The 142,095-nt window shown below is 30.6% G+C and overlaps 14 protein-coding genes across 26 annotated transcripts in view; 7 read left to right on the forward strand and 7 right to left on the reverse strand.

Moving 5' to 3' along the window:
* Positions 1-2,415: 2,415 nt before the first annotated feature.
* LOC101213288 (ethylene-responsive transcription factor ERF017) lies at positions 2,416-3,760 on the reverse strand. Its single transcript, XM_004144003.3, has one exon. The coding sequence runs from the start codon at positions 3,411-3,413 to the stop codon at positions 2,802-2,804; it is 612 nt and encodes a 203-aa protein (XP_004144051.1). The 5' UTR covers positions 3,414-3,760; the 3' UTR covers positions 2,416-2,801.
* A 6,647-nt stretch (positions 3,761-10,407) lies between these two features.
* Positions 10,408-12,824, forward strand: LOC101212396 (20 kDa chaperonin, chloroplastic). The gene is made up of 6 exons (XM_011661729.2): positions 10,408-10,561; positions 10,658-10,848; positions 11,528-11,707; positions 11,812-11,967; positions 12,243-12,320; positions 12,406-12,824. Exons 2-6 carry the CDS (start codon positions 10,666-10,668, stop codon positions 12,577-12,579), a joined length of 771 nt encoding a protein of 256 aa, XP_011660031.1. The 5' UTR covers positions 10,408-10,561; positions 10,658-10,665; the 3' UTR covers positions 12,580-12,824.
* Positions 12,825-13,634: 810 nt separating this feature from the next.
* On the forward strand, positions 13,635-19,488 carry LOC101212805. 2 transcript variants are annotated; one of them, XM_011661730.2, is made up of 8 exons: positions 13,635-13,891; positions 14,148-14,453; positions 14,779-14,872; positions 17,238-17,356; positions 17,429-17,512; positions 17,685-17,777; positions 17,867-17,924; positions 19,003-19,488. In XM_011661730.2, exons 2-7 carry the CDS (start codon positions 14,148-14,150, stop codon positions 17,921-17,923), a joined length of 753 nt encoding a protein of 250 aa, XP_011660032.1. In that variant the 5' UTR covers positions 13,635-13,891; the 3' UTR covers position 17,924; positions 19,003-19,488. The 2 variants fall into 2 exon arrangements, with proteins under 2 accessions (XP_011660032.1, XP_011660033.1); XM_011661731.2 differs by having other exon boundaries at positions 19,047-19,488.
* A 16,307-nt stretch (positions 19,489-35,795) lies between these two features.
* On the forward strand, positions 35,796-47,138 carry LOC101213530 (3-oxoacyl-[acyl-carrier-protein] synthase II, chloroplastic). Its single transcript, XM_004144004.3, has 14 exons — positions 35,796-36,543; positions 37,422-37,627; positions 37,718-37,921; positions 38,233-38,343; positions 38,476-38,571; positions 39,478-39,523; positions 39,611-39,690; positions 40,121-40,189; positions 40,456-40,540; positions 45,081-45,235; positions 45,317-45,397; positions 45,953-46,012; positions 46,139-46,302; positions 46,825-47,138. Exons 1-13 carry the CDS (start codon positions 36,156-36,158, stop codon positions 46,253-46,255), a joined length of 1,698 nt encoding a protein of 565 aa, XP_004144052.1. The 5' UTR covers positions 35,796-36,155; the 3' UTR covers positions 46,256-46,302; positions 46,825-47,138.
* Positions 47,139-51,707: 4,569 nt separating this feature from the next.
* Positions 51,708-62,126, reverse strand: LOC101211431 (RRP12-like protein). Its single transcript, XM_011661735.2, has 18 exons — positions 61,554-62,126; positions 60,605-61,124; positions 60,225-60,473; positions 60,016-60,107; positions 58,357-58,566; positions 57,881-58,282; positions 57,443-57,618; positions 57,211-57,310; positions 56,610-56,666; positions 56,236-56,370; positions 56,057-56,128; positions 54,181-54,294; positions 53,853-54,014; positions 53,644-53,772; positions 53,459-53,560; positions 53,276-53,349; positions 52,712-52,876; positions 51,708-52,611 (listed from the first exon to the last, which is right to left on the reverse strand). Exons 1-18 carry the CDS (start codon positions 62,052-62,054, stop codon positions 52,023-52,025), a joined length of 3,849 nt encoding a protein of 1,282 aa, XP_011660037.2. The 5' UTR covers positions 62,055-62,126; the 3' UTR covers positions 51,708-52,022.
* Positions 62,127-62,732: 606 nt separating this feature from the next.
* Positions 62,733-63,693, reverse strand: LOC101211677 (pectinesterase inhibitor 3). Its single transcript, XM_004144084.3, has one exon. The coding sequence runs from the start codon at positions 63,603-63,605 to the stop codon at positions 62,889-62,891; it is 717 nt and encodes a 238-aa protein (XP_004144132.2). The 5' UTR covers positions 63,606-63,693; the 3' UTR covers positions 62,733-62,888.
* A 6,687-nt stretch (positions 63,694-70,380) lies between these two features.
* On the forward strand, positions 70,381-74,403 carry LOC101214012 (putative pectinesterase 63). The gene is made up of 4 exons (XM_004144006.3): positions 70,381-70,959; positions 72,456-72,662; positions 73,484-73,722; positions 73,830-74,403. Exons 1-4 carry the CDS (start codon positions 70,414-70,416, stop codon positions 74,020-74,022), a joined length of 1,185 nt encoding a protein of 394 aa, XP_004144054.1. The 5' UTR covers positions 70,381-70,413; the 3' UTR covers positions 74,023-74,403.
* Positions 74,404-75,425: 1,022 nt separating this feature from the next.
* On the reverse strand, positions 75,426-80,667 carry LOC101211912 (probable flavin-containing monooxygenase 1). Its single transcript, XM_004144085.2, has 5 exons — positions 80,224-80,667; positions 79,179-79,419; positions 77,386-77,564; positions 76,046-76,395; positions 75,426-75,965 (listed from the first exon to the last, which is right to left on the reverse strand). The coding sequence occupies exons 1-5, from the start codon at positions 80,641-80,643 to the stop codon at positions 75,602-75,604; spliced, it is 1,554 nt and encodes a 517-aa protein (XP_004144133.1). The 5' UTR covers positions 80,644-80,667; the 3' UTR covers positions 75,426-75,601.
* Positions 80,668-91,453: 10,786 nt separating this feature from the next.
* LOC101213767 (sucrose synthase) lies at positions 91,454-96,613 on the reverse strand. Of its 3 annotated transcripts, none has more exons than XM_031880140.1 (13): positions 96,524-96,613; positions 95,076-95,228; positions 94,821-94,947; positions 94,556-94,707; positions 94,272-94,464; positions 93,849-94,184; positions 93,669-93,764; positions 93,404-93,577; positions 93,195-93,311; positions 92,939-93,105; positions 92,063-92,851; positions 91,836-91,974; positions 91,454-91,751 (listed from the first exon to the last, which is right to left on the reverse strand). In XM_031880140.1, exons 2-13 carry the CDS (start codon positions 95,171-95,173, stop codon positions 91,719-91,721), a joined length of 2,421 nt encoding a protein of 806 aa, XP_031736000.1. In that variant the 5' UTR covers positions 95,174-95,228; positions 96,524-96,613; the 3' UTR covers positions 91,454-91,718.
* A 9,046-nt stretch (positions 96,614-105,659) lies between these two features.
* Positions 105,660-108,812, forward strand: LOC101214255 (eukaryotic translation initiation factor 3 subunit K). The gene is made up of 8 exons (XM_004144007.3): positions 105,660-106,041; positions 106,174-106,230; positions 106,562-106,612; positions 106,720-106,782; positions 107,278-107,328; positions 107,429-107,495; positions 107,898-107,980; positions 108,283-108,812. The coding sequence occupies exons 1-8, from the start codon at positions 105,919-105,921 to the stop codon at positions 108,481-108,483; spliced, it is 696 nt and encodes a 231-aa protein (XP_004144055.1). The 5' UTR covers positions 105,660-105,918; the 3' UTR covers positions 108,484-108,812.
* A 1,346-nt stretch (positions 108,813-110,158) lies between these two features.
* Positions 110,159-113,454, forward strand: LOC101214492. 2 transcript variants are annotated; one of them, XM_004144008.3, is made up of 5 exons: positions 110,159-110,332; positions 110,665-111,507; positions 111,674-111,874; positions 112,091-112,286; positions 112,972-113,454. In XM_004144008.3, exons 2-5 carry the CDS (start codon positions 110,677-110,679, stop codon positions 113,151-113,153), a joined length of 1,410 nt encoding a protein of 469 aa, XP_004144056.1. In that variant the 5' UTR covers positions 110,159-110,332; positions 110,665-110,676; the 3' UTR covers positions 113,154-113,454. The 2 variants fall into 2 exon arrangements, with proteins under 2 accessions (XP_004144056.1, XP_011660039.1); XM_011661737.2 differs by having other exon boundaries at positions 110,674-111,507.
* A 914-nt stretch (positions 113,455-114,368) lies between these two features.
* On the reverse strand, positions 114,369-117,099 carry LOC101214733 (DNA repair protein RAD51 homolog). Its single transcript, XM_004144009.3, has 9 exons — positions 116,835-117,099; positions 116,462-116,606; positions 116,250-116,360; positions 116,058-116,149; positions 115,810-115,904; positions 115,608-115,721; positions 115,351-115,480; positions 115,118-115,239; positions 114,369-114,723 (listed from the first exon to the last, which is right to left on the reverse strand). Exons 1-9 carry the CDS (start codon positions 116,922-116,924, stop codon positions 114,600-114,602), a joined length of 1,023 nt encoding a protein of 340 aa, XP_004144057.1. The 5' UTR covers positions 116,925-117,099; the 3' UTR covers positions 114,369-114,599.
* A 7,710-nt stretch (positions 117,100-124,809) lies between these two features.
* Positions 124,810-140,208, forward strand: LOC101214976 (alpha-aminoadipic semialdehyde synthase). Of its 7 annotated transcripts, XM_031883226.1 has the most exons (27): positions 124,810-124,827; positions 124,941-125,028; positions 125,152-125,251; positions 125,703-125,959; positions 126,047-126,133; positions 126,311-126,440; positions 126,860-127,033; positions 128,313-128,395; positions 129,676-129,792; positions 130,513-130,588; positions 131,191-131,362; positions 131,563-131,659; positions 131,976-132,142; positions 132,803-132,857; positions 132,948-133,088; positions 133,624-133,965; positions 134,170-134,250; positions 134,417-134,482; positions 135,862-135,979; positions 137,025-137,154; positions 137,387-137,466; positions 137,750-137,908; positions 138,241-138,472; positions 138,566-138,674; positions 138,789-138,950; positions 139,036-139,105; positions 139,746-140,208. In XM_031883226.1, exons 4-27 carry the CDS (start codon positions 125,711-125,713, stop codon positions 139,799-139,801), a joined length of 3,153 nt encoding a protein of 1,050 aa, XP_031739086.1. In that variant the 5' UTR covers positions 124,810-124,827; positions 124,941-125,028; positions 125,152-125,251; positions 125,703-125,710; the 3' UTR covers positions 139,802-140,208. The 7 variants fall into 7 exon arrangements, with proteins under 7 accessions (XP_031739086.1, XP_011660040.1, XP_011660041.1 ...); XM_011661738.2 differs by lacking the exon at positions 124,810-124,827 and having other exon boundaries at positions 124,879-125,028; positions 125,152-125,256; XM_011661739.2 differs by lacking the exon at positions 124,810-124,827 and having other exon boundaries at positions 124,879-125,028.
* Positions 140,209-141,092: 884 nt separating this feature from the next.
* Positions 141,093-142,095, reverse strand: part of LOC101215456 — a 3,754-nt gene continuing 2,751 nt past the window's right edge. For all 3 annotated transcript variants that reach the window (XM_011661743.2, XM_031883235.1, XM_031883232.1), the window contains exons 5-7: positions 141,874-141,994; positions 141,655-141,789; positions 141,093-141,510 (exon numbers count right to left, since the gene is read on the reverse strand). In XM_011661743.2, the coding sequence (XP_011660045.1) occupies positions 141,303-141,510; positions 141,655-141,789; positions 141,874-141,994 (464 nt within the window). In that variant the 3' untranslated portion in view covers positions 141,093-141,302. The remainder of the gene's footprint in view (positions 141,511-141,654; positions 141,790-141,873; positions 141,995-142,095) is intronic.

A 142,095-nucleotide genomic window follows, 5' to 3' on the forward strand; every position in this document is an offset into this window, starting at 1 on the left:
TGCCGATTCCAGCTTAGATCTATGACACAGTTTGCCTCATCAAACAATTACAGTTTTTGTCAAAATGTCAAATCTAACGATCTCCAGTTCCTACTATAATTGAATGACTTAATGAGATTTTAACAATCTTGCCAACATCTCGAGGCATAAAACTTTTCCGTAGCTTTTAAATATTTCATTGATTTGACAAAAGAAATAAACTTAAACGTCATCTGCCTAGAAATCCAACGGTTTAAGAAAGCTTGTATCTAACTTTCCATTTCCAATAGACTTCCCTACTGCCTTTGAGAAGCAAAAAAATGAAACCAAAATGTGACATTGACATTTATAAATTTTTCATTACAATAAAAAAATATTAATAATCAAAACAAATCATGAAAGGTTAAAAGATCAATACTTCAACCTTATTTGTTTGTTTGGTTTTGAAGGTGGTTTTAATAAATTTAGAAAATGGTACAAACTTAAAATGGAAAATTTTCTGATTTTATTTTTGAGAAAATAGGAAAAGAAAAGTGTGGATATGAGTTTTTTTCTTTCTTTCTTTTTTTGGAATTATTTGCAAATTATTTATTTCGAAAAGAGAATGGTAGAAAGGGAGAGAGATGCAAGAAATGAGCATAATGCATTGCATTGCATTGGAAAGTAATCAAAGATATGTACTTCCATGCTGTCCCCATGTTTTTATTATATATTCAAAGCACCTACGTACCTATATGCTTTCTCTCAATATCTAAATATTCTCTTTCAAAAACATATAAATAACTCAACTACGCTACAATATCAATTTATACGGATGAAATAACTCCTACCTTCTTTAACGTTTTATTCATTTTTACAAATAATTAATAAATCATGCAAACTAAATCTAAGCGTAACACAAATCTATATAAAGTAATTGTTTCGCCACATCAGAATATGCATTAACAATAACAATGTAGTACTTTAATTAAAAAAAACTTGTACTATCAACGTAGTATTATATAAAGAATAACTTCACAAGAAATTGTTTTTTAAATACCATTTCTTTTTAAAGAAGCTTATTTAGATAAGTAAAATATTGGAACCGCTCCAATATTTCAACCATTTTTTTAGAAGGATTTTTTTCTTTTGAACTATTCTTCTTCTTATCCTAATATATTGATGTCAATAGTCCAAAGATGTAGCCCATCAAATGATAAAGCCCAAAAGGAAGGAAGTATATTTTAGTGTTGGGCTAGAAGTAGAACCTTGGTCTAGCTAGGGCTCAGTATCTTCTTCTTTTTTACCTTTAAACATAGGGCTCAATTTATCAATCTTATTAAGACTAATATATTACTATGTGCTTAAAATAATATAGCAATTATATGATTTAGACAAAAAGAAAATTAGTATTTTAGAGAAGGAATATAAGTTTAATAATGTATTATGTACTCAATAAATATAAGTTTAATTACTTTAAATAAATATATGCTACTTGATATAATAATAAGTTTTATAAGGGGTGACTTCAAAGATGGTATTTGATGCTTTGGAAACATTAAATAAAACAAAACATAATTGCAATTTCAAATCTTTAAAGAACTATTTTTTCAATAACTTCCATCTAACAGATTCTAATTTTGAAAAAGTTTAATGTGTAGAGTTATATTTGTTGATGAGACTTTCAATTATTTTATTATTATTATTTCTTTAAAAAAAAAAAAAAAAACCAATCCCTAATATTATTATTACAAAATATCAATTAAGAAATACTAAACAATGTGTTAGTTTTGTTTATTGACGTTCATCATCCATAAATGATTGATATTTTAGTTTTGAAAACATATTGAATGACGCTAAAACTTAATACATCATGTTCAAAGAATGTAATATACCAAATTAAAATAGTATTTATTAGATGTATGAAAAAAAATAATTAAAGAAAGAAAACCATGATTGCACCCTAAATCCAAGAGTTTTAAATGTGTGGGCAATGACAACCATGTTTAATTAAAAGAAAATGACACGTTGACACATAATTAAATTCAATTTCTCTCTTTAACTAAATGAATAATATTGAATCTTGTATTAATCTTCAAAGCTACAATTTTTCATATCAATTAAGAATATATACTAAGCTATAGAAATTGTGATTTCTTTTATACTTATATTGCATGCGACTAATTAGAAAAGGTTAGGCTATAGAATTTTCATAACTTATACGCTATAGAATTATTAACTAGAAAAGCTAATTAAGTTATATGTTAAAAACAGTAATCAACTCTCGAAAAGTTGATGATTTGATTCTTTATCCCAAAACACTATGAATGTTAGAGTTAATACTGCTAGTGAATGATTTGATTCGCTACAGAAGCTAGGTATTCTCTTTTTCTTTTTTCAATCATGATATTACTTATTATTTTTAGTACCTTAATATGAATATGAAATAGAACCGTCTACAAACAAAATTGAATTGGGTGTCCTATTTTAATTGATTCAAATACATGATTTTAAACCTGAAATAAATTACTTCATATATAATTTTTTTCTTTTTTTACAAACAATACTTCTCACTAAGTCCACTAGAACAATTCTACACATTTTTTCTTCTTCCCAAAGAACATGAGTAGAAAAATCGATGGCCGAGATTAAAAAAATATTGGGTCCATCAATTTTCAAAAGGATTGAAATGAAAATAAAAACTCAAAAGGGGGTACGAAGAAGATTTTAAAAAGTTCAAGACCCCAAAAGGCAAAAAAAAAAAAAGAAGAAGAAGAAATTAAATCCAAAAGTTCTGAAACTGAAGAGGAAAAAAATAATCCTTCAGAACTCTGTTTTTTGGTTTAGAAATTCCAAAGATACGATGAATCATCTTGATGAGTGGCTTCAAAAATCTCATCTCCATAATCATAACAAGGAATTGTTGAAGAAGAAGAGGAAGAATTTATGAACAGTTCATTATAAAATGGATTATATTCCGGAAATAACCCGAAATCCGTTCCGTAGTTATCCGATCCCATGGCGGTGTGAAGATCCAAAAACAGCGATCTTTCATCACACTCAATAACCGAGGTTGTCATTTCGGAAACCAGCGAGGGAGAGGGAGAATCGGTGGTGGTGGGTCGGTGGAATTCCGAGGAGGGAATTGGGTCGGAGTTAGCGAATTGAGCAGCGACAGATTGAATCTCGGATCGAGAGAGTAAAGTAGCGTCGGGGATTTCGGGTGGATTCTGTGGGAAATTGAAACGAGCGGAACGGCCACGTAAGCAAAATAGTGCGGCGTCGAATGCACGCGCCGCTTTCTCGGCAGAATCATAAGAGCCTAACCAGATCCGTTCACGGCTGTTGGGGAGACGGATTTCGGAAACCCACTTGCCCCACTTACGGCGGCGTACTCCCTTGTAACGTGAATCGGAAGTGTCAAGGGCGGCGGCTGCGGAGGAGGGCTTCGTCATACAAGGTGGGGGGTAGAAAATGGGGATTTTTAATGTTGAAATTTCTGCTTCTTTTCTTTTTTTTTTTTTAATAATTAAAAATTGTTGTTTGTTTGTGGAGATTTGCGGCGGAGAGAGAGGAGGATTGCGGCGGAGAGAGTGAAGAGAAGGGGTTTAAATAAGGAAGGGAAGGGAATTTGACTTTGGACTGGAGAAGGGAGGCGCGTTGAAAGAGGGAGGAAAGAGCGGAACGCGTGGGGACACGAGGGATGACGCGTGGATAATTGGCTTTTGGTTTGGCAATTCATGATTGTTATTTTGTTCCTTTTTCTTTTGCTTTTCAATATTTGGGTAAAGTCTATATAAGTATATAAGATGTCACGTGTCATAATACCTTTCTAATTTACTCGTGCTTTAATTCACTCTTCTTTCTTATATATCCATTTTTATCGTGCCTACCTAACCACTTTGGTACCCCTCCCACCTTCTTAAACCTATCCCAAACATTTCACATTACAAATACCAAACAACTCTATCACTCACACACACTATTAAACTTCAACTACTTTCAATTGGGATGATCTTAATCGCTCACAACTCTAGTCTTTTTATAGTGTTTGAAGCTTATCACTAACATTTTACATGTCTCACATTTGCATTTCTAACATTGTATCCAAACGCAACCATAAGAAATATCAATTACTTCTTCTATTCTCTTTTAACTTTGAGATAAAACTTCATTAATTATCTAATATAGTATTACAGTTACTTATCTATGTCTAAAAAAATTTAAAATTAATCAATATTTTATTCATTTTCAAACTAACCTATATATCTTGTTATTGATTGAGGAAGATAGTCGAACTCTTAAGTTGACCGTATCACTAACTTTTAGAAATAATAAATTAAAATAAAATCATATTCAACATTTAAAAGAGATTTTCAACGTAAGGTTAGAGATTTATTCTTTTAAAACTAGTCAAATTTGTATTTTTATAGGGAATAAAAAAGGGATTAACATAGAAATTTCTTTTTTTTTCTTTTACACATGAATATGGACAACACAAAATATATATATATATATATATATATATATATATATAATTTTGTATCTAATTGAGTTCAAAATTTCAATTAATTTTTTTTAAAAGAAAACAATTCAATAAAACCTACAAACTATTTAGGGTTTAGAAATTATATATTTAGGGTTTGATTGGCGAGCTTCTACTCGAAATTATGTTCCTAGCTAGCCTTAAATTTTGGATACACAATGTAGTACGTAAATTTCCATGAAAGATCTTGATTGTTTATGCTTTTACACTTTATTTATTGGTCGGTTTTATGTATGACATGAGAAAAGATAGGATATATAATAAAAAAATTAAAAAAAAAAAAGTAAGTTCAAAGATGAAAAGCTACAAAATTGTTAAACCCAATTAAGCACATGGTGTAAGGTGTGTGATTTTATATAATATACAACTAATCCAAATGAAGGAACAAAGAAGATGGGTTTTTGTAGAAAATTAAAAGATAATATTCAACACTAGGTCAATGTGGCCTCCATAAAAAATGTTGACCACCCCAACTCAATTTCAATTAAAATTTTAGTTAGTTTAACTTTTTTCCAGAAAAAATTTGATTGGTCACATCTTGGTTTTCAAAAGTCTAAAACTAATAAAGAAAGAAAACTACATGTATACGTTAAAAGAAGTAAGATTATTAATAATAATTAAAAAGAATATTAGATGGTTGAGATGAAAGGAAAGGAGAGTGGGTTACTTTGGGGATTAGGAGTTGATCCTTTTGTAGTATTATTACTTTGTTTTAATGAATAATTAAAGGAAAAGAACAAAAGAGAATTTAGAATTTAAGAGAGAGAGAGAGAGAGATTGAAAAAGTAGTAAAATAGGCACGTGATTTGTGCGGTGGGGGGGCGCCATGAGTTTGATTGTTTTCTCTTTTATTATTATTGGATTTGGAGACGCTATCGGGTTTTGAAGTTAGGTGAAAGGTACATTTCCTCTTACCCTCTTACCCTCTTCACACCCCCACACACAAACACATCAATTCTTTTTCAAATCTTCCATCATTTTTCTTCTTTTATATATGTGTGTCTTGTGTCTACATTTTGGATAAGGAAGAGTTTGTACATAATTAACACGTGACAGCAACCCTAAATGAACTATAATCTTAATATTGAAGATGGAGAACCTACTCTCAAAAGAGAAGAAGTTAGATCCATCCAATATTCAATTTCCTTTTCTTTTAAGTAACATGGGTAGTTCATGAACCCTATAGTTTTCTTAGTTTAATGGAAAGCTTGAAAGATTAGGAGTTAGGGGAGCTCTTGGAAGAGATATATATATCATATTGTGAGGGTTTGAAATCACCAAATATATATATATATATATGTCAACCACATGCGTGAGTTTTTTTGGAATGATGTGTACTCTAATTGTATCGAATTCTTCTCCATAATCTCACACCCCATCTAATATATACATAATAGAAAACTTGTAAAGATCGAGAATCTTAAATTTAAAAAAGAAAGTGGGAGAGACAAATTAATATCAACTACTTGTTTTAATTCTTTTTTTGGATTCACATTCCTACAAATTTGATCCTCATTAATGTAGACAAATTTTGATTTCTTTATGGTCGTGGCAAATTAGAACCGTCAAGATATAAAATACAATTTTTTTTTTTTTTGACTTTCTTGAAGAAATACAAAGAAATACAAGTTTTCTTTCTTGATAGCTAATACCATGAAGAAAAAGTTTTTGATAACATGTTTTCTTAATTGTCGAGCTTTCTTGATGTCTGCCTACTTGATAGGTAAAAATCATCAAGATAGACATTTTTTAACGTGCTTTGTACATCAAAGAAAACCAAATTTCTAGTAGTGTCGTTTTTATATTTTGTAGATAATTTAGATACTATTTTTTACCGTTGTTTTTTAATTTTGTGATTTGAATAGTACACATTGTTAAAACATGCAACTTTTTTTTATATCTTAATATTCATATTTTAAATAAAAAATATTTTAAATGACAAAACCGCCTCAAAATTTAAAATTGAAGTTCTAAAATGAAAATATTAAGCAATATAATATTCTATGTTATAACTCATTCATTTTTATTAAACTAAAAAAATAATTGTATAATTTTTTTAACATATACTACATGTTGGTTTTATATTCGGTAAACATATAACTACAGTTAATTCGATTGGTAGTTGATAAATACACAATTCGATACCATAAGATTTCACCTTAAAATTAATCGCAATAAAAGTTATATAATATAAGTTCTCCTCGTGTTTTTAATTTCAATAAAAAGTTATTTAGATTGAATTTAATTTCTAAGTTGATAACAAAACATACAACTTTCCTTTATGAAATTAGACCCATAACTTTAGATTGTATTTTACTTCCACATTACATGAACCTTTTCTTTTTCTTTTTTTTCAAAGCCATTAAATTGTCTTCGTTCGACTCCATTTTTGCAACTTGGATAGTCCGAATACTATACGTATGGAACACCAATTAAAGGTTTTCCACATTTTTTTTATAATTCTCCTTGCTTTTACATTATTTCCAAATTTCACTTTTAATGGTTACTTACCAAATCCATCGAATTTTTAGGAGGAGAAAAAAAAAAAAGATTCTTAAAGAGCCATATAAATTAGTGGATTTGCATTGTCTATTCCCCATCACATAACATTGTGATCTTTGTTTATCTTTTTTTTAGGGCTAACTCCTTTTAGTTATTTTGAAGAGTGTGGTTGTTAAAGGGTTTGAGAGATTGTTAAAAAGAAAAATGTCTTAATGCACCATTTTTTATATTTGTGCACATTGTTGTTGAGGGTGTTTTCGATTGTCTTCTATGCTATTAAACTTACTTTGGATGGTTATCATCATATTGTATTGTACTGAGATTGTATTAGTGATATATATATATATATATTATTTCCTTCTAGGTGTCTTATACTTTTAATATATTTGGACTCATTTTATATCATAGTTTAAGCATATTAACCATCCAATTCGTTTTTCGATGAGTGAACCATGAAGAGCAACTAACTTCTTGTAATATATAACACTGAGGTCGTATTGTTCTTACTTTCAAGAAAGAGTGAACTTATCCATGACACGACAACCTTCATTAGAAAGAACAAACAAACAAATTTAATACATTCCTAGTTAATAGGTTGTTTTATTTTTGTTTGGCCAAAGATGCAAGACGTACATAACTAATTGTTCGGAATACATTCTAAATCTTTAGGGTTGCTTCTAGATAAGTTTGGAATTTTAGTTAGCCTCAGAAGAGTGGGGAAATGCATGGACTAGAGTATTAAAATATGTTTTTTTTAAATATTTGCAAAAATCGTGAGGTGCCAAAATTATTTGTAAAAATAGGGTTGAATTTAAAATAGTTGACAAAATCTATCCGTGATAGAAGTTTATCACTAATAGACCATGTTGCAAATATTGGTATTAAATGGATAAAAGCCCTAAGCAGCGAAAGATTTTACAAAATCATTTCTCAATTTAATTTGGAAAGCCTAAAATACCAATATATTGGCAAAAGAATACAAAAACTAATTTTCTTATTATAACTTAAAGGCTAAATATCTTTTAAATTAAAAGATACAAAAAACTTACCTAGTTTGACGTCTTTAAATCTACTAAATCTTCAAATTTGAGACACCACCCATCGGAGACTCTCTATCATCTACGAGATTGGTTTGTGGGAACCAATTGAAATGAAAAAAAATATACAATAAGAAACTATTTTTACAGAAAAGCAAAATCATTAGTTGAAAAAAACTTTTATTTTTGCGTATATATAACTCCATTTCAGTAGAGAGGAGAATCATGAAATTCTACTCATTTAAAAATATTAAATTAATAGAAATTTCAAATCAATTAATTAAATCATATTTAGCTAATAATTCATTTAAATCTTATTTAATAAATATCTTTCTAATATCTTATAGTGTTAAATTAATTTAATTAAATAATATTAAACTAAACTATTACTTAATTCTTTAATTAATTAATAACTAAATTAAATATCTATAATCAATAATTTTAATAAAAACTCTAATTCACGTTAAATTAATATATATGAACTCATTCAAATATTTTATCTCTTATAAATTAATTTAGAATCATATCCAAAATTAAATTTATAATGTATCACCATACATTATACTAATTCTCAAAGTAAATTTAAATATTTCAAATTACAATTAATATAAATAAATTTTATTATCTTTTACGAGCTAAGAAAATGACCTAATGAACCTACAGATCAAAAGCTACAACAATATGAGATTAATTGACTAAATTCATTAACCACATTAATCAATATTCGTTAACTATGTGTATACTCTTTTAAAGACTCACAGTTGAAATCTTTTCATTATAGATATATTTTTATGTCCACGGATATAGACTAATAAGTTAGTTTTTCACGAGTGTTTGTAACACCAGCCGAGTCAAATTACCTTTCTACTCCTAGATTACCTTTAAGTTGCTCTCCTCTAATGAAAAATCTATTTATGGTCCAACCAATAAACAGAACCTCCCTCGTGCCACAAAGAGGGTAGGGTCATTTGTTCAAGTCCTAGAGATAAGATTTAAGGGAGCACTTATATATCTACTTACCTTAAAGTCCGGAAGGAGTGAGTTTCATCTTGTGTAATTATGTTTATCCAGCTTCCCACTCAGTCTTGTCCCAAAAAAGATAAGCATATTGAGTCGGTAATTTGGCCACTCCCACTCGTACAATTTAAATAACAATCCATCGCGAACATGAGTTCATAATACACTCAGGATTAAGGCTAAGTTACCTAGCTAGGTCATCTTAATGAAATAGAAACCGAACTAGTTAATAGAGTTACATCTAGTGGTTACTATTTCGTGGTCCGATCTTATGTAAACTTATTGCATATGATACTCTCACTTGCATGTTACCTACACGAACGGGTTTGATAATTGTGTTTGTATCAAGTACAAAGTGAGTCATATTCATAGTGTTACTAAGATAGGTACCCAATCTTATCCCTATACTATAGACCCTTTAAGTTGATCTTGAACATTAATACACGTATGTCTCTATGTTTAAGACTCATCAAATAACTTAGAATGTTAATTTATTGAATTTGGATTATTAAGACAAAATTAATAATATAATCAATAACATTTATTGAAATTACAATAATAACATTTTATTAATAACGGTCAATGAATTATTTTTATAATCTACGAGTTTTATGACATAAATTCCAACAAGTCTATCAAGCGATAGAAGTTCACTGGTAAAGTTTGCAATTTTTCTAAAACCGTTGTTATATATTTAATTATTATTCATAAAATTTATTCGAATTGTAATTACCTTTTAAAATAATTTAATTTTCTTTTTAAAAGACTCAACTTTCCTAAGAGTGACTAAATTAACATTTACTACCATTTTTTTTTTTAAGATTGAAGTGGTATGAGCAAATTTTTGTTCCCAATTATTGTTTTTCTCCTTACTTGCTAACATATTTTAAACTAATTTACTACACTACACCACATGACCTTACACAATCGTGATATCTAAACGATTATATAAAAAATGATACACAATCGTGTAATTCTTTTTAACGATGAAAAAAATGCTTCAAATCTAAATGATGGTGATGATCATATTTAAGTGATATCTAAACGATATTGATATTCCGAAAGAGAAATCGTAAGAAAGAAAGAGAAGATAGATAAAATTATAAGAAATAAAATGATAAATCAAAAGTAAAAAAAAAGACGAATCGAAAACTTTCTACGCCCCAGTTCCTGGATCTTTTTATCTTGTTATTGAACGGTAAATATTTTGAGTTTTTGTTATATTTATGAAAATTAACCTTATTATTATTATTATTATTATCGTTATTACTATTTGTTTTTAAAATAAAAAATACATTTTATAACCCAAAAAAAAAAAGTTAGATGGTATAGATTTGTCTTTATTATCAAATAAATTTCTAGAAGGGTCTAATTTCTCCGATAAAACCCATTTTTTTCCTCTCCTTGAAGCTGCTCTTTTCAACTTGCTAGGGTTTATCTTCTTCTTCTTTCTACATTCTTCTACACCATTAGTGCCGCTTCCTCAATCTCTTATCTTCAGGTACTCCTTCTCCTTCTTCTCCCAAATTCCATTTCTGCACCTTCATTTGACTTAACACTCGTTCTTTAATTCAATAACTCCTTCCTTTCTTCGTAGAACGTCAAATGGCGGCAGCTCATTTTACTGGCTCTTTAATTTCCTCGAGGAATTTGCTGCCTTCTTTCAATGGCCTTCGTCCTTCTTCTGTGAAATTCTCTCCTTCTGTTGCCCATGCTCGAGTTGGGGGTTTGGCCAACAGATCTTTCACTGGCTTGGTTGTTAGAGCTGCTACTGTGGTTGCTCCAAAGGTTTTATAGCATCTACTTTTCTACTACTTTTCGTTTTTTTGTCTTTCTATTATAGTTTTAGAGGAGGGTATGTTAAATTTAGCTGTGAATTTGCTAATACACTTCCCAATTCTATGGTTTTTTGCTGGATGTTTCAGGTTTGTAATCTCCGGTTGTCTTATTTTAGCCTTGCTTCCATGAATTTGACCATTGTTCCTTTGCATTTTTTTGTGTATATATATTTTAGACCGTTTGTTAACCAATTGGTTTCTAAAAATTAACAATTTCTTACCAAGGTCGTGTTGAATTCTTATCTACTTTCTTTAGTTTTCAAAACCTAGCTTTTTTTTTTGGAAGTATTTGTAGAAACTAGAAAGTAGATAACGAAGCTTAATTTTTAATAACTAGAAACAAAAAAAAACCAAAGAGTTACCAAATTCATGTTTCTTGTTAGTTGATTTTACGTTTTTGATAGTTCTATATAGTTTTGCATAACTACAATCCTAGTTGCAAGCGGTGTGTATATGTTTTGAAGGACTGGTTTACTTCAAATTACTGTGTGCAGATGCAATGTTTCAAACAAATTGAGTTTATTAGTAAGCTGCTAATAGTTTTCTAGTAGTGTGCTTTTTACGCGGTTGTTTTGTGAATAAATGTTTACAAGGAATTTACCTGAGGTTTGCGAACTGCAATGTGTCAGTACACTTCAATTAAGCCATTGGGCGATAGAGTGTTGGTGAAGATAAAGGAAGCTGAAGAGAAGACTGATGGAGGGATTTTGCTTCCGTCAACAGCTCAGACAAGACCCCAAGGAGGGGAGGTAGTTGCGGTTGGTGAAGGCAAGACAATTGGAAATACTAAAGTAGAAGCTAGTGTTAAGGTATTCAGAGAGAAACCTTTCTCTGATTTATGCGGATAATCATCCGATGTGTTATCTTATGTTTTATTATTATTCATTCAATTTTTTTCCCTTTGATTTGATAGACTGGTGCTCAAGTAGTGTACTCTAAGTACGCTGGAACTGAATTAGAGTTTAATGGTTCAAACCATCTTATCCTGAAAGAAGATGATATAGTTGGTATACTAGAGACGGACGATGCGAAAGATCTTCAGCCCCTAAACGACAGGGTTTTGATCAAGGTTTGTCTTCACTATGTTCTTCTAAAATGTTCCTGTTTGGAGTAACCCATAAAATCAAATTATCTGAATCTTCCAATATGTTCGTCTGAGATGTTGCTTGGTCGTGTATGTAGAAATACTTTCCAATTTACATTTTGAAGAGATGAGTGAAGTTGGATGTGATGCTACTTGACATACAGTTTTAACACCAGTGTAGTCTAGTCATCCATTATTTGATTCGAAGGAACGTGAAACATGACAACAATGTAATACTTTGTTCTAAAACTGGATCACAGGTAGCTGAGGCTGAGGAAAAAACAGCTGGAGGTTTATTGTTAACAGAGGGATCAAAAGAGAAGCCGTCCATCGGAACGGTCAGTCATCATGCAAAGTCGCATCTTCCTTATCATTAGAGATTCCTAGGCTGTATGATTAACGTAAAGCTTTTCATTTACACAGGTGATCGCAGTTGGTCCAGGTCATCTGGACGAAGAAGGAAAAAGGAAACCGCTAACCGTGGCAGTGGGAAACAACGTGATGTACTCGAAATATGCTGGAAATGAATTCAAGGGCAAAGATGGATCTGATTACATTGCTTTGAGGGCATCAGACTTGATTGCAGTGCTATCTTAGTTGTAAAAACTTAAATTAGACTGCTGATTGGTTAATGGTGATGTAAAACTGATGTGTTTTAATGGTTTTGGTTTGGTGAAAAATGAGGAAATTGAGATGGATTTTGGGAGAGAAGAGTGTTAGAGTAAGATTTGAATTGAAAAGGCATCTGAGATGGAAGTTTCGGAAATAAGAGGGGAATTTATTTGTTGAATATCAGATTCTGAATACTTCAGGTTATTCAAGTTTGAATCTTGCATTGACCATTCTCACACGGTGTTGGGAGAGAAAAAGAGAGACCAAACTTGACTTTGGTGACCAAAGTATGACGAACAGTATTAACTTCTAGATAAACTTGTTGGTCTTAAAGGGTGTTTTTTATTATTATTTTCAAAATGGGTTTGCAATGAACTCAAATTTAATTTAAGTATACAAAACTTTTATGTCATATAATTAATAGATTTTGTATACAACAAAATATTTTTTTGTATTTTTATTATTTGTAATTATTTTTCTTGTAAAATCTATGTTGAATTTAAAAATTGGATACATTATGGCATAATAGTATTATTATTATCTTTTAAATTTCCAGGAGTGGAATAAAAAGTTCATATATTGATTGAGGTTGGAAGTTGGAAACTTAAATTTAAAATATCATTTTGTTCTTATTTTGAATGAGACATGAAAAGAATTAAAAAGGTTACTTGCTATAAAACTAGTAAAATTTTGTGGTTTGATCATAGCTCAAAGTTATTATGGGAACTCCAAAACTAAACGTTTTTAGCTAGTTTTTAAGACGATGTTGTTCGATTGCACAAAGGATGTAGGAGAATGTTGGAGAGGAGCTCTAAAATTAAGTATGCTTAAGACGATGTTGTCGAAGAATATTGGAATAATCCTAATTCAAATATTAGATCTAGAGGGTTACATTTAAATTTTACATGAACCCTACAGTTACAAGCGTTACATTTAGATTTTTAAATATAGAAAAAATGTCAAAATCATTTAGAAATTATAATAAAATTTGGTTAGTTTATGAAGAAGTATAAGAGAAGTTTATGGATATGTTTTGTTTTGTTTTTGTATGTATAATGTGTGTAAATTTCTCTTGTATTTAACCCAAAAAGAGAGAACGAAAATGGCGCTCTACTTCTCCAAGAGGCAATTCCTTCGGACATGGGGTAGTGATCGGAGACGTTCTTAACGACTGAACTGTCTTCACTTCCGACTTCCTTAGAGCATCACCCTTCTCATTCACTCCCGGTGACGTCCTATATCCATTTATCCACCGACCTCTCTCTCCTTTGCTTGTAGTTTTCTATTGAAACATTCGGTAAATTTCTCTCCTTCCGACCCTGATTTGCTTTCCGAGTCGATTTTTCTTCAATATTTTTTATTTATTTCTCACCGATTTATGTTTGGGAACATGGGTTTTGTTCTTGTTTTATTTCTAAATCATTTACTTTAACCATTGAAACTAGATTATTCGAAGTAGTTGATTACCACGTCTTTTAGTAAGAATTTCTTTGGTTTATTCGATTTTGGGGATTGTGGTTTGTTAAATTTGGCTTTGTTTTGTGTTCATCCAGATGGGTTCACACGAGGAAGTTGTGGAAATTAGTAGTTTGGAAAGGGGTCTATTGTCAGAATGCCGCTCTGATTTGGAACCCGAAAGCGATGATGAACCTGTGTTGTTTGCAGCTTCCTTTCAAGAGATGGAAGACAATTTTGTTAAGTATCATACAGCACAATGGGTTCTTTACTCCTTGCTTTTGATTTTGGCGTGGGGGATTGGGTTGTTGATGTTGCTTTATCTACCTGTAAGAAAATACATTCTGCGGAAAGATTTTCAATCGAAGAGGCTTTATCTTACGCCGAATTCAATAGTATACAAGGTAATTTGTGGACTTCAATCTAATATACTTATCGAACTTTGGCATTTCTCTTCAGTGATCAAAAGTTCTCCCCTAGTAATTGAATGTGTAAGGATTGTTCTCATTTTTAGTTGAATATTGTTGCACGTTGTTCTACAAATGCCTCTATTGTGGAACTGTATCTTTTTCATTTTATACTCTGTTGGCTATCATTCTATTTTAGTCTAAACCGTTAGTATGTGTTCATTATTCACTTTCATCTTTGATCACTTAGAAGACAATTCTATTGATTACAAATAAAACCATTTACTTGTCTACCTTAAGGAGTTCTGTTTTCCCATAACAGGTTACTAGACCTGTACCTCTTCCATGTTTTGGAGTATTGAAGAAAGAGAAGCATGTTCTGTTGCCTTCAGTGGCAGACATTATAATTGAACAAGGTAAAGTGTTCATGTTTCCAAATTTATGTTCCATCTTAACCTTCTATTTCATAATGCAGCACACCAATTATTTGTAATACTGTTGAGAAGAAATAGTTTATGCATTTAATTCTGATAGTCAACATTAAAACATTATCGAATTACTAAAAATGTTTTTCAAGGATGTTAGCAATCAGCCAATAAGATAATGGAAAGATGGGAGTTTGGAAAAGAATATAGAGTGTTGAAATGAATGGATTTAAGGGAATGTGGTGCAATTTGGAATTGATAGGGAACATTGCACCAAGCTAAGTTGATGAGGCAAAGTACCAATGTAAGCAGAATGCATGTGGCAACTATAGTAGAAGACGGATGAAAATCAATACTGCCAAATTTCAACATAGAATAGCTCCATGATTGGTTGTCTAGATTTGGAGTTTCAATGTGATCAAATCCTTGAAGAGTCAGCGGTGATGATCAGACCAGAGGGAACATGCTAGGAAGGGAGCCATCTTCTTGGTGTGGTTGGAATCTAGGCGTTGTTTTCAAAGCTTGATTGATTTGCATTGTTAGCTCTTAGGGTGGTTCATGTTGTCGGTGGGATTGAGGATGCACATTGTGATAGTTTGTCTTTTTGCTCATCTTGGGCTCTGACAGAAAAGGAATGCTAATGTTAATTCACTATGGTTGCAATATTGATGGTAAGAATGACCAAATAGGTTTTAAATAGTCGGTTTTTCTTGCCCTTTTACGTTAAGAATCGGTGGCTTACCTGCTCTCGTCAAGGTTTTCCCATGGATTCAATGGCCCCTTTCATATTGGTGAGAAGATTGGACAGGTTACATACAAGTTGGAAAGGGAATTACATAGAGGGAGCAAGTTAGCAAGTTACGCTAGTTTTTCATGTATGTCACTTGAAGAGTGCAATGGAGAAAGACCCATCTTGTCTGCGTAACCCAAACTAAGAGTCATTTCAGGTACCCGATGATGAAAGAAGGTTCAAGTCACCCTATTCCATTGCCTCATGAACATATGCCTTCTGAGTTTGAGGTCACAAAAACAAAGACCAAAAAGGAGAAGAAAACATGTAGCAGGAGAACTGTTTGGTAACGGATGGTGGGACTGAAAAGAGGCGTAGGTTCCATCCCTAACCTGAAATTTTACTCAGCTGGTCACAACGCGTTGTTGCTTGATAATAAAAGGTCCCTTTGTGGTGGATGGAGAACACCAAACTATGGAGAGAGAGGGACCCTATTTGGTCTCAATAAGTTTCTTCCCAATGGCACTCTTTTCATTGTTGAATTAGCAAATGCATTTTGCCAATAGGGATTGGTAAATCCTTTAGGGAGTGAAGGCCACGGCCAGAGCCTCCTCCTTGGTAATGGGGAGAAGTATCTTGTTTCACTCGACAATGTGATGTTCTAATGCATTTGCTTCACCTTTCAACAAAATGTTTCAGAATAGACTCTTAATCGCTTAAATCACTTTGTTTGGTATTGTGAAGAGAAAAGTGGTGGGGATAGGTGAAGGAATCTAGTCACATGGTGAAGCAACAAACAAATGTGGCGGTTAGAAGTAAGTCGTGAAATTTGCTTATGGATCAAAAGAATACTAGAAAAATTGTTTCTTAGATTAGTCCCATATAAATTTATTTTGACAATAAAGTTGTTACCTTTATTGCTCACAATTCAGTTCTATGTGATAGGACAAAACATGTTGAGGTCTGAAAAATATTTTAGTAGTGAGAAAATTGATGTAGGTGTAATATACTAATATGTGTTCCTTATCTTTCCACAACAAAGCAAATTGTTGACACCTTGACTATGGGACTGAAAAAAGGAAATTTGATTGATTAATTAATAATCCAGTTATGGAAGACATATTTAAACCAACTTGAGGATTATGAGTGTTTGATTGTTTAATATTTATCATATTTATTAGTTTATATTACATGTTGATTCATGATCAATATTGTCAATATTCTTTTCATATTTCGTAATGGGTCTTTCTCCTATGTAAAAAGACCCAAGTTAAGTTGCACATGTTTGAATAAGAAAGAATATTATTATTCTCTCAATTTAAGATGTATAATTCATTGTTGGCCAAAAAAATTTAGCTTTTGTTGAGGAAAACACGAACACATACTTTGAGTATGATTTTCTTTCTTTTCTCCCCTCCTTTTAGATCATTCTAATCTTGATCGTTATGTTTTCATCTTCTTTTTTGCCTTAGTTAGAGTGGATATATACAAGCCTACTTTTCCGTACTTCTGAAGTATGATTTCTCAATACTTTTTCCTCTGCGTGAATATGTTTCTAGCAATGTATTTTTTTATTTACTATGACATGTTTTTCTGGCTTTTAAGATTTCTATCTCAATTTTACAGGATATTTGGAATCTCTCTATGGAGTTTACTCTATTAGGATAGAGAATGCTGGCGTGAGAAGACCACCTGGTGATGACGTTCATATCCAAGGGATTACAGATCCAGTTGCATTTAGAAAGGTACTTTGTATATTAAAATGAACAGGTTTCCAGTCATATTATAGAACGTCACTCACGTTCTGCGTTTCTCAGGCTGTTCTAATGCGTCTTGCTGGTATGAGAGATGATGGCAACACTTCTCAGATTTCTACAATTGAAGAAGTTTTAAATACAAAGGTAGGCCATCTTCCTGTGTACATACACAATCCTACGTGCAAGTCAACGAGCATGCTCTTTCTTAATTGTTTTTAAGAATTATGCTTGTTGCTTCTTCTATTTTATTGCAAACTGAGTTCCTACCTTTGAAATGATGAACACTGATCATAAATATAAAATTTTAAAATCATAGGCATCCCCATCAAAATCTTCAAAGTATGACCCGTATTTATATTCGGGTGAACAAGTACTTCAGAAAGTAGAGGAGGTTGGAAGTTCTGTGAAGGTATAAACTAATTATAGGTATATGTTTTTTTTATACAATTGTTTTTTTTCTCTTTTGTATTGCTGATTGTATAATTGTATTTGCTACAGAGAGTTCAAGCTTTGATTGAAGAGCATCAGTCTCAAGTATCTAACATTTTAGATTGAAGTAAGTTGATTAAAAATGCATTTCTTTATGCTGCTGATATATGCCTTTTATGTTAATGAAAACAAAAACTGTCAATAGGAAAGAAAACTCATTTGCTTTAGGCTGCTGATATAGGACCATATTCTCTTATTCACACGTATGGTTGACTGGGATTGTGGATAGCTTGAACTAAATAAGAGCGTAAAATTGGTTAATCCAAGATCATTAGTTTTTTTCAATTATCTGGATCTCTTAGTGTAAGTAGTTGCTCTTCCAACATCTTGTGTTTTAAATAGTATGTGTATAGTACAAGTGAGCATATCACTGACTCTGGACCTGTCAATAAGGAAGGATTAGTAGTCTATATGATGAAATGTGAGAAGATACAGATCATGTATTGATGATAATCAATCATCATGACAGGTGTGTATCTGGCATGTAAATGATATTTTGATAGCTACTGTCACTGGCAGAGGCAAAATTAATGTTGTATATAAGGTGGAGAATTTTTGTACTTGGTAGGTTGTTTGGGAATGTTTGGCAAGATTGTTTTCAGTATGAACATAGAGAAGTGCTTTTTGGATCAAAATTTGTTCACAGGTTATTTTGGAAAGCAATTTTCATTCTAGTTTTTATGTTAAAAACAAAATAAATTACTAGTTTAGCTTTTGAATTTGTGTCTAAAAGGACGTTGCACGTTCATTTTGTGTCCAGAAGGTCCAAGAACTTTGAGAATGTCTAATCAGTACTTCAACTTGTCCTTGACATATTCAATTTTTCTTAATTTTGATATATTAGATGATAATTGAATCTTATGTCCAATAGGACATTAGTTTTTCCATTTAGTTTCTAGTAAGTTTGTGGGTTATGTCAAAGATTTATTTGACATCAAATTGAATTTTCCATGACCTATTGGACATTTTTTTAAAGTTTAGAGATTTGCAAATTTGAAAGTTTAGAAACCAATTAGACGCAATTTAGAGCTCAGTGACCAATTAGATTGAGACAAACTTGTAAGTTGTCCCTAAACCTGCAATTTAACCTAAAAACAACTCTATGCTTTGCTTACCCAGCCTTTGAGATAAGTTTATTCCTGCAGATCTTTCATTGACAAAGTTTGTCTTGCTCGAGTTTTGTGATCAGCTCCAAAATGGTAGAAGGCGAGTCCCAATTTTGTGAGGATTGAAGCCGAGTATGCTGAAGAAAATATACTCCTAACGAGTAAGATATGTTCTAAACTCTATTCTATGGCTGATGAGCCGTGTCAATTACCATTAGTATACTGATTGAGGGCCCGAGGCTGTAGTTTTGGAAGAAATGTTCCTAGTTTACTCTGGTGTAGGTGTATTTTTAGTGTTGGAAACCATTCAAGTATATATGATATAAACATGGTTGTGGGTTTTTCTTTTGTCTTGAATTTGTTAAACTTATTTGGAAGAAGCATATTCATGTAATTAAATTAGTATTACCACTGGATCTTTCCTTTTCTCTTCCACTGTATAGAAAGGGGTTGGAATATTCCCCTCCTGTCCATGCAAACCTGCACTTGCAGTAGTCTTCACTCAATGAAAGGAGCTTTTCCCCATGATGAAGAAAGAAGAGCTTTTTTTTTTCCTTTTTTCTTTTTGGTAGTATTGGCAGTATAGAGGATGTATGGAGTGTTGGTCACACTTGTTGAACATTTTATCCTAAAAGACTGCATTGTTAATTAGACAACTCAGTCAGACGTAGGACCGCAACCACTGCCTCTTTTGATTTAGGGTCCCTTTTGCTGCTTTCTTCGTACTTCCTACTTTTTTCTCCCTAAACAAAGGTAATACATTTTCCAATTGGTTCAACTAGATTTACTGAGATGAGCCAAGAATGAGTCTAGTGAGTAGGAGGTTCAAGGACTAAGATACACCAATGGTCTTAGGAGACCGATTCAAATGAATTGGTTGGAATTCATGAACTATTTTATTATATAAATAATACATTTGAATTTCAAATTTTGGTTGATTTTTTTGCCCAAGATAATGGATATGTTAAAATTCCATATTTATATTTAGATTATACGTGTGAATAATTTGATTTTTATTTCTTTCTTTCTACCAAAAGTTGATTAGTTTTTAATTTATCTTTAAATTCTATTCTCATATCAAACTAACCACCATAAACAATTTGGTAATATATCTAATTATTTAGATAGAAATTTTCTACATTAATGGTTTAAATGAATTGGTTTTCAAAAAATTGGGGAAAGAATTATGATCCCACGAATTCCTTATAGGAATCTCCGCTCCGATGTCGGGGAAATTTTATCTTTTGTTGGTTCTATATTTTGAAGTTTAAGTTAAAATATTATTTTGGTCTATATAATTTGAAGTTTGTTCAATTTTAGTCTATACTTTTAATTATTTGATTTTTGTGTTAATTATTTGATTTTTGTGTTAAAAAAAAATCGTTACTAATTTAAGTCCCTCAACCTCAAAGTTAGAATCTCTCTCTAGTATGTTCTCAACCAACAAAAAAATGGAAACAACAAAAAAATGGAAACAATAAGATAATACACATTTGAAAGGAAAAAAATGATTGGAAGGTAATATAAGATTTGGAAAAAAAAAGAATGGATTTGATTTTTAGAATGGAGCTTAAAAGTGATATTTAGGTATGGTTTGGTAACTATTTTCTTCTTTCAAAACATTAACAATATGTATCAGCTTTCTTTGTTTAAAAAATCAAACTTTAATATGGAAAACAATAAAAAAAAAAAAAAGTAGCTTAATGGGCCTAACTAACTAAAGTCCTCTCGATGGGTTAAGCCCAAATTATCTCAATTTAAAGATTTATTATAATTGACGATAATTTTAGAAAAAGTAATCAGTATATAACAACAGAAATTGTAAATACACCTAAATCTATCTTTGAAGACTTCTATCGCAAATAAACTTTTATGGTCTATTAATAATAAATTTTATCATTGATAAACTTTGACAAATTTTGTTATATTTGTAATTTTTTTAAAATATTGTTATATACTTAATTATTTTGAATCTAATTGATATATTTACGACTATTCCCAATTTAAATGGAGGTACAAAGCTTCATTTTTTGGAATTTTATAAGGAAAACCAATCATGCAAAACAATAGAATCTCATCCAAGCTCTTCAAATAGGATAGAAGAGGGAATAACAAAATAAGCTCCAAAACTAAAATAAGTAGGAGTGAGTATCAGTCAGTTGGTGTCAGTTTTTCGACTAAACAAACCCCAACTAGAAGAAGTACATACCACAATTTAAACTTTTGAAATTTTAAAAAATATTGTCGGTTTGGATTTTTTTCCAAATCGACATCAATTGATTCTCACCTTTCAACTAACCACCTTAGATTCTGTCGATTTTAGTTGATCAATTTTGTTATTTTTATCTATCCGGTTCACCCCTAACCACAAGACACTACTGCACGAGCAAGATGGTGGTTTGTCTCACAAAAACTAACTCAGTGTGTAATCTCTTTCACAAATACAAATTCAAAGTTATTTAAATCGATTTTATTTTTAAAAAATTTCATTTGTTATTAATTTTATTTTACTTTTTGAACACAACAGTGATCGGATATGGGATAGAAAATCAAACCTCTCATTCCTAAGATAAAAAAATCGCGTAAAATCACACTAGCATTATTAATTTTATTGTTTTGGTTTTCTATTTCAAATAATCAAACAACCCTTTTTTGGGCCAACGGTTTATCTAATTTAGAACTTTGATTTTGAAAATTTTCCATTAAATCATTTATTGCAATGTGATGTGATTTTTATATTATTGACCATTGGGAGTGGTTGGGTATACTTCCAATGACATTGCAAGCATTAAAAATGATAATTACAAATTTTTTTTCCTTGAGAAAAAATAATAATTCAATTAAGTTGGTTGATAAATCTAATGTCTTTTCTTATAATAAATTCCTAATCTATTCTCACATTTACATTTCTTTTAAAAGTTTATTCAATATTTTGCTATTTTAAAAAATGACTCTTTTATTTATTCTAAAAAATAAACGTGTATGAAATACCAAATGATTTAATTTAGTTTATATCTTGTAATCAACCCTGTCAAATTAATATATACGATGATTACACCATACAAAATTACCCAAACAAAAAATTGTTGAAGAGTTAAAGAAATCAACACCGCCTTCCATAAAAAAGAAAGAAGAAAAACTCTGACCCTAACTTTAGAAACATTGATGAACATAAAATTAGAAACTATATGCATATGGAAATGATATCACTTATTGATGCCAAAGGGCATTAATGGAGGACTATTTTTGGCTTTGACTTCTATAAATTTATTGTACTTGGTACATTAATTATTAATTTCTTCTACAATAAAAAAATATTAAATTAAAATTGAACATAGCTCAACTAGTAACGACTCGGAAACAAAAAATGACCATATGGACCAAATGTGTACAAGCCCATCTTGGGCCTAGGTTTTATTACTTGACAACGACATGTTATATTAAGATTGTACATGAAACAATTTTCAGCGTCATTTTCTCATTTTATCCTTTGATTTAATAATGTGTGGTGTGAAGGTGAACCGGCCAATTCTAACCTCAAGTCGATGATACAAGTTAATTATTATTCTGTACTAATTAAGTTATACTCCTTTTAACCTCTTTTAGATACAATGTCACTGACATACGTACACATCAAATTGTATTGAAACAATGATTTTAATTCGAAAAATGAGTAGATGAGATATCAATTACCGTTTGGAGGAATTAATGGACGGTGTTTATATTAAACTATTATTAAACAACAATAATAATAGTAGTGAGAAAAAATTAGGTAAATGGTTGGGAGTTGGTGGCCCACCATGGGAATTGGAGGCCCCAATTAGATAGGAATTGTTTGGTTAATAATCAAACTAAGATTTCATATACTTTCTAACTCTCTCTCTTTTTCCTTTTTCTTCAAAACAAACAATAATAAGTTTTTTCTTATTTTTTGCATATAAAACACTTTTGTGAGAAAAATTATTCTTCTGTTTCTTTTTTGGGAAACATTTTATCATATTGAAATTTGTATCTATTATCTCACTACTTAATTATATCCTAATCTTTTATTTTTGCATCTAATAAGATTTTCACCTATTTAAAATTTTATCGATTTTTAAAGAGGTTTTTTCTTTTAAAAAAAAAACTTTATATTTCGTAGAAAAAAATCACTAAAATATAAAAGTTTATTACATTTAATATAGATGTTAAATGTAAATATTTTGTTTAAATATAAAATTAAACTTTGTATTTAAGTAGGTTTTTAAAATTTTAAAGAATATTAAATAAATCAAGCTTTAATGAAAAAAAAATCTTCCTACTTTACCCTTTCTTTGTGGATTTTTAAAATTAATTTGGTGGATAGTTTTATCATTTATTAAATCAAATGAAATATTGCTAATTAATAAAAATAATTTCTATTTATTAATTACTATTAAATGTGATAATAATATAGAATATGAAATGTTTTTCTTTATTTATTTCCAAAAAAAGTCATCATAGAATTCACTACTTTTAATTTTAATTATATTGGTTTCAAAACTTGTGAAATTTTAATAGTTTTGCCATATCATTTTTATATCATTTTTGTTACTATAAGATGAGTCTTCTTCGTTATATTTTCTAAAGCTTGTCTTCTCTTAGTTTGGATATTTAGTTGGTTGAAGATAAAATCTTTGTAATTTTGGCCTGTAGATGTAAGGTTATGGGTGGAATTTTAGTGGCTCTATGATAAAAATTATATTTGAAAATGAAAATGTTGGGTTTTGCATACTGTCGGCTAAAAGATGAACGAACAAACTTTTTGTTATGCGAGTTTGTGAAGAACAATTGTATATTAAACTTGAAGATAGAAAATAGAGGGTGGTTAGAAATTGGGAGCTTAAAGATGGAAGATGGAGGCTTGGAAATCACGTGCTTTTGAAGATGAAGGGTCCGCGTGGACGGTTAATGATTCCCCTTTTTCCTTTTAGATAATTTTTTTTTATTTATACAAAATTTATATTATGCTATTTATACAAATTCTACTCTTTTTATATACTAAAATAAAATTGATAAATTATACTAAAATAAAATGACAAATTTCACGTGGAATGCACCAATACATAAACAAGTATGTATGTCAAACATTGTTTTGATTGTTGATGTTTTAATTTTAACAAAATGTCGATAAAAATATAGTTAAAATGTTCTGATCAAATAAAATATAAATCTGTAAATAAGAATTCTACTTTTTTTTTTTTTAACAAGTAAAAATGTACTAATAATTATACCTAATTTAAATCTTGACGTTCATAGTATATAAATTTACAATCTCTTTCAAATTTTATATAACAAATTGATACACTATTATTAATTTAGAGTTTAAACGGATACAACTCCAAAATTCTAAAAGCTATAAACTATATATCTTTATTTGTTTATTATATTCACATTAGTGATATTTGCCGCTTATTTTTTGTGTTTCATGATTTTTGTTATGATATATAATAAAAATATGAATTCATCTCTCAAAATCGATATTGAATTTCACACGAAAATGAAAGAAATTTAATAGCATGATGTCAAAATTAACTGTCTCTAATGTTTTAATTTTTCAATACTTATTACAATTAAGATAGATTATGATTATATATATATATATAGCCCTAAATCCACAACAAGAACTTTATTTCAAGTTGGATCAACTTTTTTGAGCAATTTGTTTCTCTCTTTTTGGAAAAAGAACAATCAATTAGTTTTTTTTTAATTTGTTTGAGGAAGTTTATCACTTACGTAGGGATTTTCTAATTTCATGTCACGAGATAATGATGTCTCCAAGTTTGTATTGAGTGAAAATTTGTATTATGTAAATAGTTTGTGTATAAAATTAGAAGAGACAAGCAAATGAAATTAGTAATTGAATCAAATATAATAATTGAATTGTTGTCTAGGAAAAAACATGCAGCATACCCATTATATAGGGAAATTATCATAACTTCCAAATCGTTCTTTAGGTTGAGATTTCCTACGACATATTTCAAGTTTTTTTTAAGAAAGTTTTACGATTATTACTCTCTATAGACAAGTTTTATCTCAACTTTTTAGTTTATGTGAAGAATAATATTTTTCTCATTTTGAGATTTGTTTTTCTCGAAATCATAAATTTCAAAATATTACAAGTTTGGTTTTAGTTTAGTATCTAAGTTTGAAGATATTACTATTTTTCTTTAGAAATTTGAGTTATGTTTCAATTTGATTTTTTATTTTAGTATTTAAGCTCTTAGTTTTGATTTTTCACTAAATACTCACTCTAAGTTGTGAATGTAATACCAATTAATTAATTTAAAATAAAAATTTTAATTAATTGTGATGATTTTAAATTAATTATTTGATAAACATTAACACTAAATATGAAAATTAAAATTAAGTGTTTACCCCTTCAACTAAGTTGAAGAAATGATTTTAAATCTAATCGACAAATAATTTTAAATTAATTATTTTGTTGTTAACTAGAGATGTCTTAAATAAATATATATTTTAAATTTCACATTTTGATGGTAATTAAAAAGAGGAAAAAAAATAAAAATTTACTAACGTAGGTTTTTATCATATATTTAATTGAAAATTAAAAAATAATGAGTTGAATTAAGTAATTTAAATCCTATAAAATATGAGCATATTGGCGAGGTTTTCAAGTAACCACCTATTTTGAAATCATTTTAGACTTTAAGTTCATTCTTTTCGTGAAAAACAAACATCGAAACTTATTTCAAATTCATTATGAATTGAAATTCATCAACATCTTAAAATTTCAAACAGAGCATTAGTGAATAACCAACGTTAAAAGTATAAATTTTGAAACTATCCAAATTAAAACAAAACTCAAATCTTAACCATAAAATTGTAACATTTTAAAACCTAAACTAAATTGATAAGAACTTCAAAACTCAAAACTAAATGCCTAGCACTTTGAAGTTTAGAGACCAAACCAAAACTCCATTGATTTTTTTCCCTTGCATGTGTAATAATTAACCTTTATTGTTTTAAAAGAAACCCATAAACTCAGCATATATTGTATTGTTATTAGTATTTTTTTTCTTGAGAAATAGTTATACACTACTTTTGTAATGTATAACTCCATTATATTGTATAGTTTTTTCTTCTTGAGAAATATTGTTACTATTTTTTATTTCATAATGGATTTGGGATAAGTTAGACTCTGACCATTGTAAAGTTATGCAAACTTAATTGAGAAGTTGTCTTTGGTATACCAAATAATTTTTATTCACCAACAATTTTTGTTTAACAAATCAAACAATAATTTAAATAGTCACACTAACTATTTGTTGGTATAGTTATAAAGTATAGTTTTTCCACCTCTAAAGTACGATCGTTTAGATTTATCCTTATTACACTATACCATACGTGTTACCAAATTAAAGCTATGATACATAATATATATCAAAGTGAACATTTTGCGATAGTTGACACGACCATCTATTTCAGAGGTGAGGGTTTAATCTCTCGTCCTTATCATTGGATTGAGAAAATAAATAAAAGTTTAACGTTGGCGTTTTTTTTTTTCTTTTTTCTTTTAACTCTTTGAAGAAGAAGGAAAAGCTCGTTTAGGTGTGTAAGGGAAGAGCATATATGAATATTGTTTTTGTTTTATTTTGAGAGAGAGGTGTGAAAAGAGTACGTGAAGTAGCCATCACACAATTGAATTGGATTAATTGTGAATGTCAAATCACAAGGACTTTAGTTAGATGATGGACCAAAACCAAATGCAAACCAAACCATGCATCAAAGTATTGGAATTAGGTTAATTAGTAATTTTCTTTTCTCTTTTTAACTCTAAAACCGTCAAATAGGTTATAGCATTCTTCTCGCACTTGTAAATTTCTCGATTTATATCTACTTTTTATTAATATTTTTTTGGAAAGTAAAGTCAAAATTTAGAAACTAAAATATAGTAGTTTTTCAAATTTTAAAAAATTGGCTACAAATCCAAAGAGATATATATATGTATGTAAATAAAGGTAAGAAGTTGAAAGAAATAGTCTTAATTTTTAAAAAATATATATAAGGAAAATGATCAAATGATTAACAAAGGTCTTGGTAATATTAGATATTTAATTCTTGTTCTCTTACTTTATCAAAACATGTTAAGTTTATCCAACACAACCTAGTTAATTAACCTAAAGTAAGTTTAATCTAATGGTAATTAAGATGCACTCGGCCTAGGATTGGAGGTTCAATTAATATTTGTTATACAAAATTGTTGTACTAATTAAAAATATTGTTACTTTTTATATAGAGTTTTTTATTTTCAAAAATAGAAAAATAATTAACAAACTATTTATACTCTACCGAACAAAATCACTAAAAGACAAAATTCATTATACTTTATTTTCTATGAAATGTAAATATTTTATTTTTTACAATTTTCATTTCATATTATATTATGCTAAAAATACATATTAGATGTGTGTACAGTTATTAGGTGTGTTTAGTTTAACTTTTTAAAATATTTGATTTAGAAAATAAGTTATTTTAAAAAAGAAAAATAATCAAAGTGTTTAACCGTCCATCATCACACATGTTTTAAGCACTTTTCAAAGTATATATTTTAAAAAAATTATATAAAAAGTAACTTTTTAAATAAAATAGTTTTCTTTTAAAACATTTTTTTTAAAAGAAAGTTATTTAGTAAATCCAAACTATGCTCTTAATCTTTTCGAATTCTCAAATTTATCCCTAGCATATTAAATTCCATTAAATAATTTTGTATAATTTGTTTCATTAAGTTATTGTTTTGTTAATTTTTTTCTTTTTAAAAAAAAGAAAAATTCCTACATGTGACTTTGGAAAAGACAAGTGTTGAACTTTGCTTGTACGTAAGAATTTAGGTTCATATATGAAGTATATATAATGGTTTATTGGTAATCTAAGTTTTAAAATAAATTATACATAAATGTTCGCGATTAAAAGGTTATCGTCATGAAAGTTCAAAAACCTAAAATCGTTTTTTACTTTGTTTTTGTCTTCCTTCACATCATAACACATAAAACATTTTAAAGGAGGTCGGTGACATGCAAAATCGTTATACAAATTGAATCACATGACTATTGAAAATCGATTGGACCACGTGATCCTTGAGGACCACTTTAATATGTTGTACTCGATTGTGTTTAAAAGATTATTTTAGAGTACATAATTTCTTAGATATGATTGAATTAAATATAATTTTTATATATATATAGTTGAGAGAAAAATACATTTTTCCTAAGTTTTGAGTTTAATTAGTTTATATTAGTCTTTCAATTTCATAATATTATAAATTTAATTCTCCAAGTTCTTAAGTTTGTTTTCAACCAATTTTATTTTTCAAAAAATATTTTATTTTATGTTTTGGCATTACTTTTTATTAATTATTTTTGAATAGCTATGATGCCGAATTTTAAATTATAGTAGTAAACAAATAATAAAACTTAATTAGTTAAAATTTAGAGGTGAAAAAATAAGGTTTAAAAGCATAAATTTTGAAATTTAAAATCTAAATTAAAAAATATAGATGAAAAGATAAAATTATAACGTTTTAAACCTATCAACTCAAACTCTGAACTTAAATGAGTAAAAATGTAATATTTTATAATTAAAAATCAAATATAAATTACATCAAAAAATTGGACCAAAAAATCATTTCTCCCTCCAATTTATTTTTTAATTAGTAATAACTATTTCGTTGAAACTTCATTCCTTCATCTCACAATTGCAAAAAGAGAAAAAATTGATCATTAATATTTTAATTATTTATAGTAAGCAAATTACATATCGTTTTAATTTTTATTATTACTTGTAGGTAAGAGAGAATATAAAAAGAGAAAAATGGAAAATTATTGAAAGTATTTGATTATATAAGTCTTGTTACATCCATATTATACATATACGGTTTATAGTTGAGGTTTAATTAGTTTGCTAGTCTATAGTCTATTTCGTTCATATATATTCATTTCTTCAACAATTATATAATTATGTTTTTCTTTCGTTTAAAGAAATACAAATTTACACTCAAATGTGAGAATTTTCACAAATTTTTTAATCAATGATGTAAAGTTTTGGTCATTTCCATTTCAACTAAAAAAAACTTAAAAATTTGATACTACTCATTCAATATATTCACAAATACAACATCTCCTTATTAAAAAAATTATTTTAAATATTTAAAAATTAACAACGTTTTACTTTATGTTATTGATAGATGCCAATTATAATAGACATTGTCTATCCGCTGTCGTCAAAGTGATGACTAAATAAAAAATAAAATTCTACGTATTTAATTATAAATAAATTAAACTTTGTGGGTTTGCTATATTTAAAAACATTCTTATTTATTATCAAAATCTTTGACATTTAATAATGTTGATGCATATAAAAATAATACATGAAATCTAAACGTGTGTGTTAAATAAATGTAGGAATAAATAACGACAAATTAACTAAAATGATTTATTTATTATCTTATTATTATTATTAAACTATATTTGAAATTACGTTATTGAATTGTATATTATTTTAGGGGGAAATGATAGATTATATTGATAAACCAATCAAATTAGAAAATGAACAATAACTTATGAGAACTCATTATAAATCGATGAGCATGACTTCACTAGTCAACGTACATTTTGTATGTCTATAATCTCTTTATTTTCCTTTAACAAATACACATGTATATATATATAAAATATAGATCAACTCTATCCTTTGTATTGCTCCCAAAAAAAATTATATAGTAACATTTTATACAAAATTTAAGTTCTAGCATGGTTTTTTTTTTAAAATATAACAAAACGCAAAAATATTTATATCGTATAGAACAATTTATAAAAAAAACCCCACAAACCCACAGCATGAAACAATAAAAATACCTCAATGTAAAAAATGATTTTATACCTTAGTCTAAACGATCTCTTAGCAGCAATCTTGTACCTAGTCTAAACGATCTTGTATCCTTGTACCTAGTCTAAACGATCTTGTATCCTTGTACCAAATCAAAACGATCTTGTAGTATCCTTCTACCTAGTCTAAACGATTTTGTACACGGTCTAAACAATCTTATACCAAATCAAAATGATCTATTAGTGAAGTAGTCTATCTCTGTCTATTTGGGATAGACAACTGATTGTTTAGATATTGGTACACGATCGTTTAGATCTTATACCAATAAGAAAAAAAAAAAAAAAGAGAAATGAAGAAGAAGAAATAAATTATAGAAGGAAAAATGAAGAAGTTGGTAAATATTTACATAAATAACCATGATGTTGTAAAATGAAGAAAAAGTAATAATATGAAGAGGAGATGAAAAAATCACAAAGAAAAAGCATAAAAATAATAAAAAATCGTTAGTGTTATTCAATGAGACGTAAATATTTTGGTGTTTTGTTATATTTATGAAAATTAATCTTCTAACATCATAGGATGAAATTTATAATAATTATAAAAAATTATATATTATTATTGATATGAGTAATGTTTACGATAATTGATTTATGACTTTTTTATAAAAAAAAATATTCAAAATTATACTCACTTTTGTTAATAGTCTTTTAATATATTTACATAGGCATTGAAAATATTATTAATAAGATAATGTTCTACTTCTACATCAAACTCCCCGAAAAATATTACGTAATATATGAGTTGTTTCAGTAGTCTATACCTTAACTTTGGTGAGGTTCATCAACAAACAAGAAGAAAATTCACTAAGTAAAATGAAAGTTTGTCGTGTAAACCAAAGCCGATAGGAAGATAATATAGGATTTCATGGATTTCAAGGACTTTAACCAAAAGAGCTTCAAGGAATCTTACATTACTACCCTAATTTTATAGTTACTTAAAGGATGATATATACTACGACAACAAAGACCTTTTGGAGATGGAGCTAGGGCTTTGTTCTTCTTACGTAGAAACAAGTACGTCTTGGGGTAAAAGTTGTTAGAAAAGAAGACGTATTGGTCGGTTCTAGAGAGAATACTCTTGTATTCTTCTAATTATCATTGGATCTTTAATGATGTAAAAAAAAATGCAAATCATTCTTATATATATGTTGCACTCTTATTTATGACCAATGATTGTGGCACTAGACAAATAAAGAGGTATTTTTCTTGAGAAATACTTACCTTAATACTTTATAGTAGAAAAAAGTATCGAGGTTGAATTTCCATATAGATATTAAAAAATTTATTTTCGAGAGTGTTATAGTATATCCTCCCCTCTTAAACTAAACTTTGCAAACAAAAAGATCTCTAACTAGTGTGTAGTGTGGTTGTGGGTGTGAGTACGAACATGAGAAGCAACAAGCTAAATGGGTTATGGACTAGTCTTTAGTTATTTATTTAGTGTATAATTATTTAATTTTATATTATTATATAAATATTACATTTAAATTTAAATTTTCATTGTTTTTTTTTGTGAGTATTTAAATTTAGATTATATGCGTAAATATTTGATTTATATTATTTTCTTCTACCAAAAAAAATTTTGATCATTAGTTTTTAATGCCAAAAATGAGTCATTGGAGGTTCATACCTTGGAGTAACACGGAATTTTATGGCATTCAATCGACCCAAACAATATACTATTAAATAAAGTAATAATAACAATTTAATTACTATTAAATAAAGTAATAATAACATTTTAATTACTATTAAATAAAGTAATAATAACAATATTTATTAAAGTTTAAAGCAAATGATTTCAATATTCATCCAAATCTAATATTAGAAATTGATAGTATAATGTAAACAACAATACACCATTGCTAAACTTAGGTGAAGTTAACATTTTCCCATTAATTCTCTCATTGTGTATTATTTTTTAAAATGTAAATTCACATTACACATTTTTCTTTAAAAATAACAAATTTGATGACGAGAATTTGAACATTGTTGACCCATGCTTTACTTTGACGATTCCTCTAACTTTATATCTTTAAAACATATTTAATTGTGCAAACAAATATTTAGTCCAATTAATGTTTTAGTTTATTTTAAAAGTAAAATTTATTTTTCACGAATTGATTACATTTTTCAAGTACGAAAGTTGAAGGATTATTCAATTAAAAAATTAAAAAAATATCAGCTTTTTAGTTTTTAAATTTTGGTTTGCTTTTTTAAAATTTGATATGAAGTAGACAACATAACCCTAGAATTAAAGATAAAATAGATAATTACAAATTGAATTCTTTTTTTCAGTGTGATATAAAAAATTGAATAATTGACCCTAAAAGAGAAATGTCATCCCAATACCCACTAAACCAAAAACTTCAAAAACTATATACATTAAACTACTTACTAAATTGATATTAAATTAAATATTTAGTTAATTTGATAAATAAAATAGAATTTAAACTCTTAAAATTTTAATATGAAAAAAATTATAAATTTTGTTACTTTAAGGATGATTAATTAGCATGGAATTAAATTGAAATAGTTAAATGTTAAATGAATTGATAAATTGAAGTGTAATATTAAAACTTATGTACGAGAGAATAAATAAGCATCTAAATAGAATATTCAAAATAATTTTTTAAAAAATAGAATATTCAATAAATACATATAAGTAAAAACGCCGGAAATGTGACAAAGGGTCTAACTTGAAGAAACAGCCTCCGCTCCACCACGTGGCCACTCTTTTTTATTTCATTGGATTATCTTTCTTTTTAGAAAATTGGATCATAATAATACCATTTTAGTCCCTTTTGTTTGTAGTTTTTTCAGTTCTAGCCCATCAATCTTAAACCTAGTCCCAAAATCGCAAAAATCTACCATGGCAGTAGTTTGAATTGGATAGGTTCGAGGATTTAATTTTCATCATTTATAAATGGGTCCAGTTTTTACGGTTATTGTAAGTTTGAGAATCAAATTTTAACATTTTTAAGAGTTTAAGGATTCGATCGTTATTATTGAAAGTTTAAGGGTGTAATTACAACTATCACCATACATTTTAGTACCGTTTTTGCAATTTGTATTTTTAAATTAAAAGAAGCTATGTAATAATAATATGATTTTTTTTTTCTTTTCAAAAATATAAAATTTTTACAAACTATTTACAATCAATACAACAAAACGACTAAAAAAAGAAAAACACGATTTCACAATTTTTTCTAACAAAAAGTCTTCAAAAGAAATTAGCTCCCTGGGCTAAATTATTGATTTATACCTCTCATTACATTTATAAGGTTATTTTAGTTTTTTACTTTGAAGTTTATTCATTTTTAGTTATTCTACGTTTTACAGATGCAATTTTCTATTTTGTAAGGTTTTTAGTTCCTTCACATCTCAACGATCCAATTTTTACTTTTCTCCTTTCAATAATTCTGGTAACTCTAATTCTTAATGCTATTTTCTTTTCGTTGGCTTTTTCAAAATATATTTTATTATCTATTCACACTTTTAACCAAAAATTTGAAATCATATTAATAAGTTGCATGAAAACTATTATTATTTAATCAATTTCAATAAAAAAATAAAATTTAGGATTGACTAAAAAGGTATATTTTCCAAATAACTATTTTAATAAAAACATTTTTGATAAATAACCAATTAAAATACTTCTCAAAGCTAATTTTGGTGTTGGCAATGTTCCAATTATTTTCTTAATTTTCAAAACACGTTATCTTTGAAAGTAAACATTTGAAAATGTAATACATAAAAGGATCGAGTCCTTATTGAAGTGAGAGATAGCATTTTTTTTAAAATCATGTTTATTTAAATTTTTTAATAAAATTATTTAAAATATAATTTCAAATGGATTTTCAAATGCTCTAATTTTTTATATTTTAAAGTAAATACTTAAAAATACATTTTAAGATCTTTTGAAATGGTTTAAATCCTATTTTGATCCCTTTATTTGGTTTTATTTTGGTCTTAGAACATTTAAAAACATATGTTTAAAGTGCTATTTTACCGGTTGAAATTTCGTTAACTACATAACCATGACCAACTTCTATAATTAGATGCCTAAGTTGCCAAATAAAATAATCACTCTCAATAATTAAATACTAGAGAGTAAATTGATGTTTTATCAGAAAATTTAAAAAGTAATTATTTTCAAGATTTTGATCGTAACCATTTTGACGTATTGTTATTAGGCGTCTTCACGGTTCAGTTTCAAGCTGAAACTGCATCGAATCGCAAAATGCAAAAAAAAAACTCATATGAAACCGAATCGAACCACACATTTGTGTCAAATCGAATCAAACTCGAACTGCATACGCGGTTCAGTTTCAATTCAATTTAATTTTCAGAGGATCTCATGACACAAAAACATCAAGTTCAACAAAATTTGCATTTATGTTTTAAATCTCGGACCACCAAAGCATTGAGTTCTATAAAATTGTCTCTTCTATTTTAAATCTCAGTAGATCTCGGGTCAACATATTTAACCGAATTTTAGAAACAAAACCTTTAGGAACATTTATTTAAATTTCTTTAATTTATTCTTAAATGAAGTGGTTTGGTTAGGTTTTATAATTAGTTTAAAACACTAAATCGAACCGATCACATAAGAAGCAGGTTCAACATTACATAAATTGCATGCAGTCCATTTCAGTTCAGTTTGCTTTGATTTGTCAAATCGGTTCGATTTTCAAAAATTTTATGAACAGGTTAATTGTTATTTTTCTCAACTCATATGCTACATGCAATTTATCTACATACAATCTTTTTTTGATTAATTGAGGTTTTTTTTTCATTTCCCTTGATTTTTTTGTCTTCATATTTTTTTTTTGGGAGCATTTTTTTTTTGCAATTTTGTAAAGTTTATTTTATAACTATGTTGTACTTAATTATATTTTTTTAGTTTATTTTCTCTTGTCATCGTTGTTATTACCTATATGTGATTTTTTTTTGTTATACTCAGTGTAAGTAAATGATGGAGAGTCCGAAAAGTGTGAGAAATTTAGAGCTTATTTGGTAGAGAATCTAGATTTTATGTTTTAAAATTTAGATTTTGTGATCCAAATATTACAAATTTTGAATATAATTTTTTTTATGTTTTAATTGTATAAAGAATTTAAATTTTATATTTTAAAAAACAAAATTATATTAAATACATTTAAGATACTCATAAATACATTCTCTCATGTTATAAATATAATATGTATTATAAATTATATAATAATAATTATATAAATTTATAGATTAAATTACAAATTATAAAATATAGTATAACTACACTTTAATCTTTTTGGTTTGATAAAATGGTAACGTTTATAGGGGTATTTATGAAAGTTGTCAAATCATAACGATTATATATGAATTTTTTTTATATAAACTAAACTCAAACTTTCTATAAACCGTTCGGACTAAAATTACAATTTAACCAATTTTTTAAATGAAACACATTTAAACATTTTTTAAAAACTATAATCCAAAATTTGAATATGTCCGCATACACGAAAACATTTTTGTTTTCGGATTCTCTACAATTCATGTCCTAAGTTTTGAAGGAAAATTAAAATAAAAATAGTTTTTAATTTCAGTTTATTTGATTCAAATATGTTAATTATGTTGGTGTAATATGATAAATAATGTAGCTTTTAAAATAGATTTTAAAACTTAATTCAATGACACTTGTTCTTGTGGACGAAAGGTCTCACCTTCAAATTTCCATCATAGCATTTATTCCAATACCTTTGCAAAAAAATTTTTGTAAGCTTTTAAAATTAAAATCTAATAAATAAAAAAAAGTGTAAGAAGGGAAAAATATATGAGGAGAGAGAATGTGATAATTTTAATTTTGTAAAAGAAGAAAAAAAGAAAAAAAGAAAAAAAGAAAAAAGGCTTTTAGGCTGAGCCAGAGACTCTTCCCTTTCCACCAATTGTAGAGAGAGAGAAAATAGAAAAAGAAAAAAAAGAAAGGAAGGAAATATAGAGAGAGAGAAAGAAGAAAGAGCACTTGTCCATTCTCTTCCTCATCACACAGACTCAGATTTTGCTTCAACCTCATACTTGGCACTTCTCTTCTTCTTTCTTCAGCAACAATACTTTCATCATCATCAAAATCATCATCAAAATCAATCAACAAATTCCCCAATGCAACTTCCTTCAATCAATCTCTCACTCACAACAACGCATCAATCTCTCTAACAATCTTCCTTCTCCTCCTCTTCCTCTTCTTCTTCATCTTCATCTTCATCTTCCTCCCCCTCCTCCTCCTCCTCCTCCATGGCTTCCTTACCCGTCTCTTCCCCTTTCTGTACTTGGCTTGTAGCCGCTTGCATGTCCGCTACTTGCTTCAAAGACCATTCCCTCAATGCTTCATCCATCCCTCATTCTTCCTCCTCCTCCTCCTCCTCCTCTTCCAAGAGATCGATATCCACCTCTAGACGGAAACACTCTTTCTCTAAATGTTTTAGTATTACTTCTCAATTCAATACTGGATTGGTTTCCTCTTCACCTCGATTCAATATTCACGACCTTCTCCTCGACGATTACTACTCTAACTCTACTACTTATCCTCTACAATACAATCCTTTCTCTTTACTTTTTCCACCTACCTCTCTTCCTCTTCACAGCCGCCGCCGGAGACGTACGAATCGGGCTTTACGTTCAGGTGATTCATTCTGTTTTTTTGAATCTGTTTCCGCCTTTTCGTTTTTACTTCGAAATGGAACTGGAAATGGAACAGAATCTTTGATTTATTTAATTGCTGTCTTGGAGGAGGGAGTGATTGGATTAATTAAGGTAGTTCTTGGTGAGAATCTTGCTTTTTGGTTTGATTCAGATTTATTTTCTGCTTTCTTTTTTTCGAGTTCATCGGGAGATAATGAGTGTGTTGAATTAAGTTGCATTTATGTTTTTCCACCGCTGCTGAATCTATTAATTACGTTGCTATGGTGTAATCTTTGTTATTTTTGTTTCTGACTCAACTCTTCATGCCCATGCCCATACCTATTCCTTTTTATTTATTTATTTTATTTATTCTTTTTAAAAAAATGTTTTATTTTGAGTCACACGAAGTGTTGTCTTTTGCAATGTTTCATTTTGGTGATTGTCATGCAGTGTTATCTTTCTCTCTACCATTTAGAGATCTTGGTTTATGCAAATTTTCATTTCTCAAAAACTGGCTTTATTATATTTTTGAGTTGTTTCAACCCAAAAAACCTATATTCTTTTGGGTTGTGTGAACACATGATTAATTTGTCCTCAACATAAACAGTCTTGTTAAACTCAGCTTGGCCATTAACTAATTCTGGAGTTTGTATATGATATCTATCATCAATGCGTTGAAGCCTGTGGTCGTTACTGCAAGTATGAAGTTTCCATGATCTTTAAAAGTTGGTTTGAATTCTGCACATCGTTTAGATATGTTCTGTTGGGTTCTGAATTCCTTGGACATGAAAAATTTTGTTTTGTAAAAACAGGGCAGTGTAAAAAACAGAAAGAACACTGAGCCTGGTTATTGTTTTGTCATTTTATTTAAAACTCCAGGTGAGACTGTCGCTATAGCTGTTCATCCAGCTGAAGAGGTGGGAAGCAAAAAGAAACACCATACAAAACAAAGAAGAGTAGTTGTCACTGGGATGGGTGTGGTGACGCCTTTGGGGCATGATCTTGACGTCTTCTACAAGAATTTGCTTGAGGGTGTCAGCGGAATTAGTGAAATAGAGGCGTTTGATTGCTCACAGTTTCCCACAGTAAATATACCTTCTTGTAGCAAGTTCTTGAAACTGGTGTGATCTGTTTGCAGTTCGTCTGTCTGAATTCTAATTTTTTTTTTTCTTCAGAGAATTGCTGGAGAGATTAAAACTTTCTCTACTGATGGATGGGTTGCACCAAAATTCTCTAAGCGGATGGATAAATTCATGCTTTACATGCTTATTGCTGGCAAGAAAGCCCTAGAGGATGGTGGATTTACAAAAGAGCTTGCAGAAGAGTTGGATAAAACTAAATGTGGAGTACTGATTGGTTCAGCAATGGGAGGCATGAAGGTAATTCCTATATCGATACCTGGGGAGTTGTTTGGAGAGTAATATTACCAATCTGCGATTTCTACCTCCCTCACATTGGAAAAAAGATTACTTGTAAATTGTAACCTTAAAGTTTCAGTGTCTTGATTCTTCTACTTATGACTTCTACTAATATGCATAACAATCAGCAAAATGAAACATTTCCTTTTTTGTATTAATTTATTGTTTCTTTTTAATTGCCAATGTGCTACTTTGATTTTTTTTTTTTTTCATTTATCACTTTTATTGTTATTATTTATCAAAACTTCTTCCGATTTTCTTATATTGAATAGGTCTTTAATGATGCAATTGAAGCGTTGCGAATTTCATACAAGAAGATGAATCCTTTTTGTGTTCCATTTGCAACGACAAACATGGGGTCTGCCATGCTAGCTATGGATCTGGTTAGTGAATCCTTTTATGGACATGGTAAATTAGGAAAGAAAAAAGAAAAGAAAAAAGAGAAGAAACTCTTATAAGGTGTTGGAGCTATTGATTCTTAACATTACTGTGAAATAGTTATTTTGAAAATGTAGGGATGGATGGGCCCAAACTATTCAATTTCTACTGCTTGTGCTACGAGCAACTTTTGCATACTAAATGCTGCTAATCACATAATTAGAGGCGAAGCTGTAAGTAATCACTTTCTTAGAAACTAAAGAGTGGATTTATCTAGTTTCCATCCTTTTCTCTTTCTCTTCGTATACAACTCACTTGATTACTTGTGTTTTTACCGTAGTTTTTCCAGTATCCCAACAAGGCTATTACCTGATTAAAGTGCTTTTCAATATATGTATTTTTTTTCTTGTGAAGTTTGACTATATAACGAAGTATGTCTGAAAATTTAAAAAACACTTTCAAGTGCCTTGGAGGAAGGTAGTTGATAGGCTCTGAAGAGTATTTGGAAAATATGGGAGATTACAGATTACTGCATGCTTGAAGGGCTTCAAGCTCTACAAGCCAAGGTGTAGAGTAGAAACACTGTAGTCCTACCAAATTTACAGCACACAGTTCTCCTCTCTTCCTTTCTTTCTCTACCTGCATGCTGAAAACCTCTTGTTTGTTCTTTTTTAACTATCTACATATAATGTAGGCTATCATTTGTTCTTTTTTAACTATCTACATATACATTTGTTCTTTTTTAACTATCTACATATAATATAGGCTATCATTCCCTTGTATCCAAAACAGTCCTTACTTAGCAGAATATGACCTTTGCTATTATTCACTCTCCTACATAAACAAGCAAATGAGTAGCTGGCTTTCATATGCAAATGAGTACTTCTTCCCCAAAAAAAGTGCTTACTAGACAAGTGTTTCATGTTAGTACCCTAAACAGTTTTCCCAAGTCAACCAAAATGTTCCATGTGCTTATTCTATTCTTGTTGCATGTAAGAATAATATTCTGGTAGCTATATATTTTAATAAAGAAGTTTAAATGGAGACACAAGCTTAGTTTTAGAAAAAAGTAATATAGAAAAGCAACAATTTAAATGTCAGAGTTGTTGCTATAGTATCTGATTTGTTTTCATATGCAGGATGTAATGCTCTGCGGAGGATCAGATGCAGCAATCATACCCATTGGTATTTTTCTATTTATTATGTTAATCAAGTTCAACTCTTTTTGCCTGAGATATTTGATGTGAATCTATTTAATTTTACTGTTGCTAGGTTTGGGAGGTTTTGTTGCTTGCAATACACTTTCTCAAAGAAACAGTGATCCTACCAAAGCTTCACGGCCTTGGGATATTGTAATGTCAGCTTCATTTTTTTTTTAATTTTTTACTCTGATTATCTGAATCATAGTTTTTCAGTTAACAAAAACTTTGCCTATGAATAAATAAAATATCAGCAATGAAGATGGAATATCTTAAACCTGGGTTAATTTTCTTATCTAAAAATCTTAATTTTAACTTGCAAAAAGGTGGAATAAGGAGTTACAGGACTTGGTATTTTTTCGTCATAGGAAAATATAATAATTTCTGTTTTTTGTGGTTCTATATGTTGTGTCTCTGAAGAATGAACAAAACAGAAGTAGAATGGTGTATATACTTTCTTGGAACATTAGAACTTTCTTACATAAAGCATTGGTCAAAAGTCGCCCATACTTGGTTTCTGAAATCATAAACCTGATGTGCTTGTTATTTCCATTTTGATGCTTAACATCTTTGTTTTATACAGAATCGTGATGGATTTGTCATGGGGGAGGGAGCTGGAGTTTTGCTTCTAGAAGAATTGGAGCACGCGAAGGTATGGTCAGTGTTATTTTTGTAACTATCATATATCATTTCATATGGATCTTTTTCCCTCAGCCTCTAGTTTAATGAAGAGCAACTCCACATATTTTACTGGAGCATCCTCCTGTCCAAGGCTTTGCAGCACTATTCATCTTTGCCTCATTTTATTTTTTTCAACGTCATCTCATTCATAATGTTTCGTAATATTTGTGAACTTTATGCCTCTTTTTGTGTAAAATATCTTAGATAATTTGTTATTTCCTGATTCCACAATTGCAGCAACGAGGAGCCCAAATCTATGCAGAATTTCTTGGTGGAAGCTTCACTTGCGATGCATATCATGTGACAGAACCACACCCTGATGGTAATCCTCTATCATTAAACAATAAATTGGTGGATTCATTTTTTTCAATTTTTTGAATATTATTTATTTTTTATTACTATGTTTAGTTCGTCAACTATGGGGTGGGGAATATAGACCGCTTCCTTAACTAGTTGAGCTTGCTTAAGTTGGCAAAATTAATTGGAATATTTTTACAGTTTTAAATTATGGAATTCCACCACGTTGAAGGATCCTTATTATTTTCCCCAAGCAGTTCACTTTTCTACGATATAATATGGTACTGGGCTCCATGATCTTCTAAAAAAATTGTTAGAATCTATACAGGAGCATGCGAGGAAGTCTTTTATTATTTGTAATTGAAGGTAATTTTCAAATGAACTATTAAGTTTGAGAGAAAAAAGAGTCCATCATTAAGGATTTAATTTTTAACTCCATTGTTAATCAACATCAATATGATATGTAAATCTTAAATAATAATGATATTGAAATCTTATAAATACGATTAAGCATTTTTTTTACTTGAGTATGTAAAATTTACTTCAACTTCAATGGTAAAGAGAATAAAAATATGTTTAAGATACATACATCTTCTTGCTTTCTGATATAACTTTGGCAACTTTTTAAATTATGATAGACATTTTTTTTGAGTGATTGGATATGGAGCAGAATGCATAGAATTTAAACTAAATTTTGGTGGTTATATGAGAAATTTTCTGTACCACATTTCGTGGGAGTAGAGTATCAGACTATTTATTTATTATGGACTAGAGAGTTACCATTGAGTTATTGTGTTGTTTTTCCTTCTCGCAAAGAATTTTTCTGTTCCTCTCAAACTTGAAGCCTAGATCGATGTTTGGGATTGTATGTGTAAACCAGCTGCGGTGGGAGTTAACTGGTCTTGAAAAGTTTGATTGTTTTTTACCCTAAATACTTTTCATTGGATTAAACAAATATCAAATAACTGGAATTGAGTTTCTTACTAATATCATCAAATCTCCATCCAACATGTTTCATAATGTTTTAAAAAATATTAGTCGAATGATGTGTTTTTCAATTTTGGACACTACAACTTTTGGTCAATGCTGATACTACACTTTATTGTACTTCTTAACTGCGTGGTGTTTGACATTTTTTACCAATTTTTTTTTATCTTTTCCCAGAGTGATCTCAGATTTTACATTTAAAAAAGAACTGTTCAAAGGTTGTAAAGGTTTGTAAAGCATGTGGTCTGTTCTAAGGTCATAAAGCTTTGTAATGCATGTGGTCTGTTCAAAGGTCATAAAGGTTTTACTTGTAATAGCAATGACATAGATCTTTTCTACACAACACCATTCTCAACGAATATCATTATTTTTCTTGATATTTCACAGTTATGATTCTTATGATAAATGCATTCTTCTTGATTAATGAATTACGAGTTTAGTAGTGTGCAGAACCTTAACGGACTACTTATTCTAGTAGATTTATTTATGGTTTAATGGAGTTTGTAAATCATGAAAACCATTAAAGCTAACATGCAATTTCCTGAGATCAAGTATCCAAATTATTTTGTAAAGAGAGATTTATTCTTACCGAGAGAGAGACAAAGTAGAGAGCCAACTCTTAGGGTTTTGCCATTGTCGTGGAGCCTTTTGCACACATATCTGAGGCAAAATGTGATGGTTGTTCTTACGCCATTGATCACATTAGTCTGATAAAGTCATCTATGCAAGGTGCACCAGAAGAGAGGTTCATGCGAAGGTGGAAGTAATAAGATGAAGAGGTGGTGGAAGAGGAAGATTGTTTTAAGTGACAGTATGGTTGTTCATACTATGGTTGCAATAGTGACAGGCATATAACGAAGGATTGCTTTAAGTGCATGTAGATGGGCATGGAGACGGGCTTACTTTAAGTGCATGGAGACGGGCATATAATGAAGGATTGCTACCTGCAAGATGGTGCAGATACTATGGTCGCAATAGTGGACACTGCATAAGTTGCAGTGAGTGCGGACACTTTGCCTGTGGGTCCAAAGATTGGCTGTTTATCTTGCAAATTAGTGACTTGCATCGACTTCTGTTGCTTCTTGGGCTGTCTTAATCAGTTTCCTTCTCTTTTGGTCACAGTTTTTGCTGGATATGTAAAATGATCATTAATAGGACTGGGGGTAGCTTCTCAATAGACTTATCTATAGTTTTCCTTCATTGTTCTCTGGGTGTATATGTTTGAAAGAGATTTTTATCAGGGATCATTTATAAATAGATGATTAAGGAGGGAGAAAACTTCCTCCATTCATTGTTCTTAATTGTCGATCCAAGAATTTTGAATACGATGCTGGATTTGAATGGGAAAATGGGAGGGCATAAGTGAGGGAGAGACCTCCATGATTGAGCAGAAGAGAGAAGCAATCCGGTCCCTTTCTATTTGTTCTTTTCTAGGTTTTCTTTGGTGTGGATAAATGGTCATTTGTTTTCTTTATGATAATTCTATTGGAGCTGGATCACTAGAAAATAGAAAGTCTATTACAGGCTCTACCATTACAGAAAAAGTTTTAGGTGTGCAAAACGTGCTGGAGGCAGAGTTGAGTCAGACGAGGGGGGAGATGCAACAGTTTGTGGTGAATAACACAGGGAGTGTGATGAAGAAAGTTGGAGGGATTAGGATAGTGTCGGAGCTGATAAGTAACATTGCATAGTTGTGTAGGACAAAGAGAGTATGATGCAGGTTTATGTCTTTCGATCTTTTAGAGGAAGTGAGGAATGGAATAGAAGTTCGACATTTGGGAATGTGTATCTTCCATGGGGTAAATCCAATTAGGTGGCTATGAAAGTTAATTCACCACTAACAAGTTGACAGAGAAGGAACCACCAGAAGCCAACTATATGGAAGGATCTCATGGGTTGGTCCCATTAGTGTTGCACTCAATGCTAGTATGAAAAGCCCATGATCTTCTATAGCCAAACTATGTAGGTTTGTCTTTTCAGAAGACATCTTTTGCTGCTCAATTCTCAAGACTCTGATCAGCCCACTGGTAGCCATGATCTTTACGGTCTAATATAAGAATTTGATGGAAGTTAACTGATGGCACCGAGAGGGTTGGTAATTTCCAACCCTATTCTTTGATGCAGATAAAAGATGTCTTCTTAACAAGCCTCTGTGTGTTTCTTCATTAAGTTCCTTTGTAGCTCTCTCATTTGTGGACAGGCCATTTCCCTAATATGCTTTGTTATTTGATTTGACAATCCAAATACTGTAAAAAACTTCAGGTTTCCTTTTGTTCACCAGGGGCCCTGTGCTCTCTTTGGGACCTTTGGTTGTAAAGAATGAAAAAAGTTTCTGAATATTTTTCCAGAGCTGTAGCTTGAAATTTATGCTTGGTAACTTTATATTTCTCCCTCTTGCAGTAAAAAGATTCTAATTGTATATGTAATTGCTACATAGCTAACGCCCTGATCACTTGGGGAGGCTTCTTGTAACTCTTTGGTCAAGTTCCTTGGCTTTGCCCTTTGGGTACATTTCATTCTAGTATTATCCAACGAAATTTTGTCTCTATCTTGGTTCAAAACCCAAGACTTCTTTCTTTCTTTCTTTATTTATTTATGACTAAGAAACCTAGCTTCCATTGAGAAAAAAGAATTGACAAGGGCATTCAAAAAACAAGTCCACAAAAGGAGTGTTCTACAGGAAAATACTTCAATCCAAAAGAATAAAACCAAGGTGATAATTACAGAAAAGACGCATTCGATCTTATAACCTAGACACATTAGGTTCCATAAAACCTTCCCACCTCCTTCAAAGACCTCTAAAAAATCCTACACCCAAGTGATGAAACAGTGGAAAGCATTATTTTCTTTGGGCTCCTTAATTCTTGAGAAGTGCATGTATCCGCTCAAAAACTATTTTGTTACCTTTGTGAGAAGGAAAGGGCATCAAATGAATGTGTTTTTTATTGTCTGAAACCAGGGAGACCTTGAGAAAGGCGAAGTGTCTAGCGAAGGGTGTCTTTATTGCAAAGGTTGGTAACCACTTGACTTCGTGTGTTTGATCCTCAGTTGAATGAATCCCTACATGTGTTGGTTAAGAGGCCACAAAATCTTCTTTACGATTCTTTCTAGCCTAAGGTATTCTGCTTGAGCAGTAATGAGATAGAAGGCAAGTAGGGCCTAGGTTGGTCTGTTGATGTCGCACCATGACTTTCTCTTGGGAGTGCAGGTGAGATTTGAAAGAGAAATTTTTTAAAGGACAGCTCTCACTAGTGTGTTTTCTGTTTTTGGAGGTGTCTAGCATGTACATTAAGTTTGTGTAACATATGTTTGTTATACGTGTTCCTTAATCTCAGGCAGAGGTTTGCTTATCTCATTTGCTTCATGAATTTAAATCACTTTTTATATTAAATATGAACCTTTACAAAATATAAATTAAATCCTCACTTCACACAGAAATACAAATTATTCAAACCTGGATTTTATTATATATTCCTCACATAATCCAACACCAAGCATTCAAACCTCAAGTTTAATAAACCCAAATTTATTAAAATCATGATCTGGAGTTCTAACATCTTGTATTATGGTTTAAACAGGGGCTGGAGTTATTCTCTGCATGGAGAAGGCATTAGCTCAGTCTGGAATATCTAAGGAAGATGTGAATTACGTAAATGCACATGCAACATCTTCACTGGCTGAAGACGTCAAAGAATATCAAGCTCTTGTACATTGTTTTGGCAAGAACCGTGGGGTATTTAACCATCACAGACAATTCTTGCTTATATCTAACATATGAGTTTCTGCATGCTCAACATAGCAATGATTTTTGCAGTTAAGAGTGAACTCCACGAAGTCTATGGTTGGCCACTTACTAGGGGCCGCTGGTGCTGTTGAGGCTGTTGCCACCATACAGGTAAGATTTATCAAACATGATCATTGAAATTGAATAACGGAAACTCGTCAAATGTAGTTTCTTCTAACCATCACATTATCCATATCATGAACAATACATATCTGAGCTATGGAATGAAAGAAGTCAGAATTTTTCATGAGTATTCATGCTGAAGTATAGAGTGTTTCGATTCAGCCCACTTACAGTCTTTATCATAGTGCTATTTATCTGAATGCTTCAAGGGCCATTCTTTCCAAGGCTTGAATAGAAATTGGGAGAGCCTAATTGGTCCTTTTTAGTCTATCTTGTTTTGTACCACTCAGGAATTTTTTGACTTTTGAGACTATTATTATGTTTTGTTTTGCAGAGCACTAGTCTCTTTTCATTTCCAAGTTCATTCATGATATGCATTCCTGATTTTATAAATGATTTTACCTTGTCATCATGAGTATCAAAGATATTTTCACTACATCAATGAAAAATTCTTGTTTCCATTTCAAAAGAACAAAATGAGTATTAAAGATATCGTTTACATTTACATTTAAGTTGCTGATGTTAGACTACTTGCTGGTACAGGCCATAAGAACCGGCTGGATCCATCCAAATGTTAACTTAGAAAACCCAGATAAAGGAGTGGTATGTTGCTTTGTTGTGAGGATCGGTTTTTCATATTTTCATGGTCTATTGCATGATTATGGAATTTTTTTTTATTTCCTTTACCTTCTTAACATACTACTTCAATCCCAACAAAATGAACTACAGGACACAAGTATACTTGTGGGTCCAAAGAAAGAAAGATTGGAAATCAAGGTCGCTCTGTCTAACTCCTTTGGCTTTGGCGGCCACAATTCATCTATCCTATTTGCCCCCTACAAGTGAGAAACACTTCAACTGAAATGGGAGTCGTTCAGCCTTATGTGTACAAGGTACCTTATTTTCTTTCCCCTTCCCCCCTCCTTATTTTCATCTCATTCTTTGAAAGAAAGAGTATATGCTTTTTTCCCCACAAGTGGGGGGATTTGAACCTCTGAACTCATGTTGAAAGTATACCTCTAAACCACTTGAGGTATGAGAATGCAGGTTTGCAATAATGTTCAAAATTGGTTAATTTAGTGTTTTAAAAAGCCCTCCCGGGAGCGGTGAGGTTCATTTAGGGTTTAGGGTTGCCTTCAAAGGGTGAGTCTCATAAAATAAGGCGCACATCTTTTGTGATGATTAGGTTTTTCCTTCTTTATTTCACTAATAAATAAAAAATTTATTAAGCCAAAATGCAAAATTTATTGTGTTCAGGATCCCCCCCATATTCTCACTTCAACTATGTTTTCTATTCTTGCATTGTGCTTTAGAAAACACTAGGGCCAAATCAACTTCGTTTTTCTTTTCTCCTTTTGTTCTTTTCCTTTTCAATTGAGCTTTTCGTACACTGTCTGAATGTTATTGTTTTGCAGTTGCTGACTGTTGAGGGGATATTCGCCGTTGTCCATTGATCGTTTCATAAGACACACAGCAACGCAAATCGGTTGGCCATTCAATCGCTTGTGATCGAGCAGGATAAAGGCCAATGATCGTCGTCTGGGTAAACATTAGAACATTTTCCAAACCAGTTGTGTAGTACTATGTTGATTTTGACAAATTAAGCTTAGCTTCTACAGCATTGATGATAAACAAGACCCAAAAAAACAAAAAAACAAAAACAAAACCAATCCCTTTTGATCTGCAATAGATGGAACCGCTAATTGAAGAGGTGTTTTGATTGTCCTAATCTTGCATTATATAACATCTTTGAGGCTAAAACAATTCCCCTCCCCCTCCCCTCCCCCCCCCCCCCCCGGAGACCAACTCAGTTTCATATTAAGCCATTAAAAGCTTCACCTCCCCAGCAGCACCAGTCCCTTACTCAGTTTGTTTGAGTTTGACAATGGTCGTGAGAGGTGAGAATCGACTCATCAAACTTTTGAGCGTATCTGAGCTCTTTATTCATTGAGCTATGCTTGGATTAGATTATCCTTGTCCTCGTTCTTATTCATAGGTCTACTTATAATTTGTGTTCTTTAGACAAGTACTTTTAATTCTCTTCATTAGGTGCTTGTTCTTTTAAGAAAAGAGTTGATTTCGTGCTATGTTAGTTGAGTTATATATTCATTTTAACAAGTTTCCTTTTTTTTTATTAAACTACCTCAAAACAATGTATAAGTGGGGGATTCAAAAAAAAAAAAAAAAGAAAAAATTGGTCCCACATGTCTTACAATTTTAATCTAAAACTTCCCTTAAACGTGTATCTTTCAATGTAGTAGAGTTTGGTTCACTTGTTTGGCCAACTCATTGTGGCCTCCCAATGTTATTAACACCATCCCTAACTATACTTTCAACTTATTAACACTGACTTCAACAACACCATCTCTTTTGTGGGATTCACTAATTTTCTCATTCTTCTTCTTCCTTCTCTCTCTTCAGTTTTTTTCTTTCTTTCTAATTTTTCAATGGTTATTATTAGGTATTTGTACTATTAGCTATGTATAAAAAATGTTTTTGACAAAAACCTCTTGCTTCCTCTTGTTGTAACATAGCAAATAAGATGCCCTTAGGAGTGATTCTAACATGATTAAAAAACATTGTGAAACGTGTTTCCAATCCTTTAAAATTAACTTTGTTGATATGAAAATTACATTTAAGTGTAAAATTTAATACTAAATTAATTTTGAGATGTTAGAAACATATTCTTAGAGTAATTGAATGACATCCGTGATTTTAATTATTTTGAAATCATTTTAATAAATAAGTCTTCTAAATACATTGATCAAAAAGTTTCAAATAAAAAGATTTTTAGAAGAATAATATGTGATATTTTGTAAATATGACCGTTAACTCTTCCACCAATGTTGATTTTACACTTACTCTTGAGGAGCAAAAAATGAAATATTTGTGTTTGAAGTTGATTTCTATCTATTGGGTCTTTTGAAAGTCTCAGAAGTGATATTTTATGATAACAGTAAGGAAAAATTATCTTTTTAGACTTCACATTTAGGTAAATACGTGTGTTCGGTTCGTGAGTTTTTAAAATGTATCATTTTTAATCCCTAAGTTTATAAGGATAAGTCACTTAGATTTGTGAGTTTTAAAAATGTACCATTTTAGTCAAAGGTCCCAAAGGTATTTTTATTTGATTTTTTAAAAATAATGATATGGTATTTAAAATAAAAAAATAGTTTGAGTGAATATGATTTTTAGAAGTTATTCTACTAATTTAAAATATCATGATTATTTAAAATAAAAGTATAAAGTTATTTCAAGGCATCTTAAACGTATTTAAAAATTTTAGGGACTAAATTATATATCTTTTAAAATTCGAGAACTAAATGGGTCCATTTTTACAAACTTGAGAACTAATAAAAATACATTTTTAAAGCTTATGAATCAAACACATATTTTCATAACTTAAAGACTAAAATGATAATTTTTTCTAAAATTAACTAAAAAAACCAATGTGGCAATTAATAGATTGTTGAAAATGAGATAATATGATTTTCCTGTTACTTTCGTTAACAACTAGATAACACAAAAAACTTTGTTAACCCAGTTTGGTGAACCTACCTATGTCTAAAGCGCTTTTATACAAATTTTATTAAGATTCAAATGAGTTATAAATATAAACTATAAATTATCAAGCTCCCTTGTAGAAGTATAACTGATCCTATATCAAATTACTAAGTCTTCTTTAAATCTCTTATCTCGGATACATCTTGAGTTGTCTATGAAGATATCAAGCAATCTTCATATATATATATATATATATATAATATCTAAAAAGGTAATAACTTATCTTTGCAAAGATTCTTCGCGAATTGTAATTTGGAATAGAAATACTCTCAATGAAAAATACCATCTCCTTTTATGATTGAGAGAAAGATAAAAAAGAATGAAGCACTATAAACTGACAGAAGAGATGACCAATAGATTTGAATTTTCTTTCTGAAAGATAAAAGATGTTTTATAAAAGATCTTAAAGAACATCTAAAGATAAAAGATCTTTTATCTTTTTTAGATAAAAAGAAAAAAATCACTCAGGAAGACTTTTTTTTTTTTTTAATAAAGAGGTATTTTATCTTTTATTTTTGTTAAAAATGTGGGACTTTTGAAAGTATTGTGTTCTAATTGATTTCCATCACTCGGAAGCATGTAACCTAACACAATCTTTATTATTTAATTATTACATTTAGATTTAACTCTCACATTACCTTTTTCTTTTATTTAGACAAATAACTGTGAATCAATATAATTTTAATCAGTAAAGTAATAACTTGGAGTACTATAATTAAGATGATTTCTAATTGATTATGACTACAGACCAATGAAAACTAAGATGATTTCTAATTGATTATGATTATGATTATGAAGCCAAATAACCGATAATGAAGTTGAGTTGTTGATATTGTGGTTGAAGAAAAAGTTTTAAGCACTAACAATTATGGTTGAATAAGCCCAAACAAATTTTCAACCCTCTTGTTAGGTGTTTGTGTTATGCTTTAAGTGATGCACCCAACATCATAGATGTTTTCCCATCGGTAGTTGAGTTCCTAAGATGATATGATCATTCTATGCATAAACACTTAATCTCATAAATCTCTTTTTCTATTGAATTCTTCTATCCATCATCTTCTACCCTATCGTCTTCATCCACAACTTCATGAAACCAAGCCTGTACCGTTGTCTTCAATCTCTTAGTTACAACATCATCAATCCAACCCAACCCAACCCGATCTCTAAGTTCAAATAATTGAAATTTTTATGGTTTGAATTTATTCAAGGTTTCACCTAAAATACTCAAACCAACTCCAACTTATTTTTAATGGACATTTTCAAAATTAACAATAAAAAAAAAATGAAACTATTTATCAAATATAATAAAATTTATTAAATTCTCCTTTTTAAAGTTTTTTTTCCATTATTTACAAATAATATCAATCATTTTTTTTGCTTCATTTTTTAACTTTTGCTATCTTTATTTTAATTTCCAATTTATAATTTTTTTTGGATAACTTGTTTTGCAACTTCTAAAAATAATTTTTTAAAATAAACATTTCTACATTTTAAAATATAGCAAAAAAAAATTAAAACTATATACAAAATATAGAAAAATCAATCCCATTCTCTCTAATTCATTTGATTTTTTTTACTTTAATCTTAACTAATGTAAATAAAAATACTTTCATAATCTTTTACGCTTTTTAGAAAAAGATAAATAAATAAACAATTTGAGTATCATAGACAACTTAACCCAAATTTTTAATGATGGGATTACGTTGATTATTTAATAAGATTTATTTGAATTAAAAAATTAGAAAAATCCGAAGAATTGAATAAATCAAAAGAAATATTCAACCCAACCAACCAACATCACTCCTTACATGTTTCCTCAATGAACTAACAAATTGATAATCCAAGAACCATTTAAAATTGTATTTCTAACTTGAAATACTAAGATGTTAATTTAAAACTTCCAACGATCTACATACATCTCATGTTAAAATAATGGAAAGGACTTTGTCAAAGCCAATCCCTTTTTATCTCTTTTATGCCATGTCCTTTTATCTTTATGTTTTTTATAAATTTTCATTTTATATTTTATCTAGTGGACTTGACTTTTCGAGTAAAATCTTAGGTGTCTTCGTGCATTTATGTTGATAGAATGCAACTCTTTAAAATATGATGTATTTGTTCGAGGTAGAGATGTGTTACATCAATAAATTAGTTTTTTTAACGTTTATGTGAAGTGAATGTGTAAAAGAAAGACAAAATAAATTGCTACGGATAAAAACAGTTTTATCACAATGAATTACTATTATGGATTAAAAAAATGAGACGATTTACAAAATCTAGAAAAAGAATTATCAGATAAATTTAGTAAATAGTTTTAATATCTTGGTGTTTTTAAAAACTATTTAATCAAAAACTTAGAGAAAATATAAAAAAGTAAATCAAATGAAAGTAATAATTAATGCAATCAAACACTACATCATTTCAAGTTTAAAAATATTAGAATAAAACTTATTACATTATACAAATTACACAAACTTATTACATTATACAAATTACACAAACTTATTACATTATACAAATTACACTAGTGAAATATTTACATATTGATTCGATAATTTAATTACAAGAACAAGTGTTCTTACTTTAAGCTAGACAGTTTTTTTATGAACGATAATATAAAAACATTAACATATTATCTAACTTTTAATCTTATTTATTATATATTTGCACTATAGCACACATATTTCTTGACCAAATATTCAAAAGTTACAATATTACTATGCATTTGACTATATATTCAAAAGTTACAATATTACTGCTCTTCATTGTAAATCATCCTCAAAGTAGAAATACCTCAAAATTTCATATAAAATTAAGACGTACAACTACAACTATGTAGCAGTTGAATCGAATGAATAAATTAATCCACAATATATCATATCATATAGTACACAAAGCTCCAAGCAAAACTGTGACCCATCAATGGAACCCTTCTTCTTCATCAACCAAAACTTAAAAAATATACAGCAAACTCATCTCATTCTGTAAAGACAAATTTATAAAAATGTGTATTCTTCTCAACCAATTTGTTTAGCCTTTGCCTTTCTTTCTACTTCGCCTTCTTCTTGCTACCTTTGTTGTGACCTTTCTTAATCTTAGATCCTTTACTTGACAAAATACTTGACGCACTCTTGCCTTCAAGCTTCTTCGTCATATTTACCACACTAACCATTCCTTTCCGAGCAGCGGCTCTATGTTCCGGTCGACGGCTCATCATCTTCCGATCAAGAGGCCAATACGCGTAAGGCTCAAGTTTATCCTTTCTCTTAACATCGCCTCCAGCCTTCTTGCTAGCATACTCGGTACCGGTGTAAGCCCAACCAGAGTCGGATGTTCTTCTCCGCTTCTGATTTTTCTTGGAGGAACCAACTGACAAGTGACTCCTAACTTCACTCCTTTCATCTAAATCTGGGTTGGAAGCTTTTCTTTTGAAATTTGCCTCATCATCATCCTCAATTATTAAGCGCCCTTCGTCATCCATCTTCAGCTCGCCATCTGACAAAACTGTTTTCCGCTTGAGATGCAATGATGATTGAAGAGCATGTCTCGTTTTTTGTTGATCAAGCAAGTCAAGAGGCTCGTCTTCCATTTGTCCAGGCAAGCGTTCAAGTAAGCTCATGGTTGATCGGCTCTTGGGACTGAAGGAGTTCAAAAATTCAGATTGCAATAAACAGTCTAGACAAATGAGACATACATCTCTACATTAAACAAGGAATGGAAATGGAAAAGGAAACGGACCGTTTAGATGTCTTTGATCTGAGGTGTGAGGAAGCCTTTGATGGTCGACTTTTTCTACCATCCACATATTCTGAATCACTTTCCCCCAAGTATTCTCCACCACTATCTTCAGTCTCATCATCACTCACCTCCGAAAAAATTCGTGTATGATTCCATTTACTCATCCTGAAAGTAAACCAATAGTCACAAGAAGAAAAAAGTTGTAAAATGCGCAAAATTTTTAGTGTGTTTAAAAACAATCTGAGCATTTGTGAAGAAACGCCAATCGGAATGCAGTACATAAAAGCCATCAAATCGTATATCTTGTAACACACAAAAATGTTCTCAGACCGCCACTCATTCATTTCCCCACCCCACCACCGCTTAATAAAGGTTAAAAGAAACAATAGGTTATAGGAGGAAAAAGAATTTGATCTGATCAATCTCATGAGTACGCTTGAATGACTAGTAATTTCCAGCCACAATCAATATATTTCTCGATGTTAAATTCCAAGTCCGGACTTCCAACAACTATTCATATATCAACAAGCACATGCAAAATGGAAAACATAACCCATTAGATACCTGGATGTTGTTGCTTTAGACGCAATAGACCTAGGCCCCTCAGATTTAAGTTTCTTTTCTTTCCGTTCTCTTATCTGGCATGCCAAAACTGTTCGTTAGTAAGAATAAGAGCATACGCAATCTTTCTTTTTGTTCTGCATAAGCCTTTATGTTTGTCAATCTAACACTAAGTTTACAACCGACCTTCCTGATGTTGGTAAGAAGTTTCATGTGTTCTTCAGGCATCACACCCTTGATTGCATCCAAGCCACATTTTCTAACAAGCATTTCAAGTAACTGCTTAACCTGGAAAATTAACAAATGAAAAATGTAGCTTTTGGACAGTCGGAAAGCAAGAGAACAATTTCAGAATTAAGTCAAAGAATAACCTTAGCTTTGAAATGGTTTTTGGGGCCATCTTGCCACTTCAGCAAGCTTTCCACCAAACTCGTCAAGTGCATATGCAACACTTCAGCTTTTGATTTGGCCACCAAAACCTTTAAGAATCCCAGATTGGCCTGCAGTAAATGAGAGTATAAGTAAACCTAAAGAGAAGATCAAAATAGATATAAACACAACGGAGGAAGGACGAGCTAACTTTGATTATTTCTCTATTCTTTCTCTGGAGAAGTAAATAAGTAGATGGGAGCAAATTGCAAGCTGCTGAAACTAGATCAGAGAACTCGTAAGCCAAGCGAGCTAAGCCTTTCATTGCAGCACTGATCATATGAGGAGTCTCACCACCAAGACCTCCAGCTACCTGGAAATATTAATATTTATTCTTTCTGGCCTTTATAACAATTGATATTGAGTCAATTTAGCAAAATGGACAGGGGGAGGAAGGGTCGTGGTGGGGAGGATAACCCATTAATGTTGTTCAAATGAGAAATAACTAAACTAATGACTCGGAAAAAAAATTGAAGTACCATGTTAAAAAGATGATACAGATATTCCATCTTTCCACCTTTGTTATCATCCAAACATGCATGACCAATCTGAACAAGAATATCATAAGCTCTGTTTCTTGTTTTCTTATTAACCTGAAAGACATGCGTGAGAATATTAGCACTTTGAACAAAACATTCATGAAACAACAGTACATGAGAGCTAAGAACAACCCGAGTAACATGTTCCAGATCTGTCATTATCCGTAAGTATGAAGAAAATATCTGGACTACAATGATGTAGAAAGCATACTGAAAGCTCATACTCGTTTCAACTTATGTGGCCCAGTACAAATGGCTGTACTAAAGACATTAACCAATTTCAGATGCCATTTGGCTTCTTTTTGTCGGCTTTTGTTTGCCCTTGCATTCTTTCAATTTATTCACAATGAAAGCCAAGTTTTCTCATCAAAAGAGTTTCAGACACCACACAACCACTAGAATGAACTTATATGTTGATATAACAATCTGAAGGCAAGCAAACATTCCTTGATAATTTGTGCCACCAAGAAATTTATAAAGAAGCATTACACGCAACTGAATACAACAAAGATAATACAGTGTTTAGCCCAAGTTCAGGACCCCTGAATCTTATTTTCAGTTGCAAAAGAAATTGAGTGGACATGGTACAAACTAAGAAGCAGAAAACAATTAGAAAGAATAATTAAAATGCATTGGGCATTTTGTATTTCAGTTTGTTTTGACGCAAATGAAGCTTCCTACAACCTTACAATGACCATTTCAATAAAGAACTACAATTCTTTGATAAAATAAAGTCATTAACAAATTTTAAAAGGCAAGAAGTCTATCAACGAAAAAAATTAATACAACTTGAGTATGAATTTTGTCTATCTTTTCGAAAAGAAGATAAAAGGAATATCTCGAAAATGATTAATCACTAAAGTACTCCGACACAATAGGTAAAACAAAAAAAAATGCAATCGAGTCTAAAATCATAGTCTTCATGCAATTGAGTCTAAAACCATCATGACTTGATCTAGTTGTAAAAAAGGAAAACTCAGTCTAAATAACTAACTAAGAGGTCAAGGGCTCAATCCATGGCGGCCACCTACCTAAAAATTAATTTCCTACTGGTTTCCTTGACACCCAAATGTTGTAGGATTAGATGGGTTGATCCATGAAATTAGTCGATGTGCACGTAAGCTATCTCAAACATTCACAGATATTAAAAAAAAATCAGTCTTTCATTCATTAACTTTATCTTCAAGAAAGATGACTCTGGCCGACCACAAATGCCTTAAAAATAAGTAATGCCAAGTTTCACAATTAACAAATTATTCCATCTCTAGCTTCTACCAATGCCCCTACAAAATCCCTAGGTAGGTAATTTTCAATCTGGGAAGTGAAAAACAATGGAGAAAATATGGGAAGATGGGCAATGTCAGCACTACTGACTCCCCAGCATATCGTTCAAGTTAATTTTCAATCTTCAGCACTCCAAACAAAAAAGTGATTTTTAAATTAAATTTTAGACTTTCAGGTGATCATACAACAAGACCAGTCTAAAAGAAAACAACAATTCCGTATATTATTAAAGAAAACAAAGAAGTATTTCCAAAAGAAGTGAAGGAATCAAATATATCAAATTAGACTTGGTCTCAGAAAAAGATAACCATAGTGTGCACCACAGATATAAATTTCCTATTGACATGGCAACTGCTCATATATTTAAATAGTTTATAAACTCTTAGTCGTGATAAAATACCAACTCAAATTATTCTAACGCCATCAAATTGAAGAAAAATACTAGAAAACGGCAGAACACATACAAAACCATATAATTCAATTAAAAGTGAAAGCAAGGAAATATTATAACAGGAAAGAAAAGATAGAATACCTCTTTGAGGGCAAGTATTATTTCTGTCAAAAACGAACTAATGATGTCATGCCGCCTGGACCCTGAATCCTCCTGAGGTAATAAAAAGTAACAAATTTGAAATCACAACTGGTGGAGAAATGTATTAGCAGGCCATAACGCATACTCTTCTACAAGAATAGAATGTCTACTATACTTACCTTTGCAACTTGGACAATTAGAAAGTACAGACAATCGAGTCTGTGACGTTTGGCAGAAAAGTGGCATAAAGGTAACACTTCAATCATAAGTGTAAGCAATTCATCAAACTTTGTGGAAAGGAACTCATCAGACGTCTGATAATACAAATGAAAACCATAGAGATACATCAATTGCCAATCCTAAAATCATTAAAAAAATCGTTGAATGTTACATGAGACACCATATTCATTAACCAATACGGTCAACTAACCAAACAAGTTCCAATAAAATGCTAAGCTTGTATGCAATCCAGTATAAAAAATGCGAAAGTAATTATTTATTCAAAAATAATTGAGAAAGTTGTAATAGTAAGGGTTGTCAGCACAACAAATACCTTGAGAATAGCTGAGAGAACTTTATATGCCTTCTTCTGTATCAAACCATCACAATCCTACAATTCAGAGATGTGTAAAATATGTAAGAAACTTTATAATATATAAGAACACTTAGACTTCTACCAAAAACATTATCGAAACAGAAAAGAGCCAGGATTATGGCGTTTGGTCTACTAAACTGCTCCCTAATCATGCAAAGAGAAATCCCCAACAAGTGCTTGCTACCTTCGACTTGCCCTCTATGCCTAAAGGACAGTGAGGATTTATTACATCTATTTATATTATGCCCCTACTCCTTTTATTGCTGGAGAAATATTTTCTCTATCTTTAAAGTGGATTGGGCATTCCACGGATCCTTAAGTTCCAATGTTTTTTAGTTGTTGAAGAGCCCTTTGTTGCCAAAGAAACTAAAGCTAATTTGGATAAACATGGGAAGAGTTCTAATAAACTGTATGGGTGTGTCCCCTAATCCTATGTTTCTAACTTTATTTTTAGGCTTCTCTACTGTTCTCATTGTATAATTCTCTTGTGCTATGGGTTTTATATTAATGAAGAAGCTTGTCTCTGTTTCAAAAAAAAGAAACAGTAAAGAGCCAACACCTGTTCTTTCAATGCAGATTTTACAGCAACGAATAAAACGTCGATCTCTTTAGAATTCAGTCCAGGCAGAAATGATACGGCCAAGTCATACATTTGGGCCCTGCACTCGAGGTGAAAAACTTGTCAGGCACTTAAAGGTAGCAAAACTTCAATCCATTGAGCCTGTAAAATAAGCAACCCCAACCCCCTCCCCCCAAAGAAAAAATCCTCCAAAAGTTTGAAGGAAGCATACCTCATGAAAGAGGATGAATTTGCATTCGTGGAATCATCAATCTGCATGGAATTGGAAACTTTTGGTTCTACTTTTGCAGCCTGCTGAGTCAGTTTTAAAAGCTTCCTCATTGTCTTCCCGAAGAGATTTGACACGACACTTTTATCTGATATTGAAGAAATTTCACCAATTGTGGACTGCAAATAGTTCAAACAGAACTTATATTGAAATATATAGAATATACAAAATACCCTAGCCCATATGAAACAAAAGAAATCCAAAGACATAGAAGAAGCGGAAGTCCTTAAAAGACATGGATGAAGTGCAAACATACACAAGACAACTAGCAGTAACTACCACAATATGCTTATGAACCAACAACTGAAGTAACCTAACTGATAACAAAGTCAACCTATCACAAAAGCACAAGTTTTCATTTTTCAACCAATAGAGGCATACCTGCAAATAACCACCATCTTTTGTAGACTTTAGAAAGATGTCTGACAAAGCAGACAATAACTCAGGAGAAGAGGACTTAAGAACAGTCAGGTTAGTTTCCGCCACCTTTTGAGTATAACGAGACATAGCAAGCTTTCTAGCCATATCCACTTCAAGATCAGACTCATCATTCTTTCCTTCAAGCACTCTCTTATTCTGTTGGATAAGAATCTGCAGACTTGAGCATATTATGCCTCGAACATCAGGCTCCTCGTTAAGCGCAATGCATAAAGCTTTTTGAAGATCCTTAAAGCTTTCAGCAGTATCCAAAGGATAATTGCAAAATGAAGGCAGCAAAGACCAAAACGAGTAAACAAGCGAATCCATACTCCTCAATGAAAAGATCATGCCCTGTTGCTCAAGCTGCAAGAGATGAAAGATATGAGACTACATTTCACAACTAAAAGGCTAATTCCTTAGACAAGAAAATTCTATACCTTTTGTGACTTCTGCTTGATTTCTCCTATCATACCCAAAATGGTCTTCGTGAAATAGCTCAAATGAGCACCAACAGTATATTGCTTCAATATTGGAAGAAGCCAAATATTAATCTGTGATAGGTTTTCTGTATCCAAATTAAAAGGTATAAGTTCCAAGAAACTTTGAGGTCCCATCGCACCAAGAGCTGATCCAAGGCATTCATGCAACTGAGTCATGGAAGATGCATTAGTTAAGAGTAACATAGAAGAATGAATAGATAAATAAAATGCACAAAAGAAATCCGTTCCCAGAAAGGCCAAACCAACAACTAAACACCCAGTAAAATTACACTCCAAAAGGAGGCTGCAGACAACCACAGACAACATAATTATGGCCTTCTACCACTGATTATTCTGAAAACTCTATCAATGATTTGAGATAATCACCAAAAGTTCTCATGGACAAAACTAGGATTATAGAAAACATGGCACCAAATGTCCGAACAACATCATTGTCACACCAACTGGAACATCCTTTTTAAGCTCACTTGTTCATTTGCGCAAGTTTTATTGTTATGGTATTTGGCTTGACCTCTATTTGTGAAAATCCATTAAACTTTCATCTTCTTAATGAGAGTTGGTTCTCATTAAAAATAAAATAAATAAATAAATAACATACATAAAAACTAGGAAGCACATATACCGACATGTGACACGACGACTTGCCATTTTTCAAAAAAAGTAATACAGACACGTCGGACACAATTGGTGAAATTTCAATTATTGACATCATGGATATAAACATATTCTGAAATATTCCAATTAAAAACATCAAAATAACAAGTTTAGAGCCATAAGACATAACAAGTTTTAGTAGTTTGTTCAACACAACAAAAGGCACAAAACTACAAAATAAAATCAGAAACTGGTGGTGAGAGGATCGGCAGCGACCGATGAGCAAGTCAGGGCAGAGAGGGTGGAGAGAAATGTGTGAAAAAAGATTTTAATAGATAAAATAAATAAATAAATAACCAAATAATGGTTGGGCCAGGGTAATGGGCTATTCTAACATTTTCTTAGTTTTTTTCCAGCCGTGTCAGGGCCGTGTCCGTAACTAAAAATAATAATAAAATGGTGTGTTGGTGTTGGAAACGTGTGACACAGACACTTGGTCATCTTAGGAGTGTCGGTGCTTCTTAGCATAAAATCTGTTTATGAGTCTAGAGAAAGAGAAGAACATATCAAGGACGTAATTCTCAAATAATCCATTAATAATTCGAATATTTCATAAACATGATGTAGCAAATAGTAAATTTAAATATTTGTGAACCGATTATCATATGAGTGGATTGTGGTAAGCAGCATAGAATGTAGCAAATAAAAGTACAAATAAGGGATACCTTTCCCCTTTTCAACATAAGTGACACATAGACTGAGGAAGAAAACATGTATTAAAACAATACAGATGGAAGTCAGACATTGTGGCCACCAGACCCATACCTACCCCCGCCCAAAAGAACCAGAAAATAAGATGGAAAAAAAAAAGATAAAACTGGACCAATACTCCCATTTGGATTCTAAACTATGAATGTTAAACAATAAAAGCTACAAGAATCTGTGACAAAAGCTAATAGCCAATATGTAATTCTTTGCCATCCAAAATCCAGAAAAGAATACCTCTTTCCGGAAGGGGAAATCTTCATCTCGCAATTTCTGCATTTTTGCTAGGCTAATAAGGGCTCCTTTAAGAAAGTGAGAGGAATATTTCCCTGAATAATAATGAACCAAGACAACAAACCACACAAATGAAATGATGATAATAATCATAACATGTTCAAATGTTAAGTGAAGAGGAAATTAAATTACATCAAGTAGTTTAAGAATACCTAGTTTATCAAACATGGCCGACACAACTTGAAAAGCCAAGTCAAAAACAGCAGTGTAATGATAATCAAGTAAACTTTCAATAATAGCACATAGTTTTTCTATGACTGTTGGCCCAGGCCTCCTTGCCTCCATATTTCCCGTAGTCACACCCTCTCTGATCAAGTCTTCATTGATGCAAGCACATATCAGATTTTTCATAGCATCCTGGGCAGCACGGATTGCCTCCTCATGATCACATAGCATAATATCTGTCAATCCACGTTACAAATTAATTTCATCTTTTTCCATAGACAATTAGTATGAACTTGGGAATGGGAGAATCCAAGTGCATCCAAATTAACTTCCAATCAGAACTAAACTTGAAAAGCAAAGATCAAACCTTTGAGTGCATTGAAAGTAACAGGGAGCTTAACTACACAAATCTGCCTATTAATTTTGTAAACTTTTTCCATCCCGACATTAAGCAGACGAGCTGTGAAAGCCAGGCCATCTGCAGATGTTTCACTCGTAGAGAAAGATACAGCCATGGAGCACAACAAATCAAGCAGCACTTCAGCAGAAACATCAACAGTTGGGTGGAGACAGAGTGAGTTCAAACTATCCGTAATACGCCTAGTAACAACAGGTTGGTGCAGCTCCAAAAGAGTTTTATAGTATTTAAGTATGTTAGTAATATACTTCATTGACATGAGAGGCAGACACTCCCTCAAAGCCTCCAAAATAAATAGAACCTCCTGAGCTCCTTTAGGTCCTTCAGGAGCCTTGGGGGTTGACCCACCAGCAAGCAAAAGAGATTTCTCAAAAACATTGGCGACCCCTTCACTAGCAGATGGGAGCAATGGTGTTCCCTGCAGTTTTAACAAGACATCCCGAAGACAAATGTGTGATTGCCTTCTAACCTGTTCAACTACACGCAATTAATAGTTCGTTCATAGAGAAAACATTCAAAATCCCATTCTTATACATTGAATATCCAAATTCATACATGGCCTAAAATTAAAATAGGTCAGAACTTCTAAATTCGATATTAAATAACTCAACTCCACCCCATGTTCGTTATAGAAGTTTGTGAATTATCAATAAACTCCATCTACCCCTCTTTTGCCCACTTACCAAAGAAACTCTATCTTCCACCCCTTTGCACATTTATCGATAAAATCCAACTCAACACTGGAAACACAGACTTCTAACAAATATGCAACCCAAATACAATTTTTCTAACTCCAATACTCAGACTAAAGAACTTAACTTAGCACCCGAAGCACCATATGGTATTTGAAGTACAAACATTTCATTAAAAAAAAAAAAAGACTGGTGTTAGAAATCACCTTAGGACGCGAATCAATGACGAACCCAAGAATAAACCCGAACAAATTAGAAACATCCGACCAATTGACAGCATTCCTAACAATCACCAAATGCGAAACACACTTCAATCCAAAAGTAGCGGCACCGGGGGTCAAGGAAGGGACACGAAGAACGCGAATAAGGAGATAAGATAAAAAGTCCTTCTTCTTATTCAAAATGGGAGAGGAAATTCGGGGGAGAAGCAGAGACAGAATGGTGAGTAAAGCCTCGAGAAGGTGAGGGGAAGGCTCAGGCTCGGAAGAGATGCGGTCAAGAGAAGAGCAGGTGGCACCGAAGTAGGCAAGTGGAGTGGAAGGAAGAGACTGGTCTCTGAGCTCCTGAGCCATGGCGCCAATGACGGCGCAAAGATGCTGATGTTCTTCGTTGGTGGAATCGCTGAAGCGAAAGAGAATGGAGTTGCAGAAGTCATCGTTGGATTCGAAATCGAACGAAGCTTCCATCTCAAGGCCTTCCATGGCCATGATCGGTGGATTGAAGGTGAAGAAGATTAAACCCTAGGGTGCGGGCAAAGAAGACAAGGCAGTGCCAGCCAGGGTTTTAGGTGAAAATTATAGGAAATCAAAGGAACCGGCGAACCGAATCGGATTTTTTCACTCGGGCCGGTTTATGAATAATTTGTGGGTTTTTTCGAAAACGCAAGAAATTCAAGGGTAGCTAAATAGACAATAGTTTTTTTTTCTCCAAATGTTTTACATTATCTAAATAACAAATCACTAGTTACCAGTTCTTTTAAAACGTTCTATTATTTGAGAGATCATCCGTCATATAATTGTTTTAAATTTAAATTATGACTATTTAAAAATAGATGTTTTTGTAGTTTTCATAGTTAAAGACATCTTGAAATAAAACAAATTTTTTTGTTTAAAAAAGAAGTTTAAAATTAAGGGCAGTCAGATTTCACCAATCATCGTCGTTTTAAAAATAAGTTATCTCTTTTAAATTGAGAGTGTTCTGTAAACATTTTCTTCTTTAGTTAGTCCAAACGTCTTATAACTAGCTTTTATTCTAAATATACAATTATCTAGTTCGTTGTTTTCCGTGAAATAAAACAATATTTAAAAATACATTTTAAAAAACAAAATTTTGTGGAATAATCCCCTGTGATTAGACATCAATTAGCAGATGACAACACACTCAAGTATCTTTTTCTCAATACGTTTTGTATATATTTAGCCAACAATACATATAGAAAAAAGAAACAGATGCATTACATTCCATTTAATCATAATTTATCGCACTTCAAACTCTTCTTATATTATGGTCGTCGAGATGCATGAATGATGGTACCACAAACTCTACTCTACTGCCGTGAAACCTCCGCCATTTGTCACTGTTACCGCCACCCCCAACATCTTCCTTCCGGTGGGGTTTCCACCGTCGAGACGATTAATCATAAACAGAGCATTACTAGTAACTTTAGCCACTTTCAAAATTCTCCTCTTCACATCCAATTTCACTTCCCCATCCACTTCTTTAAACCCATCAAGACAAGTTTCTTCATTCGTTAACGCCGCACTAACCCACGTCTTCGCATTCCCCATCTCCAGCCGGAACTTCCGCCGGTCGTCGCCGCACGGGAGGTGCCGGAGAACTCCCAATGTGTTGCTCAGTTCCTCTACAGAGTCCCCAATCTGATCCACGCAGTCATCCACCGCCGCTCGCTGCTGCCTTGACGCCTGTCGGAGGCTGTCGGAGAGATACTCGGAGAGGTTTTGGGCGAGGGAGAGGCTGACGGAGATGGTGGCTTGAGCAAGGTCTCGTGGGGTTTTGACGGCGCCAGCGTAGGAGGAGAGGGTTCGGATGCAGAGAGTTGGGTAACTTGCTTGAAGACAAGAAGAATGGATAAGATCTTGGGAGATGGCGCCTCGTCCGCCGTGTGCGGCGGAGAGAGAGAGTGAGAAGAGGAGGAGGAGGAGAGAGAGGACAGTCATGGTGAAGTGTTGGAAAAAATTGAATTGAAAAAGTGGGAGATCAAGAGGAGAATTTCTAGGACTATAGGTTATGGAAAACATTAATAAATGTGCCTATCATAATTTGGTTGGCAGCTTCTAGTAATCCAATTATACATGTCTCTGAAATAAACTCAGCAGTAAGAATGGACGAGAGTAATTTTATTATTAGAGAGAAAAATAAAATGACGGTAGACATACTAATACTACTTTTTTGCTTATCCCAATTCCAATAAATAACAAAACTTTGAATTTCAACTCGTTGATTGGACCATCAAACTTTCAATATCATTAGATTAGATGTTAACATAGTTAAGAAAGTTTTGACAAATGCCAAAATGAACTTTAGTACGTACCAAGAAGTTAATATGTTTGTTAATTATATTATATTTAAATGGGTACTCTAACATTATAAGACTTCATATTTTTGTTAACTATATAATAAAAATATTGATATATGAGGAAAGAAAGAGACATGAGGGGAGCAATCTCTGAGTGACCCATAACTCCATATGCTCCCACCATAATAAATAATGGCATATGCATCCATATGTCATATGCCCCATCCTCTCTTCAGTTTTCACTTTATTCTCTCTCTTCTAAATCTTTTTTCAATTTTAGGTATAATCATTTCAACATCTTACACATTTTTAGTTTCTAATCCTATATTTCGATTAGAGATGGTTCCTAATGCTTAGTCTCCTTTATTATGATTTTCAATCCACTCGTATATATTAATACGAACTTAAATTTACGTGGAAAGTTAATAATGCAAATTTAAAACGATAGTGTTAAAAGTGAACTTAGCTAAATGATAATTGACATGATTTTCATATTTAAAAGTCATAAGTTCAAATGATTATATACCCTCGTAATTGCCGTACTTCAGAAGGAAAAAAGTTAAAACAATAGTATTTATATTGAACTAACATGAAGTGTTTTTTTAACTGTTTGATGTGGTAGATACATAGGGGAGAAGAAATTGTACCATTTATAAGAAGGTATTTCATAAGTTGCTTCAAACAAGAAAAGTATGTTGAATATATGCTTCTTGATTTTAATATTCAATTGTTCGACCTACTTCTGTCATCTATTGTATAGCGCGTAAAAGGAACATTGACAAATATAACAATTATGTCCAAAATATTAACAAATATAATGTAACACCAAAAATTTGTAAATATCAAATTTTAGATTTAGCTTCTAGAGTTTATCAAATCTAAATCATGTTACTAATAGAAGTCTATCGGTGATAAAGTCTATTTAAATTATATAATTAAGTCGATCAATCATAGAGGATATCAGTACTAATAAATTTTGTTATATTTGTAATTTTTTTAAAATGTTCCTAAATTCAAACTAAATAAAAAAAATGTAGTATGTTACCTTATTCACATGACATATACACTATAACGACTTTTTAATCACTCACAAAATCAATTTCGAAAAAAATGTGAGTTGTAAAATAAATTGGTTTAGGATAATGAGACTTGGAATCAACTCGTAAAAAATATATATTTTAAGTGTTTACTAATTTATCTCTCATTTGTAAGATTCCTAAAGTTACAAAAACGTCCCAAATGTCATTACTATACTTTCACGGTTGCAACTTCTCTTTGTCGACCACCTCTCACTACCACCTTTGTCGGCCAATTTCGACTTTCTTCTCCTATTATCGTCACCAATCAATTTCAACAACCATTATTATTTCAAATCATTAGTTTAATATAGTATTTTATAGTCATTATTTACGATATTTAAGGTTAATAAAATACTTTTAGTGTATAACAAATCAGATAAGCTTGTAAAAAAAATATCTACGAGAATATATAAGTGGTGAAAGACACATGACTTTTCTTACTATTGTTTCAATTTTTTTTCTTTTTAAAGTGTTTAAGTGAAAATAATTTTTGAAGAATAATATTTTTCTATGTTAATCGAAACATACTCTTAGTTTGGCTACATAAACATTGTAATCCGCTATCACTATTTTTAATTATTTGGTTTATTTACCACATGATTCATATCAAATAATCAGCGATCAGTTTGTTAACCAAAAGGCTTGAACTAGGATAGAGTTTCATTTATCACGTTCGGTAACCATTTATATAGTTGATAGAAAGTTATATGCAACCGATATACCCATGATTTTAATTGTCATTGTGAAAGTTGTTTCTTTTAATTCTATTTTGATATATATGGAATTGTTTTTATTTGATTTGTTGGATTTTGATGGTCTTATTTGGAGTATTAGCATTAGTTTTCTTTTTTTTTTCAAATAATCTTGATGTATATATCTTTAATTACATTAATTATGTCTAACAAATATAAATTCTATACAAAATTAATTTATTATACTTCGATCAAATGTTGATATGATTATTTTTAATAACATGCAGTGAGTAACGTTAATTTGGTATATCAATAGCAGCAAGAGATGAAAGATATGAGACTACATTTAACATATGAGTATACTGATACAATAGATTTTTATAAGGAGAAAAGAAGATACGAAGTATATATGTGTTGTTAAGAATAATGATCGTTAAAGTTAAATTATAACATTGAGATTTTAAGTATATCGATATTATATATCCATAATATTTCATCATTAATTTGTTTAAAATGTTCTAATTTACACTAAAAATTGTTTAAGTAAATCGATGTATTGATATTTTAAGTTGAAACTTTACAATAAAAATTAATATGACGCGATAAGTTAACCAAACATTCAAATGTGGATAGATCGGGTAATCGAGGCAAAGAATTCATCACAGTTTGGCCATTTGGGGAGAAAACATTATTATATATGGTTAAGTCCCATGTGGACAATTATTGCATCCATTACTTATATTGTGAAAGGAACAATATCATTCTAAGTAGATAGTGGGTATATATCCCAACTATATATATATGCTTTACAAAATATATTCTTTATTATTCTTCATATATATGGACACAAGTCCATGTGCACTTATTCTAAGGCTTTGCTTGTTGGAATGAACAAAATTAAAGTTGCAAGAAGAAAAAAAAAACCCTTTCACATTTAGTTCATGAGAACACGAAAACATTAATAATTGATCTTTCGGTAAAGTTAGGGTTTAAAGTGATCACGATCTATCGATGCCTATCATATCACTATAAAATTTTGCTAATGTAGTGGTGAAAAATGATAAATTTAACTAGGATTTGATAGTTTTCAAAAACTTATTTTTTCTTTTGAAATTTGACAAATAATTCAACCATTTGGCTTAAAAATATGCAAAACTATTGTAACAAATTGATCATTAATGAAACAAAACTTGATTTTCAAAACCTATAATTAAAAATTAAAGTATCTCATTTGGTAACCATTTGGTCTTTTGTTTTTGTTTTTGAAAATTAAGTATGTATAGTTTATCAATGGTTGATTTTAAAAAATCAAGTCCAATTTTAGCAATTCTTAACAAAGATATTATAGTCTCTCTTTTTTTTTTTTTATGATCATGGTTTATCGTTGGAAATTAAAATTTCTTATTTATTAAAACAAATAATCCTTGGTTTCTAATTATCCTCTTAGAGTACAATATCTATAATCAACCATTCGATTTCTTAGTGAAAATGACTTGCATCATTATGAGAGAATTTTATAAAGGAAAAACAACATACATGGAAGATATGAAGAAGTTGCCATTCGATTGAGTTTATTAAAGATATGTGGTAATGTCCAACACATGGTTTTTCTATTACATAAAATATATAGGTAGGTGACAAATGTAAATGTAGCTCAATAGGTTCATACATAGTTCTAAGATGAATAGGTTCTAATTCGTTTTACCCTTATATTAATACACTTACAATCACTTATGTCAATTTTTATTAACTAATTTGAAGTATCATGAGTTTCAAACGTGGTGAAAAATAGTGAAATTTTAATTAATTATAATTTGTTTAGTTCTACACTAACATTGAAGACGAAAAATAAGTATTAAGTGAAAATTTGAAATTCAAAGTTGTGTAAATATTGAAATTTAATAACCAAATTGAAATAAAATTAATAGTAAAATTATAATATTTCACAACTTAGGGACCGAATAAAAATCAAACTCAAAACTTAAATAAAAGCTAGAACGGAAAGCTCACCCATCAAAATAGATGTTTTTTATCTAATTTTAAATAGCCTCTAATTATATTTTTGTTTGAAAATTTGTTTAAGGAAAAGTTTGCCAATGTACATTCAATATATAGACAAGTTGGGTAATGGGGTTGTTCTCATTTTACCATTTATGCCTCAATCTATTTATTTATTTTATGATTCATTTAAGTTTTTTTTAGTACAGCGGTTTCACATCAATCTTAAACTTAGAACTTAGAAGTTTGATTATTCTACATTTAGAAAAAAAAATATTCTCATATAAAGTTTAATTTCTATTAAAATTAGCAAATCATTACCAAACTCTTAGAATAGCTTTCTTTTCAATAGCGGTTGAATTAAAACAATTATATTTATATAAATTGGAGGTTTAATTTGAAGAAATCATTCAGAGTGAAGCAATTTGTCAAGTTTTAAATTAAAGTATAAGAGTAAAGTTTTGTTACTAGTTACTTAATTATTATTTCTGAAATAAATTATTGTGTGGATTGTAATTATATTTTATTATTTAAAAAAGGAAAAAAGAAATTGGGCTAGAGAGAGGGAGAGGGCCCATTAGGGTTAGTTAATGGGTTGTTGTTGCAATGTTTATGATTTCAAGATATATCAACTACTACAAAAGGTTGGTGTACTTTATCGATACTAACATTCAATTTTTCAATCACTCTAAATTAAAATATTACAATTTTTTCTTTCTATATCCCATCCCTAAACTATATCCACTCCATTAATTCTACATAATTATCGATAAAATGTCCATGTGATAGTACACATATTACAAATTATATCTAAATTAATAAAAAAAAAAATTAGAATTTTAAAACACGTTAAAGTGTATATGTTGTCATAAATATCTATTCATGATCTGCATATTATTGTAGAACTTTTGAAAATGTGAAAATATATATCGAGATGTTTTGACGAAAAATTAATATCACAATTTTATCCTACATATGTATCTGTACCTTTTTTTAAAAAAAAATCATATACTAATTTTCATAATTCTCCAAGAATGTTTATAATTTTAACCACTTTTTGTAATTGAAATAATATGTATAAGCTTGATTAAAAAAACAAACGAAAATCTAAAATAAAATTGAATTAGTTATGAAAATTACTTAATTATTTTTTGACAGGGAATTTTTTTTGATTAAATAGCTAAAACTTGTTAAACTATAAAATTACAAATTAATTAAATATAGTAGTAAGGATTGCCATATTAATTAAATATTCAAATATAGCAAGCCTCTCTATGCTTTATAGATTAAAAAAATTAAACTTCTAAAAGTATAACAATATATATGAGATAGATTACCGTCTATATTTATCATGAAACATATAGACAGACACAGGTAACAATGTCTATGTTAACCTATCGCGATCCATCATATATAGACTATGATATTCTTTTATACTTTATAAATATTTTGATTCATTTTACTATATTTGAAAATAATCTTCATCTTAATTAATTAAGTTAGAGTATATACATGATACAAAAATAGTATATTACTAATTAATGTATTTTAATATTTTAAAGCATTCTCTATATATTTATTTTAATGAAAAAATATTTTTGGTCTCTCTAACCTATAATTAACCATAATATTACTATTCACTTTTTACTATTTATTACAATATTTATTATTTTCTACTCATTTACTTTTTTTTTATTTGTTGTAATATTTTTTATCATTAATTACACGGACTACAATAATTTAAACGGCCTCAAACACAAAATCTTAAGGGAACTACCGTAAATAAGATACCTACCCTATGATAATCACTAACTATGATCCAAACGTCTCTAAAATTATCGTGGAAATGTTTTGGTTTTTCTGAAGGTTTGGCGACCTAGTTCTTCTAACTAAATTTGAAAAATATGACTAACCTACTCTATCGGTACTAAAAAAATTGTAATTTTTTTATTAAATTAAATGTTAAAGAAGTTTTATTTACTTAAAATTTCGTGGACTCAATCCGTTTAAATTTTGATGGTTCATAAAGTGTATCAATTTAAACCATCACTTAATTATATTCTATATTTGGATGTACATCGTCAAAAACTTATAATTTTATCAATTAAACCCTTAAATTTTAATTTTATACAAATTGTTAGTTTATGTATTAATTCTAATCATCAATTTTGTTGATATGATATTTGAAGAAGTATCCAACCATACATTTAAGAACTAAATACATTAATAATTTTCAAATATATTCGTAATAATAAATTTCAAATTGATTCATTTATATAATACTTAAAATTTAAAAACGGCTTAATCGAACAAAAAAAACTAAATATTTTATCACAATATTTTTACTAGTTTAAATTGAAATTCTTCCTTACGAGCAACACAACCAAAACTTTAAGGTAGTCTTCAAAATCAATAATTCAACACAATCAAATTTTATCTATATCGTATAACTATTTTAAAATTTTACGTTATGATGTCACGTATTACAATCTTGATCCCGCTACGACCCGAACCTAACTTTTTTTTCTTTTTTTCTTTTTTTGCCAATTTACTACAAACACCACCACTCCCCAAAAAAGAACTACCCATCCTCTCAACACCAAAATTACCAAACACGTATTGACTTTAAATAATGATTTTAAAAAATACGAATTTCCCATTTTACCCTTTTGTTCATAAAGAACTACAATAACGCCCTCTCTCTTCTCTTATTTTATCCCAACCCCAAAAAACCGAAACACAAGGAGATTTTCGGGAGAGAATGTTCCGGCCGACCGTTGCTTCATCTTTTCCGGCGACGGTGGCGTTCGCAATGGGGGTGATGCTCCAACTCATTATACTAATAATTATTCCGTCCACCGTCGTCGTTGAAGCTCACACAAAAACAATTCCGGCAGATTCATCGAAGCTCGACGAATGGATCGGACACAACATGAAAGAATACAACGATCGTAAGACGAACGAGACAGGAATCAAGGCGCTGGACCGGCGGCTGGCGGAGGCGGAGGATTGTGTTCAATTAATCACCGTTAGAAAAGACGGACGAGGAAATTTCTCGACGATCACTGAAGCGATCGATAGCATTCCGTCAGGAAATCGGCGGCGAGTGGTGGTGTGGATCGGAGGTGGGGTTTATAGAGAGAAAATTACGATCGATGCTTCGAAGCCGTTTGTGACTTTGTATGGACAGAAAGGAAAACGGCCAATGATAACGTTCGACGGTACAGCGTCGGAGTTTGGTACCGTTAAGAGCGCGACGGTGGCGGTGGAATCGGATTATTTCGTTGCCGTCAATCTTACGTTTGTGGTGAGTACTTCTTCTTCTTCTTCTCAATTTTGTGGGGTACGTTTTGTAAATAGTAATAATTATGGGGCTATAAGTTTTTGGTAACGTAGGATGTGCACGAGTTTTCCATTTTTCCTTTTTCAAATTTAAATTTTACTAAACAAACAAATATGACTCATGCAATTCACCCGTCATCAAAATTATTCCATATCATGCCATTCCTCATGCGTACAAAACATGATTTTCTTCACCTTCAAATCTTGACTATATATATATGTGAAAATTATTGTTTAATAAGACTCTTACGCAATAAATGGTTTAAGGTGGACAAAAGTTTTACGTGAAGATTATTTTTAAATATAACAAAATGAATTAAAATATTTTCAAATTTAATAAAATACAACGATATTTTATTATAATGATAAATAATTTTTGTATATAATAATTTCTACGATAAATAAATTCATGTGTTTGGTATATAATTAGTTTGGGATAGGGTATGTTTATTCAAATATGGGACGAAATTTATAATTTGACATTTTCGATAGAGATAAAGAGGATTTAAACTACATATCTTTTTATTTGCTAATTATGCATATTTGATACATACATATGTTAGAGCATACTCATTTTGTCTTTAATTATCATATCTATTTTGTAGTCCATATGTAAAAATGGTGCTGCTTTCCATTTAAAAGAATGTGCAATGAGTTAATTGATCTGCACGACTTTAATTTGTTTAGTATTTACCAAAGTTCGTTTCTTAGAATTGGAAAAGTGGATGTGTATAGAAAAGGTAATTGAAAGAAGACTTTGTTGAAAAATCCCTCATGATTATTAGAAAAATATAAGAGCTAGTTGCATTTTAAAATTAATTACGTTCCTTATAAATGCCTAGTTTAGATGTTGCTTCTTTGGAGTCAATTCACTATTTCTAGGTATGTTGAATCTTAGTTTTTAGACCGAAAATACATTTGGACTTCTTGAACACATTGATATACCATATTAGATAAACGCTAGATTTTTATCTTAAAAATGATCAACTAACAATAGAAGAAGTACCTTGTGTATTTATTAAAGAGATTATTATGAAGTTGGCTTGATCTTCAACAATTATAACAAGTTTGAAAAGGACACATGAAAGAACCGATATCACATTCGGATAAGTATAGTTAAAAAAAGATGTCTAAAAGAACTAAAATACATGTACAAAAAAGTGAGCTTTTCTTTCGAGAGACCAAATCATAAGCATTCCAAACTTAACCATGTTTAATTTTGGAGCAACTATGTGTTTCAAGATAAGTAAGGATTACGTACTCAAGTCGCAAGGTAAATACGAGAGTAATTAGGTACTGAATCTTGGCACGCACGAGTCATTACACTAATGATCTTTTGTACTTTTTGAAAAAGAAAAAGGTGAGAATTGGTAAGAAACCATATATATAACATTATATTAGTAAAAAGTGATAATTTATATTGATGAAGAAATGAAGTTTGGTTGTAAATTTGTTGTGCAGAATTCAGCTCCAATGCCAGAACTAGGAGGAACGGGAGGGCAAGCAGTAGCAATGAGGATATCTGGTGATAAGGCAGCATTCCATGGGTGTCATTTCATAGGCTTTCAAGACACTTTATGTGATGACAGAGGCAGACATTTTTTCAAGGACTGTTACGTCCAAGGCACTGTGGACTTCATCTTTGGAAATGGCAAATCTCTCTACTTGGTATGTTATACAACCGCTTTTTATACTTTGAAATAAATTTTTTTAAAAAATAACCCGGTAGAATATTCGTAAACTTACACCACAGGATACTTAGTGATCAACTAAATAGAAATTTGGACGAGGAATTAAGTCAACTTTAGGAGAAGAAAACGTCCAAATTGGTAACACTCTTGGGTTCACCAAACTTTAAGCCCAATTGATAATCATCTAGTTTTCTTATTTTATTTAATTTTCAAAATTAAATCTATTAAAGCACTTCCTTTCCCTTCTAAATCTATTATCTATTTTTTCTTTTATCAATTTTTAGAAAAACCGCACAAACACTTAAGTGACAATTATTTGTTCATAATTTTTTTTAATGTATGAGAAAGAAGCGTCTCAAATTTAGATCTAGTAATTAAAAAAGGATGTTGCTCCCAGAGATTGAGAGAGAGTAAGAATTGGTTCTTGTTCGCACCGTCTTAAAAGAGTTGGTGGGTCTCCCCACTAAAAACATCAATTTTATACTTTATTAATTTTTTACCTCATAAATTTTAGATGTTAGAAACTCTCCCACTTCATAACACTATGGATTTCACAATTCCATTCCTTGTCCTTGTCCTAAATATTCGAGAGTATGTCTCTGAATCTACGTAAACCATTGTGGGAGGCTACTTGATTAATTTAATAATTTATCGTCCTATAATGAATTAGGGAGGCGACTAGTTTGTCGTACGAAAGTTGATATATATCAAAACATTAAAGACTAAAGCATCCATATATATTTAGCTATATGAGTTTTGTGTCTGTTTGAAAGAAAAGTCATTTCTTCATCCGTACAGAAAACCACAATAAACTCAGTAGCAGAAGGGACAGGAGTGATAACAGCTCAAGCAAGGGAAGATGCCACAGATGAAAGTGGTTTCACATTCGCATATTGCAACATAACAGGAACAGGAGACACTTATTTAGGAAGAGCTTGGAAAGAGAGAACTCGTGTTGTTTTTGCTTACACATACATGGGAACTCTCATCAACACAGAAGGATGGTCTGATAAAATGCATGGAAGCCAACCTAGAAAGTGAGCAATCTAACAGAAAAAATCACACAAATGATCTTATTTATAGTATATATTCGAACGAGCAAACTAATTATTATTTTGATCAATGTTTAACTCCTTGAATACAGGAGTATGTACTACGGCGAGTACAAATGCAAGGGACCTGGCGCGACTCCGTCTGGTCGAGTGAAGTATGCTAGAATACTCTCGGATGTAGAAGCGAAGGCGTTTTTGAGTATGACATACATTCATGGAAACAAATGGCTTCTACCACCCCCTGATCTTTCTCTCTCCCCCTCTAAACCCAATATCTTCCATTAAAATTGAATCAAAATTACTTGAATTGAAAATGCTTAATCAAAATGGAAGTTAAAATACTATCCCAAACTGTGCTCAAAACCATAAAGTAATTGCTATAGTGATAATTAGAAATTAAAGGAAAGGCCAAGGTAGCAAGGCTGTGCTGTGCCTACAAAACTTTATCCCCATCATATTTCCCCATTTAAATGTCTCTCTCTTTAATTCACATAGAATGAATCCCCCCTTTTTTAGTTTGTCCAAAAGCTTTAGTTGATTGTGGTATTAAACTGATCAACAATGTTGCTGTTGTTTTTGTGTAAACTCTTTTTGCTTTCCAACACTAGTAGTTGTGGGTGGTGAAATTTTTTGAAATATACAACCTAATGTGGTTTTAAATTCTTGTATTATCATTGCATTGAAAAAGGTTACTTAAATAGATCACTATGCATGCTTTGGTGCATTGGGATGGAGTGGAAACAATCAAATCTTCAACAACGACTATGGGGATATTGTTCTATTGATTAACATTTGGTTGCTACTTTGGTCGACACAAACTCTCCCTTTTTTGTTAATTGTTCTTATTCTTTTATTGACCTTAAACTAGCACTTGTGCAATGTAACTCATTTGTTCGATGGTATGTAGTACTTTACATACCTACTTATTATGAAGTATATTCTTTCAGAAGAAAAAAGAATCATCAAACTGATCTTGCTTAACTACTCATTAACTGGGATGCTAGATTATTGGATATCTTTCTACAAAGTTTCTTAAATTTGTGGTATTGTTTGTTTCGTGATACTCATTTTTTTAAGTTGTAATTATATTACCTTCGACATTTTATAAACATTTCAAAATTTAAAAACTTATTAGAACGTTGGACAAAAATAGTTTTATCATCCTTATCATATTGATGTTTTACTATAAATTCTTTATACTTTTAATATATAGTTTTATTATTTAATTCTTTTTAGAAAGAAGCCCTATCAATTGATATATGGTATATAGTCTAAAAGAAAAAGAACAAAAAAAAAAAAAAAAATTATAATCCAAATCATATATAGTAGAGTGATTTTTGTAGTGAAAGATCTCATGGAAGGGTGGAACACTAGAACTATTATAATAGGTAGCAAATTTAGAGATAATAATGAAGTGTATAATAATATTTTTTTAAAAAAATTGTACTGTTTTACAATATAATCAATCATTAAATAGTCTTCTAGATATCATTGATAGATTTGGATTAAATTTGTTATGTGTATAATTTTATCAAAATATTGCTATATATTATGCTAAAATATACTTTGAATCTAATTATTATATTTATTCAGAGAATCTATCAATTAAAATATGGAGGTGATTCTAAACAAAGTTGTTATATTTTCAATAGTTCATCCTTTAAAATCATGAAAAGTAGTAAGATTATTATTTTTATTATTATATTCCTAAGCAACAATAATTGATACATTAATGTCATAATTGTTGGACATATTTGTGTATGACCCTTTTAAAAAACCAAAACATCAAGGAGTAAAATTAAACATATTGCATAAAGATATATATATATATATATTTAGTGTTAAAACAATATGATAGATAGGTTTAATTTATTTTGTTGTTGGCATTGTTGATGTTGTTGTAGTCTTGACTTCCATAAGGAGAGAAAGCTTCAGAAAACCAAGAGTTCTTCCTCCATGGGTTCCAACCCATTTCCTCACAAATTTGGTCACTATGATTGATACTATAAGTTGAAATGCAATGCCTTTTGTAGAACCTTGTGCTTCTCTTCATCACTTCCATCTCTTTATTTATCTGTTCCACCATTTTTTGTGTCTCCGGTAGCTTGAATTTCTCGTCCACCAGTCGGGCCAGCCATATGCTCCGAAGCTCCGACGTGTGGAGGTTCGCTACGCTCTCTAGGTACCCCACGAATGCCATGTTTGGTATCATTGGATTGATCGTACCTCTGTCCATATATGTCGTAAAGCATAAATGATCATAGAATCATAATATTTAAAGTTAAAATTATAAGAAAAAATATCTCACCGGTACAAGGGTATCATGCCGGAAGGGTACTGGAGAAATGTACGGAAGGGCTGAGGGAAAATGTCGGTCAGCTTTTTCTTGCCGTCGAAGCCGGTGGCCATAATAACGACGTCGAACTCCGATCTAGAGCCGTCGTCGAACTCAATCCCCCCATTCCAAAACCACCACTTGGACGCCCTTTTTATGACGATCTTACCCTCGTCGGCTTGCCGGAAAAAGTTCTCCGGCATAATTGCCATCTGGCAGGACGCATAGTCCTCCAGAAATGGATGATCTGGCTTTAACCCATACTTTTCCAATGGCATTTTCCACGTCAGATATGATTCTATAAATTTCGAAACTCCATGTCTCTGCCAAATTACAATTTTAACCAACCACAAATATAATTAACTTTTATATGTATTTGTCTAAACTTTAATTTTATATAAAATCTATTTTAGGGCATTTTTAAATATATTTATAAACATGGCATATATTTATAAAATATAGCAAAGTTTTAATAATTTCTTCTTTTTTTTTTTTCCTTAATTGAGCTTCATAACTTTAATTTGTGTTAAAATAATTCTTCTATTTTAGAAATGTTCAGTATGTCCTTTTTTTACCTACTGATCCACTTCGTTTTTTTTTTTAAAAAAAAATCTCTTTTAACTTTAAATGACATATTCAATTTTTTTTATTATTATTTTAGACATTAATTCAACTATTAAATGTAAAGTTTCAACTTTACCTCAAATGAGATCACAAGTACTTTTTAATATTGATGTGTGTTATAGTATAGATTCATCAATTTTGCTTTTGAAAAAAAGTTGAATAGGTGGAAAGATGAATTAAAAGCACCCAATCAACCTCATTAGATATATTTAAAAGTTTATGGATCAAATAAACATAGCTCAAAAATCAAATCTCTAATTTTAACTTTAGAATAACATATTGTTATTTTGTCAAATGAAAAAAAAAAATTAAACACACCCTTGCAACATTTGACATAGTACATAAATCACATTGATGGATTTAATATAGACCGAGAAGTTTCAAACCTCGGTCAACAAAATTTTTAAATTGGCGAGCCTATAGCTAACTAAGATGAGAATAAAAATATATCTAATCATTATTACTTTTAATTACCTAAAAGTTAAGGTGGGACTATAATAAAATAGAAAAAGAGAATATCGTTTCTGTGTCTCGAATTTTTTATTAAAATTTATATAATTTAACCATAATTGACATGTATTTTGTTTTATAAAATCATACGTTTCGATTTATTACGTATTTATTGTACTTAATTAGAAACCGAGTTATATAAAAAAAAAAGGGGAGATGAGTGTAATTATAAAATTTACCATGGGAGATAAGAAGAGGCCAATAAGAGTCTTAAGGAAGGTCTGGTTAGGTCTTTCATGGAGGAATTGAGAAGATCTCGTGGAGAAGAAGAAGAAGAATGGCAAACCCCAAACCCAATAGTGAGGCACTGTCCAGTGTAACCCTCTCACCACCATTGTACATCCCTTTCCTTCTTCACCTTCAATTTTTCTCCCACACAAACACATTATAAATATATACACTTTTTTCCATAATAAACCATCCCTAACAAATATTTAATTTGATTCAAACTATCTTAATTAATTCATGATGTGAAGTTGTAAAGTCAATTATAAAGAGAATATCAAAGTTTGGTCAATTAGTCAAAGGGCCACCAAAGTGCTTTTAATTAAACTGATTTTCTGTTCTTTTTTTTTTTTTCTGGTTGATATTTTCAATTTTCCAATGGTTTTTTATTTTAGTCTTTTTATGTATTTAGAAAAAGAGAACTAAGGGTTTTATAATAATAAATAAAAGAAATGTTTGGTATGACTTTTTGAAAGGATTCAGAAATGCTTTAATTCATTGAACTTTTTATATAATTTGGTCAAATCATTTTCTTGAAAAAATCACAAAATAATTAGTGGATGTTTGTAAGTATCTCAATTAGGTTTATATCTGGTTAAATAATTTTAAAGTAATGTAAAGTTATTATTTATTATTAGCACATATTCTAGAATTACTTACTTTTAACTTTTCAATTAATCATTTTAACACAACCATATTAATGTAATAACTATTTTTATGTTTTTATAATATTGAGTTTTAAAAGATATGTCCAACAGGTTATACGTGCTTCATTTTAAATAACAATTATCGAAACTAGTAAAATTTTCATTAATAAAAAAAATCATTACACATTTTTTTAATAAAAAAGTATTATGAGTAGAAAAAAATTTTAAAACTATTTACATAATATAATAAAAAAGCTCCAATAAATTAGAGTTGGATGGATGACTTTTTTTATATTTTGTAAATAGTTTTGATAATTTGTTATTTTGAAAAATGTTTCTTTTCCTTACGTTTTAGTTTTATTATATATTTATTTTCTAGAAATTGGACGGAAATAATTTTTTAGGAGTTTTGTATTGGAAAATATTAAAAAATTAAGATATGAAATACATTTGTTTAAATATTAAAAAAATAGTCAAAATAAAAATAAATAATTGTTAAACTTTAGTAAGGATGGATTCGAGATGATTGAAAGAAAGAATCAAATAGTCACATTTCTACGTGAATTATTTTAAGTCAAACAGTCATATTTTTAAAATAAATTATTTTAAATAATAAACTTTATAAAAATATTTATGAATAGAAGTATTTTAAAAAAAATAGTAAAATAAATTAAAATATTTACGACCTATAACAAAATTTTGGATTATATCAACAATAAAAAATTATAGATTTATATCACTGTCTATCAAGTCTATTAATGTCACTGATTGAAGCATATCCGTCTCTATCAATGTCTATTACCGATAGAATCTAAACATTTTGTTATTTGTTGTAAATATTTTGTCAAATTTGTCACTTTTGACAATATTCCTTAGAGATATAGCAAAGTATTACAAATCTATCTAAGAGATAGATCACGATAGAACAAAGTAGACTATATAGGTTTTTATGATATAGAGATAGACACATATAATAGTGTATCTTGATCAATAAATTATAAAATTTTGTCATATTTTTTAAAATAGCCTAAAAAAATAAAGGTGGAAATAAAATGACAATCAATTCTCTTTTTAACACTATCAAATAAAAGTAATACTACCTTGATTTGCTTGGGCACATTCAACGGCCAAATCAATGGCTGATTTCTTGTAGCCGATGATTGCAACTCTCTTACCCTTAAGCAACTCATTTGTTTCTTCCTTCCCAAGTTTGCAATAATCTAGAGAATGCATCACCTTCCCCGCGAATATCTCTGGCCCTTTGCCGCTCGGGAACTCCGGTAGCTTTGGGATATCACCATACTTTCCGATGCACATCACCACCATCTCCACTTCATACAACTGCATGCATCACATTCAAATAAGTGTTCTATAACTTTTTTCTCCTTATATTCTTTATTATTTCATACATTTTATGAGAGATTTGAACCTATTTCCTAAATAAACATTTTATCTATTGATATATAATGACCTTTGATAGTGAATCTTGTTAATATAGAAAAGATAAATTGTTTAGGGTTATTATTTCTTGATTTTTTTTTCAACTTCTGAGAACATTTGCATTCATATAGTTAGATTTTGAGATGAGAGGGTATAGTTAGTTTTAAACAATAAAAAAATAAAAGAAATAATATGATCATGAAACAACGTATAAATTTTGAAAAGGTGAATAAAAAATTATATATTATTGTTATTTTATAATGTATGAGGTGATTCTCAAATATATATACCTTAAAACATTACATTTTTTTAAAAAAAATTAAGTTGAGCTATATGCTTATAGAAAAGAAAGTTTATGAATAAAATATTGTTTCAAACATTTTATTGTTTTTATAAGAAAAATAACAAAAGAAAAAAAATGCCATATTGCTCTTTTTATTTTCTAAACAAAAGTGGAAATAAGAGTTAGAAAACAGACTAAAGTTTCTAAAAACAACCATATAGTTTCCACAATCAAAACACCATGACTTTGAGAAAAACTCCCAAGTCTCTTTTAGCTCATTCAATGTTCTAAGTTTCTAAGACACCAAATTTTAAAAACAAAGATGTGTATACATTTAATAATGTACTTAAGTTCTTTTATATATAAAAAAAAATCCAACAAAATTGATAAAGAGAATTAAGAAATCTCAAGTTATTCGTTACCTGAATGGTTTCAGACAGAGTATCCATAACAGAAATCTCCCAAGCTGGTCGACCGGAAAGCAATGGTCCAAACTTGCCAGAGTTTCCATTGCCGATGAATCGAACACCAACAACCTTCGAATTGAATTGAATGAAGCGACGAAGATCAAAATGACGAGCATAGGAATTCAAATACTCCAAAATTTCGAGATGAGAAGGAAAATCAACTCTATCTCTATTTGGCCAGGGAAAATCAGCAAATTCATAATCCGAACGAAACGATTGAAGTTTTGTAGAATCATATGAACAATGCTTCCAAACACCACCAATGTAATCGGAAGCCTCAAACACGATTGGCTCATGGTGAGCCAACTGCTTCGCAGCAGCAATACCACTAACTCCAGCACCGACAATGGCGATTTTTGAGAGAATTGGAGCCATCGTTAGGGTTTTGAATGAGTTTTGTTTGAATATGGGATGTGATTTGGAAATGAAGACGATGGAGTTTGTTTATATAGGCATTTGGAGGCACGTGACAACCATGTGATAATTTTCAATACATACATTATATATATATTAGTGAAGTATAAATTGGGATTCAACCTTGAAGAACTTTCCTTAATTTGATTCAGTATTTCAACTTTCCTTTTGGGCCTCATTTCATATGATCTGTATTAATTGAATTTATTTTCACATTCACACACCAATATATTTTTGAATACATATATACATGTGTACACATTGTGTATGTATGTGACAGTATAATTCATAGCTCAAGAATTAATCATAGGTCTTATATATTTATAATATTCAATAGTTTAAATGGTCAACACATACATATTAATTAGTATGGATTGGAGTCGTTGTTTCTAATTTTGGTTTTAATTAATATATTTTTAATAGTCAAAATTAAAAATAGGTTAAACTATAAGTTTAGATTTTTAACTTTCCAGTTGGATTGTTAAGGTTTTTTTTTATAAAAAAAACTCATCCTCACCTAGCTCTAAATTATCTCTAATTTAGTTGAATAATTTTTATTCTAAATTCCTTTTCTTAGCTTTGAGAAGATCATTCAAGTGTCTTAGTTGTTACTTGCCATACTAATTAAATCTATCTTTTTTTTAAATTATGACACCTTAAGAAAAGCCCTCATAAAACTTTAAAAGTATTTAATATCTACTCAATTATATTATTATTCAACCTTTTGGATACTTGAATGAACGTTTAATGTCGAATAATAGATTCAAATTTTGATTTTGTGTCTTTTGTTATAATCATCAAAATTTTAGAACTTTGTCAAAAAGAATTTAATAAATACAAAATTGAAACATTATTGAAGAATAATTATAATTTATTCATAATTTAAAGTTAAAAGAGAGATGCATGTGATAACTATATGGTCATGGATAAAATTTACTCTCTCTTATTGAGGGGAATTGAAGACTTTTACCACCTACACTATTTTTCACTATTTGGTCGATATATGACTCTTAAGTTAATACTAAGTTGGTTAAAGTAACATGTATTATTAAGACTTTGGAAATAGCTTTGGGAATTTACTCAACAAACATAAATAATCAAATTCTATTTTCTTTTGGTAAACACCATATTTTATAATGATAAAAGGATAGGGATAGTCAGAAGTGAACAAAAAAAAAAAAAAAGAAGTTTATAGGCATGTCTATATTTGTTTTTTAGTAAATAAATGTACTTGTAAATTCTTTTGATTAAAGAGAACATATAAATGCACATTTCTGTGTACAATGTAAGATATTAAGCAAAAATAACATATAATTATATAAAAAAAATCCCTATAATATGTGATATAGGTACGAAGATTGTGTAGGGTGTTCATGTTTGTAGTTTATAGAGGGAAGAACGTTAATTAGTATAATTTAAATGAATTTTTTAATACGTGTAGTTTTGATGAATTATTTACACAACCATATATAGACTGCATTATAGATTAATAAAGTACAAGAATTAAATCGTTATCAATTAAAGTTAAGGAACTCCAATGGTAATTTTCATGAAAATTTACGAGAGAAGAGATGCATGAACCTATGACCAAAAATAATTTATAAATGGAAACAAAATGGCCTAATTAATGGAAAGATAGGAACATGTCTAGAAATCTCTAGGAAAACAACTATGAATTTGAATTGAAATTTAAGATCCCAAAATTCCACGTGCTCTTCAAAACCCTAAAACCCTTTGGTAAATTTGGTCCAAATTTTTAATTTAATGCAAACCCTAAATTCATGCATGGAAACCCTAAAAGAATTGAACACTCCATTGTGTTTTGAACCACTCTCTTAAAAGTTTGCTGATGTGACCAAAATATGGCCATAAAAAATCTCAATATTAACTTAAATTTGAATTTAGAAAATATGTTATGGTAAGTCGAAATTTTAAGTTATTTAGTATGAAACTTATTTTTATCTTTTCTTACCCTTATTCGAATTCATAATCCACTTTGAATTCAAAGGGTCTAGTCTGTTTTTGGAATTTGGTCTATATTATTTTCGGTCCAAATCTAACCTCTAGCAAAATTTATTATTATTAAAGATTTTCTATTTTTTATACTCTTTGAAGAGACTTGACTTGACTTGGTTGTTTGGTTAATTTTAACGTTAGACTTAATTTAGTTAAATTAAACTTTAGAGTTTAAACAACTTAGGTATTATTATTTAGTTAATACTTTTTCAAAACTAACTTTAAAAAGATCTAATGGATGAATAATTAATAAATTAATCTTTCAACTTAAAAAACACTGAAAGAGATGTGGATGAAGTCATTCCAAATGCCCTAAGTAATTCATAAACTAATCTATGAAAGTACCATAAAAAGCAAACATCAAACATGACCAAAGGAGAGAGTTTATTTCCACAAAAGAACACTTTTCTCCAGGGGTGTGTTCATATTATAACTTTTTATGTTCAATTTTGAAAAATATTCAAAGTAGCTTAAGTTATTTTAAATCATTTTAAGGGTACACAGACTTCCAACCTTTTAGTTGAAAATAAGTGGCCATGAATAACATTTTGGGTTGAACTATAAATCTAGCATTTGAATCTTCAAGTTTATATAACTTTTAAATCCATGTGTTAGACCTATATAACAAATTCAAACTTTTAAAAGTTAATTAGTTTACTTGCTAAAAAGGTGGATTTTGTACATAATAAATTGAATTTGAAAATTAATTAAGTCTTTCTTTAATATTTTACAACAATTTACATATTTTTTTTTAAAAGTACAAGTGTTGAATTAGTTAGAAATAAAAAAAGAAAAAGTTTTTAATAACTATATAGATATTTTCAAAATAAAAATAAAAATATAGATGACAAATTTATAAATGGAAGAAAGTATTTATGGACTAAAACTTTCAAATCAATCGATAATAAAAAGAAGAAGAAGAAAAAAACGACATGGTTGATTTTAAATGAAGACTCAATTATCAAGTAAAAAATAAATGTTTTACTAAGTTATCAAATCTTTAATCTCAAGCTCGTTAGTATAAGTTATCAAATATATTCTTAATCGTAAGGTAGTCGTTAGTATAAGCTATCTTGAAGAAGTTGATATTACATTTTATATAAAACTAAGCAATTAAATTTGGTTGGAAAATATAATATTTAAAGAGCTGAAAAAATATTTTGGAATGGGTTTGAATGAACTCTTGATTGATTATGTTCTAAGCTAAAAATACGACCGTTGATTTTACTTTTTTTTTTCTAATTATAAATTGACAATTTAAAATTTACTCTAACTTAAAATTCACGAAATTGCACCTGAATTATTCAATTTCCATTTGACCTAATTAATTACTATTATTATAACAATAATCCAATCTAATTTCGTACCATAATACCCAAAATTTAAGTGTATATACCTTTTTCTCAATTTTACCATAATTTTAAAAAAAAAGTATTGACAGTTGTGATGAGAAATTGAACCACAAATTTCTTAATCATTAACACGTATTATATTGTTAGTTGAATTATACTCATTTTTACACTTACTTAAAATAGTTCATCTTCTTTAAAGTTTGATATCCTAAAATTTAAGAAGCTTTGATAATTTATTTAAATTTTGTATGAAGATCATTTGATCTTGAACTACATTATATTGCTTAAATTTTGACACGATGTGAATGAAATGAGTACGTACAACTAGAGTAAAAAATAAAACTTTTACTATTGACTTATTCAAACATCAAAGATACGATTCTCCAAATTGTAAAGAAATGAACATTTTAAAGATTTCCACAAACTAACTTAAAATATTTTAAAATTTAACTTGAAATTTATTTAGATTGAACAAGTTTCAATTTCAATCCAGAGGTTTATGAAACATGTAGATAAATGATTTAAGGTTAAATTACAAGTTTAGATCATTTTAATTTGTATATAAAATATCGACCCTTAATCTTATGAAGTGTCTTAAAAAATAATGACTAAATTTACGACTTCGTGTCTACCTAATTAGTTAGTGTTATTGACATTTTCAAAAGTTCCAAGAATCAACTAGTAAAAAAGATATCAAGTTTGATTTTAATTTATGTCTACATATAGTCTCACATTTTCAATCTTATGTCTGACATGTTTACGAAATAATTAATTCTTTTCATACGTCAACAATATTTAGACATAAAATTGAAATTTATACTAACCATGTGAATACAACACTAAAATCAATTTTTTTTTTTTTTTTTTTTTGTAGGAAATGAAGAAACACAGCTGAAAATTTCAAAACTAAACTTATAATTCAACCAAATTTAAAAATTAAAATAATATTTTGAAGGTTCAAAATAGATGATAGAAAGTTCATAAGAGATGATTGTACATTTTCTCATGTCAAATTTGGTGAGCTATAAGATGATTAGAAAAAAGGTGACTTGAAAGGTATGACATTAATGTGTAGTATATATGGGACACCAACTAAAGAAGTTTAACATGAACACGGTACGATCGTGTTCGGTTTAATTTCAAAAATAAGACACTTTTACAAAAGATATATATATTTGACAATCAATAAAAATAGTTTATAAACCATTTTCAAACTGCACTCTTCGAGTGATTTTTATATTCGAAAGAGTTTAAATACAAAATGTTTTATTTCAAAATCACTTGTTTTTTCTCTAGTAAGAAAAACATGCCCAAATTTAATTAGATTAAAAAACGAGGTCATGATAGCAATAGAAAATTCATCATTTTCCTCTCACGAATCATCATTTTGTATCATTTTCTAATAAAATGTCGTCGAGATTAAAAGTTTAGTTTGAAATGGTTGGATTTGAACAAGTTGTTTATAGCATTTCGTAAATAAATATTAAATTATTGTATTTTAAATATAATAATAATAACTAAAATAAGAAATAATATTTTAAATGACTGTTCGTACGAGGTTTTCAAAGAAACGTGTTTCGTAGAGTTGAACTTGTGTTGATTATAATGTGAAGTGATTCGTTCTTTAGTATTTGATCCTCTAATTATTCTCTCTCAGTTGGAGTCTTGGAATTAGAAAGCTTATATTTACATGTGAACTTAGTCTTCGCGAGAATGGTTGACTTTATAAGTTAGAGAGTTTTTTTATTCTTAGGAGAATTCTTTCTAGACCTCTATTTAACATTTGAAATTTTTTATCTCCTTTCAAATGAAGAGAACTTCTTTATTTATAAAGTCATGATATAGTAGGCTTTGTGGACTTGAAATTTTTTATTTCCAAAATTTCTCGTTCAACAATGACAAAACTGTTAAAAATACTGACAAATATAACAAAATTTCATAGTCTATAAATGATAAATAATGAAAGACATATAGAAACATTTATCAATGTCTATCGACATCTGTCAATAATAAATGATGTAATCTATCAGTATCTATAAATATCTATCAACGATATTATGTTATATCTATAAATATTTTAGTTCATTTTATTATATTTAAAAATAGTCTAAAAATAAAAGATTTTTTTTTTAAATAGTAGATTTTACAAAATATTTACAACTTATAGTAAATTCCATCACTGATAGTCGTTATATGTGATAGAAGATATAAATATTTTAACTTATTTTGATATTTTAATTTTACAATAATTAGGTCTTTCAAGATCAAACCAAGGTTGGATTTGTATACCAAAAATAGGACACTTTAATTTCCACTTTCACAATCTATATATTATCTTCCGTCATTTTTCTTAATTCTTAAATATAAATTAGAGACATGGACATTATTGAACCCAAATTCTTTTAGTCCTTGAATACATACAAATGTCATTTGAGCTAAAACCTCGTTAATTCCATTTAAAATGCATCTTTAGTTTATTACAATCATTAATATTATATTGGTATGAAGTAGAAATTTGTCTATTTGTATCAGAATTAAACTTGTAATTTGACCAAAAAAAATTATACGAATATTATTATAATTTAGAAAAATTAAATTAAATAAAGTTTAAATACTACTAAATTAGTTTGAAGGTTTATTTCCTCAACTATTAAACTTTTTTTATTCCATATATATCGACATGCATAGGCTCGAGTTTTATTTATTTTACACTATAGTTGTTTTTGCTTATTAGTTATTACTTCATTTGGGTATGGGAAGAAAGCATACAGTGAAAAGTTATAATCAATCCACTAAGAATATTTGAGTTCTTATTAATATAATAATTAAGATACAACAATATATATTTTGCTGAATTGTTAGTGATTTTCCAAGTAATTTTCATACTACTTTATATTTATAATTTCTTTTGTTCATGTTATGAAAACATGTGTGCTCTATATTAAAGCAAGACTAGAAATTACTTGGAATTTCCTTGAATTTAGTCAATGTCACGTTTTAAAAAAGAGAACGCTAAAATTAATCGCTATTTAATTTGGTTTGTGATATGAAAATTCGGTGGAACGATAAAATTTAGAATACTATTTTGGTTTTTGTACTTTGAAATTTGTTTAATTTTAGTCACTTAGTAAATAGTAAATCTTAAATATAGTCTTTCAAAATTAATTTTTATTGAAATTGATTAAATAATCGCCGTAATTTTCGTGCAAAGATGAATGTATTTTTAACCGTTATAGTAAAAATTAAATGTCGATAAAATATAAGTAATGAAAAAAATCTACAATGGAATGAACTAAATTTAAGATTCATGGCAAGTTTTGAAACTAAATTAAAATTGAACATCGAAAAAACTCTAAAAGATAAGAAAAATGATATTTTTGGTTTATTTTGCTATATTAAGAATAGATATTTTTTTTCATTTTTTATTTTTTATTTTTTAAAAATAAGAAAGGGGGTCTAAGAAAAATGGAAAAGAAATCCAATCAAAATGAAATAATTCCAACGTGGTTATTTATATGCAAGACACCAAAATGAAATAATTCCACCAAATTTCAATATTTTTCCACCTTTTAATTTCTATCAATCATTTTTTATTTATTTATTTAATATTTGAGTTTTTTTTTATGGTTAAATTTACGGTGGGTATATATTTGAACTCTATTTATAAGGTATCTAGAGAACAATCTTAGAATTTTATAATTTGTCTATTTAAATTTTGGTAATCTTCAACACTTTAAAAATAAAACAATTTTATGGTGATTTACAAAAAATAGGTGAAACAATAAAATAATATCATCCCGCTGTGACTATGCAAGAATAGCTAACATAACAAAACGAACAACTAATACAGAAGACTTTGATAACTCAGTTCGACAAATACGACATATATTTGGAGAGTTTTTTTTTTGTTCAAATAAGAAATATTATTTAGATTCAAAATTCATAACTTATCACTAAAGTTACATTAACAAGTTATCACCATAACTTAAAATAAACTCAACTCCTCCTGAGGGTAAACTTGAATCTCCTCGAAGACGAATCTAGACTCTTCTGAATTCATTGACTGTAGTACAATTATCTCAACCTTCATTTATGTTTTTTATCAATCGATACTCTGTCAAACCAATCGATATTCTATCAAATCATTTGACGATTTTTAATAATTTGTCATAATGAAGAAGGTAACCAGTATACCTTCGTATAGATTCTTCACAAAAAAATATAAATTTATGAACATGAGCCGTGAAGAATAAATTTTATGTTCAGAACTTCTGCATTTTAAAGAACAAAGAAAGAAGAAGTTCTTTACGACAAAATATTCCTAAATATGAAGAACACTTAAAAAAGATCTTTTAACTTCGCTAATTTTATATTTATCAAATAATCTAAAGATTTATATTATAATAGTAGAGATTTTTCCTTAATTGTTTACCAGTTGTGAATTGATTATATTTAAAATTTAATTATTATGACTCAGTGAATAATTACTTTTGTATATTTAGGTTTATTTCAAAAATAATAATTTTGTATGCTATTATTTATTTTTGATAAGAGATAAAGAGAAAATAGAAAAGCTGGAGAGGAATAGAAAAATACATTAGCCATCACATGAGTAGGAAAATTTTGATGAAAGAAAAAAGTGAGAAAATTTAAAGAGTCAATAAAGCTAGCAAGAGACGTGTTATAAAAAAATAAGTAAAATTCGAGAAAGAAATCGACGTGAGTATATTTAGTTAGGTTATAACACTATACATGTGTCTTAACAATCATATTTCGTTCTCTAGCTTGTTGAATTTTAAAACAAAAAAATTAGATTGAGAAAATCTATAACAAAAAAGTCTTGGAAGAAGAAAAGTTAGGAGAAATATGACAAATTTATAGTTAGCTAATCTAATCGATCATCTTAATTATTAATGGAAAGATTACTAACATTACAAAACTTAAACAACTTTAATCTAAGCAATTCAATCAAAACAATATATTATAAGAATTGTAAGATAATTAAACTATATTTCAATTAAGTAGGTTGGACGATATATATTTTTGTAGTTTTTCCTTTTATAAGGTCAATGATCGATCAAAAAGAGGTGTTTTTTTTCAAGAAAATTGATGAAAATGTAATAATTAATTGTGTATATACTAAAACCATTGATCAAGAGTGTCATTATTTGCTTAATAAAAATGTCATTGCTTCTTTTAAAGTGAAAAAGTTCAACTTTGATCGATACGGTATTTGAAACTGAAATATAACAAGATATTCAAGAGAATACATGATTACGTAAAGTTGTGGAACGAGTACACACCAAGCAGTCAACGTTGGCTAATGTTTTTTCGGTAGTCACATTGTCATCCAACTTCCAACGAACGGAGTTATTACCTACCGACTATCACCATTTTTTATCGATTGTGGCCAACTACTCCCGACTACCGTCTCCAACAACTATTTTATGATACCACCCATGACGGCCAACTTTTATATAAAAACAATTTTAAAAGCAAATGAAAGAAAATACATTATATAACTAATTAATTAAATAAATTTTGAAAGTCATTTCGTAAGTATTTGAAAATCGTTTTTAAAAGTTTGTAACCAAACAAAAATTTGATTGTTAAAAGATCACTTTTACAAAGTCAATTACATAAATCTCTTCTTCTAAAAATCACTACTTCAACTATCGCTCTCAAACAAGCTAATCTAATTTTTAGTACTACTTCCCCTACTTTATAGGGTCGTGATCGGGTAGGTTCTTGGAACAGGAGAGGGGGTTTTGTCTTTTAGTTGTTGTTATTATTAAGCTTGGACTAACAATTTTTAATAATCAAAATAAAGTTGGAGAAAACAATCACAAATTGTTCAATTTGAGATGTAATTAAACCACTAACATATAGAAACAAAAAGGCATGCAAATTGACTAATGACAAATATTACACTTCTTGCACCTTTCCTTTTTACCCCAACAACCACATAATTTACAAAACAATTCAAAGCTCCCCTACATTTTTAGCACAATTATTCATTACCCTTTTTTTTAATAACTATTTTACGTTGTCAGACCCTATCAATAATAAATACTGATAAACAATTATAAAAGTCTATCAAATCTATTATAAATATTTTTTAAATCTTCTTCTTAGATGAATATATATTTAATCGTAAATATTGTTCAATGAAAAACTATATTTAAAAAAGAAAAAATTGTTCCTTACATAAATATGTCTACAATCTATTGATTTTTTTTCCTTTTTAATGTATTACATTTATAACTCTACAACAAATGATATATGGAGAATCATGTTTCTCCCCTTAGCCTCTTTAGATGGTATAGATATATATATATATGTTGTTATAATGGATGAGAAGAAGTACTTATTTGTAGGAGCATTAATATGAGAATGTCGTGGATGTCAAAAGAACAATATTCACAATCATCCATAATGTATGGATTTAGCTTTCAAAGTACTTTCTGTGAACTCATCTGGAATAATTTAGATCTACTCATTATAAAATGGTATTCTTCTTGATTTAAGATGATGGTTCAAGTAGCCAATGACATCTACAAGAGTTCCTATATCTACTGTATCGGCTAAATTAGCCTTTAGTATTGGAGGATCGAACACGAATGTTAGATTCTTTTCAAAGTTCATTAGCTCATCAATCTGTCGAGGCACTTATTTGTACTCGAAATTGACTTCAATCTAAACTTTTGGATGATATAATTGAAGAAATTGATTAATATAATGTTATCGTAGTATAGTATAAGCAATATCAACATTGATAGTGAGAAGAAGTGTCCATAAATGTTTTCATTATATATTATATATATATTGCTATTCACGAGTGATCTTCTGATTACTCTTCGATTACAATCATATTTGCTAAATTTGTAATATGAAAAAGAGGTAGTTTTTTCTTTAAAAAAATTGTGTTATCTAATCCAATTTTCTTAAACGTAAATAAAAAAAAAAAAATTGTTAAAGAAGTTAAGTGAAAACTTTGAAGAGTTTAAAGGTTGGGCTTGAATGGCGACATTTGTTATTTTTTATTTGTAAAAGGGTCCCAAAACAATTTTTTTCTAAAAATTGGACCCATCTTGCAGAATTGAAAATTTAAGGGGCCTATTTTTGTAAATCAATTACCAACCTCGATCGATCCAAGGATACACAAATCTACGTGAGATTTTGTTAATTGGCTTTGAGATGAAACTTAAATCATATATGATCAATATTTTTCTTGTAATCTTCTGTTAATAAAGTTAACACATCGTTGATAATTCATGTAAATCTTAGATAGCCCAATTTTGATTGTATACGCTTTTCTTATTTGTTTTCCTGAGATGAAACTATCAGTCAACATAACTTGATGCTATAATTTGTCTGAATAGGTTCTATTTAAATATAGCAAAAGAAATGAAAAGAGAATAATACTCAAATTGATGAGGAGTTCAGAACACCCGAATGTTACAACAACATCAGATAATTCAAACCTTTCAAAAGAAAGCAATGACAAAACAATAAACTCTCATTTGCATTATTCACATTTGTAGCTAGGAAGCATCAACATATCTCTTTTTTTATTAACTTCTGTGGTGGAAATCAGAGAACGACAAACTACTTCCTCTATAAGTAATTTACTGATGCTCCCTTCTTTCATTTCCCTTCCAACGTTTCTCACTCATCCACAGCCGGTGGCACAGAATCAGCCTACAAACATTTCCACATTAATCAATATAAACTTCCAACTATTCCATTTTAGCTTAAAGATTTTCTTAAGATGTGTTCACTTACCAGCTTGCGGTACTTGAGGGCGTAAAACATTTCCAGATAACGGCGGCTCTCGAGGCGGTCGAGGTTGGATACATGCTTCCAGAATCCGTAAACTCCAGTTAGTGTTAGCAGCCTCTCCGAATAGATCTGCCATGTGTACCTGCATTTGTACAGTTGATGAACATTGTAAGAATTTCATAAGATCAAGTAATTGAAGATTGATTCAGGTGGAAGTTTCAAGTGATTACTTCTCGTAAATACGCTTGAGGCCTGCTTGGGAGATTTCATCCCAATGTGTTGGGTCTTCCTTGCTCTTCTCGAAGAAGTCGACAAGGATTTCAGCAGCACGGTCACCACGGTATGGATCGATGTGGAAGCCAGATTTGCCGTCGACGATAATCTCTGCAGGGCCTCCATTGCAAGTGGCAAAGGTAGGCAATCCACAGGTCATGGCCTCCACAACTGTCAAACCAAAAGCTTCGTATACGGCAGGCTGCACGAAAGCTCCCTTTGTGTCTGCGATGTATCGGTAGAGTTCACCATTTCTTACTCGGTTCATCTGTGCAGAAATCCATCTAAATTGGCCATTCAGGTTGTAGGTCTTTATTAGGTTATACATCTTTTCCATCTCAGCCTTCTCTTCATTGTCCTTGGACTCCTTCCTCCGGTCTCCAGCCACAACCACTAGGTTAACTAACTCCCTAAGACGATCGTTTTTGCCGTACCACTCGACAAGTCCAGTTATGTTCTTAACACGATCCAATCTCGCCATTGTGAATATGATTGGCTTGGACCGATCTTTCAATACACACAAGTGTTCCTCATTCTCAACTTCACTATAAAGAAGCTCCTCAATTTCAGGGTGGAAGGCAGTTAGCCTTTTCTCGGTCTCTGTGTAGGGAAAGTAGATGCTCATGTCTGCTCCAGGTGAAACTATGTTGAACTTGGGATCAAATACATTGATTCCATGGACCACCCGGTAGAGCCCCGGAAGAGTGAAAGCTGTGTGACTCTCGTATTGTCCAACTGTATCTTTGCTGAGAACCAAAAGAATTTACGTGTAAGATAACAAACACAAACCATCCACATATGATTACCATGAAAAACAAGCTAAAACGTCTTACCTGCCGGCAATCTCTTGGAAGGTACTCGTGATAATGAAATCGGTATGGTTCATGGCAATAAGATCGGCTGTGAATTGGCTTGAGAAGTGATACTTATCATCAAATGTCTTCCAATAAATATCTGAATCAGGATATTTGGTTTTTTCCAAGGCGTGAGCGATAGTACACTGCAGAAGAAAAAAGAGACAAACAAACAAGATCATGAGCCTTTACCAAAAACATCATGAAAAAATGAGACTACAGATATGTCACAAACCTGTGTAACTCCCAGTTTGTGTGCCAGTAATGATGCAACAATATTACCGTCGCTGTAGTTTCCAATGATCAGGTCTGGCTTTCCCTGCAACTCTTTGGTAAGTTCCTGTGCAACATCCTGACAAAAACAAGGACAGTTTACTTCAGTATACAATCGATGAGGCGTGCACAAGGGATATCCAATAAATGACAACAGGAGCGACGGATCACCTCAGTGTAAGTCTCTAGGTAAGGCCAGACTTCAAATCTTGAGATCCACTTTCGGACTATTCCTTTCTCATTTCTGAATGGAACTCGAAGAATGTGAGAGTGTTCTGTCCCAAATACTTTTTCGAGACGCTGGGTGCAGGTGGTTCCTACTGCATCTGGAAGGAGTCTGGTGATCTGGTTATGAACAGAAACAAAAACAAACTTTCAAACATCGGATCGACAGCAAGATATTTATTGTGGGAAAAAAACGAAATCTTGACATTACAATGAGAATTCGAGGAGTTATGTCCAATCCCTGCTGCTTTATACGTTGAAGCATCTCATGCTCCAAAGCACGAACTTGATCCAAGATGTAAACCACCTTCATCAAAGGAGATAAACAAACACGTCAATTTAGATCAACAAAGAATAGACAACATTTTCCCTTTGTCTGAACAAAGCTAACCTGGCCACCGGTGTCAGGGTAACCCAAGACATTATCTTGTGCGAAGTAACCGTGGGGTGAAAGGATGACAACATTAAAGACCATGGGGATTCTACCAAGGAATTTCTCGAAGGTGCAAGGATCGGGGGCCTCAAGGAGATCCAAAAGAAGTTGGATCATTTCGAGAACACGCTCGGCAGTGTCACCCCACCCTCTCTCTAGGCCAATCTCCTGGAACTTGTTTGCAAACTCGGAGTAGGGTGTTTCGGGTGCAAGTGTTACAAGATACTCTTCCGCCTTCCTTAGCACATGTTGGAAGGCATCCAGAGTCTGAATTCTATCATTCAACATCATTGTCTGCATTAAAACACACACACATACCCATGTCATTGCTGGAAATAGTTTAAGGCTGAATCAATAGATAAAGAATGTGAAGTGAATTACCTTTCCCTTGTAGCAGTGAACTCTAAGGAAGTCCAGCAATGGCTGCATGCTCTCTTTACCATGGAATAGCTTTGCAGAGAGATGACGGTTGAGGAACTCAACACCATTGCCAATGGATTTAGAGAGAGTGGGCCGAGGAAAGGAAGCATTAAATGGCTCAAAATCAAGCTCAAGAACAAAGTTGCCGTTCGAACTGGCATTACAATGGTCAAAAAGTGATAAGATATCAGAACCCAACCAGCTTTTTTGCAACCCAAAAGAACATAAACTTTTGTTAACTTTACCTTCCATCTACAAGTTCTTCTTTGAAGCGCAAATATTCAGAAGCTTGAAGCTCTTCGACAACCAGTGCGTGGACATTGACTTTAATGTATTCCCAAACACCTGGCCTTGGACGGACAGCAAGAGCAACCCATGGGGGCAAAACTATGGATTCCTGCACCATGCAACAAAATTCAAACTTGGGAAGATAACACAGAGGTGAAGTTTCACATCACTGCAGAAAAAAGTAAAGCTTAATATAGTTTCAAAAGAGATTATTCTTATCACCTGAGTTGATCTCAGGACTTCCCCAAATGCCCCATCAGCTAGTTTCCTTCGGTTCTCTTCAGGAATTGTTTCAAACTCAGCGATCAGTTCATGATGTTGCAGGATGCCTTTTCCTTTTGCTTCAATCCTAAAAACAAATCAAAGTTATTTAGTGTTCAATGATCTTAACTCTCTAGTTTTATCTGCCATTTTAACACTTGGCAGACCATGATCCAGAAAAAATATATATAAAAGCAGAGGATCTAAATAAAATACTTTGAGAGGAGACCAAGGATTTCGTTTCTTTGAGCAATTAAAGTTTCATCCAAGCGCTCCCGGAGGCTATGAATACGGTTGAGAACTCGTTCTGCCATGGCTATCTTCTTGGAGGGTGCACAGAGTTTTCAGAAAAATCTTAGTTAGCTTCAGCTGCAAGAGAGTATATTAAAATATGTAAACAATCCGTCCATTTTATCCAAATCAAACTTTACCCAAAAATGCAATTGGATTAATTACACAAACTAATTGTCAAAACATCTACAACTAATATCTGGATTAAAAATTCCTAAAACCACCCAACTGGACCCTACCAAACACTGACAAAATTTTCAAAATTTGTGTCTTGATTTAGCAGGAAGGCAAATGGAAGAGAGAGTTCCACAGTCTTAAATTGGAAATACAGAAATGAGAATAAAATCACTAAAGGACCATGGAAGCTCAGACACTGTTTTGAAAAGTTGCATGCTCTGTTTATACTTTTTCTCCCTCCTCCTTTACACACAATTGAAAAGTCAATAATCTGGACCAACCCATATTTTAGAATTCCAAATCAGAAAAAAGAAGGTAGAAAATGGACAAAACATTTCAAGTCATCACTGTGCATGACATTAATGGGGAGAAAACGGAGATAAGAAAGACAAAGAGATCAAACTATTTGACCGTATGGAACAAATCCCAGTTTGAATTCTCCTCTCTATTGAATAAAATTAGATGATGATCTATGTTTGGTAAAGTAGATTTGAAAATGGGAACAATTGTCAAACGTTTCAAAACAGAGCAAGAAGAACAAGAGAAACACATGGAGCTCACAAATTACAAGTGGAATGAGACACAATAAATACAAGGAGAGACAGAGGAAGCATTTGTCAATCTCTTTAAAGTCTACAAAACTTTTAACATCTGACCCACAAAAATTAGAGTGATTAAGCAAAATCATCATCAGGGTATGCAAAGTTAACACTCACTCATCATCTACATTTGAACGTAGATTAAATACAAAGAATTAACTTCTAACCCACAAAAATTAGAGTGAGTATCAGCAAAATCATCATCAGGGTATGCTAGATTAACATCCAATCATCACCCACATTTGAACATAGATTAAATACAAAGAATCAAACAAGAGAAATAAAAACTGGGATCGACTACAAAAAAAAGCCCTGGGATCATTCTCGATTGGAAAATGGGGGAAAAAGAGGATCGTATGGAGAATGGATGAAAAGGAAAAAAGAGGGGAAAGAGAGTGGACGGACCTTAGGAGGAAATGTATAGGGGGAATGAAGAATGGAATGATGAGAAGAGAGGAAGAGGAGAGGGAATTTATATTGAGAATGGAAGAAAGAGTTTGGGGATTGTTGCTGAATGATGATGATCACCATGGATGCGGTGGGTAAAGGAAATGGGTGCTTGAATTTCCGTGAAAATGCTATTATTACTGCCATTACCTTCCTGTGGTTTTCTTCTTCCTGTCGCAAAACCGCTTTTGTTCTTCCTACATTCTTTATTTCCACTCTCCTCTTCTTCCTCTTGTCATCTAGCTTTGGATATATTTTTTTTTTAGAATCCAACTTCTGATATCGAAATTAATTATTTAGGCTTTGTTTACTCTCGTTCATCTTAAATTTTCAGGTTAATGAAATAATGTTAGTTGTTCTAGTCAAAATTTATTAATAAACAAGTTAAATGTTTATATCGTCCATTCAAATTTTAGTTAAATGTTTATATCGTCTATTGAAATTTTAGTCGATGTAAAATTAAGACCATCCTTACAATAATATTCTCGTACACGACCTTCTTTCTCCCTCTAATCGCATTCAATTAATTCAATAAGCAATCTTACATATTAGGATTTTCCTTTTATATCAATCTTCTCTGTGTTTGCACTCGAAAGTATCTCTCTTACGTCTGTTGCTCTAAACTTTCAATCAAATCGATCACAAATTCTTGGTCTCTGTCATTTGGTTCCACTTCGATTGACATATCAAGTTAGAATTTCCTAGAAGAAGATAATTTAAAGTGTCATCGAGTTTGAGCACAAAACCATGAAAGTGCCACCTGAGTTGATAATTTAAAGTACGTTGATCAAGCTTTCGGAAGAACAGAATACGCGATCAAACATTTATTATTAACTACACCGAGCAGAGGACTAATTTTCTTCTCGACGTCTTCTTTTCCGTTTACTAATTCGAATCTTATTAGCTAGTTGACAATCTTGAAAATTCATTAATTTCAACCTATCTCAGATTCACTGTCGTACGATGAAACTCATTAATGATGTTGATAACGTTTTAAGAGAATATATAGTATAGATACGTTATTTTAAATAACTTTTTCTTCCTAATAAAATGACAGTGCATTTCTTGAAAAATGGGTTTTGAAGAAAATAAAAGAATAGAGTAAGAGAGATTTAATAGTAAAAAAAAAAAAGGGAAAGATGTTATCTAAACAATGTGTTGAATAGAATAAAATGAAAAAGAGCATTGGTTTGGGGTTTAGTAGGTGGGACTCTCTAATATAGTATTGTACGTTAAAGTGAGTGGTTTTTTGGCCCGAGTTTCGTCAACCGGAAAACCTGTTAGCGCCCGCCACGTTCCCACCTAAAACCGCCTTTTCCTTTCTACCACTTTTATTATTATTATTTCTTTTTCATATATTGATTTCAAATTAAACTTGCCATCTATAGTATTATATATAGTGCAATACTTTTAATTCAAGATAAACTCATTTTGGTTAATCACACTCCAAATTTTCAAATACATGAAAATTACTAAATTCTTTATCAATCACATTAGTAGAAACCATAATTAGTATAAATTTAAAATTTTATCATTTTTAAAAATATTTTCAATAATTTTATTATTTATTCTAAAATTTTAAATTATATTTATAATCATAATTTTAAAATTTTAAAAAACATTGTTTAGGGTTTATTTATTGTATTATGTGTTGTTTGAAATGTCTTTCAATTTAGTTTTATAAAAATTGGTATGTATAGACAATAAATAAAATTATTTATAAACTATAGTGAAAAAAACTTAAATTGACCAAAAAGTTTGATTGATTTTGCTATTTTTAAAAATGTCTCTTTAATTTTTGTAAGTATTTTAGCTAAAATTACCCGTTTGATCTCTATAACTTTGAAGAAAAAAAAAGGACAATTATAGTTTAATAATACCTCAACAAAAGCTTGTTAAGTTCTTATAATTCAAATAATTCACTCTCAATATCGACCAAATGTATGGTTTAGCTTTTCTTTTAGCAATTTGCAAAATCCACTTATAAGCATCAATTACACCATGGTACTTTTCTTAACCATCATTGAACCCTCTAAACGTTGAAATGTGCTAAAATTGGCTTACAAGTTTACAATTGAACCCACCAATGATAAATATTGAAACAAAAAATTTATATAATAGATACAATTTATAGAATTGGTTAAGTTTAAGAGTCGAATTTGAAGATTTTGATAAGTTTAAATTTTTTGTTACCGAAGTTAAAATTTGGAGAGAGAAATGCAATTTAATGCACCTGACCGGCCACCAAAGACGGTGGTTTCGTCGGGAACTGCAAGCCAATCAAACTCCTCGATTTTCCGGTAACTGACGTGGCATCCTAGATTTGGGAAAAAGTTATGAAATTGATGAATCATTTTGCTCCCTCTTCTTTGCTTTGCACACTCAGCATATGTGGGTCCATTTCTATCTTTTGTTCATGAAAAGTATTTCATTATTGCTTTTATTCTAATCAAATATTGCGATTTCGAATTCATTTGTTTTTTAAATGTATATATGAATATTCAAATTATATACTCAATTAACATTTTATTGATTAATTATATGTCGTTCTCACACATTACAAATTCTTTTTGGAAATCCTTTTTGGAAAGATTAAGATGTAATTAATTTGAGGTGCTTTTTTCAAAATAATGAAATAAAATAAATAACTTGAGACGTGGGGCCTCGGAACGAAAGTTTGAAAAATGGAGGGATTAAAAAAACATATCTTTAGCGATGATGGATTAATTAGTCATTTGTTGCTTTTTATAATAATTTCCTTTTTAATTAAGTACTTATTCACATTTTTTTTAATAATGATAATAATGTTGTGAAAAGAGGGTTCAATCAAAATGTAGAAATTATAATAATATAATATAATATAATATAAATAAATAGTAAGAAAATTAAATATTTATAAACCATAAATGTATTAGACTACCTGACAAGTAAGAGGTGGATTACATGACCACTAAAAGACCATGGTTGCCTGTGAACATTAATCGATATAAAGTTTTCTTGACATCTGCTACGACTAATAAACACACAATAATGAACATTTATATACATATTAATATTATTTATAATAAATAATAAATACTTCCAATTTTCATAGTTTTTATAACCTAACCTTAACTTTTAAAATATTTTTGTTTTATAATATATATAAATTAAACTAAAATATTTACAAAATATAACAAAAGTAACATCGATTACGTATCCTATCAGGATAGACTAATTGGTTTAGGACGATTTATCACGAACAAAATTGTAATTTTTTGTTATTTTTATATATTTTTTCATAAGCCTTTTCATTTATTTCAAATAATTTCGAAAAAAATTTGGCAATTATAAAATGAAGTTAGCCACTTAGCTATATTATTTTATAGGTCAAAGCACCTTCATCTTAAGCTATATTGTATTTTACCAAAAACAAATATTTCTAAATGATATTCACTTTGTATTTCAACCACACATTTCATATAATATTACACTCTTTTAATTCATTTATACAATATCCTTTAGTCGTTTATCATTTGTATATCACATTAATTATTCGTTTATCATTTTGATTCTAGTATCACCCGTTTGAGGTTAATATCTATTAAATATTTTAAACTAATAATTATATTATTTTAATTTAAAATATTAAAAAATGAACAATCAATAATTTCATTATTTATTGAGATTAAAATAGCATTAATTTATTAAAATGTGTGAAATATAGTTTTTTTTTTTACCTTGTTTATGGTTACCTCTTAATTAAAGATTGCTTAAATTAGTATTTTAATTCCTATATATTGGATTTGCTTCAATTTTCAATTATTTAATATGGTATTAAATTCGTCTACCATTACTAATTTATGGTTTATGTATTAAAATTGTTGAAAATTTAACGACTAAAATGGAAAATAATGAAAAGATTTATGAGGGTGAGTTGTTAATGGGACATAGTTGGTCCAAAATCCAGTGGCTAACCCTGTGGTTTTGAGAGAATAACCCTAAATCTTTTTAATTGATTAAAAAGTAAGAATTAAACTTTATATTAATTAAAGTCAAAACAATATTGAATCATTTCAAACTAATTTTCTTGAGCAACACGTTTGGTTTTTCATGGGATAATAATTAATAATAATCCTCACTTTCCCTCAATGCTGTGGGCTACAATTTTCCAATTTTCCACTTCCTTTAGCGGCTCTTTGCACCATTCTACCCTCCTTATTATTTAATTTTCTTAACTACTAATTATATCTATCCGATCCAAGCCATCTCCAATACCTTGTCGTGTATTTATATTGTTTGTATTAAACTCTACCCGTTGTTATGTGAAAATTACCTCATAATTAGTCGTTCTTTATTTTCTAACTATGAATTTTTTTTCCATTTTCTGTTTTAGAGTGATTATTGGAGTTGTATTTTATTTAATTTTCGAGGTTAGTATAGTCTCGAGGGAATTTATTTTAAATTTGTCATTTTTTTTTTTGTTAATTTCTCAATTGTTTTCTATTTATTCTTGAGGGAATTTTCCAACACATAGAACTTCACATGTCTCACACATCAATTCATCTTCACTATAGCTTAATTATCTCAATACCATTGTGGGCAAAGATAATGGAATTTTCATATGTGACAAAAAAAAAAGAAACAGTTTCTTATATATGAACCTTTTAACATGAAAAACTCTCCTTTTTTTTCCAAGTGATAAAGGTAGAAGACTTGAATTATTTGTAAATATAAAAATAATATCATTATTATTTATCAACGATAGATTATAATTATATACAAATAGACGTCTTTTGTTGTCTATTTACATATACATCAAAATTTCATTGTTTGTTTTGTTAGTCTTCTACTGCTCATACATAGCGATGATATTGGACAACAAAATTGCTCAAACTTAAATATTATATTGTCATATATGTAAGTTTTCAAAAGGCAAAGAAAAGGCCCATTTGCTTTTTTTTTTTTTCTATTAAAAGAAGTATTGGTTATTTATATTTTAATTGCTTTTATCGTAGCAACGTGTACTTTTTGATGTGTACTCACACAAACAAAAATGAATAAATAAAATAAAATAAAATACTTAATAATATATACTATTAATTTGAAAGACTAAATTAAATAAAACTTCCATGCTTTTACCAATTAAATCAAGCCAACAAATAGGGAGAAGACTAAGAGTAGATGAGCTGGAATAATTAATCAATAACAATATCAAGAAGACTCATGCTATCAAAAGGATGAGAGAAAAATGGATTGATATGTTGTTTGATAGAAAGACTCCAAGTGATGAATACTTGTATTTGATTTACCTATTTTATATGTTTGAATTTAAATTAAACCAGTTCTTAATCAAATTTAAGAGAGATTAATGCAAAGAAAATTTAGTATTATTTGGTATAGTGCTCGATTAATTATCTAATTGATTTTATTTTAGGTATAGCTTTTTTATATATATTATATATAAAAATTGGAAAGAGTTTATCATATAGAATATAAAAATAGAAAAACAATTAGGTGATTGCCATATATATTTTATGTTTGTGGCATTTCCAACAAAGCAGAAAATGGGAGAAACGGTGCGTTGGGATCGAGAAAATGGTGGAATAGAGGTGGGTCGGAGATTAAGGAAATAATACTTCCAAACGGTTCGTTTTACCGTAAAAAGGTTAGTCACGTGGTAAGTTTGGTGGTAACTCTTTTCCCTTACCACTGCCAGTGCATGTTCCCACAAAATCCAAATTCTAAATATAACAAAATAACAAAATAACAACACAACCAAAAAAAACACTCTATTATTATTAGCTTAGTTAATTATAAAACTATTTTTTCATTTTTCATTTTGTAATTCTCTTCGATAATAACACTACACTAATATTCGATAATTTTAAATAAATATCATGTAAAAAATGAAAAATGTCATCGCTAGTTGACACCACTTTTGAAAATATAACGAGGACGATGTTCAAATCCAATTTCTTTCCACAATCATATGCAAATATGAATAGCTTGCAATATTATAATTTATATACTTTTGTGGTGTGAAGAATGTTTTTTAATGAACACGTGCTTTTGTCTATCAATTATAGCATTAATGAAGGTTTGTAGCTCGTTTTAGAAGTTTGTGGAAAGATCGAATGAGTAATCTATCTTTATTTATAAACGACAAGGCCACGATTTTATGGTTAAGAAAATATCTTTAAATGATATCAACGGTTCAACTAATTTTATTGTGTTCTAATGATTTGATAAAAAAATAAAATATCTCAACTACGAACTATTCTGTCACCTCTTAATGTGATATCTTTTATTAGGTAATAGATTTATTAAAAGATATCACTCACGTCACGTAAGATGCAACCTACCATATAATAATTACCGTATATTAATAACTTTTGGAAAATTACATTAGATGACAAAAAATATCGAAAAAACAACTTATAACACATTCTTTTACGTATTGTAAATTTGACAAATACGATGATAATCAGACGGTAATAGATGATAATCTGCTTTTAAATTTTCTATTTTTACAATTTTGAAAATGTAAGTGACACGAACTCAATTATCATAATTTTCTTTTATTACTTTTGCAAACTTCCCCTAGTTTTTTTTTAAAATTTTAAAGTTATACAGCATCTATTTCAATTTTGGTTATTATAATTATTTCATCATTATAATATTTTTATTATAAAGTTTATTCTATATTTTAATTTGGGATAGTTGCAAATATAACAACGAGATTTAAAATAACTAAGTATATAATAGCATTTTTAAAAAATTGCAAAAAAAAAAAGATCGGTTAAAATCTATCAATGATAAGAGCTTATATTTATAATTTTTTAAAATGTTGATATACACTTCATTGCAATTCACAAAATTGCTACTCATTATAATTACCTCCTAATTTTAGTTATTATTCCCATTTTTCTAATCAAAATAAAAAACCTGTCATTACTACTTTTACAATAGAAAACATCAAAGGAATAATTTTTTAATATATAATTTAAATATAAATTAGCTCAATATTATATTCGGTCATAGGTTTTTTCTAACTCTCGGGTTAGAAATGAAAGGTTTGAATCTTCTAACCCAACCGTTGTATTAAAACAATTATAAAAGTTTTAAATTGAACTTTATCTATCTAGATTGTTGATCTTTCATTATTACCCATTAAAAAAGTTCGGACCAATCAAAAGTAAGATAAGATAAGTTTAAATACTGATTTGATCGTCAAGACAACATAATTAATCTTTAAACGTGTTTGAAATGCTCAAATTCCCTTATCAACGATTGTATTAAAATAAAATATTATTTTAATCTCCACTTTTTTTACTTTTAAATTTTAAATTGCAGCACTCATTCAAATTTAAGTTAAAATTTGAGTATAGTTGGATGAAGTTGAAAGTTTAGAGTAAAAAATTAATGATAAATTTTGATATTTTAACAATTATAATCGGTGTTTTCTTTTATAAAAATATTTAGGCAAATAATTGGTAGAAAGATGTTTATGTTGAGTTCAACTTTAATGGGCCTGGGCCATCATCTTTCATGGGTTTACCATTTGGGCTCATAACCAATGCAAACTTGATCGGTACTATGCATGAACCTAAACTACTACCACCTTCATTTACTCATTTATAATCAAAGATTACCATTTTTTTAGTACAACCACACAATATATATAAAATCTAAGATATTGACAAATAATAAGGCAAGATAGAATTTTCCACGCATAATGGTCTTCGAGTTAAATTTTATAACGTTCAAGATAATGGGCATGAGAAGCTATGGTATGAACAACGACTGTTAATAAAAAGAAAGCCTTGAATCGAGCAACCTTTATTTAAGTTTGTATTCAACTCTAGAGCATTTTTCCTATGAAATTTTTTTTAGTGTAACTCTTATTCTACCAAATTAAAAATTATCATCCAATAATACATATATGAATGAAGAGTATGAAACTTAGGTTGGATCTAAGTATTACTCTCTTCTCATATTTATCTCACAAAAGTGTAGGTGAGATGTCATTTATAGTGATTATAAGCCAACGGTCACATCAAAATCCTACTTCCTTTGTAGATTAAAATATATTGTAGAGATTTGATTTGTTGAACAATATGAAAGTTTCAAATCATATTTACCCTAAAGAAAACTATAACTCAAACCTTGAGCTTCAAGGAGGTAAAACATTGTGAAAAGTATATGATTTGTTCTTTATTTTTTTGTTCTTTAACCATTCTAATTTGCAACCCAATCTAAATGAAGATGAAATATTAAACTACAATAATACCCCTCCAAAGTTTAAAGAGACTTCAATACCATGCATTTTGATCTTAGGATAAATGTGTCATTCTAACAATACCAACTCTACTTCTATTAGGAAAACAACGAAACAAGTATATAAGTCCTAGTGAATTTTCCATATAGTTTTATGGAAGGATATGCACGAAGGTAGCACCCCATGAAATAATTAAATTTTCATTAACATCTTCATATTTTGATTGATATTTTTAAATTTTCACATGTTAAATATCCAGGTAAAAATTCAATTAACTTTTCTATTATAATAGTAAATTTACAAAATATGATAATATAACTAATATCGTATAATAATAAATACGTTAACTAGTTTAAAAATCCTAAAACGTGCATTTGTTAATTTAAATATAGATTTATAAATTTAATTTTAATAATTTTACACAAGAATATCCGAGTAGATAAGAGGTTATTGTCCCCCAACCTAGCCCAAATGTTGTATAAGCTAGGGTTAGGCACTCACGGATATAAAAGAAAAAAGTTGTTCCATAAAATTAGTCAGATGTGCACAACCAAACCTAAACACTCACTAATATACAAAAAAAGTTCATAACATTTTTCGTAAAATTATTTTAAATGATAAAGTCCATGAAATTCAAAATATCAGAATCTATATATATCATAATATAGATAGATCATGGTCCCGATTGGATTGACAGTTTGTTTTTTTTAAAAAAAAATATTTTAATCTCTCCATAAGTTATCTTGACAATGTGACATACATGTATGTATGTATATAAATATAATTGAGTTGAGTCGGGTCAATACGATCTCTTACTTGCACAATATAGCAATACAACTCAAATTTTTTCCTCCAATTTTCTAACCCAACGCAACCTAACACAAAATTCAATTCAACCCAACACTTATAGTTTAGGTTGATAATTGGATTGGTCGGGTTACTGATTTTTTTTTTAACACCCTTAATATTTTGTAAAATAGCCTTTTTTTTTTTTTTTTTTGTTTAAAATTAAGACCCTAACATTGGGGTTAGGGCAAAATTAAAGTAACGAAATATTATATTTTCTTAAACTTAAGCAATTGGAGAATTTTGGACGAAACCCTAAAAATAGAAGATTCATCGTCATCCCCAATCGAGGGTTTCAAGTGTGAAGAACCATTAGCACGAAGCTTTATCATCATCATCTCATTCAGTTCTCTAAAACCCTGTTTTCAATTTAGCAGTATATTCTGCAACCAAGTTGAAAGCCTATTCCTTTACCTAATCGACGGCGGAATCCGGTGGAATGGGGAGAGAACTCCAAAAGCAACCTCAGCAAGAGATGGCCTCCGCCGTGGAGCAATTGCTCGCCGTGAATCCTTACAATCCCGACATTCTCCCCGATCTCGAAAACTACGTAAACGAGCAGGTCACTTTCCCATCTCTTCCCTCTATTTTTCAGCTTAATTTTTGTTAGTTGTTACCATCTCCTTGGTAATTGTATTTCTGAATTGAGAGAACTCTTATCTTATTTTAGCTGGGATAAATGTTTGTGTTCCAGGTCTCGTCAGAAACGTACAGTTTAGATGCCAATCTATGCCTTCTTCGTCTCTACCAGGTAGCTACCCTACTACAATACTAGCTGTAAATAGATATAGCATGTATTTTAGTAAATTCTTCTGGCAAAAAGAAGTCAGGTTCCAAATTCCTCCCGTGTGGTTGTTGCTGGATGGTTTTGTCATAATAATCCTTAAGTTTTAATTGTTGTTGTGTTTATATTTTTAGTTAACTGTCATTACTTTAAGATAAATTAGGATTTAGAATGTATTTTGGTGCTGCCCATTTAGCGCATTGGACTTGGACCTTAAGCGTTTTGAATGTTTAATCTCTGTGTTTCCCTCATTCATATGGTTTGTCTTCTAGAGAATTGATTATTGTTTGATTTACAGTTTGAGCCAGAGAGAATGAGCACCCAAATTGTGGCTCGCATTCTGGTCAAGGTATATTTTCCTCTTTATTTTTTTTTGTCACCGCTTATTGTGAAGAATTCAATTCCTATATCTTCTTCACTCAGCATAACTGAAGTTTATGTCCGATTTGTGGATAGGCTCTGATGGCAATGCCAGCTCCGGATTTCAGCCTGTGTCTCTTTTTAATTCCAGAACGTGTGGTATGCATTAAATCTTTCATAGTTCATCAACCCCTTGTTTTAAGATGTCTGCCATTTTGATTCTAGAACAAGTGGTATACATTAATTTTTATTGTAGTTTACCATCCCTTAAGTTTTTTTTTCATTTCTAATTTTGTTCTTATATCTTGTGGTCTTTGTAAATTTTTTTATCTGTAAAGTGAGCAATTAGGTTGCTCATTTATTCCTCAAGAGATCAAAATGTCCTATGTATCCTTTATTGAGACTTGGGGGGCAAACCACATTAAACTTAAAGGCCTCAATCATTAATTATCATTAAAATGGGAATGCTCTGAAACGAATAGAGGAGGTAACCCAAAGGAAAATATTAAAGTAAGCAGAGCATTTAACCATCAATTTTCAATTTCATTCTAAGCTAAAACATTGTTGCCAAACATTTTCACATTTTCCGCTTGTTATTTCTTGTGCTTTCTATTCCATCCCCTTAATGACACATTTTTAATGTATTAATATCAGCAAATGGAGGATCAATTCAAGACTTTGATTATACTTTCCCACTATTTGGAGGTATGCAGGTTCATTTTTGTTTTTCTTCTTTTATTCCCTTAACTTGATCTTTTAGCAGCCAATTTTATGTCTTTTTTTTAAAAAAATTATTCATGTCTAGACTGGAAAGTTCCGTCAATTCTGGGATGAAGCTGCCAAGAACCGTCACATAGTTGAAGCTGTGCCAGGTACTTAGGAATTATAAGGAACTTGTTCTTTTATGCAGTATTTGCTACTACCTTTATAGGTCTCTAGGATGCATCCATTAGTGTGTAACGTGTGAGTGGCATATTCTCTCAAGAGAATGAATTTGACTGACCTGAAGAAGAATTGAGATGTTTGAAGGAAAGTTTCCCCATGTGTCCTGAGTTTGAACCTCCGCATGAAAAACCATACGAGTATATAACTTTTTTTTTTCACTTATTGTGTTTTCTATGGTCGGCTGTATGGTGCAAGAAGTCTTACTTGAGTAGTTGAATGTGCCACAATAAATCTTTAAAAAAATGTATATTTTTAGCTTGCAGAACTATTTTGTTTGTATATAGACCAAGGCGTGTTTTGACTATTCCTGATATGAAAATACGATGCAGGTTTTGAGCAAGCAATTCAAGCTTATGCTGTCCATGTTCTTTCCTTAACTTATCAAAAGGTTCCTAGATCTGTGCTTGCGGAGGTATGGATTTATAAAGCATCTATCTGCCATTTTAATAATCTTGGAGTTGATTCTTCAACTGTTATCATTGTCTTTTTTCATTGGTGTTTCGAAGTAGATGTGGCTTGACACGCTACCCTGCTAATAATGTTACGGTCCAAATATCCTTGTATTGTTTATTCTCTTTCTGACATGCTATAGAGGATGTCAACCGATCAACCCCAACTCATCTCTTTTTGGAATTTTTGCTTCAATCAATACGTTTCAATGCAACATGTTCAATCTTCTGTGTGTATTCTAAATCCTTATGTGGGATGTTACAGGCAATCAATATCGAGGGCCTGTCATTGGACAAATTTCTCGAGCACCAAGTTGCAAACTCTGGCTGGACTCTTGAGAAAGGTGGGAAGGGCCAACTTATTGTTATACCACCCAACGAATTCAACCATCCTGAACTGAAGAAGAAATCCTCTGATAGCATTCCCTTGGATCACATTACTCGCATCTTTCCAATTCTTGGCTAACTAACCCGATCACCGTAACTAATGTTGTTACATCTATACATTTCGTATTTGTTCTCGTTCCTTTCTTTTTGGGACTACTGTGAGGCTGCTGCTATATTATTGTCCAATTTTCCATCTATGCCATAGAATGAAGAGATTACCTCTTTAGGGCAGTCAGTCTGATGTTTATATTTTGTACTTCAATCATACCATTTTATGATGGTCATAAGGTCATGAAAGGCACACTGAGGTGATGAGACGAGTCGCTCTGTATCGTATCATGTGGCTCTCCTAATTTTGAGAAGTGTTTTTGCGTCAAATTATTATCGATCGTTCTTTTGGGTATTGCAGACTTGAGTTCCTTTTGGACCATAAGCTTTTTTATTTTTTGGGTAGACATTAGTAAACATTTTGTTTTAAAATCAATTTTTAAGGAAAAAGTTTGTAGGCTAATGTAGTTTAAGAATTTCTGATGTCAGATTAAAAGGCACTTCAAAGGGATTTTGGATGAAATATTCACGTTGGTTTTCTTTCAAAAAGTTATTGTTTCTTCTAAAACAGACTAGGCATCTTAAAAGTCACCCTTCTACGCCACAACCATAGTATTAAATTCACTTCCACATGATATTTTTGTTTTCATGGGTTTATATTGATATAGGTTGAATTGCTATTTCTATTACATTTTTTAAAAATATATAAAAACACGAAGAAACACATTGAAATGTACATTAGGACAAGGTTCAAGCTCATATTCCTTACCCCATTTTCTACTCAAAAATTGTTTCAAGCTTTAAATTACTTTTAACCTTTATTTTTCATTAAATATTAGCTTTCAAGTTAACGTTAATGTTAACAAAATTATAGTTAATTAAAAGTAAAATTATAATATTATAAAACTTAAAACTAAATTGAAAACGCTAACCAAAATGAAAAGATTAAAAATATAAGGTGTAACATGGAAAGTTTATGAATCAAATAAAAACTAGATTAAAAAACTTAAGATTCCTTTTCCACCTAAAAAAGAAATTTGGAAAATCGTCCGAAACCAACCTTAATAGATAAAGATTTTGTCTAGTAAAACTAGCATCCTATTTATCTCTTTCTTTCCTAAAACATTAAAAAAATTCATCTTTTCTAAATTTTATATAACTATTTTTTTTCTCTAATCTTTTCCAATCTTAGCTAATTTTAAATTATTTTTATACAATTTCTCAAATCTTATGTGTTCATACATAAGTTAATAAGATTAGAATAGAAATCTTATTCACAGACACGACCATAATAGAAAATTTGACAAGACTTAGCTGGTAAAATATTTGGTTGAGATCTCGATTCATCTTGGATAAAAATGTATCAAGAAAGTTCAAATTTTCCATTTTTTAGAATTTCTTGATACAATTTTGGTTTACACCCAATTTTTAATATTTGATAGAGAGATTTGAAAAGACTAGACATGAATTGAGAAAATCCAAACCCAAAACAACCAAAATAATTTCACAAAAAAAAATGGTGAAACTTTTCAGTAGACAAAACCTTTGAAAGCCATTTCTTACAATTTTCCAAAAAAAAAAATATTTTAAATAAAAAAATTTATTTAAAATATTTATAAACAAATTGATTTTAGTTTATTTATTTAAATAAATAAAAATATTGTTTTTTAAAGAAACTGAAAAATATAAAAACCAAACCGAGAAAATCGAAAAGGAAAAAACAAAACGAAACAAAAGATTGATTGAATCCTCGAAAGAGATTCATCGGTTCTTTCCCATTTCATCCCGCCATCGTCGTTTAGTTTTCATCGATTTCCCTCAACCTCAAACCCTAAACCTAACAATTCATTTCCTTCACCTCAATTCTTCTTCTCACAAAGGTACGCCAATTCTCTCTGTCTTCCCTTTCGCTTCCCTTTCAGATTTCTAGCTTCCTATGCGGTTTTTTTGTTCTCTTTTATACCGACGACAAAATTAAATAAAAAACCCCCTGAATTTCGAATTTAGCTGCATAGACGACTCCGATATGTGTAATTTTTTTGAAATTCCAATCCACCCCATTTTGTCTTTGATGATTTTTCTCCCAACATTTGTATATAGGAGTCGAAAGTGAGGATTCTTTTTTTAATTCCCTTGAAAGAGAACTTGAAGTTGTTGTTTTTTGTAATCGGTTTTTGTAATTTTTTTTACTGACAGTTGGTTTTGATGTTAGTTATTGTAGATCATGGCTACTTTAAACGGGAAAGTTACATATTCTTCGCTTTCTAATGTTGGGAAGGTGAATAGAGTTCATAATGATGATGAAGATTGTGATTCTCCATGGGCCATGCCTAATGGTAGTGTGCCCTTTCAGAACTCGAAGTTTTCTGCTGAATCTGAAGATTTTATTGAGGATGAGTATGATTCAAGTGATGAGTTTGATATTCCTAAGCAAAATAGTAAGCGTCCTGAGGTGAATTTAAAGAATGTTTTAAATGGAATGTTTGCTATATTGACTGGTGTGAATAAACCTTCGGATGTGTCGTCAGATAAACAAATTCCCAGTTCAAATATTTCGTTTCTTGGTTCTGAAAAGAATGGCGATACCTATTTGCACTCCTCAGTGTACATTCCTAGTGCCCCACCTCTTCTCGAGCCGAATACGGTTAATTATACTGCTTATAAAGATGTTTTGGAGGCTGAGCCTCCAGAGTGGCTTCCAGATAGTTCTTCTTCGATTTGTATGCAATGTACTGCTCCTTTTACTGCAATCACTCGTGGTAGGCATCATTGTCGATTTTGTGGAGGGATTTTCTGCCGAGCCTGTTCGAAAGGGAGATGTTTGATGCCCGTTAAATTCAGAGAGAGAAATCCACAGAGAGTATGTGATGCTTGCTATGACAGGCTTGATCCTTTACAGGGTGTACTTATTAACAGCATTAGCAATGCTGTGCAAAGGGCGAAGCATGATGTGATGGACTGGACCTGTTCAAGAGGGTGGTTGAATCTCCCTATTGGTCTGTCCATGGAACATGAGATATACAAAGCATCCCAAACGCTAAGAGGATACTTCCAGGTGCGCTTACTATGCAACTTAGTTGTTAAATCAAATGAAGTTGGTATAATTTGAACTGCTATATATATTATTATACTCTGGCATCGATCATTATACTGTGATCTATTGGACGGTGATTTGGATATTCTTTTGTGACATGCTATTTCCTGGCTGTTGAATTGTACAGGTCTCTAGATTGAATCCTGAAAGGTCTATACCTTTGTCTGTACTGAAGGGGGCCAAAGGTCTTGCCATTTTGACAGTCGCTAAAGGCGGCGTGTTGGTTGCTTACAAATTTGGCACTGGTTTGGTAATTGCCCGAAGGTCGGATGGTTCATGGTCTGCTCCTTCAGCTTTAATGTCTGTTGGATTAGGATGGGGTGCCCAGGTATGACTTCTAATTCAAAGTTCTTTTACAATTGTAGAATTTCTGGAAGAATTTTCGATCTTCAGAAATGGTTAAGCTCAGTTGTAGGATAGCTTGGCCGTAACTTTTGGGGTTTTGTCTATTTTATGAGATGTAGAGCAAGGCCTTTTGACTCAAATCACAAGAATCTTGTGTGCATATCGAGTTCTGAATTACTTATATTTTTGTTTACTTTAGATTGGTGGTGAGCTCATGGATTTCATAATCGTACTTCATAATTCAAAAGCTGTTAAGACATTCTGTAGCCGAATGCACTTTTCTCTTGGTGCTGGGTGTAGTGTCGCTGCTGGACCTGTTGGTAGAGTGTTGGAAGCAGATCTTCGAGCAGGAGATAGGGGTTCTGGCATGTGCTATACATATAGCTGTAGCAAAGGTATCCCGATTAGATTGTGCATTTTCTGTTTTACTTAGAAGGCTTTTGGCAGCTATGTTATACCAAAGCCTAAGTAGATCTCCATGAAGATAGAATTTCAGATCATTGAAATGGCCGCTGCCCACAAACTTTTAGCTTTTTCAAAGTCAAAGGATTTCGTGGATCATGCAGGATTTAGTCCTTAAACGGCTTGTTCTGGTGCTTAAAATATTTCCTTTATTATGTATATTACAAGTACAAATGTCTTGATTTGGGTCGTGGTAGTCAATATCATTACATCTTCGACTCTTAATTTGTCTTTAGAGGTGTGTGCTTGGTTGTGGCTTGTGGTCTTCCAGGATGTGAGCTTTGTTGGGAGTGAAAGGAACAATAGAGTGATAGAAATTTTTGTGTGATTCCATGTTTCTCTTTGGGCTTCGCTATCGAAGTTTTTCTATAATTATTCTCTAGGTAACATCCTACTTAGCTGAAAACCTTTTCTCTAATGAAATTTATTTTGTTGTATGCCCTTGAATTCTTTAATTTTTTCTATCACTCGTTTTGACTTCATATACCCCCTGAGTAGACCTGGATTTGTTCTATAAGTTGTCTTGAATTCTGAAGAACAGTGTTACCTTTATTTAACGATTATTTCACACTGACATGCTGGAGATAGTAACTGATGCATTCTCTTATTTACCGACAGGCGCATTTGTGGGAGTTTCATTGGAAGGAAACATTGTAGCAACAAGGATGAGCACAAATCTATGCTTTTATGGCGATCCATATCTAACCACCTCTGACATTCTGTTGGGGACAGTTGAGAGACCAAGAGCTGCAGAGCCATTGTACTCTGCTCTTGATGACTTCTACTCCGTTCTGCAATGACCAAACTCTCCTTGATGTACAGCAGATATCTCCATGGAAGCTCTGATCCAAACCTTATACTTTCATAGATTGTAAATGAACATACATCCACAAGTAGAAGCATTATTATTCTTTTCTACTCTCCACCTTACCCAATAAGAATTGTAATGTTGTATAAAATTGGCTTGATTTATTCTCGTGTAAATATATATTTTATTGCAACTGAGTTTGATTGAAATGGTTAAAATCACTTGGTTTTGCATCATAAAGGATTGTGTTCTCCGTGAAGGTGTCTATCCTAATACTCACTTGTTACATTGAATACTATTTTGTATTTTTTACTAGCTACCATCAATTGTACTTTAAAATCTTCGGTGGTTAAAATATTTACAATTTATTACCGTTTTTACTACCTTACCTTTATAATTTTGTTTTTTTATTTTTTGATATTGTGTTTGCTATTTTATTCTCAAACTAAAATAGTTTAAACCTTGAATATATATTATTATAATTTTAACTAAAATAATCTAGGTTCAAATACAAACTATTATAACTTAATAACTTACGTTGCAAATAGATATTTATTAAGGATGAACGTTATTTATCCTCTAGGTTATGCACATTATTTATCCTTTAGGTTTGTTGCTAGTTCTTCTAAAAGATTACAATGCATCAGCGCGTACATGCTATGCTTATTACACACTTTTTTAACCATGTTCATAATACGGACAAATCATAAAATTATAATTTTAAAATAGAAGTGTCAACTATAATTTATTCTCATAAACTTTAGGATTTAAGATTTTATTTAAACCATCAACTTTATTAACTTTTGCAAATGTATCATTTTACCTCTCCGTTATGTTATCCATTTACTCTATTTGTCTATTTTGTAAAATTAATATTTGAACAAGTCAATACAAATTTAAAACCAAAATCCAAACTTCTAATTTGAATTCTTTTTTAGAATCATCTATTCATTTACTCTATTTGTCAATTTTGAAAAATCGATATTTAAAAAAGTCCACACATAAAAAAACATATGTAATAAGGTATATATCGATTGGTTTATAAAAACTTAGAAGTTTAGATTATTTAAATTATAAATTTCACAAAACAATGGTCGTACAGAAGTGGAGAATATAAGTTGATATAGTCATCAATCCATAAATTTAATTCATAAAACCAAAGTTGTGATATTTGTCAATATATATATATGTACACATACACATGACATACATAACAAACTAAATTATAATGACATAAAAAATATACGAGTTAAGGATTTAACAAGAGATTTGCCTTAACCTACATTGCAATGGACACAATGATTGATGAGAAAGGGAAACAAAAGCCATTTCCTTGCACATTAATTGCTTGGGGCAAACATGTTTGCAATGAACAAAGCCCCCAAATGAGCTTTATACACATAGAAGCCCATGTCAAAAAAGGAAAAATTACACATCGTCAATCTTTGACATCAGTGACCCCTTCAGCTGAAATTTGGAACCGTGCTTCAGCCTCAGCTAAACATGGAGAACTTATCACCTTACAAATTCTCTCCTCCCCTCGTCCTTTCCGTAGCGCAAGCCTGCAATAGAAACATAGTTGGTCGAGGGTAACCACATTTCGAGTTCATAAACATCTAAGGTGAGGATTCAATCCTCTAACCTCTAAGTAAAAGGTATCACTTTTAAGTAGTTGAGTTATTTAAAATATTACTTTTAAATACTTTTGATTAAAGAAAAAGAGTATTTAGTGAAAACTCAAAGTCGAAAGTGGTAAAACATGAAAGTTAGGGACCAAATTGAAACATAACTCAAATCTCTTGTGTGTAAACATTTTGAGACCAAGAAACTAAATTGAAATCAAACTCAGAACTTAATGACAAATCAGTAGCAACTTAGAGACCAAATAAAAACAAGATCCAAAACTTAGAGAACAAGAAGGTATTTTTTGCACAACTTTATTACAGTGTGACAAACCTTGTTGTAGAGGCATGTGCCATGATGTTTCCACCAATTGGCTTAATTTGAGGACCTGCAAAGATTGCTGAACCATCTACCTGCGCAACCACTTGATTTGTAATGACCACAGCCACACCAAACTACAACCACAACACATCAGGAGATATTACTCTTGTGAATGGTAAGAACAATACAAAATGTATCATTCTCGTACTTCATCTTTTGGCCCTATAGAGGAAAAGTGTATTTACCTCATCTGCCAACTTTTGGAGACTTCTTAAGAACTTTGCTAGATGCATTTGCCGGGCTGAAAGTTCTCCTCTTCCTGAGAAATCTGTTCTGTAGAGAGCAGTAGCGCTATCGACTATCATGAGAGCAAACCTAAATATAATGTGAATGGATCTCAATAATTTATTTCAATCAAGACAATCATTGGCATTAAGTTTAAAAAACAATATATTAGTGTTAAGTTCAATTAAATATATATCCTCATACAAATGTTAACTACCTTGTTTCCACCATCATTGAAGCAGCTTCCAGCAAAAGCCTTGATTGATGATCCGTGTTATAAGCTCTAGCATAGGCCACATTCTCCAAGACATCTGCACCATTGAGTCCAAATCTGTAACAACCAATATCACACCATAAGCTATTTTGATAACACACACAGAACAAAGTGACACCTAATCTCAAATGTATCCACATCGTACCTATCTGCAATCTGTAAGAGCCTCTGCGGTCTAAACGTTCCCTCAGCATCAATATACATCGCCTTTCCCTCTCCACCACCTTGATCCAATGGGAGCTGATCATCAAGTCAAAATTCCTCAGAAGTCAGAAACATGTCCATTGATAGAAATAAACTAAAAGAATCCATGGCCAAAAATAGTTCTATGATACATGTTTAAGCTGAACTCGATAGCAAACGACATTTACAGAAATGGAATGAGCGACTCACTTGGCAGGTAACGCAAAGTGTGTGACAAAGCTGTGTTTTCCCAGAACGGAACTCCCCATAGATTTCAGTTATGGATCCTGTCTCGATTCCCCCTGAAAAAACAGTGTAAAATCTAAACTAAGAAAACCATAAATGGCAATACAATGGCAAAGGAAGCTTCAATCAAACTCAAAAGCTCTACGAGAAAGCAACCTTCCAGAATCTTGTCAAGTTCCCTTGACCCAGATGTTAATTGAATGATCTCTAGCCTCTGAGCATGAAGTTGGCCAGCGCTTGTGAAACCCAATGGCACAATCTTGGAAGCTATTGAGAATGAATCAAGTCAAATAAAGAGGCAGACAAAACAAGCAAATGGAAAAATGGAAAATTATGAACAGACGAAACAAACAGAACAAATTACATGCCTGCTTCAATAATTTTATCAACTTTAGCTTCACTTATGCCTTTGATTTGAAGCAGTTCTTTTCTGGGAGAGTATGCAACAGACTCAACAGTACACAAACCAGCATCTTTAAGCTTCTTTACGTCCATTGCAGCAATTCCCGATGCCTTTAATACATAAAAAATGCTTAAAACTCTAAAATCGTTACTGGGAAATGATAAATCCCAAATCAAAACACGACCCATGTAACTAAATTCGAGGACAAATAACTTAATCCTACAATTAGAAACGAAATCTTGAATTCAAAATTCATTGAACATTTGGGAACCGATGAATACAACAAAAAGAAAAGAAAATAAACCCTAATTTTCGTGATGCAGTAGCATAATGGGTACCTGAAGCTGCTCAACGGGAAAAGGGCCGTGCTGAATTTCATCGGCTTCCTCTTGTTCTTCAGAGGGCTTCTGGTTTCTTTGGCGCTCCATGATCAGATACTGAGGAATCGTCCGACAAATGAAAGAATCTGTTCAGTACAATTCCGACCCACTACCCAGAACCAAAAGAACAATGGAAATTGTACAGTGGAAGTGAGTTGAAGCAAAAATGGTGGAGGGAATTTGGGAAATTTGAAGATCTGTAGGGGCGCCAAAAAGAGTGGAGAGTAGAGAAGTGGCTTACCCGGGAAGTTTCGCGAGGAGAGTGATCAAAAATTGGGCCGAGACTTGGACTGAATGGTCCAATGACTATTGCTATTTGAGCCAATCTTGGAAAACCCAAGAGCCCAAATATTACGGCCCGTTTGGTAATGATTCGGCTTGATTAGATGATTGTGAAGAAAGTAAAAACAAAAGATATTCTTTTGGTTTAATTATATTTGATCTTTGTAGTTTGATCAAAGTTAGAGTTTATTCCTTATCATTTTTAATGTAGAATTTCGTATTTGTTGATTCGTTTGTTTGATAATGTTTTCATTTTCGTTCTCCGTTTTTTGTTTTTTATCTTTTAATAACTAAAAATATGAATAAATTACCTTATAATTATTTTTAATTATAATAAAAAAAATATACTTTGAGAACTTTTTAACCTATTCATTTGGAGACTAAAAAACTACATTTTTAAGACTCAATCCAAGATGTACCTCTTAAAATTTTGATGACTAAAAAGCTATATTTTAAATTTTCATTGATCAAAGTCGCATAGTTTTCAAAATCCAAATGGCCAAAAAATAATTATCTCTTTTAGTGATTTTTTAGTACAACAAATGTAGGATGGGGAAGAATAAAATTTTGATCTCTTTAAGGACAAAAATTATGTCAATTACTACTGAATTAAAATTCAATTACTCTTTTAGTGAATTGAGTAACAAGCATGATATATATTTATTTTTTCAAAGGTATTGAAATGTTAAAATGAGAGAGACATCACTGTCGATATCGAAATACAAGCAAACCGCAAAAAATACCACAAAACAAGAAAACAAACAAGTAAAGTAACTTGATACATAAGGAGAAAAGTTGGTTGGGCATATGTGATTTCGGGAGGTAGGGACCATATATGACTCATGTAGACTTGGCTACGAGATTGAGCATGTTGATGGACCAAAAATGGTTGTTTGGCTATTTGCTACATAAACCCAAATCACACCATTACTATTAAAGGTTTTGTCTAATATACTCATTTTACATGTCAGTTATCTAGATTAATTAAAAGTATATTCACTTAAAAATTTATGTAGGGAAGATTTTGAGCAACGTTCAATACACGTATTCTCAGGTTAGTTCATCTTAAAGGAGAAACCAATGAAAAATAATGGTGTGGTTGTTTCAAAATACTTCAAAAGTTAAAAGGTTTATAGTAAAAAAGTTTAAACAATAAATATATAAATGAGAACTAAGAATATAGTTGAAACTTATTAATCTTCTTCATTTTGTACCACCATTTGAAACAAAGTCAGCTAGGTAACACAACTAATTTAGTCACGGTAAGTTTAGTTTAAGTTCAATTTGATCACAATGATATACAGATGGTTAGATCTCTTAATCATTCTTAGTGTTGCATTTTTTTATAAGTTCATCAATATGTGGATGAGGATTCGAACTTATAGTTTCTTGATCGATAATATATACTTAATGTTGCAATTGTTACCTTTATCAAATACTTGAATAACTCGTTTGTTAATTATGGACAGTAAACTAACATCTTCACTTTTGCTATTGGTTATTGTTATAGGTAAGAGAAATATTGCTTAGTATTTGGCCTTACTGGGATGGTCTAATAATAGGTTATTTTCAAAGAGAAATGAGTTGTTTTGCTAAGTATGAATGTGCACCAATGGACGACCATGAAGGAGCTAAAAAAACCCCACTTCATAAGATCAACAAGAATCACGAAGATTAATAGGGTAGTCGGACGTACTTACTGTATGTATATGTATGTGTTTGGTCGGCCATGGATCTTGAAGAGGTGACAATCATTCGATAAAATTATATCTAAGCCATTGGTATACTTGACTCCGCTAGTAAAATAATCTGAATGATTCATAATAGTTTGATTAATGATCTCAAAATTAATTAAAGAATGACGGATATGAAACCATATTTCTACATAATCAATAAGGATTCTGCATTTGAGATAAATTGAGAGTACTTTAACTTCTCAATTTTATTAGTTATCTAATTTATTAATTCTCCGTACTATTATAAATTTATGGTTGATATCAAATTTTAATATCAATAATTATATTAATTTTTAAATCGATAACAAACTTATACATAACATTTTTTTTGAATCAAATTAGAAGAAATCTAAAATTTACATTTCAAATTTGCTAGGATGAAAAACTTTTACCCTTTTTGTGACTAACTTATTACCACATCACATATTTTTATTTATTAAATTCCCCTGTACAAATAAATTTAAAGTTCATACTTTCACATTTTCTACTAAAACTTTTATCGTTTTTTGTGGCCAACTTATTGCCACATCACATATTTTCATTTATTAGATTCGTCTCTACAAAGAGTATGAAAATGCATTTCCATATTAAGAATCTAATGAAAAAAAAAAAGTAGACAATGCATTTCCATGTTAAGAATCTAATAAAAAATACTTTTTGAAATAATTTCAAAAGTTAAGTTGAGAATAAAACTTTTAAAACAATGAATACGTAATTGAAGTCTATCGTAAACTTTAAGGATATAATTGAAATCAATCAAAGTTGTGTGTACTACAATTTTACAAGTGATTGCTACGTTATATTTTAATACAAAATTCAATATTTTATGTTTTATAATTTTATTGATAAAACTAATAATCAATTCATTAAATGTAAAACAAAAGGTTCATGTAATTACTTATTGTTATCTAATATATGGTTTAATTAATTCATTGACTCAAACAAATGAAATAAATATATGTTTACCTTAGTCGTTAATTAATTTAAAATAATATCCATAATTAAACAATTGGTGTTTGAGGTACACAACAGTTAAATTTGAGTTTAAAAATTATATTTAAGATATAGAGTTGTTCGTATATCATTTTTATTTTTTTATTTTATAATATATACTATGTAGTTAGAAATTAAAAAAAAAAAAGTAGTAAAAGTAGGTCTGATGGCTAGAAATTTGATTAAACCGTCAAAATTAATATAAGATGGAATATGAATTTAACTCATTTTGTTAATTTGAAATGAACCTAAGTCCATGTGGATCCATTTGGATTGCATTTTAAGAAAAATATTTTTTAAAAAATACATTTTCTAAAAAACTTGATTTTGTAAAATGAGTTTAGAATATAAAACTTACATGTTTGCTTTGACCTATTTATAAATGTTTACGGGCAAAATTGTGTTTGGTTTGTCCTATACTAATAATGTTATATATATATATATTAAATTACTATAAAAGACTATTAGATATTATCAATTAATTTCATAACGAAATACACACATTTAAAAAAAAAAATCAAAAATACTTTTAAAAATTAATCGTAAATTATTAATTTTTTAAATACTTGAAACTAAATATTAATTTTATTATTATTATTATTATTTTGGACAATTCAATTTTAAAAGAAGTGTAAATACATAACTACATAAAAAAATTTAATTGATTTCCAACAACAAAATAAAAATAAGATAAATAACATTCTTAATTCATTTTCATTTCACTAACCGAACGAACATATTCTTTATTAACGTCTTCATAATTTCTTTCACATATGTTAAAGCGAAGTATATTTGGTTGAAAGAGAAGCATTTGTAAATCTCTATATCTAAATGTATACGAACACATTGAAAAAATATGTAAATTATTTAAAAAAGAAAAAAAAAACAACCGAGTGAAAAATAAATAGTAAAAAGAATAGAAAAAATGGATTATTTTAAAAATTAAACACTTAAAAAATCAATCCAATACTTAAATTTGAATTTTTCATTTTTTTAAAATTTGTTGGGATAAATCTTAAAATATGTACAAATTTAATTATAGGTAAAATTCATATTATGTCCAACATTTAAATTTGAAATATAATTATAAAATAGACTTTGTAAAATGTGAAATTTGATTTGGGATGAAACTTTGGTCGTACCAATTTCACATCGATTCAAATTGAATGGAATTTTATCTAGCTTTTTGTTTGGTTTAATTTCATAGAGCATAAAAGAACCAAACTTATTTGGAAAGATTTTAAATTAGAAAGTCTGTCAAAAGAATAATTTAGTACTTTTATCGAAAATGAGAGATATAGCAACGTTTTTAGGAATTATTTTGAAAAATGGCAAAACCATTTTTTCTTTTGAATTTTAGTAAAGAATATTTTTTTGCACTGTGCATGATATTTTATAAAATACCAAAGTACCCATCATTCAACTGTAATTATTTCGTTTATACGTTGTAATTAATTTTGTCATGCATTTAGCAACTCATATACAACTTTCTTTTCTTCAAATAACATTCATTCAATCACAAAAACAACTAAATTATTATTTTGAATTAAAATATTCTCAGGCTCTTTTTAGTTAAGTGATAACTTGCTTATTAGTTTGTTTTTCCATGTTTTTTATTAAATTCTAATTAACTTATTCTAAAAATATAGAATTATATATATATATATATATAATTACTTCAATATGATTCATTTATACCACGGTCGAAATGAATTAAAATTAGAAAACAATTATATTAATTGTGTTCAAAATAACTTTTAAACAAAAACACTGTTCATTTAACTTAATAACATTAATTAAATTAATTTGTATATCAACGTTGGTTTAAAAATGTAGTTGATGTAATTATTTCAATATATTCTGTTATTATCAAAAGTGTTGATTGTGTCATTAATTTGTGATATACAATTATGAATTTATCAAGTCTTTCCAATATAATTAATTTGTGATATGCTGTAAGTATATAATTAACTTTGACGTGTTAATAAGGTAGAAACCCCTATAACTTCTTCGGGATTTAAAAGATATCAACTTTATTCATTTTTTATTTCAAAATAATAATATTATTAATTTTTATTGGCTAAATCTCTAATTTTTTTTTAATTTCAAAATACTAACCTTTTCGTCACCCTTTTTTATTTCAAAATAACATATTAGATCTTAATTTATTTTTAAATTTTGAATTTTGTATTTGAAAATCAAAATTAGTTTTATATTAAGATCTCAACCTTTTTATTTTTATTATAATTTCAACCATTTTATTTCAAAATAAGTTAGAATCTTTAAACCTTTAATAATTTAGAAATTAAAATTAGTTTTCATATTATATCTTAATTTATTTTTTAATATTGATTTTTCCCCAATAAAATAGGCTATGATATTGTATTTTTGGATAAAATCTCCAAAATTTCATATACATTTTATTAAATAAATAATATTAATTTAAAAAATAAGTTAAAATTTCCCAATAGACAAGGAAGATAAATTTTGTATTTTTTTTTATTTGAGTGAATGTTTTTATTTTTCCACCCAAGCTTTACCGGTTGTAAACTTGAAAATCAAGGATGGAAGATGGAAAAATGAAAAGATAGTGTTTGCGTGTTTCAAATGTTTATATTATTCTTCTTGAAAATACATGATGAAGTTGAAGATGAAATTTAAACTTCAAATGGATGATGGTGGAGATCGGATTCTGCTCCCTCGAAGAAGATGAGATAAAAAAAAAGAGAAATGGAAAGTGGAGACGAAAGAAGATGAAACTAAAACTTTAAATGGAAGAGGATGGAGATTGGGTTTGCTCGAAGATGAGATAAAAAAAGAAAAATGAAAAGCGGAGACAGATGAAGGAAGATGAGAAACAAAAAACAAAAAAGAAAAATTGTTGCAGCGGGTTATAACTTTAACTTGACTAGTATGTATTAAATATTTATTAAAATGTATTTATTATATTTTAGCTCCAATAAAGTAATCTACACTTATTTTGGGTTTTTCAAATTCTTATTTACAATTTTTTTTTTTTCATGTTACCATTTCTTTTTAAAAAAAGTGGTTTTGCTGTTTTTCAAAATGGCAACTTTAAAGTTGCTATTGTTCTAGTTGACCCTTATTTTTAATATTAATATTCTCTAATTTGTGAAATTATTAAAATAAAAAATACTAGAGGATGAAGGTAAAAAAAGAAATATAAACTCATCCAACATGGTGTAAAGTGAACTAAACATGATTCAACTCAAATTAGTGGATCAAATAACATATTTTAAATAAAAATTTATATAATTACATTTATATTTACCTCCATTAAATATTATACACATCATTTTATTTAAGAGGTTCAATCTTCATTACATATTTATACGATAATTTTTGAAAAATTGTCCGAAATAATCTAAAAAAGTTTCCATTCACAATAAGTACACTTTTGAACAACCCATTAAAAGTAAGTTTTTTCTAATAGAATATCGGAAGAACAATAAAAACTACTTTAATGAATTTTTAAAAAGATTGGATGAAAATGTTTGACATTTATTTATTTTTTGACTATTTTTTAAATATAGCAAAATAAACTAAAATACTTATAAAATATGTATATTTTTTAAAATAACAAAATAAATTAAAATATTTATATGTTATAACAAAATATTTGGATTCTATCAATGTCACCAATAGAAAGATACACTAACTAACAAAATGTTTGTTATTGTAAAATTTCAATTTTTGCTATAGTTGATAAATATTCAATCAAAATTACTATTTTTTTTTTATCATTCTACTACAAAATATCACCATAAGTTTACAGTAGACTACCGTCTATATTGTTGTATTAAAAATAGATTAAGATATGGTTATAATTATAAATATTTTGAAGATATTTGTAATTTAAAATAATTTATTTATTACTTTTACCATTTCCGAAGAATTTTCATCGTAGTAGATAATTTTTTATTTCTAAAGACTAGAGTTAAATGAGTTGGCAAAGCACGTGATAAATTTAGTTACAAAACACGCGATAGGTCGTTTCTATATTAATATATACAGACGTGGACAAATAGATCACGTAAGCAAGCAAGTGACCTGTCAGCAAAATCCAAAACCCAAAAGGAAATAAACAAACAAAAAAGCTTTAAAATTTGAATATTTTAAACAATACGTTATTAGCTGGCGGGCTCCACCCACCAACCTCCACGTGTCCAAAAGGCTGATTTTGCTCAATTTATCCTCATCCAACTTCTTTTGTCCTATTAAATTAGAAAGTTTTTTATACTAACACGTTAATAATAATATCCGATTTTAGTCGGTATAGTTTTTTCATAAAATTAGATCGACTCTATCTCACTTGTTCCATGTAAAAATATCGCGTGTGGCTTCAAAAATTAAACGAGCAACAACTACCAACAAACAAACATAAATATCACATTCGTTTCATTCTTTCTATTTCAAAATATATATTACATAGTTCAACAACAAAACATCATAAGTCATAGCGAAAAAAGCATAGAGACATAATAGTCCCAAATTCGAGGTTAACATTTTATTTGTGAGCGAAAAGCTTAAAAGAATATTATGATCCCACTCATTTTGATGGTTGAGTGCTTAAAGACATAGCTTGTGTTGAATGCTATAAAAGGCAAGATTCAACTTTTTTATAAACTTTTTGTCGTTAATTATCGTTTTTTCGAATATTGTATTTTATCACTTGCAAATTATTATTAAACTTTTTAAATGAAAAAGGATAAACTTAAGATTTATTGAAATTAAAAATAATTTTATGGCACGAACACTAACTTTAAATATTGAAAAACCAAAACATATTTTAATCATATATATATATTTATATTAGCCATTAGGGAACCATTCTCTGTGTTTTGCTTACGTGGAAAACGGTAAGTAGATCATAGCACTATGGAGCTTCAAGATAATCTGACACGTGGCAAATTTGAATCGTACGTGTGCATAGCCACCTAATTATTTCTTATTTCTTTTAAATTAATCACATCTTCATTGTTCATACACAAAAAGAAATCAAAGTCGCAAAACTCTTCTTTTTCTTCCATAGCGGACGCATCCACAAGCGATTGAAACATCCGTGCACTGCAAGTAATCTTCTCCCAACGCATTTGTCTCATCACGAAGCCTTATCTCTCGTCAGTTTCTGAAATCTCTTCACTCAGCATTATTGAATATTCATTTCATTTCGTTTCGTTTCGTTTCGTTTCGTTTCATGTGGTTTTCTCTATGCGATGCGGTTCTGATTATTTACTGTACAGCTCTTTAGAGATTCAAACGCGAAAATCTGATCTGGATTTGTTGATTTCGGTGCTTCGAGTTTTGCGCTGTGGATAGGATACGATTGATTTTACTCATTTGGTAATGTGAGCTGTGTTTGTGTTTGTTTGTATTTTTCTTTCTCCTCTTTTTGTACGTTTTTTTTATTTTTCGAGGATAAAGTGGAGTAGGAGACGAATCGTTTATTAAGTTTTCAGGAGTTTTGTTTTTCGTTTGCTTAATTGTGGGAAAAAGTGGTCCGGTTGCTATGCATGTATATGTGTTTGAAGGGGGGAGTGCATGTGGAAGATAGCGTGTTGAATGTTGTGCATACTTTTGAATCGGAATGAAAATGACTTTTGGTAAAGTATTGCAAAGTAAATTTAAACGTGCAATGGCATTAATTGTAAGAGAATCTTGATAAAGAAGATGAAAAGGAATTTATGAGGTTTTTGATAAGCTGCTATTTTTGAGCTTTACTTGGTAGCAGTTCATTAGTATTGGTGGAATGTATATGAAAGTGATGATTGTTGTTTGATTATGCCTACTGTAGTTGATGCCATGCTCGGGAACGGAGTTGTTGGGATTCTATCTGAGTCTTGTAACAAGTGGGAAAGAAGGGTGCCTCTAGCACCGGAACACTGTGCTCGACTTCTGCATGGAGGAAAGCAGAAAACTGGAATATCTCGTATAATTATTCAGCCATCAACCAAACGCATCTATCATGATGCACAATACGAGGATGTAGGCTGTGAAATTTCAGAGGATTTATCGGAATGCGGTCTCATTCTGGGTGTCAAACAACCCAAGGTGTGATAAGTTCATTTTATTTACCTTTGCCCATTTTGTTGATTTATATTTCGAAGAACAGATGATTGATTCAGGTTTTTTTGGCAGCTGGAGATGATTCTTCCTGACAGAGCATATGGCTTCTTCTCCCACACTCACAAAGCGCAAAAGGAAAACATGCCTTTACTAGATAAGGTACCACACCTGTTGGATTTTTACTTGACAACTATGCATTCCTTTCGACAAATAGTTGTTGGATTTTTACTTGACAACTGTGCATTCCTTTCGACAAATAGTTGTTGGATTTTTACTTGACAACTGTGCATTCCTTTCGATAAATAGTTTTCTTCTAATCTTCTATTTGGCATTCAGATATTAACAGAAAAGGCATCATTATATGATTACGAGCTTATAGTTGGAGATCACGGAAAAAGGTTACTTGCATTTGGAAAATTTGCTGGCAGAGCTGGATTTATAGACATTTTGCATGGATTAGGACAGAGTATGCTTCATTTCTGGAATACTTTTTTAACGTTTGATTTGTGATATTTTCCTGTCTAGTCAATTCAATTGAAATATACTTAGGGGTGAAGAGGGGAGGGGGTTTGTGATTTTGAGTAGGCCGAGCCAATAAATTTAACTTAATTCATATATCTAGGCTTTGTTATCAGTGAAATTTGTCTTATAGAAACCACAAGAATCTATCTATGCTTCAAATTCTCTTCAATAATTTGATTCTGTATTAGAGTGGTCATCAACCAAAACTCAATTTGTTTCTGCATTTTATGTCTTCTTCTTGCCCACTTCAAATCTTTTAAATTGAGTTTGATTTTTTCCCTTTTACATGCAAAACATGGAGACAGTTGAATGCTCTGTTATAATAAATAATGATAATATCCCAAAAAATGGTTATCTGTGCAGGATATTTGAGCCTTGGAATTTCCACTCCTTTCCTGTCGCTGGGTATGTCATACATGTATACATCCCTGGCTGCTGCAAAGGCTGCAGTGATATCTGTGGGTGAGGAGATTGCAACACAGGGCTTGCCACCGGAGATTTGTCCATTGGTCATTGTGTTTACTGGTTCAGGAAATGGTATTATATATTTTAATTGATTGACCTTTTCAAAATTCATAGTATTTAGAGCTACAAATCCACAAGCTGCTCATGATTGTTTTCTCCCTATAATCCCAACCCAAACTTTTATGCACGACTATTCATATTGGTTGATTTTTTTGGTTATAGAAATAGAAATTGTATTAATTCATAAAACGTTTTGAGAAAAATAAAAATATTAGAAAATCAAGCATTTAGAGTACTAAGATATAAGAATGGTTCCAAAATTTAAATTTTTATAGTTTTGGTTAAACAAAAAGTGAGAAATAAAATTCGTTTCTAGATAATTTATCACTATGCTTTTTCATCATATGATATACAAACCTTCATTTTCACCCAAAACCAGAGGAAGGGCTGACACTGCCCACATGAAGAATATCCCACCTCCTGCAAACGTTGAGAATTGAACTACCTCAAAATCAACCACAGGAATTAAACTTCGCCATGTTAAAATTTTATCCATTTTATAAAACCCCCTTTTCACTGACTGATACAAACAAAACGAAGTAGACTTACGAGAATATCTCCCTAGCCACAGCCAATACACCTGATATATTCACATTAAATAATGGGATTACCATTACCCAGGCACCTTAACTATTTTGATTTTAATACAATTTTCCAATCAAAGAAGCTAACTTTGGTGTATTTTATAATCCATTTTAATATTTTAAGACACTTTTCCAATCAAAGAACTTTTTTGTTTGTTTGTTTGTGGAGAATCAAATAATTGACCTTTGGGCTAGTAATTGATGCCTCATCCACTAAGCTATACTCAATTAGCTTTATAAGAATAACCTTGTGATCTTACATACCAAAGAAGTTAAAAAGAGCAACAGACTGAAAGAAGACAGATCCCAAAAAGTTTGTTACAGCTTTTTTGGGAAGTTGTAAACTTGTGCTTCAATGAAATTACCTTATATGGACAACCTGAAAATAGGTCAATTAGTTTTGGCATATACTATCGACTGATGTGAACTCCAAAAAGAAAAGCAATATCCTAATATGCAAATACATTTGTTTTCAAACTATTGAATTACTGACAGATCAACTTTCAAGTTTCTCATGCAATTATCTCATAAAGAAAGTGACCGTTACATTGGCTTGAATAAGTCCTCTATATGTTTTTTGAATTACTGAATCACAGTTGATTGACTTTCAAGTTTTTCATGTATCAATTATGTTATAAAGATAGTGACCGTTGCATTGGTTCGCATACATCCTCCACGAATTTGATCTCCCTTTGATTCCTGTGCAGTTTCTCATGGAGCACAAGAAATTTTCAAGCTTCTTCCTCACACTTTTGTGGACCCGAGTAAACTTCCAGAAATTTGTGGGAAGGTGGGTTCCAGGTACCCCTTCATATATCCTATTCACAAATAATTTAACATAGTTGTCTGTCATTGAACCAATTGATTGTTGTCAAGCAAGTTGAAAATTCAAAGTTGGTGATAGGTAAGCCAGCATCATTAGATGAAGGTGTTGGCAGTATTATGGGTTCTCCTCCTCAGTCATATGCCTATTAGAAACATTGGTTACCCAACATGTTGACTTTTCTTTAATGGAACTGGGGAATGCTGTGACTTGATAATGTATTATAACTTTTCTTAAAAATCCATAATTCACAGTTCTTTCCTTTCTTTACTTGTCTTCACTCTTCCCCATGCTTGTTGCTTCATTGTCTAGTATCTATATAATTTTTCCCTCACAAATTTTACCCCCATGAGAAATAGATACAATGAATAAATTCTTAAATAAAATTGAAATCAGTTTTAAAAAGACTTGTCATCTATTTGTTTGACACGCATTTGTAGTTCTTAGAAACCTTAAGCTACTTAAAATTGAAGTTACATAAATCATTGAAAAAAATGTGAAATTTGAATTTCTTAGGACGACAACACCTTATTTTTAGTGTCTTAAAGAATTGAACATCAAATATTTAAGAATTTTAATTGATCATAATTACTTACTATAATTTTTTTGATAATTGGAGTAAATGGCCTAGCTTTACTTTTCATTATTATGTCATTGGCTATTTTGACATATTGGTTGCAAAATGAAAAATAAGGAATTGAAATCTACAACTTTTCCATGTACATAATATGTCTATAATCTCCTCTATGAATTCAGATTTGTTTCAGTCTTTGTGGCTATTCGTTCATGACGTTAGATGCTCTCTATTATGTTAAACATCATATACCTTCTGCTACATAGATGCTTATTTTCTGATATTGACTTTAATACACTGATTGGTAAAATTAGCATGTAGTGTTTTTAATGTTTTTATAATTTTATCGAAAAATATTCATCATTGGAACTTTGATTTTCTTAGAAAATATCTATCATCATTGTCCTCTTCATTTTAAGGACGTTGATCATTTCACCTTTGGCAGTGACACATTCAGGGATAATTTGAATCAAGCAAGATTCAAACTGACTTGTGGTTTATTGCACTGTATTCCATGCTAAAGAAATTTTCAATGTCACACAATGTTCAAGCAATGCTTCTTCAAACTCACTAGCACTTTAACACGTTCTTGTTCTATCTGGAGGATGATTTATTTTTTTTGAGCTACTTTTAAATACTTAATGCTCAACAGTTTTTCTCCTGCTGTTCTTAGAATGTGGAACTTTGCCAACATGGAGCAACAAAAAAGAGGGTCTTCCAAGTATTTGGTTGTGTTGTGAGTTGCCAACACATGGTTGAGCACAAAGATTCCACAAAAAAATATGATAGAGTAAGTTTTTGTTCACCTTTTCTTTTGCTTGAGTCAATTTGTGATTGGGATTTTGGATCTTGAAATTTTACTATTTTCTTTTCAAAATATAAAATATACAAAATATCAGTCGCTTTTGCATGGTAAAATCAATTGATTAGAAAGTGGATGGATTGATCAAAGAAGGGTCATGTAGTTTCCGGACAAATTTGCAACACAAAAATCGTGTACATACTATGTAGAAACCACAGGGATACAGCCACATCATTCTTCAAACATTAGAACATAAGTGTGGTATAATAAAGAAAATATGGAATCGGTTTGTGAAAGTTATTCATGATATGATATGACTCCCCAATGATACATCTGTTACACTTGTTGTAGTTATAGGCTCTGATGCTGTGGTATTATCAAAATACCTCTGTTTGAATCAGAAAGATGCAAAGTGAGAAGTTTTATGCCATGAATCTACTTTCAGTTGTGGAAAATTAATTCTTACGGGTTTTATGTAGTCTCATGATATATTGCCATTTAAAGCCTTTTGGCATGTCCTTTCCCCAGATGACTACATTGCTTTAAGTTCTTACTTCCTGTATCTAAGTTCATTTGTGAACATTCGGGTTTCCTACAAAGTCCCTTGTCTACAATTGAGTGTTTCAATGTCTTTGCATGCCTTTTTCTTTGTATGGGGTTTTGTGGGAGAAAATGAACCTAAATTTCAGTTCTTATCTTGTTTTTCAGGTTGATTACTATGCTCATCCAGACCAATATAGACCTATATTCCATGAAAAGATAGCTCCGTATGCTTCTGTTATTGGTATGCTTTCTTTTCCTTATTTCCTTGTTAACTTCAACTGAGACACATTTACTCACATCTTTTTGTTTTAACTGTCATAGTGGAAGTCAGATATCTTTACCTTTTCTCATTTTTTACTTTCTTTTCCAGCTTTCTGGATCTTACTTGAATATATAACCATTCACTATTAATCTTTATTCAAGAGACGATCGGTTATTTCGTAGCTACAAGCCTGCTGCTTAACTGAAATTGAAAGGGGTGCATTTTGCATTTGCATTTGCATTTGCGGGCAACATCTTTCATTTCTTTTGTCCTATAATATTTCTAGTCTTGATGTGGCGTTTGTTTGAATATGTGTATGTGCCCAGGCATGTATGCATGTGATTTTATTATTCCCATATCAAGTGTAGGTCGTCCATTCATTGTGCAGCCCTAGGTATAAAATTTGACGTTATATGATGCAAATATTCTCACTTATATAATGAAAATAAACTTTCAGTGAACAATTATATAATGCTTCATTACTGGATGCTTGTACTGGAATGAGGCAGGTTTCTGTTGGTTGGATACAACAGCGCATACTTATCTTGCTACATTTTGCCAATTTCTTCGCTGTTTTGTAGTAAATTGCATGTACTGGGAGGGAAGATTTCCACGGTTGCTGACCACCGTGCAGTTTCAAGATCTAATGAGAAGTGGATGCCCTCTTGTTGGAATTTCAGATATAACTTGTGATGTAGGGGGTTCAATAGAATTCATTAATCAGACAACGTCAATTGACTCTCCTTTCTTCCGGTACCTAAGATTATTATCCATGGATGCAGAGTCTTTAGACAATCACTCCCTCTCTATCCCCTCTTATTGTTATCGTTAATTTTATTTAATAAATTCCATATTGCTTGAGGGTCCTAGAAATTTGGTTGGCTTTCTGTTGTGGATACTTCAGCGTCATCGTTTTATGTGCTTGAACGTGTAAAAAAATGTGCACCTTTCAGATATGATCATATTAGTGATTTGTACCACCATGATTTGGAAGGCAATGGTGTGATATGTTCAGCTGTTGACATTCTTCCAACAGAGTTTGCCAAAGAGGTGAATGGAACATTTCTCTTTTCTGGGTATTTATTCCATTGAGTTTTTTGTTTTTGTTTTTTTTGTGGTGGGGTTGGAGGGTGGGGGGAAGTAAAACATGAATACTTAATTTAATTGATAAACTACTTTTAGTGTCTGTAACAAATATCATAATGTGCTCCCCCTCACCCTCTCCTCCTATCCCCCAAGAGTTATACCATTTTAACTCAACTTTTAGATTTTAACATACATAGTATGTGACTGCAAAGAGGGATATTTTACTTTTTTTATGAATTTTTAATACTCTTTGTTTAACAATTTCTTTTATTTTTGAAAGGCCTCCCAGCATTTTGGAGACATCCTATCGACATTTGTTGGCAGTCTTGCCTCTGTGGTTGACATTTTAGAGTTACCCATGCATTTGAGGAGAGCCTGTATAGCTCATAGAGGGGCACTAACCTCCTTGTTTGAGTATATTCCACGTATGCGGAAGTCTGAATCTGAGTATGCTTCTGTATTCACCACCTTGCTATTTCATTTTGAGTTTTGTGTGTGCTCATCTTCAGTTCACTCTATAGTTGTGTGGTTCCTAGATGACCATGTGGATTCTCTTGAAGTTGATGTTGAAACTCAGTATTTAATGAACTTGACCATACACATGTCTAGAAAAATTGTCCAAGAGCCTGAGAAGGCATTTGACATATAAGTATAACAGTGCATCTTGAGCGCTTGTTTTCCCTTTTACATAGGCATCTAAAGATTGTACTTGGCTACTAACGTATAACTACTTTTTAAGATCATGTTTTAATGGCTAATGCTATGCTTTATCCTTTCCTTTAATAACTGAAACTATTTGATGTAGAACTCGGGTATTGTGGTCAAATCCTTAATTTATTATGATTAGGATTAGGATTAGTTTATTTGATTTATTAGGATTAGAATTAGTTTCTTTTATTATTTAGGATTAGGATTAAGTTTCTTTTATTATTTAGGATTAGGTAGGATTAGTTGACTTCTGCTAAGTTTCATTTATTAATTAGGATAAGGATTAGGATTAGTTTGCTTTTGCTATAAGTAGTGTAGTTGTCTTCTTGTATTCACAACTTGAAAACATTAATAAAATTCTCTCATTTGAGTTACATCACTATTATTCTTAACCTTCAGAGAATCTTCTGTGGATATTGCCAATGGCCACTCCAACAAAATGTTCAATATACAGGTAGGTTGCTGAAGAGTGTATATTAGATATTGTTTCTCAGGTTTGCCCATAACCCACAAATTTAAATTCTAACTTTATTTGTTCTTCTAGGTGTCTCTGAGTGGCCATTTGTTTGATCAATTTCTAATAAATGAGGCCTTAGATATTATTGAATCAGCTGGTGGCTCATTTCACTTGGTTCACTGTCAAGTGGGCCAAAATGCAAATGCTATGTCACACTCAGACCTTGAAGTAAGCAGGCTCCCAACCCAGTTTAGTGTGTCATATTTAATTTTTTTTCCTTTCGAAATCCTCATTTGAGGTCAAGCAGTACTAATGCCTGTATCTCTTTTTTTTTTAACTAACTGTATCTCATTTCTTAGAGTTCTTTGATTGAATTGAACTGGATGTTTTCTCCTTATTTCGATAAAAAGGGGTTTATACTTGCTGGAATCAAATTCTTGTAAAGTATGTATCAATTAAAGATCCAGGATATGCTGCATTTGGATTATATTGGTGTCTCTGTTAGTAGTTCTTAATGTTTTTTTCAGGTGCTCAGGGAAAAAACATTGTTTTGAAAGTATACAATTGCAATTTATTCATCAATTTGTATTCTTACTCTTAAAGCCCTCGTTTGCCATTCAAATTTATTATTTTGTGTGATCTTCCAGTCTGATAAACCATTTTTCCCCTTTGGAACTGTAATCAGTTGGATAAGTTTCCTCCATGCCTATGCAGACGTTAATTTGATTCATGTTTCCTTAAGTGATCATCCTACTTTTGGCAGATTGGTGCTGATGATGTAGTGATTTTGGATAATATCATTCAGTCTCTAAGTCGGATGGCTAATCCACAAGAAAATCTTGATCTCGTAAATAATGAGACAAACAAGATTTTTCTTAAGGTTGGTAAGATTCAAGAGAGTGGCTTTAAAAGTGAAGATGTAAAAAGGAAGACTGCTGTTCTACTTCTTGGAGCTGGCCGGGTTTGTTATCCAGCTGTTGACCTCCTAGCATCAAGTGGGAATTCATGTTGTCAGTTCTGGCGAACTTTTCTTGAACAGTATGCTGAAGACTGGAATGATATTGAAGTAATCGTTGCTTCTCTCTACCTAAAGGATGCAAAAGAGGTAAAAACTTCTATAATTGCATTTAACCAATGTTACTACTAGAATATTATGGCTTGACACTGCATGGTAAGAGTAACAGGATCGGACAAATGGGCTTTGTGAAAAATGTGCACGCTCCCCTACTTTGATAGGGCACTGTTCATTTCATGCATATCATACAATTTAGCTTACGTGCATTTGATCTGTCTTTGAATACTATTCTAGATAACTGAAGGCATCGCTAATGCAACAGCAGTTCAGCTTGATATTTCGGATTCTGAGAAACTTTTTATGTATATCTCACAGGTACGCACTTTCACATTTTCTCTTAAAAATATGCTTTACCGTGAGAAATATTTTCAACGAATAAAAAATAAAAAATAAAAAATGCATACATGTTGATTTATGCTATAAGCAGTGAGTTGCAGCAACTTGCCATTCATCAGTTTTTGTTTGTCTGACTCGTTTTCAGGTTGAAGTTGTTATAAGTCTGCTTCCACCAAGTTGCCATCTTACTGTAGCAAATGCATGTATTGAGGTACTATATAGTGTTAAAGCATATGATTTTTTATATAATATACTTCTTTCTTTTCATCCAGGAACCTTTTTTTTGCTACATAGCGTTAAATGATATAGTTTTCAGCTCATATCTTTGAGTTTATTATATTTGATGAGCATTGGAGAAGAAGGTTGAGTTCAACAATATCATGTGGGTGGGGGGATTTGAACTTGTCATCTTTTGACCGATAATATATGTCTTAATCAGTTAAGCTATACATGACAATGTTTGATGAAGTTAAGGAATTAAATTATGTAAAAATGTCAACCTAGATTTTTTTTCTTTGAATATTTATTTTATTATTTTGTTTTTTTTACGTAATTTAAGAAATTCAAAGATGTTTCAATCTTTTTGTGGATAATAAGTTCAGATTTTTGTACTTTTGAAGTTTGCACCACATGAAATTAGAAAAAATAAAATTATTTAAAAATGTTTGTGCAAGACATCAATAAGGAAAGAGTATATCCTTTACAAGGATCATTGGCAGTAGGGAGTTGAACCCAAGGAAGGGAGAGTTTATGTTACAAGAAACTACTAGAAAGTGTAATGCATACGACAACAATTGTTGGATTAAGGGTCATGGATTAAATGCTTCAATTGTAAGTGGGGGATTTGGGTGTGGAATTGTCTGGGATTTTCTAACCTCTCTATTTAATCAATGGAAAGCCTGAGGTTCTTTTTTTTTTTTTTTTTTTTAAAATGAATAGTGTCACTAGTGTAACTCAAATGAGAGAATTTTATTAATATTTTGGAGTTGTGAATACAAGAAGTATTTATAGCAAAATTAAACTAATCTTAATCCTAATTAATAAAAGAAACTAATCCTAATCCTAATTAATAAAAAAAACTTAATCCTAATGCTAAATAATAAAAGAAACTAATTCTAATCCTAATAAATCAAAGAAATTATTCCTAATCCTAATCCTAATAAATTTTAGGATTTTACCATAATACCAATACCCTATTCCTACTACATCAGTCATTCAGGCAAACAATCCTTCTCTTCAACTCATTTTATTTTGTAATGATTGGTGTTTTTGAGATGGATAGAGGTTTTTGGGTTTTAGGGTGAGGAAGGAGAGAGTTCACAATCACATCAACTGTAATTGGCTATCTATGCTGTTTTCTCGTGCTTCAGAGTCCAAGAATCTGAATATTGGGTAAAATGTCAAGAGAGTTCTATTTGTAAGGATAATTGCTAGTTGTTATTATTTAACTTTAAATTTGATCTTGTCTTATAAGGAAGAATTGTGCTTTTGTTTCTGATCTTAGACATGAAGAAACTATTCATTGTACTCTTTTTTTTCTTTTTTTTTTTTTCTGTATTCTAATTTAGACATAATTTCTTTTGTTTGCAGCTTAGGAAGCATCTAGTCACTGCTAGCTACATTAATGATACCATGACATTGCTCGATGAAAAGGCAAGGAATGCTGGTATAACAATTCTTGGGGAGATGGGTCTGGATCCTGGAATAGGTAGTCTAAACCTTTTCTTCTAGATTATCTTAACGGCCAATGCTATTGAAACATGGCCTCGCCATGTAATCTTTGGAATTGGACTAAGTTTTGCTGGCTAATCTAGATTTTAAAATTACATACTTCTATGGTTATAGAACAGTTAGAGTAGATAGAATTCTGGTACAATATCATTCTTCTTTCATTGACTGACAATTTTCTTTCATGTACCCTTTAACATTTGGTTATAGAAGATTCTGCGGCATATGAATCATTAAACATAGATAACAATACATCCCTGACAACCATGCTTACTTTTGCAGCAGCTCTTGACTTCTACCTTCCAAAGAGTAACATCTCTTAGACTTTAATGTGGAGGCCCTCCAATAACAATACTATTTGTCCTACAAAGAACCGTGGAAAATGGATTTCCAAGAAAATTAACTTTCATTCAAATTGCTTATTACATTACTTGTATACCTTCTTCATTAATCTTTTCTTATTGCATTAAATTTCTTTGATATGTAAACTTCTCTACTTGATACACATGATGATGTAATCAGCATGCATCTGTTAATTAACTATAATTTTTATAAGTAGAACTTCATAATGCAGATTAGAGAAGATAAAAAAGAAAAGAAACATCTAGTCTAAATCAGTTATTGCGTAAGCTGGGTACTAGTTTTTTTTTTAAAACGAAACCCCTCTTTTTTTCTTTTTCTTCTTTTTTTTAAAGAAAGACCAGAAAAACCATGCAAGTGTTGACTTTTCAAAAGGTGAAGCGTGGAAAGGGATATGTCTCTGATAAAATCACATCTGAATCATAGTTTGTGTAAAATTAAGTAGGCAGACTACTAAGATAGAAAAAGACTTCTATTCTGTAGTTCACTATGTCAGTAGTCCACAAGTTTAAAAAAATCAGTGGGGCAGAGCTGCAAAATGAGTAGCAGATTTATTAATTTCTTAAAGGCCTTTGACTTCGTGATATGAGATAATATTTTTATGTAACTTTTTTTTTAAATTTATTTGTCCCTCACAATTTGTGCTTTTATGGACCGGGCTTCAGATCATATGTTAGCAATGAAGATGATCAATGAGTCACATCTCCAAAATAGGATAGTGAAGTCCTTTATATCATACTGTGGGGGAATTCCGTCTCCAGAATCAGCAAACAATCCATTAGCATATAAATTCAGGTACTTCTTTGAACGATCTGTCCTAATTAATTATGAACTTTGATGACATTTTTCCAGAATTAAATTTTAAACAGTGTTGATATTTTTAAGAAACTCTCCAATACCAAATATTCTACGACTAATCGTTGTGAAAATGGGTCATTTCTCAGTGTCACTTATTTTATATCTATTCAATGCATCATCAAATCTTATGGAACTTCAGTAACATATCTTACTTTTTGAAATATGTCAGTTGGAATCCTGCTGGGGCTATTCGAGCTGGAAGCAATCCAGCTACATACAGATACGAAGGAAAAACAGTAAAAGTTGAAGGTAAGCTGTCGACACTTCGCAAAAATTGAGTCAACGAGCATATGTTGACTCTCACTGTATTTATCATTTTCTTGCTTTCAAGAAAATATGCCTTGTGTTAATGGAGTATACAACTTACGAGCTTTGAATACTTTAGTTTAGATATTTAACAGTCTAACTCGTGAAATTTTTTGTATTCTGTTCAAAGTTATAGTGTTAAGAAGATATATTAGCAGTAAACCTAACATTTTTCTTATTAATACTTCTTGATAAAATAATTTACTCGACCTTTTCAAACTGGCAGGAAAGGATCTTTATGACTCTGCTGTGAGACTACGCTTACCTGACCTTCCAGCTTTTGCTTTGGAGTGCATTCCAAATAGAAATTCCTTAATTTATGGGGACGTATATGGCATTGGGCAGGAGGCATCAACCATATTTCGTGGAACCCTACGCTACGAAGGCATGTTCTCTCATAGCTTTTAAACATGTTTTCTTGAAGAGACTAAAAACCTAGATTGACATATCTTGAGGAAATCTGGTTAACTATGAAAGCTAAGCTGAGTGTAACCATAAATCTTGAGAAAATCTGGTTAAGTATGAGACACAGGTCTATATGAAAAACAGCTGTTACATTTTCCATGCTTTTGAGGACAGTGGAGGAGAAAGTTGCAATCAGTAGCTTTACTTAGTTTTGTGTGATAAGCTCTTTATTAGCAAGTCACACTTAGGTTTTTCTTGTTTTCAACTTCAGAAATTATGTTTTTGTAACTCATTTATTGTTAATATGTATAGGTTTTAGCAAAGTGATGGGAACCCTGGCAAGAATTGGATTTCTAGACACGGAAGTTCATTCCTTTCTTAGGAATGGGAGACCACTGTTTCGAGATTTCTTGCTTGAGCTTCTCAAAATTAAGGGAGTCTCAAGTGGCTCCACGATTGGAGAGAAGGCCATCAGCGAGAGCATTATTTCTAGTGGACTGTGTAAGGAGCAAGAAACTGCTGTAAGAGTAGCCAAAACAATCATGTACGCAGCTCTTGTGATTCCTTTTCTATTCAGATTCTATTTTCTGCATTAGGGGCTAACAATGAAAATGGATCTACCCTTTGCATGGATCAGATTCTTAGGATTTCATGAGCCAACAGAGATTCCTTCATCTTGCCAAAGTGCATTTGATGTTACCTGTTACAGAATGGAAGAAAGGTTAGCCTACTCAAAAAATGAGCAGGTACACTTTTCTCTTTTCCCTGTTAATCTTCATTTGTTACTATGTGAATTTTTCATCACAAAGTATAATAACAACACATTTACCAATATTTAGTTCATTTCTTACGATGATCAGGATATGGTACTTCTACATCATGAAATACAAGTAGCAACACCAGATGGTCAACATACTGAAAGTCGCAAGGCCACGTTACTAGATTTCGGGACGACTAAGAATGGAAAGAGCACCAGTGCAATGGCTCTTACTGTTGGTATTCCAGCAGCTATTGGAGCTTTGGTAATGAGACCTATACTTGTTTTTGTACCACAATCTTGATTAAAGCTTCAACTTTGATTAATGTTGCTACAATTTGTCAATGCAGCTTTTACTGACAAACAAAATCAAGACTCGTGGTGTTTTAAGGCCCATTGAATCTGAAGTTTATATTCCAGGTTAGAGCTACCATATCACTTTCTAATATTTTGGGTTTAAATTTCTTAAATCGTTAATCATGAAATGCATGGAAAATAAGCATTTTGAGTCTTTTACAATGTAAAATATGGTTAGGTTGATGCAACTTCAACATAACACAATACTAACGTCCCACTATTTGGTTTTTAAAAGTTTGATCCATCTTCTTTCTACTATAGAGTTAGAATTCTTGTCAAACTCTAAAAATAAAAACAAGTATTTAAAAACTATTTTTTTTCAATTTTCAAAACACAGTTGACATTTTAAAATGTTGCTAAAAAGCATAAATACTTCATAAGAATTTAGAGGTGAAAGATTTGTTTGTAAGCTTAACCTTCAAAAGCTAAAAGTACAAAAACCAAATGATTATCAAACGAAATAAGTATTTAATAGGAGATTTTCCAAGGCCAATAGGGCCAGTCAAGGTCAGCAACCCATGAAGTTGACTAAGAAATTCGCTTTTTGTCAATCGAGCTGACTCGATCTATGGTGAAGGGTTGTATCCAAATTATCCAAATTAAGTTCCTTGTTCAATTACTTTAAATCAAACTTACAATTCATAGAAATTATTGAACTTTCTAACCTATTTTTTCCTTTTTTTTTCTTTTGGTGTTGCTGCAGCCTTGGATCTTTTACAAGCATATGGTTTCAAACTAACAGAGAAGGTTGAATCCTAGCTTTGGTTCTTTCCCACATTAATAAAGGGTACAATCAACTAGGAAAGTGATATAGTAATAAATAACTAAAGTTCTACTATGGTAACATGTAAATCTATAATCATCTTTATCTAATACTCAAAAAACAACCCTTAAAAATTATTTATATATGGCCGTTACACTAGAATCTCATTGGAAAATTTTGATCTCTAGCAATTGTAACGATAAAATCCATTAATAGAGTCCTCTGTAGTTGGAACTCATTTCATGTAATCTCTTCAAACTAAAGCTTTAGAGGAATTTCTATGATGGGGTTGGAGTTTTGGAGTCGTGGATTTTCATGACGAGGCAGAATTTTACATTCTATATAAATTTAGCACAAAAAGAACAATGAGTGGCAAGTAATTATCTCCTTTTCACTTTGCTTATCCAGTTGATTGACTCCTTTTATTGCACTCGTGTTTCACATTAAAAACTTGAAAAATAAGTGTTAAAGGATATGCAATCTTTTAAGAAATATCTGTGGGCAGTAGTTTCGAACCATTAGATCTTTGTACCGTAACTGAGTATACTTTTTCGATATCTTTCAAATTATCATTGATGCATTATATTTTCAAATACACATGATGATGCATAATATATTTAACCAACAAAATTCCAAAGAGGAAAGGTTAAATACCATATGAAATCAAACTGCTGTATTTTGGTAAATACTTTTAAAAATAACAATAGTTTAATTACTAATCCGCTCAAAATCCTATATACTTAATTAACACATCTAATGAGCAACTTACTATCTTTATGAAGGCATTAAGAAAACATTGATTCTTCTCTTTGCAAGTTGGGCATGTGGGGATCCCATACTCCAACTTGAGGGGAAAATGTCTATTTTCATTTTCTATATATTCTCTTTATTTATCTTCGACTGTACTTCAGGTTTTCAAAAATAATAAGTTGTATATATTTACATATCATGCTTAATGATAAATAAAAAGATTTCTCCACCTCGTGAATTTTATATAATAGAAGACACTCAAACTGCTTAATCTAAATATGAATTACATTTATATTACATTATAAATTCAACCCTTTACGGGTCATCAAACACTCCCCAAGTGTTTAAAGGTATGTAATGATATGTTCCATAACTTTGGGTCCTAGCTCAAAAGAAGGAATGATTTCTTATTTATCATATTTTACTTGTCTCCACCCGTACAGTTTATTTATGTGATAAGTTACTATTTTACTATATTTATAAATAAATAGCTTTGTACACAAAATAATAATAACAATCATAAACTTTGAGCTGATCGAGACAAAATGAGAGAGAGATTATGTTATTTTGTTAGAAAATTAAGGAAATTAAATTATGGGATAATGAAAGTTGGGTTTAATGCTAACCCCATAAACAATTACATCAATATTCCTACAACCTCCACCAACCACCAAAATCCCACATTTCATGTTTTTAAATAAAGCAGCCACTTGTTAAAATATATATTCAACTTCTATTTGCTAAACCCTAAGAGGGAAGAACACATGAGGCTAATTGTTTCTCTACTTCTTCCCAATTATGAACTTTAGTTACCAAAGGAGGCAGATCCCCACACTCAGTCTTGCACCATGGATATGAATTCTCATAGTCAAAAAGTAGAACTCGAATCCCCGCTTCAGCGCATTCGATTGCGTATCTTGGGTTGTCGTCAATTAGCACACTTGCTCCAAAGGACCTGCCGGTGTGATCGTCCATGACAACCAAAAAAATTGAAAACCAACACATCAGTGAATGTTGTTTTACTTAAACAGAATATTCGATTACAGCGTGTGCTTAAATGAGAAAATAAATTATAGATGTGTAGGATTCGTTGCCATACTTGCATATTTCTGCCTTTGATCTGGATTCTCCATCTAGAGCAAAGTGATTTCCAAAGTGAATCTCCTGAAACAGCCCTTGGTAGTGCTTCTCGATCCACTCTAGCGTGTGTTCTTTAATTGCATTTTGTCGAGACCTAAAATTAGTTCAAATGAGATCAGTTCATCTATTGGAAGGCAGCTTCTACCGTATACAATTGATCCAATGTAGTTATACATACGTTACAACTGATAGGTGACAAAATCTCGATAACTTGAGGAGCGTGCTCTGTGCTCCGGGTATAGGCCAGATTCCTGTCTTGAAATATGGTGTCTTGAAGAACTCATGAACTCGAATATTGGCTGGAAAGAAGAGAAACAAGAGCGTAAAGATAAATCAATCCTGAGTTCTCCAAGCATAAAAACCACATAGCTTATTTCAGAGACTATAAGGTTTGCTCAAG

Source organism: Cucumis sativus, chromosome 1 (genome assembly GCF_000004075.3).
Source record: "Cucumis sativus cultivar 9930 chromosome 1, Cucumber_9930_V3, whole genome shotgun sequence".
NCBI classification, from domain to species: Eukaryota; Viridiplantae; Streptophyta; class Magnoliopsida; order Cucurbitales; family Cucurbitaceae; genus Cucumis; species Cucumis sativus.

What these genes read in the sequence shown, in the direction of transcription:
- LOC101213288 (XM_004144003.3), bottom strand. Translation starts at nt 3,413, where the DNA reads ATGACGAAGCCCTCCTCCGCAGCCGCCGCCCTTGACACTTCCGATTCA.
- LOC101212396 (XM_011661729.2), top strand. Translation starts at nt 10,666, where the DNA reads ATGGCGGCAGCTCATTTTACTGGCTCTTTAATTTCCTCGAGGAATTTG. An exon ending in ACGACAGGGTTTTGATCAAG is followed by an intron (nt 11,968 to 12,242) that starts GTTTGTCTTCAC and finishes ACTGGATCACAG; the next exon opens with GTAGCTGAGGCTGAGGAAAA. An exon ending in AGAAGCCGTCCATCGGAACG is followed by an intron (nt 12,321 to 12,405) that starts GTCAGTCATCAT and finishes TCATTTACACAG; the next exon opens with GTGATCGCAGTTGGTCCAGG.
- LOC101212805 (XM_011661730.2), top strand. Translation starts at nt 14,148, where the DNA reads ATGGGTTCACACGAGGAAGTTGTGGAAATTAGTAGTTTGGAAAGGGGT. An exon ending in CGAATTCAATAGTATACAAG is followed by an intron (nt 14,454 to 14,778) that starts GTAATTTGTGGA and finishes TTCCCATAACAG; the next exon opens with GTTACTAGACCTGTACCTCT. An exon ending in ATCCAGTTGCATTTAGAAAG is followed by an intron (nt 17,357 to 17,428) that starts GTACTTTGTATA and finishes TGCGTTTCTCAG; the next exon opens with GCTGTTCTAATGCGTCTTGC.
- LOC101213530 (XM_004144004.3), top strand. Translation starts at nt 36,156, where the DNA reads ATGGCTTCCTTACCCGTCTCTTCCCCTTTCTGTACTTGGCTTGTAGCC. An exon ending in CAGCAATGGGAGGCATGAAG is followed by an intron (nt 37,922 to 38,232) that starts GTAATTCCTATA and finishes TATATTGAATAG; the next exon opens with GTCTTTAATGATGCAATTGA. An exon ending in AGGCTGTTGCCACCATACAG is followed by an intron (nt 45,398 to 45,952) that starts GTAAGATTTATC and finishes TTGCTGGTACAG; the next exon opens with GCCATAAGAACCGGCTGGAT.
- LOC101211431 (XM_011661735.2), bottom strand. Translation starts at nt 62,054, where the DNA reads ATGGCCATGGAAGGCCTTGAGATGGAAGCTTCGTTCGATTTCGAATCC. An exon ending in ATTTCCCCTTCCGGAAAGAG is followed by an intron (nt 58,567 to 60,015) that starts GTATTCTTTTCT and finishes TCCATGACTCAG; the next exon opens with TTGCATGAATGCCTTGGATC. An exon ending in AGATCAAAGACATCTAAACG is followed by an intron (nt 52,612 to 52,711) that starts GTCCGTTTCCTT and finishes GAACTCCTTCAG; the next exon opens with TCCCAAGAGCCGATCAACCA.
- LOC101211677 (XM_004144084.3), bottom strand. Translation starts at nt 63,605, where the DNA reads ATGTTTTCCATAACCTATAGTCCTAGAAATTCTCCTCTTGATCTCCCA.
- LOC101214012 (XM_004144006.3), top strand. Translation starts at nt 70,414, where the DNA reads ATGTTCCGGCCGACCGTTGCTTCATCTTTTCCGGCGACGGTGGCGTTC. An exon ending in ATGGCAAATCTCTCTACTTG is followed by an intron (nt 72,663 to 73,483) that starts GTATGTTATACA and finishes TCATCCGTACAG; the next exon opens with AAAACCACAATAAACTCAGT. An exon ending in CATGGAAGCCAACCTAGAAA is followed by an intron (nt 73,723 to 73,829) that starts GTGAGCAATCTA and finishes CCTTGAATACAG; the next exon opens with GAGTATGTACTACGGCGAGT.
- LOC101211912 (XM_004144085.2), bottom strand. Translation starts at nt 80,643, where the DNA reads ATGGCTCCAATTCTCTCAAAAATCGCCATTGTCGGTGCTGGAGTTAGT. An exon ending in CTCTGTCTGAAACCATTCAG is followed by an intron (nt 79,420 to 80,223) that starts GTAACGAATAAC and finishes TGATGCATGCAG; the next exon opens with TTGTATGAAGTGGAGATGGT. An exon ending in GCCTCTTCTTATCTCCCATG is followed by an intron (nt 76,396 to 77,385) that starts GTAAATTTTATA and finishes GTAATTTGGCAG; the next exon opens with AGACATGGAGTTTCGAAATT.
- LOC101213767 (XM_031880140.1), bottom strand. Translation starts at nt 95,173, where the DNA reads ATGGCAGAACGAGTTCTCAACCGTATTCATAGCCTCCGGGAGCGCTTG. An exon ending in TAACTCCTCGAATTCTCATT is followed by an intron (nt 93,578 to 93,668) that starts GTAATGTCAAGA and finishes GTTCATAACCAG; the next exon opens with ATCACCAGACTCCTTCCAGA. An exon ending in TTCCAAGAGATTGCCGGCAG is followed by an intron (nt 92,852 to 92,938) that starts GTAAGACGTTTT and finishes TTTGGTTCTCAG; the next exon opens with CAAAGATACAGTTGGACAAT.
- LOC101214255 (XM_004144007.3), top strand. Translation starts at nt 105,919, where the DNA reads ATGGGGAGAGAACTCCAAAAGCAACCTCAGCAAGAGATGGCCTCCGCC. An exon ending in TACTTTCCCACTATTTGGAG is followed by an intron (nt 107,329 to 107,428) that starts GTATGCAGGTTC and finishes ATTCATGTCTAG; the next exon opens with ACTGGAAAGTTCCGTCAATT. An exon ending in CTAGATCTGTGCTTGCGGAG is followed by an intron (nt 107,981 to 108,282) that starts GTATGGATTTAT and finishes GGGATGTTACAG; the next exon opens with GCAATCAATATCGAGGGCCT.
- LOC101214492 (XM_004144008.3), top strand. Translation starts at nt 110,677, where the DNA reads ATGGCTACTTTAAACGGGAAAGTTACATATTCTTCGCTTTCTAATGTT. An exon ending in CGCTAAGAGGATACTTCCAG is followed by an intron (nt 111,508 to 111,673) that starts GTGCGCTTACTA and finishes TGAATTGTACAG; the next exon opens with GTCTCTAGATTGAATCCTGA. An exon ending in TACATATAGCTGTAGCAAAG is followed by an intron (nt 112,287 to 112,971) that starts GTATCCCGATTA and finishes ATTTACCGACAG; the next exon opens with GCGCATTTGTGGGAGTTTCA.
- LOC101214733 (XM_004144009.3), bottom strand. Translation starts at nt 116,924, where the DNA reads ATGGAGCGCCAAAGAAACCAGAAGCCCTCTGAAGAACAAGAGGAAGCC. An exon ending in TCCAAAAGTTGGCAGATGAG is followed by an intron (nt 115,240 to 115,350) that starts GTAAATACACTT and finishes TTGTGGTTGTAG; the next exon opens with TTTGGTGTGGCTGTGGTCAT. An exon ending in GCACATGCCTCTACAACAAG is followed by an intron (nt 114,724 to 115,117) that starts GTTTGTCACACT and finishes TTTCTATTGCAG; the next exon opens with GCTTGCGCTACGGAAAGGAC.
- LOC101214976 (XM_031883226.1), top strand. Translation starts at nt 125,711, where the DNA reads ATGCTCGGGAACGGAGTTGTTGGGATTCTATCTGAGTCTTGTAACAAG. An exon ending in TCCGTATGCTTCTGTTATTG is followed by an intron (nt 130,589 to 131,190) that starts GTATGCTTTCTT and finishes GCTGTTTTGTAG; the next exon opens with TAAATTGCATGTACTGGGAG. An exon ending in TGTCACACTCAGACCTTGAA is followed by an intron (nt 133,089 to 133,623) that starts GTAAGCAGGCTC and finishes TACTTTTGGCAG; the next exon opens with ATTGGTGCTGATGATGTAGT.